Source organism: Micromesistius poutassou (assembly GCF_964030765.1).
Source record: "Micromesistius poutassou genome assembly, chromosome: 4".
In the NCBI taxonomy this organism is placed as follows: Eukaryota; Metazoa; Chordata; class Actinopteri; order Gadiformes; family Gadidae; genus Micromesistius; species Micromesistius poutassou.
The window spans coordinates 143,982-282,000 of NC_140274.1; the positions used below are offsets into that span (position 1 = coordinate 143,982).

Genomic DNA, 138,019 nt, shown 5'->3' on the forward strand with positions numbered 1-138,019 from the left:
GTTGTAAATTGTGCATTTTATGAAAACGTTTGGTCACACTGCACATTATATGGCTGCACATGTGCTCAAACGGTTGAGTCTGCAGGTTTGACAGACTGTAATGCCGCTTTTCCACCGACAGTACCGGCTCAACTCGACTCGCCTCTACTCGACTATTTCCTGATTCCCGGGAAAGTCGAGGCGAGTCGCGTCGAGTCGAGCTGGTACTGTTGGTGGAAAAACGGCATAAGAGAGAGAGAGAAGTGAACGTGACTGACATAGAGAGAGGAGTGAGAGAGAGATCACCCTGTTAGTGAATATATTTTAATTAGAGACCTCTATATTCCAGGATATTCCATCCTGGGAGAGACTCTGAAAATTATTTTCACCATTTCATAGATTTCATTTTATGAGATGAGTTTGCCTTGGCCTGCTTTGGGGAACATTCAAACCAAAATGATGGTCAATTAATGGAACCATTTTCAGCTCCATGTACCAGAACATGATTTTAGAATAGGTATTAGGTATTACGACTACAGGTCATCATTATGATCATCATTATTCTTTAGCACAACTTCACAAGATTTGCAAGGCCGTGAACACTTATGAACATTTTGCAGGGCCGTGGCATTATTTAGAATACCCAACTAAATCAAATTATGTTTACTGTGTTTCCTGTCTGCCTCGGGGAAAACCCTAACAAGACCACTGGCTGGCAGGCTGAGCCTAATGGAAGATCCTGAAGACCGCTAAGGTTATTCACAATAAACCATCACTTCAAGATCTTCTGCACGGTTGGCACCTTTCGCTGGTTAAAATCCTCCAACTGAGCCTGTTCAATTGGAAACGTTTTGTTCAATATAACGAGACAGCCATGGGGATAATAATCACAAGGACACTCAAAGGTAATTAATAACAGCATGACTTGTTGTCAGCAAGGGGCCTTTGAACTAAGGCCCCACTTATGCCGCTTTTCCACCGCCAGTACCTACTCGACTCGACTCGACTCGCCACGCCTTATTTGCGTTTCCATTGGCAAAAAAAGTACCTGGTACCTAGTACCGGGTACTTTTTTTTAGTACTACCTCCGTCGAGGTTCCATGCCAGCGGAGTAGGTACTTTTGTGTGACGTAAACAGGCTGCTGGTAACTGATTGGCCAGCGGCTGTAAATGGGAATATTCACTCAAGTTAAGTTGTGTCCGGCGTGGTTGGAGTCCACGAACCCGCTCCCGAGGGGGACACTGATCAGCGTTTCGCCGTGTGTGTCGCTCCTTTCCCGGGGCTAGAGTTAGGCTGCGCGTCGTTATGTGTGTCGGGCGTGGTTGTGTGTGTCCGGCGTGGCTGGAGTCCACGGACCGGCATTTCGCTGTTTCGTTTCAGTGTCGTTCCTTTCCTAGGGCTCGAGTTTCGCCTCTATCAACGTTACCGTATGACAACAATAGACGTGCAGTCATTGCGCTTTTTATTTTATTTTATTTCCCATCATAACCTTTCCCGGGAATCAGGAAATAGTCTTGATCAGATTCAGATTTCCCGGGAATCGCGTCTCCCGTGATTAAAACCTAATGACGACCCGCCCATGGTGGAGAGGTTCTTTTCTACGACCCGCCCACATTGAAGAGGTACTTTTTTAGATGGAAACGCAACCAAACCGAGTTGAGTCGAGGCGAGTCGAGTCGAGTCGAGTTGGTACTGGCGGTGGAAAAGCGGCATTAAAGTCCACTCCTGCTGATCACAGAGATATTGAACATATTTACTTGGACTGTGCCTCGTTTGAGGCACAGTCCAAGTAGGCAGAACATCTATTACAAATGATTTCACTTAATATTTAGCATTCAGTTTAGTTATTTGACAGATGCTTGCATCTTAAGCAATACAAATACAGGTCATTAAGAAGCAGATAGGGGCTGGGGCATCTTGCTCAAGAAAGCATACAGATAGTGCCCATAACCTTTCTGCTGAGAGCCATTCCATTAACCTGCCCACTGGCAGTTAATCCTGCAGTGGTCCGAGAGTTCCCTGAGCCAAGATGTTGTCTTTTGTTGTGAATATTGTACTTCATATGATTGCATCCTTGTATTATGTTTTGTTATGTTATGTATAAATATACAGCACAAGGCTGTCTTGAAAGCAGCACAAAGTGATGGAATGCGCTCATTAAAACAAAGCAATGCATTGCATCCATACGTGCATATTTTAAGCAGCCTGCGTTGTGCTCCTTTGGCACTGTTTGATCATTTCCCAAACATCACAGGCCAGTGCTGATTATGCTGTCCTCCTAAAGAAACACATGAAGACACACCATCAGGAGGTTTACACACCAACGGCTTAGTATAATCTGGGTTATCATGCAAAGTGTGTACCAATCCCCAGCAGTCCAGTTAGGCAGTGTTATTCATTCTAAGTGCATGAGAAGTCCAACCATTTGAATGTTATCAGACAGGCCTCCTCAGTGGGCGTAGTAATCGATACACTGGAACGCATCAGCCTCATCAGCAGTTTGAACCAAGATCCAAATCCTATGCAGCCATGATACCATCTCATGTAAACACACAGTATCTCTCTCTCTATCCCTCTCTCTCACACACATGCACACGCACACACACACACACACACACTATTATAAGTCATAAGTTATAAATACTATTTAGAAACTGCATAATATAAACATACAATGTAAAATACGTAATATACATAATCATATGTAAATATATTATTAGTTCATTTTCCATTCATTATAAACTAGAGACAGAAGAGTTAATTGTCTCCATGTTGACATCCCACCAGAGACTCTGCAGGGGGGTGTTCATCAAAGACTGAATAATTAGAACAACCCTGATACTGTTTGAGATGTTCATATCGCTCTCACCGCTCTCACCCTTCTAACCGTTCTCAAGGAGCTTGATCACCGCTATGATGCTGAGGGGTCGGATGGGCCATCATTTACATTTTCATGTTGTCCAATCATGGTTATTCTAAATGGCCAACATAGCCAACAAATGCAACAAATGGCCCTTCCGCTAGACCCCTTTGGACCTATGAGATTGTAAAATATGAATGGGTTTCAATACAGAGAAAGTAATTATTTTCTGGTCTTTATATGCCCTGGATTATGTTGTTTGTGGATTTAAATGATCATTTTTCATTTCAAGAGTTTGACCATTTATTGTGCAATCATTCAGTTAAAGGCTGTAGAGAATACACAATGAGAAAGACTACATGTTGCATATGAGACATCACGCTCCCTGCGACTGGCGTGGACAAGACCGACAGTCTCCCCATCGGCATAACTGAAACTCTCCACATGCCCCAACTTATAATGGTTTTCACCTCTTTCGATGCTGTTATCCTCCCTTTGGAAAAAAGCGGTGAAGTGGAGCAGAGGGATCGCCATGTCTGTACCAGAGTTCCAAGTGCAGGTGGTGATGTATATCATTCGCGTCGAGAGCAGCGAAGAGCTGTAGTTCACAAAGCGGCCTCACACAAAACCTTATCAAACATTATCAGTTTTCTTTGCAGGAAAAATTATCATTTAAATCCACAAACAACATATGTGTAATCCGTGGCATATAGTTTAGGTTTCTTTCTAGCCCCTGTCAGATTGGAGGGTACAGGTCGATGGGCATGAAACATCGGTCCTAAAGCAACATTAAACGTTTGTTTGTAAAGCTGTGAAACTCACCGAGTGGTCACTGGTCTTCGTTGATGTTGGACAATAAAAACCAGAGCAAAGTATGCTTTCCAGCAGGTTTTATTAGTAATTTTGTTGTAGCCACTCATTTCTATAGGAAGTCTTGAAAGTGTTCAGTATTAGTCCACCGCCAATGTTGTTCCCAGCTGGTTGGTAAACTAACATAAATGCTCATTATCGCCAACTACTGGCAAGTGTATAACTGTGAAGTGGAAGATTAGACACTGATGTGGTTCAGCTGAAAAAAATAGGTCTACGATCGTCAAACTTCTGCTGGAAAGCATACTTTGCTAAGATTTTTTTTGTCCAACATCAACGAACACCAGTGACCACTCGATGAGTTTCACAGTGTACAGGTCATGCCCATCACTGGGATCTGACGGGGTCTAGAAAAAAACCTAAACATCTCCAAACATAGACTTTCGGCGAAGTTAGCACCGGAACCGATCAATTTCATCGTAAACAACATGAAAATAAGGCTTAAAGTGCAAAAAAAACGGACTATCCCTTTAAAGTTACTTGAATGAACATATATATATATATATATATATATATATATATATATATATATAAAATGATAGGAATGTCCCCTCTATCAAACAACAAATAATTTTTAAATTCTGTGATTGGTGTGACAATATCATGGCATCATGTTCCGTTTAACATGGCCTTAATATCGACAAAGAAAAACAAAGGGTTGATTAGCCCTTCATTTGTCCCTATAAGATCCAATCGTAGACGAAGGCTTTTCTTTGTCTAATAAAGATGCAGGTATGAAGTCGCCAACATCCCGTTTCCACATGTGCTCTTCACACGACCGGTGTGGAGGTGGAGGTGGAGGGCCGGGAGGTGGAGGTGGAGGTGGAGGTGGAGGGCTGGGAGGTGGAGGTGGAGGGCTGGGAGGTGGAGGGCTGGGAGGTGGAGGTGGAGGTGGAGGGCTGGGAGGTGGAGGTGGAGGGCTGGGAGGTGGAGGTGGAGGTGGAGGGCTGGGAGGTGGAGGTGGAGGGCTGGGAGGTGGAGGTGGAGGGCTGGGAGGTGGAGGTGGAGGGCTGGGAGGTGGAGGTGGAGGGCCGGGAGGTGGAGGTGGAGGGCCGGGAGGTGGAGGTGGAGGGCTGGGAGGTGGAGGTGGAGGTGGAGGTGGAGGGCCGGGAGGTGGAGGTGGAGGGCTGGGAGGTGGAGGGCCGGGAGGTGGAGGTGGAGGGCTGGGAGGTGGAGGTGGAGGGCTGGGAGGTGGAGGTGGAGGGCTGGGAGGTGGAGGTGGAGGTGGAGGGCTGGGAGGTGGAGGTGGAGGGCTGGGAGGTGGAGGTGGAGGTGGAGGGCTGGGAGGTGGAGGTGGAGGTGGAGGGCTGGGAGGTGGAGGTGGAGGGCTGGGAGGTGGAGGTGGAGGGCTGGGAGGTGGAGGTGGAGGGCTGGGAGGTGGAGGTGGAGGTGGAGGTGGAGGGCTGGGAGGTGGAGGTGGAGGTGGAGGTGGAGGGCCGGGAGGTGGAGGTGGAGGGCTGGGAGGTGGAGGTGGAGGGCTGGGAGGTGGAGGTGGGGGTGGAGGGCTGGGAGGTGGAGGTGGAGGTGGAGGGCTGGGAGGTGGAGGTGGAGGTGGAGGGCTGGGAGGTGGAGGTGGAGGGCCGGGAGGTGGAGGTGGAGGTGGAGGGCTGGGAGGTGGAGGTGGAGGTGGAGGGCTGGGAGGTGGAGGTGGAGGGCTGGGAGGTGGAGGTGGAGGGCCGGGAGGTGGAGGGCCGGGAGGTGGAGGTGGAGGGCCGGGAGGTGGAGGTGGAGGGCTGGGAGGTGGAGGTGGAGGGCTGGGAGGTGGAGGGCTGGGAGGTGGAGGTGGAGGGCTGGGAGGTGGAGGTGGAGGTGGAGGGCTGGGAGGTGGAGGTGGAGGTGGAGGGCCGGGAGGTGGAGGTGGAGGTGGAGGGCTGGGAGGTGGAGGTGGAGGTGGAGGGCCGGGAGGTGGAGGTGGAGGGCCGGGAGGTGGAGGTGGAGGGCCGGGAGGTGGAGGTGGAGGTGGAGGTGGAGGGCCGGGAGGTGGAGGTGGAGGGCCGGGAGGTGGAGGTGGAGGTGGAGGTGGAGGGCTGGGAGGTGGAGGTGGAGGTGGAGGGCTGGGAGGTGGAGGTGGAGGGCCGGGAGGTGGAGGTGGAGGGCTGGGAGGTGGAGGTGGAGGTGGAGGTGGAGGGCTGGGAGGTGGAGGTGGAGGTGGAGGGCTGGGAGGTGGAGGGCTGGGAGGTGGAGGTGGAGGTGGAGGGCTGGGAGGTGGAGGTGGAGGTGGAGGGATGGGAGGTGGAGGTGGAGGGCTGGGAGGTGGAGGGCCGGGAGGTGGAGGGCCGGGAGGTGGAGGTGGAGGTGGAGGGCCGGGAGGTGGAGGTGGAGGGCTGGGAGGTGGAGGTGGAGGGCTGGGAGGTGGAGGTGGAGGTGGAGGTGGAGGGCTGGGAGGTGGAGGTGGAGGGCTGGGAGGTGGAGGGCCGGGAGGTGGAGGTGGAGGTGGAGGGCCGGGAGGTGGAGGTGGAGGGCTGGGAGGTGGAGGTGGAGGGCTGGGAGGTGGAGGTGGAGGTGGAGGGCCGGGAGGTGGAGGTGGAGGTGGAGGGCCGGGAGGTGGAGGTGGAGGTGGAGGGCCGGGAGGTGGAGGTGAAGGTGGAGGTGGAGGGCTGGGAGGTGGAGGTGGAGGGCTGGGAGGTGGAGGGCCGGGAGGTGGAGGTGGAGGTGGAGGGCTGGGAGGTGGAGGGCTGGGAGGTGGAGGTGGAGGTGGAGGTGGAGGTGGAGGGCCGGGAGGTGGAGGTGGAGGTGGAGGTGGAGGGCCGGGAGGTGGAGGTGGAGGTGGAGGGCCGGGAGGTGGAGGTGGAGGGCCGGGAGGTGGAGGTGGAGGGCCGGGAGGTGGAGGTGGAGGTGGAGGGCTGGGAGGTGGAGGTGGAGGTGGAGGGCTGGGAGGTGGAGGTGGAGGTGGAGGGCTGGGAGGTGGAGGTGGAGGTGGAGGGCTGGGAGGTGGAGGGCTGGGAGGTGGAGGTGGAGGTGGAGGTGGAGGGCTGGGAGGTGGAGGTGGAGGTGGAGGGCTGGGAGGTGGAGGTGGAGGTGGAGGTGGAGGGCTGGGAGGTGGAGGTGGAGGTGGAGGGCTGGGAGGTGGAGGTGGAGGTGGAGGGCCGGGAGGTGGAGGTGGAGGTGGAGGGCCGGGAGGTGGAGGTGGAGGGCTGGGAGGTGGAGGTGGAGGTGGAGGGCTGGGAGGTGGAGGTGGAGGTGGAGGGCTGGGAGGTGGAGGTGGAGGTGGAGGTGGAGGGCTGGGAGGTGGAGGGCCGGGAGGTGGAGGTGGAGGTGGAGGTGGAGGGCCGGGAGGTGGAGGTGGAGGGCTGGGAGGTGGAGGTGGAGGTGGAGGTGGAGGTGGAGGGCCGGGAGGTGGAGGTGGAGGGCCGGGAGGTGGAGGTGGAGGTGGAGGTGGAGGGCTGGGAGGTGGAGGTGGAGGTGGAGGTGGAGGGCTGGGAGGTGGAGGGCCGGGAGGTGGAGGTGGAGGTGGAGGTGGAGGGCCGGGAGGTGGAGGTGGAGGTGGAGGGCTGGGAGGTGGAGGTGGAGGGCTGGGAGGTGGAGGTGGAGGTGGAGGTGGAGGTGGAGGTGGAGGGCCGGGAGGTGGAGGGCCGGGAGGTGGAGGTGGAGGTGGAGGGCTGGGAGGTGGAGGTGGAGGGCTGGGAGGTGGAGGTGGAGGGCTGGGAGGTGGAGGTGGAGGTGGAGGTGGAGGGCCGGGAGGTGGAGGTGGAGGTGGAGGGCCGGGAGGTGGAGGTGAAGGTGGAGGTGGAGGTGGAGGGCTGGGAGGTGGAGGTGGAGGTGGAGGGCTGGGAGGTGGAGGTGGAGGTGGAGGTGGAGGGCTGTCTGGCACATGAGTTAGAGGCAGGTGTCAGTCACCTGTCTTCTCTGTTAGAGCGCCGCAGTAGCTGAGCCCAGGGGAGGGTCAGAGGGAAGGCTGTGAAGATTGTAGCAAGGGTGACCATAAAACTGCTTATTTTTGTGTATTTTGTAAAGCAGTATTATTTGCTTGTATTTAATAAACGGTGTGCCTTTGACTGAAATGTTCCCGTATCTGTCTGATCGTTGATAAAACTGGAACTCGAATCCCTTGAAGTAAAGGATGAGCTAACATACTCATCTTTACAAATTCTTCTAGTTAGTCACTGTCTTATTGCTGTACTAAATATACAGTTAAGGAAAACACATTGAGGTCACACTAATCAGCTGACTGTGTGTAGTTGTGTATGTGTTGTTATATGCCCATATAGCAAACGTGTATTCTGTCTGTTCCATTCGCGTGTGGGATGTGGTTTGCATATCAAAGGATATGGTCGATTTGTTCATCATTTTCTATAGAAAAGCTATGAAAATGTACAACGTGGCTACTATGTCCTCAGCTAATGCCCTTCACAGGAGTTAGGGAGCTCTAACAGACAAAAAGAAGAATTAAACAGCAGTTATTGATTAGCAATACACTCAACTGTCAATCCCTCCAAAACTAGAATAATACAACAGCATCTCCGCTTACAACGTTTCTGAAATTAGATTTTTGTATATATGAAAATATATATTTTTAAATGGTCCTCTGGCTTGCATGATGCCTGCTCAACGCCTCCGTGGGCCCGGTGTGTGTTCAAAGGAGGCAGGGTGGAGTGTGAAGTCAACCAGGCGTCCTGTTGACTGGGAGCTAGGTGGCGGGGCTGAAGGATGTAACCTCTGTGTTACCTTCTGTACCGCAGCCCCGGGCAGGGGAGGGTGGTGACGGGTACAGCTCTGCTAACGACAGGAGGAGTGTTTCATCTCCCTCACCGGCCACCCGTCACCTCACACCTCCTCACCTACCGCCACACCTTTGCCCTTTCTCTCCGCTGCTCTCCTCCTCCCTCCTGCCTCTCCTCTAGCTCCCCCTCTCTCCTCCTCCTTTTCTTATCCATTGCCTATTTCTCCTCTCCTGTTCCTCCCCTCTCCTGTCTAAACTGCGGAAAATAGAAAGATATTCCAACGTGAATTTTGAAGGACACCTTAGAATATCTGTTGTCTATTTCCTAGCCAGCCGACCCTAGATTACGACAAAAACAACACAATTGAGGCAGCTCAGTTGCCTCGCTTAACGTCGTTAACGTGGTTTGGAGCAGATCTATGAATGAATGTTATGTTACAATGAATGTTTATGTTTGAACTCATGAAGTCGTTTGCAACGTGGAACCTAGAATCAATATTTTCGGGATAATAATATATAATATAATATATAAAACAGAAAATTAAATAATGGCCAGGTCGTGTGGTCGATGGGAACCATAGCGTTATAGCTGCCTGCCCTACATATTTATATATGTATTTATTTATTTAAGGGGGGGGGGGGGGGGGGCGGGCGATTGGGATTGTTGACGGGCGATCAGGATTGTTGAGGGGGTGGACGGGGGTGGACGGAGGGTGGTAGCAGCGAAATGCATTGATGCATTGTGTGTGTGTGTGTGTCCACTGCCCCTCCCCGCCCATCCTCTGGTGCTTAATAGTTCTGACTGAGTTTTCATAAAGATTATACAGTACATATTACACCCCAACTGTTTCTGTGGTGGGTTTTGAAAGTACCCAAGAAAACCGTGACCCGCGGATTACACCCGCGACTCTGTTTTTATTGTTGACGGGGAGGGGGGGCGATCGGGATTGTTGAGGGGGGGGGGGGGGGGGGGGGGGGGGTGGATGCGTGGGACCCGCGACTCTCCAAATAATTCCAATTTATGTATTTTTTATAACCAGGAAATGTCCTTGTTGGTAGGGACAACTCGCTATTTTACGTTGAACTGCAACGTAATCCAGTGTTCACGAAAACGTATACTGCCAACGTATCCTTGGGCATTACGTCAGTTCACAACGTTTTGCTGGCAGGAACGATCTATATCCGCGTAACATCTAAACTAAAGCTCATATGCATTCTCTGAATCAAGATTGTGAACATAAAGTACACATTTCTCGCTAAAAAAACTGAAGATACAGAAACGGCCCTAAAATGTAGCATTTTACACGGCTGGCCGCCATCTTTCTTCTGTGCTGAAATAAGACACTTGAAAGTCACGTGGTGCGGGCGCAGTCTCCACTCTTTACAATGGAACGTTGACATGTAACGTATTTTGGCCCTGAAACGTTGACTGAGCTACGTATCCGTCGTTCGTAGAAGAGTACTCTGGGAACGTTTTTCTCTGGCGACTGGGTTGGGTCTACCTATCCTCTCTTCTTTCTCTCCCTCCTGTCCCTCCCCACCCTCCCTCCCTTCCTCCACTCTTTTCCGCTCCCTCCACTTCTTCCTCCCCCTCTTCCTCTCTCATTCTTGATATTCTATTATTTTTGCTGATCTGTTCTCACCTGAAGTCTCCCTATGCTCCCTCTCCTCCCTCTCCTGTCTTCTCCTCCCTCTCCTTCCTATGCTCCCTCTACTTCCTCTGCTCTCTCTGTCATTATTCCAGATAACAGTAACTTCCGCAATCAAGCGAAAGGTGAAGAAACAAGTTGTGTTTCCCCTCAGGTCCTTTCTATCATGATAGAATACAATGTGAGCTGGTCAGTGGCAGAAACAATCGATGTGAGAGGATGTATGTTGACTGGGCACTATTCTCTGAGGGATCGCAGAGCAGACCCTTCTGACGGACTACGGCTGTAGCGTTCCCACTCAATACTGGACCAATTTCACAAATTGTTGTATGCATTAGTCCTGTAGACCCAAAATGGTTGGAAAATAGGGTCCAGGTTGGAAAATGGCTCACTTTCCTTTAATGATGTGGATCTGCAGAGAGGTCTACAGATCTGCCTTGCGACTCAAGGACCGAGGGCAACAGCCACCAGTACTGTCACTCAAGTCTGTGTGTGTCCATGTCCGTGTATATGTGTGACGGGATGTGCAGGTATATATATAGGTCACACTCACATAAACATGCGTGCATGTGTGTGCACATACATATGTACGCATTAAGAGTGCATATGTTCCAGCACCAGTGGCCATCTGTGTGCGTGCTTGCCAACACAACCAGCACAACTATCCGTTTTTGTAAAATCCTGTGCCATCAGTTTGAGTCATGAGCCAATGGTTAGCATCCAAACCAGTAATTGGATGATGAATTGACCGTGTTTTCAGTGCTATGTAGTGCGATTGGTTATCTAATACCACCTGGTACTCAGGCGGCCAGCTTGTATAGGTGACTGCATTACTTCCCTGCATGGTGGCTCACTGGGCCAGAGGATTTATTGTTGCCTGCATGCTTACTCTGCTTCTCAAGGTAACTTGGTAACCCCCTCTTCCCTCCCATTCACCATACACATCCCCCAGAACCATTATTTATGCATCCAATGTTCTCCCTTTAATTGTTGTATCAAGGTGACTCAAGGTGAATAAGGGCGGTGGACCGGTGGACCGTGTTTCAGACAAGAAACTACAAACAAAAACCCTGTCACGTCATGTTCCCCATTCTGCATCGTTTTTACTATGAATAAATCATATTTTCCACAATACAAAGGGAATCAGTCTAATGCCACACAGAGTAATCAAGCGCTTGTCAATGAAACATTCATCTGTCTGCGGCCCCCGTCGTCCCACCGCCTCCTGGCTCCTGGGTTCGGTGTTCTCCAGATCTAGATGTCATTCTCCTTCTTGGGCTCGGAAACCTCTTCCGCCGAGAACACACACTCCTCTTCTACTCAGATACAATACATCCACTACAACAACAACAGCACGCAAAAACAAAGCTATTGACAGCACCACGAGTGATGTGGTTATGTCTCACATTAAAGAGCAGGACAAATATTTATTATTATTTATGGTGCTGTACCATAATAGCAAAAATAAGGAAAACTCACATCTGCCCATGCAGCGGTTGAGAGGTTAAAAATAGCAGGAGGCCTGGGGGACATGGGGGGCCGTAGAGGTTTTTCTGTTCTTTTTTTTTTACCAGCAGCTTGTTGCCTTTTGGTGAGTACATTAGTCATATCTCTTTGGTCGTATCTCCACATGAGTCATCTTTCTATGGTCCTTTGGTGCCGTTATATAACAGCCATTAGACTCGCCTCCTGCCCGGTCCCGGTGTTAATAACACCAGTGTGTCCCGCGGTGCTCACGGCAGCCAGCGATGTGCTGCAGTCGACAGGCTGGGGGCCACATCACCCATAATCTCCTGAACAGGTTTTTATCAAAGCTCTGTTTTCCCGGTGCCCTGTGTAGCCCCACTGCCCGGAGGGTTGCTATACCGACCAATGAAATCACACTTTTCTCCCCCACCCCCCTTGCTTCTATGTCTCTTCAAAAAAGGACATGGAGAAATCATTTAGAAAGTTTTTTTACAAGCCCCTGGTGTAATGGCTAAAATTGTAGCTTCTTACATATATAGTCTGTATATAAACAGAAGCTGTGCTCAGTGTTGCCAGATTGGGCCAGATTGGGCTGGAAATCTAGTCCAATCTGGCAACACTGGCTGTGCTTCCTACCTTGGTCTGCGGCATGGACTTCAATAGTTGTCCAAAATGTAATTGAAACAGTAAGCACGTCCCTGTTGGTCAGCAGATTTCATTGTAACGATGAATTCGCCTGTGACTCCCATTCAGATCAAACATCTGTGTGATGGCATAGAGAAGGCAGAGACAGTGCCTGTGTGTGCAGGCATTTCACCCTCGTCCACACACACAAATCTGCCTTCAAAGTCACATAAAACAGATGGTTTTGTGAAAGTAATAATTAATCACAGGCAATGCACTCAAAAATCCTGAATTTATTACGCTTAAATATGCATAAAAAAATGTTTTAATATGCCGGAAAGTTTACCAACTCTGATTCAACAAAATACTTGTAAATGTGGGTGAATTATCCCACCGTGACTTCAGATTTGTCTCACTCGGCGAGACATCATGAACTGAGGAGAACATTTTCCCTGCTGTTTTAATGGAGGATTTATTATGCAAAACGATTAATCAGAGGTGTGTCTTTTTGGAATGCTCTATTTTCTACACCATAAAATGTCCCTGCATGATGTATTGGATTAGTAACCACAGAAGAAGTCTTTCCAATTACCAGTTCTCAATTAATTATTGCATAGTATTTCGTAACACAAAATCTCCAAAGAATGGTTCATGTAATAGGTAATGTGTAACAAGTAGCAGCCGGGATTAACCCTAACATTATGAATAGCCTTACCTTTTTCTGTCTCTCTGCTACAGTCCATCCAAGGGAAGTATAATGCATTAAAGACAATATGACATTTTCTCAGTATAAGCAGGAAATGTACAACATTAAAAGGAAGACGTAAAACTGTATTTTGTCGCGACTAATATGTGGAAAATCACACACGTACAACTACCATTTAAACTTTGTATTATCTTGTTTATCAAGGCAGGAACTAAATCACCTCTAAACCCCTTGAGAAACAAATTAAATATAAAACCATCTGAGCTTCAAAAAAGTTCAAGTTCATCAAACTAGCCTCATCTGAATATGTGTGGTAAGATTGACCTTGTGTGTTTCTTTCCCCATTAGTATAATGATCTTGCAGTTTCCACCCAACCAAGGATAAAGATGAATTAAAAAGTAATCAAAAAGTACTGTGAGACAATTTCTAGTTTTTCCATGTCTATGTTCTGCCTCCTGCAGATCTCTGTATGTTATTGTATTCCTCATCTCTAACCTCCTGGCCTCTTCTACTCTTTCCTTCCTTTTACATTTTTTCTGCGACATTTAGGGTTTTTAACTCGCCCTACTCCAGAGTGTTCTTTGGACCAAGGAGAACATGAGCACTAAAAAAAGCCATTGCATTATTTATCCATCGCTGCCCGAGTTGTGTCCAAGAGTGCTTTAAAAAGCTGGGTGTGGCTGTCAGGCAAATAGTATCAAACTCCCCTCAAGGTCACCAGGGCATTGTCGTGGTTTAGGAGTGTTTTGAAACCACTGTTTGGCCAACATTGAAAATGGGAACTGAGTAGAGGCTATTTTTCTCTTTTTTTGTTATAAGAAATCTGATCCTGCAAAACCCCAAAAACATAGTTCATTAGTATAGTATAGTATAGTATATTTATTAAATATATTTATATCAAATCTTAATGTAGACATGGAAATTTACTTTGCACATAAACACATACAATTGTATGTATTATTCATTTCAGAATTGTTCCCCTTTGGTGAACATGCAGTGCAGAGAAACAGGGAAATAAGAGAGCGAATCACGCTCATGTTGCACTTGATCCCATGCCTGCTCCATGCCTGGGGGCGGCATTAGCTCAGGAGGTAAAGCGGGTTGGCTGGTAACCACAAGGTTGCTGGTTCGATCCCTGGCTCCTCCTAGCTGAGTGTTGTGGTGTTCCTGCGCAAGACACCTCACCCTAACCGCTCCCGACGAGCTGGCTGTCGCCCTGCGTGGTTGACTCCGCTGTCGGTGTGTGAATGTGTGCGTGAATGGGTGAATGTCATTCAACACTGTAAAGCGCTTTGGATAAAAGCGCTATATAAATGAGGACCATTTATATGCTCCAAGGCCGTATAACTAGACGACTACATGGCCATCGCTGCCAGGAAGCCTGCCCATTTTAAACATACTTTCTTGGACAGTACATCATTTATGGTCAATGAGCACAGTGGATGCAGAATAAAAAGAAGGATGCAAAATGAATGAACATATCTATCAAGCCTGACCATCCCTGCACTCCTGTTGCCCTTCACTTCACCCTTCACATTCATCCCCACAAAAGAGAGGCTGGAAGACACCGCCCATCTATAATTTATTTCCATTCGTCTGTCCAGTGAACCTTTGTTGCTCAGGGACACGAGAGTACACGCACAGAGGCAGAATGCAGGAAGACACACACACACACACACACACACATACACACTTGCACACACGCAGACTTACACCCACATTAGTGCGTACACACTCAAATCACAAAAACACACAATAAAAACAAGCAGGCAATCACTGCAGCACACACATCCCAAATTGAATCTGTCTTTTATTTAGACTCCCTTGGGTTTGCTCCGTAAAAGCAGCAGAGGCAGCAGTTCACACAGAAGTATTTAGTTAGTGAGGTCCTGTGGGGATAACAGCCGCATCTCCATTACCTTCTGGAGGACCTGACGAGATTAACTAGAGATGGAGACATTGCACCAACACAACGCAAAAGCACAGGAAAATAGGGGGAGAATAATGTGCCAGGCAGAACGGAGGGAGGGGGAAGGGGCAGAGTGAGAAAAACACTCCTTGAGATTGGATCTGCAGTGGGACATATTCTGGTCACTGCTTGTAAATGTAAACAACAATGCCTTTGGAAAAGGCTTCCATATCTCGGAGCATTTCGATATTGTGCTAGAACCGCTTTCCCACAATTGTTGTTTTTCTAAAATCGAAGGACTTTATCTCACAAGTTGTTAGCAGAGAATGGCAGCAGTCATACAGGGAACCCGGTTTTCCTCACACTTAACTTGAAGTGTGTGTGTGCTACCTTCTTGTATACGGTTATACAGATATTTATTTAGTTGAATCAGCCCTGCACTCAATTCTGCAAATGTGCAAATTAGAGCATTAAGAGTGTGTGTGCGTGTGTGTACCTGCAAGCAGGTGTTAGTGCTGCTGCATGCATGGGATTGTGCGTACTTCTGCCCTTGTGTGGGTGTTTTTGCGTGCCCAGTGTGTGTTTGTTTGCCTGTGTTTGTGTTTGTGTGTGTGTGTGTGTGTGTGTGTGTGTGTGTGTTTTTGTGTGAAACAACCTGGTGAGAAGCATCTACCAAGCTGTGTGTTGTTTACCACATGACTGAGAAAGAGAGAGAGATAGGGAGAGAGAGAGAAAATAGGTTATAGACAGGGATGAAAACTCAGATTGGAAAAGAGGGCAGATTCACGGAATGGAAAATAAATGCATGACAAAATGCCAGAGTAGTAGCGAATGAAAGGGCTGCTGTTGTGACCTGCATGACTGCACCCTGGAGATGAAGGATATAGGGCGATGGCAGGATGGAGATTCCACCAATAGCAATATGGGGAGAGGGGTGAAAAGAAGAGAGGTCGATTCGAAGATGATATAGGAAGCATAGCGAGGAGGAATAGCTGTGGTGAACGAGTATGTTATTATTAACTCCACGAGCAGACATAGGAAAAAGAGACAAAGAGGACTGTGAGATGAAGGGAGAGGTTATCAGACGTCAGATGCAATTTGACTAGAGAAAACACAGGGCTTAGATGTATTCCGTCAGCCAAACCCATCCAGAGCTAAGTAACAAACAAGTGACAAATGCTCTGTTCTTGTTCGCAGTGGATCTGCTTATAAGTTGTTGTCTACTGGAGTTCCGCAGAGACAGAAACATGCTTTATAAAAACAGAAGGGGCTCGTAAAAGGACATGTTGCCAGATAACGACAGGCGGATCTGTTGTACAATATGACGAGGAATTTGGATGAAGACCTGAAAACACTGACAAAAAGGAACCCAGTGGATGTTTTGTATTATAGAGCATCGAAATATATATATGTTTATACAAACATCAATCATTCTAAATATATAATACATAATGATTCAATAAAAATACGTTTAATATAAATAAATAAATATATATATAATATATATATCATATTTATATATACAGTATATATAGTTTATATATATATAACAATCAATTTAAATATTGTCCTAGAAAGAGCAACAACGGGGCTATCACTTCAAGCCCTTGAGCAAGGCTAATGGCGTCCGAGGGAATCCGGGCACTCCAGCGCTCCTAATTGAGTCTATGTCATCTGCATGTCTTTTACATACCAGCACCCGCGGCAACCGGAGTGTAGGTGATGAGAGGGCGAGTCAGGGCGAGTGTTTGCTCCAGTCTGCTTTTGCTTTAAGGATGAGTGTATTGTAAACACTGCTTGAGCGACCAATTAATCAAGCATTTAACCCCAGCAAGAACTACTAAGCACACACACATGCACACACATGACTGGAGACCAATGGGATGAGCATGAGGTAGGAGTTAACGCCGCACAAGGAAACAGACACATATAGCAGAAGATCTGTTGCCAGTAATTATACAAAATGTAATTCTCACCGCCATATTTCGTGTTGAAAAAACCCTGAAATCAAACCATTTATATGTAATTCTGCTTATTGCATTAAATTATTTATATGTAATCATTTATATGTAATTCTGCTTATTGCATTAAATTATAGTGTCACGTTCCATGTTCCAGGAACTGGACAAAAGGTGGAGAGACAACTGAGTTTTGCAATTTTAACAAAAATAATTTATTAATGAACTTAAAGACAACTCGAACCAAGACAAAACAAACCAACAAAACAAAGAAACAAAGAAACAAAAAAGTCCACAGGTGGAGCAGGGCTTCCGTCTAGAGGGAGAATGAATGTTCCAGTGCTGAGCCTTTTGCTCCGGCCAGGCCACACCCCACCAGGTGCCATTCATCAGCCTGATGAACTGGCTGATGAGCTGCTGCAGGAACTCCTCCAGCCATCACACCCCCCCGGCTAAGACAGAGGTACCACCTCTGACCTCAGACCCTCACCAACACCCCCAAACCCCATGACTCCGCAACTGTGGATCCAGAAGAAGCATCTTTAAGAGCACATACGGATGGGAGCCCGGCCTGCAACTTGAAGGGGCGATCCAACCTAGGAGCAGCAAGCACTGGAGCTGATGACAACAGGTCCTTCAACTGGTTAAATGCCAGTTGATTCCGTTTATCCTCATCCACCTGCCCAAGCAGCGAATCCAACCTGGCCAAAGTTTCAGAATTTTTAAATCGAGGTTGCAGCATCACATCACCAGACATCTCTTCCTCCTGCACCGTACCGGCCACCAAAACAGGATTATCTGGAACCCCAACATCAGAAACATCACGTGCAAAATATGGTTTGATCAAATTAACATGACAGACCTTAACTGATTTTCTTTTATTTGGCATCTCAATCAGGTAGTTTTGCTCTGAAACCCGACGAACAACATTACAGGGACCAAAAAACTTAGCCTGAAAAGGTGATTCAATCAATGGCTGCAAGACCAAAACCTGGTCTCCTGCACAGAACTCACGTCGCTCTACTTTGCGGTCAAACAGCTGCTTCATTTTCTTTTGAGCCATTTGCAAATTTTGTTTCGCCAATTCCCCAGCCTCATAGAGCCTATGTCTAAACCCATTTACATAAGAAATCCGATTTTTTGGGGGATCAGACGCAACCCACTGATCACTAATGACAGACAAGGGACCCCGAACAGTGTGAGCAAAGACCAGCTCGTTAGGACTGAAGCCTGTACTCTCTTGTACAACTTCTCTGGCCGCCAACATGAGCCATGGTAAGCCGTCCTGCCAGTCTGCCTTCAACTCAGTGCAATAAGCACGCAGCAACGATTTCAAATGCTGATGAAAACGTTCAAGGGCCCCCTGACTCTGTGGGTGATACGCAGAGGACATATTATGAGTGACATTAAGTTGTTTAAGAACCTGGGAGAACAGCCGAGAAGTAAAGTTTGACCCTTGGTCTGTTTGTATAATTTTGGGAATTCCAAACACAGATATAAACTCAGTAATGGCTTTCACCACAGACCTGGTTGTGATCGACCGCAGTGGATAAGCAGCTGGATATCTGGTGGATTGACACATTATTGTCAACAAATAGGAACAACCAGACCTGGACCGAGGAAGCGGCCCCACACAATCAACTAACAGATGACCAAAAGGCTGACTCACTGCAGGGATCGGATACAACGGTGCAGGTTTAAGAGTTTGATTTGGTTTACTAGTAACCTGACACGTATGACATGTTTTTATATATTTAGAAACATCACGCTTCACACGGGGCCAGAAAAAAATGCTGTAGCACCCGATGGTAGGTCTTTTTGACCCCCATATGTCCAGCAACCTTATCATGTGCTGTCCGAATCACTGATGTTCTAAATTTTTCAGGTAATACCACTTGCACAATGGGATCTCCGCTAAATCCATCACCATGAGGAGCCCAAATCCTACACAGCACGTCATCCTGGAGTACATAACCCTGTTTAATGTTCCCCACCTGACAGGAAGGCACCACCAAATCATACAGGTCTTTCAATGATGGATCCTTTCTCTGCTCCTGCGCCAGGTCTACATGAGAAACACAAAGATCATCTGGCACGACAAAGGAAAACTCTTTAACTTTGTCCATAGTTACCCCATCATCAGGCAGAGATGCAGCCATGGCCCGAGTCACAGCACACACTGTGGATGGTTCCAACTCAACTGCTTGCTGTGACAGCCCCACTGGTACCACCACTGGGCCATGTGCAGCGCCCCCTGCAGAGTTTAAAGAGGAATTACATGAGAGATCTGTTGTCTCAGGTTCTGTCACTGGAGAATTGACTCCCCCAGGTGGAACTGGATAGGGAAGACATGTCAAATGTGGCTGCTGAACCGTATCTTGGGGGGTTTGTACTAGTACAGGTCTTTCATCATCTGGCCACATACGACCATCAGGTACCAGATCATTCCCCAAGATGATGTCCACTCCCCTCACTGGGAGCTCTGGACGCACAGCCACCTCCACATTCCCCTGGAAGAAACCACAGGACAAGAACATTTTATGCACTGGAACAAAAAGTGTTTGCAAAGCCAGACCTCTACAGGGCACACAACCCCCTGTGTCTGACTGTAGAGAGAAAGGCAAAATGGCCTCCCTCACAAACGTGTGCATAGAACCTGAATCTCTCAACACCTTCACAGGAACTTCCATATCTCTCTCGTGTAGCCTGACAAAACCATCTGAGAGGAATATATGGTAACCTGATTCAACCTCTGCCCCATCCATGGCTTGAACCTGCACTGGCGCCACCAATCCAGCTGACTTTACCTGACCAGGATTACCTCTACCATTACGTGTAGGGCATTCATTCTTCCAGTGCCCTTTTTGTCGACAATAATGACACACTTCAGGCCCACCTCTACTGTTAAAGGGTTCTGACCTTGGAGCCCTAGATGTTGTCTGAGAGTGTCCCCCACTAAAGTGTACTCTCTCATTAAAGTGTGCCCTTTCATTAAAGTGTGCTCTCAGTGTTAAATCGCTCTCCAAATATACGTCTGTGTGTTAGTACATATTCATCAGCTACAACGGCTGCTTCACTCGGAGTGGAAACTTTACGTTCAGTGGTGTAAGTGGCGATGTGTTCTGGTACAGTCTGTTTAAACTGTTCCAATATTACTAGATCACACAACTCTGGAAAAGTCTCCACATTATCTGCCTTACACCAACGGTTAAAGTGCAGAATCAAATCCCTTACAAATTCCACATGTGTTTGTTTTCCCGTTTTCCTCCAGCCTCTGAACTTTTGTCGGTACGCTTCAGCCACAAGTTCATAGGCCTTTAGTACCGCCGCTTTTACCTTTTTGTAAACCTTGCAGTCCGCCACCGACATAGAGGAATACACCTCCTGTGCTTTTCCTGTAAAGACACACTGCAACATTAGTGTACGCTCCTCATCCGGCCAACCTCTAACATCAGCCACACGTTCAAACATTGCAAAAAATGTCTCAACATCCTTTTCCTCAAACTTTGGCATTAATCTCAAATTTTTAGTGACATCAAAACCAGATTCCCCCCTGACCGCCCCAACAGGAAATTTACCCTCTGAAATCAGACCCAATTTATTCTGCTCCACTTCCAGTTTCATTTGTTCCATCTTGTACTTCATTTTTTCTAACTCCTTTTCATGTTCAAATTTCAACATTAACAATTCCTTTTGCTGTTCAAAGGTTAACCCCGGCACAGAAGTAGTAACACCACTCTTACCATCATCGACCATCAGGACTCCTTCCTCCTGCAGATTTGCCTGTACAATACTCATGATGGTCTCCCTTGTACGTCTGGCATCCACAGCAACCGAATAATGATGTGCCACCTTGAGAAGCTGCTCCTTCGTATATTGCTCTAGTAACTCATAAGAGGGACATTTAATGAAATCTTCAACCCTGGCAGCCATACCTGAACCCAACCCAACAGTCTAGATAAACAATACAGAATGTGGCGCCCCCACTGGGTCCCCCCTACTAACTGCCTAACCAAAACCTACTTAAACTCAACCCTAGTCTTCAGTGGCATTGCTGAGTTCGCCAAGGGCCCTCCCAGGATACCACCCAAAACAGTAAAGGCAAAAAAAACTGCAGCAGAGCCTCTATTAGGGACTGCTGCTACGCCTAACAGAGGGGAACACCAGTGAAAAAATTTGCCACACTTACTTTATCTCCAAACTCTGTACTTACCAACTCAGTATACGTCTCCACCAACCTGCATCAGCAGACCAACAATTCCTACCCAAAACACTGGCTTTAGACGAGCCCCCATTTTGTCACGTTCCATGTTCCAGGAACTGGACAAAAGGTGGAGAGACAACTGAGTTTTGCAATTTTAACAAAAATAATTTATTAATGAACTTAAAGACAACTCGAACCAAGACAAAACAAACCAACAAAACAAAGAAACAAAGAAACAAAAAAGTCCACAGGTGGAGCAGGGCTTCCACCCCAGCCGGAGTCTAGAGGGAGAATGAATGTTCCAGTGCTGAGCCTTTTGCTCCGGCCAGGCCACACCCCACCAGGTGCTCATCAGCCTGATGAACTGGCTGATGAGCTGCTGCAGGAACTCCTCCAGCCATCACACAATGCACTGTTGTTATGATCCAGGTTATCATGCAGAATGCTCAACAGCTCCCATTTCCAGATGTGTTAAAGGAAAACTTTGCGAGTTTTTATCTGAAGTGTATTTTGCTGTCATTTTGGGTCTTAGGGACTAATGCAGACAATATTCTTTCACATTGTTCTAGTATTGTGCCAGAACGTTGCAGCCACATTTAGCTAAACTGGCCACAATGTCATCCTTTGGGGCAATTGCATCCTATGAATGTAGGATGCAAGGCTAGGATACTGACAGGCTCAGAATTGTATTAGAAGTGTCTGACAACATTTTCAAAACAATCCCTACAGAGGATTACAGCTTTTGCTCTCCCTCTGGCTTGACCCGGTATGTTTGTTATCGTGCATAACCAAGTCTTGATCACGGCAAGGCCTCAATCTAAAATCTTGAGAGAGAGAGGGAGAGAGAGAGAGAGAGAGTCAGAGTACAGAGAATCACTGTATGGTAAGAGTTTGTTGCGGCTAGCTTAGTGTTTGTTGTGCCAACTAAATATGGCGCAATCCTTGCAATGCTTTCATAGACTACCTTTGTCGGACAGGATCTGGCTGAAGTTGTGGCTTGTTGTGCCGGAAAGGGAAACAAAGAGTCCTGCCCATATACTGCGCCTTGCAGACCATAGGGAAGACTACTGCCAGGCAAAGAAGCATTTTGATTTGATAACATTATTGCAATGACCTTGCATTAGTATACACAAAATCACAGGCTGACAATATCTGTGTTATAAAAAAAAGTATCATGTTTATACTTGCCTATTATACAAATTATAGGACCAATTGTATCCATACTTTAGCATATCATGATCACTAGGAGATATACATATACTGTGGGAGTATGTGTGGATGATGGCTGGTTTAAAGGAAAGGGGTGATATTATGCCACCAGCTGTGAGTGTGATTAGCCATTACAAGCCATTTAAAAATCTGGGTGGACACTCAAAAGCGTAAAGTATACTTTACTATCCCAGAGTTGGGAAATTTGTTTGGTCAAAGTGCAGCACATTTAAGACACATAGGCATACAAGTAGGTACCCCACACACACAACAACATTTAGGAATAAATAGTTAGGTATGAATATAAGTCACTACCTTCCCCCACTTACACTTCAGTCAATCAGTAGCAGGCTTGAAACCAACCTGGGCTCACAGGAATCCGTGAAATGACCACGGGCGCTTAATATATATATATATATATATATATATATAAGCAATAGATCACGACAGGCTGTGGTATACGCTCATTATTCCACAGTTAAGGGGCGTTGTCCAAGTTAGGCGCGGAGTGATACTGAACTCTGTAACTCGGTGGTGTCTGTATATAATAAATAAATAAATAAATAAATACATATATATATAACGAAATAAATAAATATATATACATAGGCCTATATACATACATATTTATACATATATTCATTTATTTATTTTGTTGCTTCAAGGAGGTTTGGTGGTCTCCGAATAAATTAATATATATATATATAAATATGTATGTATGTATATATATATATATACATACATATTTATTTATTTCGTTATATATATTTATTTATTTATTCGTTTATTATATAGACCGAGTCGGCAAGCAAGGAAACGTCACTTCCGGTCAGGGCCGTGGGGGAAAACAAACCGTTTTCCCCATACACACTCATGCAAAAAGGCGGTATTTTAAACCTTTGTCAAACGCTTGTCCGCTGTCATTTCTTGGTTTGAATCACTTGTATATGCTGTCAAAGGGCTATATATTAAAAAAATTATCATGATCGGGTCGATTGTTGTCCGTATATTTTTTTTAAAGTGGATCTTTCACAGTTGGTCTCCCCCCACAGCGTTGAGTCTAGGTGGGTGTTGCCTTGGTCGCCGGCCGGATCTATATCGGTTTGGCAAGATATAAAAGCTCAGGTTGTGATTTTTAAATTTATTTGCGGTGCAAAATGGTAAACAACAACTCTTCGGCATTGTCTCTCCGAGTGTCTACAGCCGGCGACCAAGGGAACACCCACCTAGACTCAACGCTGTGGGGGGAGACCAACTGTGAAAGATCCACTTTTTAAAAAATATACGGACAACAATCGACCCGATCATGATAATTTTTTTAATATATAGCCCTTTGACAGCATATACAAGTGATTCAAACCAAGAAATGACAGCGGACAAGCGTTTGACAAAGGTTTAAAATACCGCCTTTTTGCATGAGTGTGTATGGGGAAAACGGTTTGTTTTCCCCCACGGCCCTGACCGGAAGTGACGTTTCCTTGCTTGCCGACTCGGTCTATACGGAGACCACCAGACCTCCTCGAAGCAACGAGGAGGTCTGTTCAATTCAAGATGAGTGGGTGAGAATAGGTATATAGTGCCATACCGTCAATATGAATTTCATTCATAGAATTTCCGAGAGGATGGTCAATAGTCAGATACAGATCTTGTTATAACAATAATTTATTATTGTTAATAATAAATTAACAATTTATTTATTTATCGATGTAACGAGAAAGTATGTAATGATAACGCCAAGAAATTAAAGGCTATACATGGTTATAATAATGTAGTGACACTCGTATTCTTTAAGAGTTTGTGTGTTATGTGTTTGCATTGTATTTCGTTGTCCGTTATGACAGTTGTTCTATGTGCATGCATTGGAATGTTCTACTTGTCAATCAGTGTGGGGGGCGAATCGCCTGGTCAGCTGGGGGAGGGGCTTGGGAGAACAGGAGGGTGGGGGCAGGCGCATTGAAGGATTCTGAGTTCTGCGGTGTGTGCGTTCCGGTGAACCTGCGGTTGTGTGTGTATTTTGGCCGTCGGTTACGGCGTTACAGTGACCAGGTTTGTACAATAAATGTTCGTACAAGTCCTTATGACTTGTACGAACTATTCCTATGTCACCGGCAAGGTCATTACAATAATTAAAATATAATTAACTTATAAAGCGTTTAAGGAGACAACGAGACGATCGATGCAGAGGCTGCATTTTAACCAAATTCGGCCTATAGCCTTATACATAATAATCGAAGTCTATATACATGTAAAATGTATGATATGCTATACGTATAGCCTCGTTTTTTATATTATTAACATTTTAATATTGTCTGGTTATACCTGAATCACATTCCCCATAGAAAAAGTACACCGTGTTAGTTGGTGTTACAACCCTCTTCGTTGATTGGTTTGGTGGAAGTGGAGATAGAGTTATAACGATAATAGCTACATGGTCTACTTAAAATATCATAAATAAAACTAAATAATTGCATATTTATTGATATATATATATATTTAATTCAAAATTAAACCAATGCATTTCAATCGGGAGACTTCAGAAGGGGGGGTGGGCTGCGCAGGATTTGTCAAAACAACAATCCGATTTATCAGATCTTTTCAGCAGACCCCCTCAAAAACTGAAACTAACCACGTTCCTTAAACCCAGTCTCACACCACATTGTACTAAAACTGATTGTAGTAAAAACGCATTACAATAACGGCTCTAAACATGTGACACTACGTTTTTTTGGCCACTTCTTTTCAATTGGCCTTCGTCCACGTCATGTGACTGTCATGGTTGCCATGGTGGTTTCCATCGACCGCCCCCCATATATTTCTATTTTCCACAGTTTCGACTTGTAATTAATGAGTTACTTTTGTAATCAACGTGACTCATTTTTTTAAATCACTGTCTGGTGGCTAGTTACGTCACTCTGAGAGATACGCACAGACATATTTGTTAGTGACACATAACCTATTCGTGAAAGCAAAACATCAAGCTCATTGATTTAACGAGGCAGGGTTATTTGAAATAATGAATTAAGTTATCATGTGTGAGAGGTCATTCCTCCTCCTGAGTGTGCTTCCTATTTATGTCTAGTGTACCCATACTGTCCACAAGCACCCCCCCCCCTCCCCATATGGATATGGAGAATTGTTGCCACGTCCCAGTGGTGGTGGTGTCATATATATGAAAGAGGGCATTCAAATATACTACAATGATCAATTAGCAGGCCGAAGCCCTAAAGGAAGTGATGCAATAGGTAACTTCTGAGTCAAGGACAGTAACAAGTAAGCTATAGACCTGAGGTCTCTTTGATATCAATGGGGGTCTCAAAGGACGCATATGATTATCAACTTGGGGACTCAAGCCCTACAAGAAATTACTCAGCGAGTGCTCCATCTCGTTGCACCTCACATAGCGGCCTGCTTGCAAGATTTTGGCCTGAAGTTCTTCCCAAACCTACACCCGAGCCATCCAACATGCATATCTGAGAATCAGGCCTCTCTTTAATAATGACAAAATGTTATGAGAGAAATGCACATTAACTTTTTGTGATCTCATAAGGGGCATGGTGCCGGCTCCTTTTGACGCCAGACTTCAAAAACTTGTCCACAGGTTTTTGGGATAGGAAGGTCCTACCACCCTGAAACTTGACTTATTCTACCTTATTCTAGGGCCTAACTGGGACCCCCACACCGAAACTTGGCCTTCTCGGACCCCGAGGGCAGGGAGGGGGGGTGGGGGTCTGAGGTTTTGGGTTAGGGTTAGGGTTAGGTGGCTTTTTTCCAGAGACCCACAATTTTCACAGAGTAATCCCAAGATGCACCCTGGTTAAAGGTCTAATGGACAAGATTCTATTGCTTGTCAACTAATTTAGATTAATTTCTAGCAACGGCTTGTTGCTAATGCGTTTCAATGGAGCATTTGATGATGAGCCTTTCCTGTAGGGCTGGAGCCCCCAAGTTGATAATCGTATGTGTCCTTTGAGACCCTTTTTGATTAAAAAAAAAAGAGATCTATAGCTTACTTGTTAATGTCCTAATGTCACCTATTGCATCACTTCCTTTGGGGCTTCGGCCTCCTATTGATCATTGATCTATATTATATATTTGAATGCCCTCTTTCATATATATGACACCACCACCACTGGGACGTGGCAACAATTCTCCATATCCATATGGGGAGGGGGGGTGCTTGTGGACAGTAGGGGAACAGTAGACATAAATAGGAAGCACACTCAGGAGGAGGAATGACCTCTCACACATGATAACTTAATTAATTGTTTCAAATAACCCTGCCTCATTAAATCAATGAGCTTGATGTTTTGCTTTCACAAATAGGTTATAGGCTGTGTCACTACAAAATATGTCCATGCGCATCTCTCAGAGTGATGTAATTAGCCACCAGACAGCGATTCCCAAAAAAACCGAGTCAAGTTCAATACAAAAGTAACTTATTGACTACAAGTCTAAACTGCGGAAAATAGAAAGATTTTCCAAGGTGCCTTTTGAAGGAATAGAATAGCTGTCTATTTCCTAGCCAGCGGACCCTAGTTTACGACAAAAACAACTTGACGGCAGCTCAGTTGCCGCACTTAACGTCGTTAACGTTGTTTGGAGCACTATAGCAACCAGGCAGGCCCATTGAAAAGAATGGGTCAAAAATACATAGGCGTGTCACAATGTTTAGAGCCGTTATTGTAATGCGTTTTCGCTGTGGATCAAAGCAGTTTTACTACAATCTGGTGTGAGACTGGGTTTAAGGGACGTGGTTAGTTTCAGTTTTTGAGGGGGTCTGCTGAAAAGATCAGATCAATCGGATTGTTGTTTTGACAAATCCTGCGCAGCTCGCCCCCCCCCCCCCCCAACTCTAACAAAATACAATGCAAACACATAACAGACTCTCTTAAAGAGTCAGAGGGTCGCTACATTATTATAACCATGTAGCCTTTATTTTCTTGGCGTTATCATTACATTCTTTCTCGTTACATCAATATCAATTATTGTTATAAAGAGATCTGTATCTGACCATTGACCATCCTCTCGGAAATTCTATGAATGAAATTCATATTGACGGTATGGCACTATATCCCTATTCTCACCCTCCCATCTTGAATTGAATAGACCACTTTTGTTGCTTCGAGGAGGTCTGGTGGTCTCCGTATATAATAAATGAATAAATAAATATATAAATATGTATATATGTATATATATATATATATATATTTATTATATAGAGACCACCAGACCTCCTCGAAGCAACAAAATAAATACATATATATAAAAATATGTATGTATATATATATATATATATACACATACATATTTATTTTGTTAAATATATTTATTAATTTACTATATACGGAGTCCACCAGACCTCCTCGAAGCAACAAAATAAATAAATATATATATATGTATAAATATGTATGTATATAGGCCTATGTATATATATACACATACATATTAATATATATTAATTTATTTTGTTATATATATTTATTTATTTATTATTTATTATTATATACAGAGACCACCAGACCTCCTCGAAGCAACGAAAATGGTCTATTCAATTCAAGATGAATTAGCAGAATAGTAGAGGGGACAAATGACACGGTAAACCTTTTGGTTCTAATTTACCTTTGCAGCAGCCTACTGCTGCCACAATGGTTGAGTTGGAACCTCCTATATAAGGGGTGGCTAGGATCACTAAGTATCTGCTCAGCTATATTTACAATAATATCTGACCATAGCTGATGTGTGCTGGATAGATCAGTCTACCAGCCTACCCAGTGGACTGTAGCAAACGTTGCTCATCTATCCGTCACACATCATCACAGGTGGACACGCCCACCTGTGATGTCTTAAGGGGCTGATTTCCAAAATGGCTTGTAACGGCCAATCACACCACACCTGGTGGCATTTCATGGCACCTTTAACAAAGTCCCACTTGTAATTTCACTAAAATGCAGGAAAAGGCAGATTTTCAAACAGCTTGCAATGTCATAATAACACCTCTTTAAGCAGCCTCACCTGGACCCAGTCAGACGGAATTTACTGGGTGGGATTGCACACCTGCTGCACATTGCACAATAAATTTGCAAAAGGTTAAACCAGCCACCCCTATGCACACTCAGGGGATGTATCTCCTGCATGGGAACCAGGAACACCATTATCTGCAACCTTACAATAAACCGGTCTTCCAACACCACCACCCTTGTCTGTAGGAGCCCAGTTAAATTCACCAAGGTGTGGCAGCCTATTTAAATAATGTCGACATAGAGGGACAAACTGAATTATTCTCTCCAGGAATACAAGAGTATTCTTCAGTACTGTACTGTCTACACCGACTAATAGCATTAACACTGCTTTTAAACCAAGCTCGCAAACGTACACTTTCTATATTTCTTTGTCATCCGGGAATGTAGTAACAACTGTGTTTTTGAAACATTACATGATCTCTGTAGGTGTATCATACATTCATGCTGGAGTATGCTCAGAAGAGGCTGCACTTCAGACTTCAGTGAGTCCATGAGGGCCCATACCCATCATGAGTCATAAAGCCAACTTGAGCAAACCACAGGCAAAGGAAGGTAAATATGCAACAAATTACTTGAAATGTCTAGTGATCAGTGTTGGGCAAGTTACTCTAAAAAAGTAATTAGTTAAAGTACTAGTTACTTCTCCCAGAAAGTAAACTAACTAAAGTAGTAACTGAGTTACAAACTCTAAAAGTAACTTGCGTTACTATTGCTTTCAAATAATTTGGACCCCATCTCCATCCCTCTTCGAAAGAACTTAAAAAAACATGTGTGTTCAATTATTTATGATAAATCTGAGTATTATAATGAAATGAATACTCAATACATTACAAACAGAAATCCACAGTGCACAAATCTAAACAATTTTAACGTTGCTGTGGGAATGTGAGACTACACAATATATCTTTTGGAACTTGATATTTATTGAACCTCAACAGGTCACAACTAAGCAAAAATAAATGATGCTTGTAAAGCAATGTATCAAAAATTAATAATAAATATATTTACTCTTTGTAGTGTAAATTAGGGAAAAAACAGTAGACATACTGTACGTATGGTTTTACGCAATGTAAGTGATTTCTTCCTCGAAGAAATAGAACAGTCAACTGTGTAACAATAAGTGCTTTCAATATTACCGAAAAAAAAAAAAAGGTGCAATGTATAGAAAAACATCCAAATATGAACATGTAATACATTGAGAATAATTTAAAAAAAATACAAAAATAAATCTCTTTCTCTGGCCATTGACAATTTCACCTAAGTAGGCCACAGCCAGGCAACAAATACCGGCATATCTAAATTAAATGATGCTCTCTAAGCAATGTACAAAAAATGTATTACTGCAAATCTAATAAGATGCAGCACAACTTTAGACAACTGTAGAGATACTGTATCCAACTTTAGCATGAACATTCACTCATTCATTCATCTATCCATCCATGCATTCATTCACTCTTCTATCCATTCATCAATCAATCCATCCATCCACCCAAGTCATCCAATCTTCATTCCATTCTCTCCATCAAAGCTAACCTATCTACTTATCCATCCATCCATTCTTGCCACTGAACCAGTGGTTGTATCTTAAAACCAAAAGCTTCTCAAACCTCTGGTGAGAGAACCACACACATAAAGAGAATCTCAGCCGATTTGTTGCTCTCCGATCGTAAATACAAATACATGAGATTCGAACACAAGACGGAACACCACACACTATAGGACAATCTTATCCGATAATGTCCCGCTGCAGGGCCGTGGAGGTAGAACTAGAGCGACTCGCGTCAACAGTGAAGATGGATCAGCGTCTTTTGACGGCAGTGGTTTCCGCGGTGCTTATGCTTACATAATATCAGAGAATATCCGCGTCAGTTCGGCCGCGGCGCAATTAATGAATAAACATCATAACCATCATAAACTGGATGGCTGTACAAGTGTTCTGAGACACGGCTGCGAACCGGCAACTTTCAAACAAAGTAGTTCCGGTTTGGTTCCGTGCCGTGCCGTGCCGTGCCGTATCCAGTGGAATAGCCTACATTGACTATAATGGTTTCTAATGTCTTCGGCGAACGTCTTTATTGCCGTGCCGCTTCCGTGACGGTTCTGGTGGAAATTGCCCTTCACTCTTTATTTCTATCTCGTAATGTCTGCTGCGTCTCTATGTATTTCCTCATCTGTCTCTATGCCGCTCTGACAACGTTGCCCCTGGCAACCGATAGCCGTGGATGCCATCATGGCGGACGGGCTCAAACCCCTCCCCTCCCCAAAAATCACGTGACTCCTCATTCTCAATCGTCATCACGCGGTTGTCTCGTGATCCCTCACCAAGGACAAGGGAGGAACAAGATTTTCTCTGTCACTTGGCTCAGAGGTCCGATGCAAAACGTCTGCCTTCAATGTAGTAACGCGACACATTTTTTGAAAGTAACGATAACGGCGTTATAATAATGAGATGAGTAATCGATTAGATTACTCGTTACTGCTGCTTACTGCTTACTACTTAACAAAGTAACGGCGTTACTAACGCCGGTACTTATAACGCCGTTATTCCCATCACTGCTAGTGATAGATCTATAATAGTCTACATTTTTTCAGTTCATCAACCTGATGTTGCATATAGCTTATGTTCTATGAGCTATGGAGTGGCATTAGGGAAGATTCAAATGTTTAAATCTGTTTTGTATCAGTGACATAAATAAGACAATCATTTTGTGTCTTGCATACATTTGTAAAGAAAAAAAACAGACTTTAACTTGCCAACATTTTACCTGTTAGTAGGGCTGGGCTATTTGGCCTAAAAATAAAATCTATATTTTTTCAAACTAGTGGCCAATTTTCAATCAAACCTTGATCTCTTTCAGTTTTTCTCGAGACAAACTAAAAGTATTCATCTATCGTTGGCCATCCTAATGACCCCCTTTTGTTTTTGTATAAATGGGGACCATATATTTTGCGATGTAAAGTGACATCGTATCTGCCAAAGGGGCCCTTTCTAGTCATGAGGAATGACTTCTGCTGCTGCCAAGGTTAACCTGCTTTTTTGTAAGCACTTTTTGGCTTGGGCTGGCTCCTGCATCTCCCGGTGCTACACACACCTGCCATTGATCCACTCTGTCGCAGGTAGGGTTGTCAACTTTCCCCCTACCAAAGAAGGCACAAATTGTGGCATGCCACATTTTGTGCCTTATTTGGTAGGTAGAAACAAACAAAACAAAAAAACATTAAAAAAAAATAAAAAACATCTGAAAGACCATGACTCACAAAGTCTACTTTTTCCATGGATATTTTTGCTGCTCTTGATTGATTTAAGTAGTCCTTTGTCCTTTTGTACAGCCAGAAGTCGTTACATGCCAAGTCACAGTTGTTAAGACCCATTTAATGTTCACCAGAGAAAAAATACTCTGAGCCTGGTACACTGTGGACAAATCAGTCAATCCTGAACGATGTCGATCAAGTTGGGTTTCCCTATGTATTAGAAAACTGCCTCCCACTTCTCACTGGTGTATTTTGTGTCTGACATGTCAGATACATGTCTCTGTCATTCTGAGGGCAGCCACCAAAGGCTCCAGGTCAGTGAAGGAGAGCTCCTCATGAGAAATCAAACCACGTCAATGTATGCAATGACAGACTCCTATAACTTCATGTAGTCCTGTTGCTGTATGGAGCTTTGTGCCGACCCTTGTTTGTCAAGCTGCTCGGTCTGGTATCCAAAAAAGCTCTCCTCGTTCCGCTGAACCATCTTCATGTTGAACTTTTGGACTTCCTTGTAAACATCTGTGATGCAGAACTTTGTTTCCTTCAGCTTTAGTATTAAAACCACAGATAAATCTCAGCTGCTCCAGATGTTTCTTCATCCTCGAAATATCCTTTTCAGTGCCACAGGACCTAAAGTATAAGAGCAGGCCAGCTTTGCAGGAGGCAATCGACAGCTGGATAAAAAGAGAGCCATAATGACAACAATGAACTCAAAATCCACTGGCAATTATCTTTGAGAATGTGACTGTTGCTGCTCATTAACAGAGGTAAACAGAGTGCTGTTTTCCAAAGTTGCCATTGGCATTATCTGCTGCATAGGGTGTGATGTGTCTCATATCCAGTTCATGCTTTCCAGACAGTTCATCGCAGCTTGATATATAATCCATTTGCAGCTTCATCGCTGTCTTCAAAAAGTCAAGTATCTTGCACTGCACTCCACCAGAGACAGAGAGATATCTCACTTACATTGGAAACATTCTTCTATTTACCTTGTTTGAGGCCTCCACAACTAAGAAATACATAGACTTACCTTCAGTCACGGACAGACCAGGGCCCAGTTTCCCGAAAGCAGTGGTTTGTGAAGTTTGTCGTACGAGCATCAGACAGTTTTAACACAGTTTCCCGAAAACATCGTCGCGTAACGAACGTCGTGAAAACACTCGTAGATAACGAGGGCTCCAGGGGTACTCGTAGTGTGCTAAGAGCATCGTTACTATAGCCTCAGTTGAGTCACCAGCTGGACATTCAGTGGTATTAGATGTGCTTTATTAAAACACATCCAATACCACTGAATGTCCAGCTGGCGCAATTTCGCGATACCACAAAAATAGTGGTTACCGCCGATATATTACTCGTAGACTACTGTTAGATTGAAACAGCAAAGACAGAGACATGTTAGAAGTCAAAACAACATTTATTGCAACAATTTAAAATTCCAAAAATACATCAAGATCAAATGCCACGTCACAAGGCATATAGGAGCAGAGAGGAGAGGACGCTGGCGCTGATTGTTCGCCGCTTCTCCACCCGCAAAAACATGTAAATTGCTTTTAATCTATAGTTTTTTTTTTTTTTTTTGATATTTTAGTAGCAAAGCTGCTCTATCTCACAGTACGGACTGCCGAAATTGCGGTACTTTTTCAGACATCGGAGTTGCGACTCACCCATCCTCTAATGGTGGGGTAGCCACCAGCTACCAGCGTTCCCTATCAGCTGCAGACAACCACACCGACAGCCCTGTTCCACCTGTAAGGGGCTCTCTGGATCCGACCATTACATCGCCTGACAAACGGCTATTTTTCTGGCCGGCGGACTAGTGGTTGGTTGGCTGCGGCTCTGAGCTAGCGCTGTTTGGCAGCTAACTGGGTAGCATCCTCCCTTGGTCAGCATGGCGTTCAGCTACTCCATCTCGCAACTTCGCCGACTAAGACCTGCGGTCGATCCTGGATTTGCCGTCCCCATCATCAAAGAGCTTGGACTTCTTCGCCGCCCTCGTTACATCCACAGAGGCTCGGGACGAGATTTCATCTTCCATAACCAGCCGAGCTGCTCTGCTACAAACATCCCGTGTCTCTGGTCACCTGTCGCACGTCTGATGCGTCATCAGAACGCCGTCGCTCCGGCAACGATCAACACGGGAAACACCGCGAGATCTCTGCGCTCCAGCAGGGGAAACACCGCGAGATTCCCGCACACTCGGCTGGATACTGTTCATGGAATGGATTACAGTCCATGTGGAGTGGATCTCAATGTGTTGCGACCTGTGCAAAGATTCACTCCACAGTCATTGCTTAAATTTGAACTTTTTAACACCCAGTCAATCAACAACAAATCCACCCTGATTGAAGAGCACATCAGGGAGAGGGGACTTGATTTCATGTGTCTGACAGAAACCTGGCATCAGCCAGAGGTTTACTCTGCCCTGAATGAGGCTTGTCCTCCCGGATACAGCTACTTGGAGGCAGCTCGCCGCACTGGGCGGGGTGGTGGCCTAGCTGTCATCCACAGACAAGACCTGGAGTTTTCCCCCATTTCACTGCCTGCAACATCCTCCTGTGAATGTCTAGCATTTAAAGTTAAGCCCCCTTTCCCCATGACTGTTCTCCTCACCTACCGCCCCCCCAAATCCAACTCTGCCTTCATCCCTGAAATATCCGATCTCCTCACAACTCTCTGCACTTCCTCTGCGAACATCATCATTTTGGGAGATATAAATATCCACGTTGACACCCCTTCTTGTCTCCCCGCTGCCGAGTTCCTCCAGCTTCTGGACTCTCTAAACCTACAACAACATGTTGATGTCCCCACACATTCTAAGGGACACACACTCGACCTGGTCATCTCAAACTCTGCCCCCATCAGCAACCTACTGGTCTATGATCTAGGTGTTTCCGACCACAAGGTAGTTTCAATGGAGCTACCTTTTCCTTCCCCCTACACCAAACCCAAGCGGCAGATTCAGTTCAGAAACCTGAAAAAGATCAATGCGGATGCTCTGGCCCTGGACCTTCAATTTCTCTCCTCTGGCTCCACTGACTTCCTCTCTGCTACTGACTCAGTGGATTCTTACAACCAGTCCCTGAGCAGGCTACTGGACCTCCACGCCCCTCTAACATCCAGGACAGTCTCCTTCTCGCGCTCAGCACCCTGGTACACCTGCGAGATGCGAAAGATGAAGGCGGCTGGGCGTGTCCTCGAGCGGCGGCTCAAGGCCTCTGGGCTGACTGTTCACAAACAGGCGTACAAGGAGCACAGGAAGGCATACGCAGAAGCTCTGAGTAACGCACGGTCCAGGTTTTATTCCACCATCATCAACAACAGCCCGGGAAACTCAAAACAACTTTTCTCAACAATAAATCACCTCCTCAAACCCCCATCACTCTCCCACTCTGAGGTCACTGAGGAGAGGTGCAACATGCACATCACTTTTTTCAGACAAAAAGTCGCCAACATCCGCTCACATCTTTCCACCCCTGCTGCTCCGCCCCCCCAAACTGCTGACCCACCACCTGAGAATGCCCAGCCTCTCTGCTCCTTTCTCAACATCACACAGGGAGAGGTGGAGGATACTGTCAGAAAAATGAAACCAACCACCTGTGCTTTGGACCCCTTCCCCTCAGCCCTGCTAAAGGCTAACATCTCTGCCATATCTCCTGCCATCACCAAGATCATAAACCACTCCCTCCTGGCTGGCTATATCCCACCTGCATTAAAAACCGCTGTCATCAGACCACTGCTGAAAAAACCCACCCTGGACCCAGAAATCCTCTCCAATTACAGACCCATTTCAAACCTGCCATTCCTGTCAAAAGTTCTGGAAAAGATTGTTGCTGCACAACTTCATGATCACCTCAAAGACAATAATCTTTTTGAGAAGTTTCAGTCTGGTTTTCGCCAGGGCCACAGCACAGAAACAGCCCTGGTCAGGGTCACAAATGACCTTCTGATGACATCAGATTCTGGTTCTCCATCTCTTCTCATCCTCCTCGACCTAACAGCTGCTTTTGATACAGTCGACCACAACATCCTCCTCCACCGCCTGCAACATACCATTGGACTCTCGCCAACGTTTTAAACTGGTTCACCTCCTACTTGACAAACAGAACTGAGCATGTCACCCTGGGCAAAGCAAGGTCAGACACCCACAAGGTCATCTGTGGTGTCCCCCAGGGATCTGTGCTAGGCCCCACCCTTTTCACCCTCTACCTGCTTCCCCTAGGTAAGGTCATCAGCAAGCATGGGATAGCCTACCATTGCTACGCTGACGACACACAACTCTACCTACGCACAAATCCCACTGCCACTGCTCCCCTGCCAACATCCACACTGACCACCTGCCTGGAGGAGATAGAGGCGTGGATGAAGCTAAATTTCCTTCAACTCAACAGTTCCAAAACAGAAGCCATTCTAGTTGGCACTCTACATCAACTCCACTCTTCCACCATCACCAGCATCACTTTCACCGGTCAAAACATCCCCCTCTCCACTTCTGTCACCAACCTAGGTGTCAAAATTGATCCACAACTCACTTTTGACACCCACATCAAACATCTTTGCAAAACATCATTCTATCACCTCAGGAACATTGCCAAACTCCGTCCAACTCTGACCCTGGCTGATGCAGAGAAGCTCGTCCACGCCTTTGTCTCCTCCAGGCTGGACTATTGTAACGCACTCCTCATCGGGATCTCTGGCAGGAGCTTACAGAGACTGCAATACATCCAGAACAGCGCTGCCAGGATCCTGATGAGGGTGCGCAAATACGATCACATCACCCCCATCCTCAAAACCCTCCACTGGCTCCCTGTCCCACTCAGAATTGAGTACAAGGTCTCTCTCCTCACCCACCAGTGCATTCACGGACATGCCCCCCAATATCTCAAAGAACTCCTCACCCCCCACCCCACCACACGCACCCTCCGATCCGCTAATTCAAACACCCTCAAAACCCCGAGAACCAAGCTCCGCACTATGGGTGACCGGGCCTTCTGCTCTGCAGCTCCAAGGCTGTGGAACGCCCTCCCAGACCACCTGAGGGCCCCACAGACCACTGATGCTTTTAAACGAAACCTGAAGACCTATTTATTCAGGAAAGCTTTTTGCTAAATTTTAGTACACTTTGTCTTCTCTTAACTTTTCTTAACTTGTGTCCCTTTTTAAATTAAGCTTGTACTGTAGCACTTTGAGATTGCTTAAATATAAAGTGCATTACAAATAAAATTTATTATTAAATTTATTATTATTATAATAAAATCAAATGATTCCATTGCTCTTGTGTGGGAGGTCACTTTCGAGCTGCACTTGCTGTCTCCCACTGATTTTAATTGAACCATCATGGTTAAAATGTCCTCATGGTGATCAATGACAGAAGACATACATGAATCATGCTGAGACCAGCGGGTGTCTGAGAATTTCTGCTTTTTAGTTTTTTGTTGCTATTGTTAGCCATAAAGCACTGTAGGCGCTTCGGTGAGGCTGTGATGAAATTCACTATTTCTTGGACTGTGTCTAGACAGTTCTGAACATCCCTGACCTTAGTGGAGTGCACAATCGCCAAATTGAGAGTGTGGTTTCTGCAGTGAACGTAGACTGCTGCGGGAAACTGTTGCGATGCGTGCCTGAACGCCGCGCGTTTTCCCGCTTACATTGCCCGCACTGTCATATCCCTGCCCAACAATATGGGCAGGATCTAGACCAAGCTCTCCTAATCGGTCAGTCAATGCCTAGCTTCTGCGTTTGAATGATAATGAATGAATGGAACGTTGCATTTTTAATGTTTACACCAAAGATTCTAGAGTGTGCGCAAATCAATGAAACCTTATGCAGAATCAGGGAAAGTCTGCTCTCTTTGCTGCACAAAGCATGTTTCAGAAAGTAGCACGTTAAGATAAATGTAGTTGCAGTCACACACAGACACAAGTAGGGATGTCACGATACCAGAAATTTAGTAGTCGATACCAATACCAGTGAAATTCCACGATTCTCGATACCCAATTCGATACCACGGTCAAAAACAAAACAATAAATCCCATGTACTTTATTTATTAAAAACATTTAAACATTACAAAAAACAGTGGCACTGGCATGTAGCCTTCAAGTAATTAATAAAAATAAACCACTATTAACAAATGTAACATATTTCAGCCATAATATTTTCCCATAGCCACAGTACCGAGTACATATAACTAATAAGCTGTAACACTTGCGCATAGCCACAAGGGGGCAGCAGCTGATCATACATAGATGAAGGGGGCGGGCTTTTAAAGCCACAGAACACGCCCACCTCTACCTGCCTATTTAACTCTGACTCCACCATCTTAGAATCAGAATCTCTTAGGCGGCGTATCCTAGATACCAAGCTTAGAGACGCTCCGCGCGTGTTATATACGATCCCTCTCCTTTTGTTTCATAGACGATAGACAATAGACCAAAACCTTAACCAAATAAAGTGAGTTAAAAGCGATCCTGTCTCGGCGGCCTTTCCTGGATTAAAAATATCATAACACATTACAAAAAAGAACAGTGGTATCGAGTGGTATTGAGGAATTGCATCCTCAGTACCTACGGTACTAAGAAAAACGAGTACCATCACGTTTTTTGAATTTTGGTATCGACTTGGTACCAAAGTATCGGTTCTCGTGACATCCCTAGACACAAGCTATTTTTTTTTTTTTTTTTATGGAATTATTTCAGGGGGGAAAATGCCGTTCATGTTAAGAGGAGTTTTGGGAAACATAATTTTTTTACAAACATTTGAAAGATCATTCGTGAGAATGTTCGTTCGAGCGTGGATCCATCGTTATCGGGAAACTGGGCCCAGAACATGGTAGTATGCCTCATATGATGTGTTTTTGCCAGTCTCAGTAAAACAATTTGGCAAAGAACAAATTTCACTGTGGCCAGAAAAATAAGTTTTGAATAATTGTAGTGAAACTTTTGAGGGCTCGGAGTGATGACGTCACTTCCATGCCCAGTGCAAGATTGCACACCTGCTTTTGGCAATGGCCAAATGTCAGTGAGCCACATTCGTTTCACCATCCTCTTGTTGCCAAAACCAGGCGTGCAATCCCGCACTGGGATAGTTGCCCAATGCCCACCTCTCTCGTTCTCCTCATCCGCTCTTCAATGTCTAGAAGCTCTTCCTCCATAAACTCTAGTCAAATAAACATGGGTGACCACTGAAATCAAATATGTCATCGTCGGTATTTGGCAGACAAAAACGGCCAACCGCTGTATCGGTCACGCTCTAATAATGGTATCTTTCCAAAGAATGAGCTTTACCATCAGTTACACTTCATATATGTTTCTGTCTTCATTTTCATTAGACAAATTAGACTTATCTCCCCTGAGGATATTAACATATTCAGCTCAGTGTGCAAAATACCCTTCAATATTCGGGGGGTCCCCATCTCCCGATTGTTGCGCAATATCAATCTAAATTTTCTCATGCAGTAGGCCTATAGCATACTTAACGCCTATTATCGCACAGCCCCTATTATTGCACAATTTCTTGTTTATCATACGATTGCGACCAACCAGCAACAGATAAAAGAAAGGATAAAGGTTCTCATACAAGAAAGGTATTCAAGCTACAAGTATGCCAAAAATGGGCTCTGTACACCTTACTTATCAACATAAAACACTGTAGTACATGTACGTGTCCATTTCAGCATGGAACACTCACCGGCGCGACAAAAAACCTTCAAAGTGGTTGTGTGCGATAATGGGGCTACATGAGTCGACCCCAGTATTATCATAGATCATTTTAACAACGTTCATTTCCTCAGAAAATTTTTGGATGTGAACCCAAAGTGTGTGAGTGAAACACTCTGGTTTAGCTTTCGCTTGCTAGCCATTTTTAGTGTGATTTCTCAACATTTACGTTTTTCGGGCCCTAGTTAGACAGTCTAAAACGCAGACGTCAAGGCGCAAAGTCAAAGTACTTTGTGGGCGGTTCTATGGCGCTGTTGCTATTATGACGGCGAGATAAATGAGCTTTGCACCCGGCGCAAATCTAAAATGGGTTGGGCTGAAACCCGTAGGTGTGTTTTGGGCGTAACGTGCAATAAACCAATGAGAGTGGCATCTCCCATCCCCTTTAAGAGCCAGCGCATTTTGACTTGGCGAGTTGATATTTTGACAGCGCGTTTGCAGTCTCCTCTGAGACAGATGCATGACCACATGAAGTTCAAACTTCAAATGACTCAGTTCATGGCCGAATAATAGACCTAATTAACACATGGAATAGGGTTTTCTTCTCCAACTTCAGAAACACTGATTCGTCATGTAAATTGCGGCAAAGACAACTTAAAACATATGATATGCAGTCCTCGATGGCCGCAACTGGCCACAAACGATGTTTGTTACCAGTTGGGCCATCGAGGACCGCGTCCGCATGTTACCAGTATTGTATACATTATCGTTATCGACTTGTGTTCATAATATGCATGTGTCCCCCTGTTAATATACATCGCCATGGACTGCATTATGCGTTACGTGTTTAATTTGCGTGTTTAGACAGATGGGCGCGCACACACACATGCACCAAGCATCACCCGCATTCATTCATTCTTTTAAACACTCACTCGCGGTAAAACTATGTTTTCTCACGATCAAATACTCATCAATCCAAAAGTAATGGGCTTGTACACGATGTCTGTATGTGTTTGCTATACGGTGTTTGCAGATTTAAAAGTACAACTTACCGCTGTATCAGCTGTTCTTTCCCAAATAATTAACCAATCATTTACCCTAAAACTAGATTTTGTTTTGGAAGCCTGGAATATACTTTGCTTGAATGTATTATTAGGGGTCCTACGAAATCCGTAGGAACCCTATTGTATTCGTTAGTATTATTATTATTTTTAACCTGACTTTTTGGCTCCAAAAGTTATAAAAATTGGCAGGCTCGTACAACTCGTAAAATTACTAAAGGAATCAAAAGATGGGCAAGAATAACACATAGGTGGCGCTATAACAAGGCCCAGGAATTCAACAGGCTGCCATTACCACTAGGAAGGTGCAATTTGCATGAAACTTGTTATATATGCACCATTTGTCATGATGAACAACTTTTATATTGAAACCCACATGGTCAGACCATTGGGATATAGTGCAGTGACCACAACTTGACCAAACACCCACACATTAACTCCTTTGGTGCTGAAAGTTGGAAAAGCTGCAAACTCGGCACACATATACCAAGTAACTGTGGGCCTATATGGTGTTAAATTCATAGCAATAAGGCAAAAGACGGCAGAGATATGCATTTTAAAATGAAATACATGCATATGTATACAGCTCTACAACACGTTTAAACAGCTCTGACATTGCATCCAAAACATGTAGGCTCAGCTTTTGAATATGGCTATTAAGAGGAGATTCCATAGTATACCCATGCCAAATTACCAATTTGAAGACTATATCTGAAAAAACAACCAAAAAACATTTGTTTGAAGTTCTTCCTTCTGAACTCTACAACGCAGCCTGGGAGTTAAGGCGGTACACATGTAATTTTGCTAACATCCGTTTGACAATGGATTTTGACACAGTATGCTTTTGAAACATGATTGGTGATTATTTAGTTTTTAAGGCATACCAATGCAATATTACCATACCGACCAAGCTCACTATACGTCCACGTAAATACTGTTGGTCATACGGTCATACTGTCGGTCATAAAGTTATAATGTCGGTCATACGGTCATACTGTCAGTTATACGGTCATACGGTCAGTCATACGGCCATACAGTAGGACCCCTTCATGGTTGCTTGCAACTATATTTGTTATTATTATTATTTTTAACGCATGGCATAGCCTACTATTCGTGTTCATTCATGCAGCCCTATGGAAAAAAATGTTTCCACAATCCACACACTATTTCTATGCAGTTTCATACGTATGAATAATCTTTGACATCATAATATTTAAATCAGGTTAATAGTTTGCATGTTTGTGCTGTGTATAGCCCACATGTGTGTAAGCGTAGGCTATGTTGTAGTTCCGACCTGCCATGGCACGTCAAAATAGCAACAACAACTGCGCTATCCGCTATAGACCAGGTATTTTTCGGTCAGTGGCGCAATTGCATTGGCGCATTTTTTAGATCACTAAAATAGCACAAGTATCATTTGCGCCGGAACACGCCCCTGCTTTTTGCCGACACGCCTCTCCAGGCGCAAGTGTAGTGGTGCCTGGTTGCTGCGGGGGGGAAATTAGCTTTGTGCCGGGTGCAAACTAGCAACGACACATGCGTCGGTGTAGAAAGTCAATTGCGCCGGGCGCAAGATAGGGCCCTTCTTCTGTTTGGCGCACATGGCTAATTTGCATACGTGCACAGGACTGGCTGGCTCTGCTTGGCAAAAAATATAACATATTTGTGAATAAATGTTTAAAATTCTGAATACTGGACATACAATACTGGTGAGCTTAAACACCTTTAAATGACCATTAGTGACAATTTTATATATATATATATATATATATATATATATATATATATTTATTTATTTATTTATTTATTTATTTATTTATTTATTTATTTATTTTTTGCTACTACAGGCCATCTTCCTACATAACAGGAATAAACAAAAAATCGTCATAATGGGTAAACTTATTTCTTATCCTCTCCTATCTCAAGAAGTAGATAAGAGATCATGTTGCAGACAATCTTAACACACTATTAAATTGGTTCTAGGTTATTATTAAACAGCATGTATTTGGCAGCGAACTGATAAAGGAATACAAACCCATAAAAGGGTAATTAAGGTGAGGCAGAATTACGGAAATGAGGGGAAGAACCTGCTATCAGCAGCCTAAAAAGAGCCACGAAATCCCAGCTCATCCCATTCCTGCACTAATCTGCCAACAAAGAAACGATGATGCAGGGAATAATGGGATTAGCCGACTGAAAGCAGTGCAAGCTTGCGGACACACACCTAGAGTACGTACACACCACCATCCGCTGAAAGAAGAAGAATGCCCTGAATCCTGGTATCGTACACCATATCACTTCTACCAGCAATAGGCCTAATATTGGAATCCAGTTAACCGGAGCCCGATTCTAATGAGAGCGACGGTTTCAATTGCAAATTGGGGGCCCAAGGCGAAGCTATGTATGGGGCCCACCTCGTTCGATCTTTAAAAGAGAACAGAGAAAAAAAATGTACAGACTGAATGGTGGATAGAGCTAATCTACGTGGAAGTAAATGCTGGAGATGAGGGAAAAAAATCCTCTTTAAACCCTGCATACACTTCTACTCCAAAATTAAGATGGAAAGCAGAGAACACACAAAGTGTAGCACTACACAAACTATTAGTCACGATGGAACCCAACCGAGAATAAGGTTTCAGATAACACCTGCCTTTGCCAAAATGCCAGGAAAACCAGCACTGTTTATTCTTTTTTTTTTAAAGATCAAATCAATATTAATATAACCAGAAAGACAAGTACTTAGGGTAATCCCCCACAAACATTCATATACTTAGCAAATATAGCCAAGATGAATAATTGACTTTGTCTGTGTCAGTGAGGTTGCAATTGGCATTGCACTTGAGATGGACATCTCAATCATTCTACAAACAAACCCATGTACAAGATGCAGGATATTGTAAGAGAGAGGGAGAGAGTCTATGAGAGAGAAAAGGGGACTAGATAGAGAATAGATTGTTCTCCACATCACATGCTTCTGACACACAGTCTTACTTATTGACGTCTTCTCACAGGTCTTCACAGCCTCAGCGTTGTCAAATAGTTAACAGCGTCTTTTCACTTTTTTCTTTTATTTTCCTAACCCTTTATTTTATTTTCGTGTTAAGACTTGTCTTGCTTTGTCTGTTTGTGTACTAAAAAAAAAATCTTTTTTTTTTTTTGGAGATTTGTTGGGGGGCCCCTTACTATGTGGGCCTCAAGCGGCCCCCTACCTATGCCTCTATGTTGAGACCGCCACTGATGTATACAAAGGTGTGTGTGCACAGGGCCCCTGTTTTACCACCATGTGTGATCTTGCCATGACCTCGCCAAGCCAATCAAAAATCTCCCTTCTACTGTAATCCAAAAGTGGGTAGCGTCCACCCTGATGTATGATGGACAGATCAGCTGACCTCCTCCACCCCCTCTGTCCCTTCATGTAGTACCACATGGTGCCTTTAAATAAGGAACAAGTATACCCTGAACCTGTGATAGGGAAGGAATATAGACACACATTTAATAAAATACGTAGGTATTCAAGGAAAGGAGGAAAGTGATGGTAGGCGGTGTGATGTAGGGAGAGGAGCTCTCTACTCCTCATCTCTCTGCTCCTCCTCTCTCTGCTCCTCCTCTCTCTGCTCCTCGTCTTTCTGCTCCTCGTCTTTCTGCTCCTCGTCTCTCTGCTCCTCGTCTCTCTCCCTCTCGTCTCTCTGCTCCTCTTTTCTCCTCGTCTCTCTGCTCCTCCTCTCTCTGCTCCTGTCCTCTTACATGTATACGTGTGTGTGCATATGTGTGTGTGAACATGTGTGTGCGTGCTCACATAAGTGTCAGCCACCCATTAAAGAAAGAAACAAGCCAATGAAAAGGGCAGGAAGGGGTGATTAAGAGTGGCCGCACTACACCCACACACGATGACACACACACACACACACACACACACACACTGAATGCACTTTTTCATATTGAAGAGCCTAGCCGATAACATGTGGTTTCAGAGCCATCCACACAATCACACATACACACACACACACACACACACACACACACACGCACACACATACACGCACACACACACACACACACACACACACACACACACACACACAGGGAGAGTGAGTGAAGACATGTGTTGGTGTTAAAGTCACCGAGCTTCCTCACTCCCAAGTAGAACAGAAGCCAGCAGCACACAAACAAGGCTGTTTGAGCAGCGTGCTCCTCCACAGAGACAAACACATGCTCCCACACACACATATGTTGGAGACTTATTATGCACACCATGGCCCCCTGACCCCTAATGTACCCCGGTGTGCAAATGGGTGGGCATTTATCTTTATGTCTTCTTCAAAAACCATCTTCAAAAGTGAATGAGTTTTTGAATGAAGGGAGAGGGGAGAGGAGAGGAGGGAGGGAGGTGAACAGGGTCGACGAGAGAAGAGGTGACGAGAGGAGAGAGTAGGGGAGAGGAAGGGAAGAGGTGAGGAGGAGAGAGCCGAGAGGAGAGAGAGAGAGAGAAGGGGGGAGAGGATAGGTAGTAGGGGTAGGATAGAAAGATGAAGAGCAGGGGAGAGCAGAGGGAGGGAGAGGAAGTAGCCTCACCACAGCGCTCGCTGGCAGGCGCCAACAGATGGTGTGCTGGTTAGTGACAGGTCAAGTCCCAAAGCACTTGAGCCCTGCTGAGTGTGCTGTGACAAAATTTAAATCCCCACGCGTTGTTCCGTCCATTGGCCCGTCCATGTGTTGTACAAGTGTATCCTCACCCCTCATCCCCCCTCTTTATTTAGGAAGCAGTAAGGAGCGAGGACAGAGTTGGAGCGGGAACTGAATTCAATGGATTTGGATTGCCCGTGTTCGATCCATGCGACTCAGAGAGTGGGTGGGGTCGCTTCCACCTAATCATAAAGCGGATAACGACTTAGCGTTGTGTGCACTTTTGAGGCAGTATCCAAACCTGTCTACTCTAGGAGACCGCCTCCATTTCCAGCTCTCCATTTGTCAGACGAGACGCATCAGCAGCGCTGCGCGGTGTGTTACCATCACACACACACACACACACACACACACACACACACACAGGAAATGGAGATGCACACGCAACACCGTACAAGTACAAACAACTTGTGCGCGCACATCCTAGCAAGCATGCTGTCGGTTACACACACACACACACACCTAACCACACAAACACACACAGCAGGTGGTATAAAACACTCACAGGTGACTAACAGGGCTCCTGTCAATCAAAACCATATTTCCTAGTTAACCTTTTTGTTCAGTCTGGTCCAACTATGGTGCACATAATCAGTCATCCAGCGCTGCATATATGAACATCGGTAACTTATTTACACCTGGGAACAGATGACAGATGATGATGGGATTTACCACAATTCCAATTCCAACTGTTTACGTTTTTGAGTTTTCGTGTCCTGCTAAGGGCAAACACTATTAGGTTGAGCATGTACAATACTAAAACCACTGGCTAGGACTCATTTGTTGTCATTCCATGACAGTATCGTAAACAAAAATAAAGAATGTAAACATTGTAAAATATATCAATATTTTAGAACGTGTTAGCATGCATTTTTTATCAGCAACTTCAGCTCTGAGCTTATTTATGAGGGGATTTAAAACCCCTTTTGATTCATATGCCTTGTTGCACTCAATGGGCAATGATCCATCTGTACACCATGCTAGAAGACTCTAGTGGCCATGGGGGTTCACCAGAGATGTGTCTGCGCTGTAACCCCTCTAACCACACAGGGCATCAGATACAAGCCTTAATGAGTCCAGCAGAGAGGGGATCATTTGCAGCGCGTAAATCCTGCCTTTAAGACCCTCTCTGAACGTGGCAGGCTGCCAGCTGACCGTTCGCCCGCATCCGAAATTAAGAGGCCCGCTAATGTAAGCCTCTGCAGCGACTCTAAGTGAGTTCAGCGATGTAGCGATAACAACGCGGAAACACTTTAGTCCCCCTTGACCGAGCGGCCCCTAGTGAGCGGCCCCTAGTGAGCGGCCCCCAGTGAGCGCCCCCCAGCGAACGGCCCCCAGTGAGCGCCCCCCAGTGAGCGCCCCCCAGCGAACGGCCCCCAGTGAGCGCCCCCCAGCGAACGGCCCCCAGTGAGCGCCCCCCAGCGAACGGCCCCCAGCGAGCGCCCCCCAGCGAGCGGCCCCCAGTGATCGGCCCCCAGTGATCGGCCCCCAGTGAGTGGCCCTGGCTGCGTCAAGGAACAGCGACGCGGCTCTGCCACCCTTTATCCTCTGACTGGTGATGTTGCTGCAGTCCTCTCATCAGTTTCATAACGAGCAGAGTGATATGATGATGTTGATGATGATAATGAGGTTGTTGATGTTGATGATGATAATGAGGTTGTTGATGATGATGATGATGATGAGGTTGTTGATGATGATGATGATGAGGTTGTTGATGATGATGATGATGCGTTGTTGCGTTTCCTTTTTTTCCAGCGGAGGTCAGATGCCGGCTCACAGCCCAGAGGGGAGTTATGGGAGTTGTGAGGTCACTTCTGTTCCTCTGAATCTCTAATCGTTGCGGCAACGTGATCTCCAACCCAATCTACAGAATAGGTTGTTTGTTACTAGCCGTGTTTCCATCAGTACTGTTTTTATGCACACTTTCAAGTATCACATTCCGAGCTGATGGTGGCTGCATAATTTGAAATGTCCTTCATTTCCACAGGAGGGTTTTAAGCTTTCTTGAGGTGGTTTTGGCCTTTTTGGAAAAATAGTTCATGCTCCCAATTAAATGGGCGATGTAGCTCATTTAGTTAAACGGCCCCATCTCGGCCCCCCCATTAAAACCGGTCTAGAATCGCCACTGTTAGTGATTGCATTTACGCTTCAAAACCTTTAAAGCATTTTCATGTGTTCTGAGTGATTATCTTATGTAACATTTCACTAACAAATTCACTTTTTGGCAAAGCAATGGCAAATATAAACTTCTGGGTTGCCCTACAAATGACGTTGGCCTAGTCTGTTGTAAATCCAAAGAAAAATAATGCATATGTCATCCTTGGGCATTCCAACCCACAACAGCTCCATTAATAAATAACACACCAGCTCAGATAAATCCACAAGGCAAAGACAATGAATTAAACAACATGCAAACTTTGTGATTCCAGTGATAAGTGTCCATAGAAACCACCAAAGAAAATGTTGCTAACATTGAAAACGAATAAACTAAATATTCTTTACATTCAAAGATTATTGAATTTCTTCACTTTGTTTTTGCATACAGAACCTCACAGTCCCCTGACCTATTGCTGGTTTCTCTGACAAACCAGCAGTAAAGTAGCAAAACATTCAAATGATTCATTTTGGGTCAGTGTTGTCCCGTTATACATCCAGCAAGGGCACCGCTGCAAGATTAATGGCACCAATGCAATCAGCTGGGCGCATTTTATTTTTATAAAAAAAACAAAAATACATTTTAATAACTTTTTGTTTGTTTTAGTTAAAACATCATAGGTACCCTTACTGCATTTCACTCAATTGTTTCATTGTCATTTTTGTCATTAGATCAATATTGTTGAAACATACAGACAGCATAATAGTGTTCTGCTGTAGAAGAATTAAGAGAAAGAGCTGCTTGATAAAAATCATATGAATAACTTTTAAAAAATTAAATTTGTTACCTCCCAGACTGCACAGCGAATGACATGCAGATAAACCCAGAAATAAACTGGCTGCAATGAGGAAGACATCCTAGTGGATAACAAAATAGAAAATATGAATTATGGAGGATTAAGATTGAATGTCAAGGGAGAAACTGATGCATTTAAAAGTTTAAATTATAAAGAAGGAGATAATGGACAAAACATGCTTTCTATCTGTCAGCCTTCTTCAAATACAGTCCTACATCAGTTATTTGGGAAAATGGTAAATAGTGATAAATACTGGTAAATACTTCATTGGTAGAGATGATTGTCTTCCATGATTAGCATTTCCACTACTCCACTCAGTTATTTAGGTCGATAACTTTATTAAAACGATCCTATCATAGATTAGCAGGCCGTTTACCCAATCAGGACAGAGTTGCCAGAGAGACTTGATTGAAATGATACCGCCTGTGGCTGAGTTATTGCAATGATGTGTGTGTGTTCAGTCGTTGTTGTGGGTGTGTGTGCATGCATGTGTGTTATAGAAACATAATTTTTATCGGCAATCAACGCTCATTCGGATCTCTATCTTTAATAAAGTTTTGGTACATCTTAGAGTTAGAGAAAACTGTTTATTCATTTCCCATTTTTTTGTCATCGAGACCCAACTGCACTAGTTACATTTTAGAGAGGATATGAGAGCTTGAATTTGGCTAACAAAGGCACAGCAGATTATTTACAGTAGACGTATCCAGTTTTATTCACATGGGGTTCCTCTATTGAAATGATCCATCTTGGTTATGGTGTTGATGGACTATTTTCTTTGAAGCGTAAAGCCGCTGCGATAGCAAAGCAATAGGTTTAAACTTTTACCATATGTATGGCTTTCCCTTTGATGATTTCTTTATCAAATGCAAAACCGATTTCACGCTTTGAATGTTTCAAAGGCTACAGGTAAAACAGGTTACGCTTGTAGAATATTGATATGAACAGATGCCTCATTTGAAATCGATTGTCAGGCAAAATTAGAGACTAAACAGTTGATATAGTGTTGTTTACACAAAAATAAATACCAGCTAGTATAAGCGTAGTTCCCTGCCTGTCCATATTCTTGCTCTTTACAGCGATTAACATGGGTTCTTTATGGTAATTTCTTTCATCCTAAAGGGGGAACCACGGCTTGGCCCCTGCTAAAAGACCTGAAGCGGTTGATTGAAAACCCTTTGGTATAAAGCAGGATCACATATAGTCCAGGATCATCATATTACTATACATGTTCCAGTTGGCCTTTAAGCCGTTGGCAGAAAGATAAATTCTGTAATGTTCCCGCTTATCCAGATGTAAAATAACTTGCCGTCTTATTATTTTTTAAGCGAATGCTTTTATCATATAAAGCATTATTGTAAACTTTGTCACAAACTATTTTTGTTAAAAATTCTACACAATAGTAGTCAGATTAAAAGTGTAGCCTGATAAAAGCATTATTTATTCTAAGATTACTAAATAACTTTTTTTTTTTTTTTAAGTAATCAAAGATACCTCAAATCTAATTTATCAAATGAGCTTTTATAGTTTCTGGAAAATACAAGTCCCAGAAATGGAGGGGCATCACGTATGTGAGGTGGCAGTTGGTTCCACAAGCGCGGAGCAGCTACTGCGAAGGCCCGGTCCCCTTTTTGTTTGAGTCTGGAGCGGGGAATGTGGAGAAGACCCTTATCAGAGGATCTTAGGGACCTAGGGGCTGAGTGGGCCTAAAAGTGTAACCATAGGTTGTATTTTCTGATTATATTCCCCAGTGGGAGGGAGCATATATAAACAAAACAGGATTGGACCCTGGATGGACCCCTGGGGGAGCCCACAAGACAGAGGGGCAGAGGAAGAGGAGTGCTGACCTATTGACACTGAAAAGGATCTATGGGAGAGGTAGGAGAACCACTGCAGAGCTGAGTCCCTAATACCAACCCACTGATGGAGACGGGCCAGAAGAGTGGGGTGGTTCCAGCATCCCATAGCAGCAATGCATTTACATGCCCCTATGTAAATGCAATCAGGCTCTGTTGAGTTGTCTACCTGTAATGTTGGCCTTCACCTAATGGATCTCTATTGACTAAACCCGCCCAATATGCCAAATCCTTAATAACAATTCCTAAGGGTCCCTGTAGTGACTTAAAACAGCACTTTGCTAGAAAGGACATAGGCCTATGCATTAATGCATTAAATATCACATTTGCGCAAACTGATTGGCATTTGGCGTGTTAGCGTTAATGGTTGTGACCATTAGTTTCAGACGACTATTTTTATACCACCATCAGGGGTTATTTTGTATTTTATCAATGTTCTGCTACAGTTGTTTTGTTGCATGGTGTCATTCAATGACATCCAATAATGACAATATTAAACTGTCAACGTATGACAAATTAACAAGACCCTTCGACCCTTTGACTGGGTGCGTTCCAACGCTTGTTCACTATACTCCCAATAGCTGCTATGGGATACTGGAACTTATCCCTTGTTTAACACACTCTTCAACAGATCACCTATTATTCCACATGTATGTAAGATCCCTTGAAATAACACTTGTAACAAGCGTTTCACCAGAGATTGTGCTGTGTCTAAGGGTTTCAGTGAGTTTAAGTGTTAAAGGCATGTTTAGCATACCAGGGACTTAATGGACATAAGAGCTGCTAACATTTGTGGTGCCCCCCAGGAGGCACCTGAGAACGCACTCTGCTCTCCAGCCCATCAGTCCTCATATGGACATTACTTATTACCCTTGCAGTCCAGTTATGCACACTTATATGGACATTGCTTCCTATCATTTTGCATTAAATTTCAAAAGTGCATTTCCTTAGGTAATATATTCCAGCACATCATGTATTCACGCCTATCATGTATTCATGCTTTAGCTAAAGGATACAACCATTATATTGTCTGTCTGATAGAAATATACTGTCTGATGGAAACCTTTGTGTTGTGTTAAAAACCTACTGTGCAGCAGGCCCTCTCTTGCAACATGCTCACTTCTTGAAAAAGGGGCCCCCTACCTAGAGCCAGGATGTGGTTTGACTTCAGTTTGACCTCTGTAACAACAAATGTCACCTGTTTGCATGTATCGTTTGGAACCAGCTAGAACTAGAATGTTCGAGAAGAAGAATAGGAAAAGTTATAAATAGACCACGCAACATCGCGGCAGGCACTTCTTCTTCTTGCTCGGGCACTTGTTCTTGTTCTTTACTCTTGTTTTGTCACACGTAGGAGATAGATAGACTCTGGGGACAGCCAGTCAGTGAGAGCACAACTTTACTTTTTTTACTTTTTTATTGTTACTTTGTATTCTTTTTTTTAAATTTTCTTATAAGAAGCATAAAACAAATTGGATTTATTGGAATAAAACTACCTGACTACGTGTTGTAGTAGGCAATTACAACCCCCGTTTGGGACTCGGTGCTTTCGAGGGTGACCCAGGAGGGGTTTCCCCCCACCGCGAGGACCCGCTCTCCCGGTCGTCTAAAGGTGAGGAGCGCATAATACAAAGGGTTGGTGTTGTTGTGTTGCAGTGTTGTTGATGCGGGGAGTGGTAGTAGTTAAGAGGTTGGGTTCACTTGATCTGTTCGTGGTGCGAAGAGGTGCCGGGTTGGTTTGTTTCCCCGGTGGAGTTGATCGAAGCGTGCCAGCGTAAAATTTGAATATATCCTAGAGGGACCGACTGAGAGGAGCGCACCTGTAGGACAGGGGTCTCGACACGACAGAGCTAGACTAGACCGAGGGCATCCGACACGGGCGGACAGGCGTGACTCATGTCCCGAAGCCTATCGGGGGAAGAGGGAGGGGTCGTGCGCTGAGAAACTTCACGACGGTGAGGGGTGATTTCGACCCACTTAGGACCCGGCTTCCTCGGGGTGGTGGTGCCTACGCCTCGGGGACAGAGTGGTTGGTTATTAAAGTTAAAGTAGCCGCTACAGTGACAGCTCTCAACACATTGGATTATGTAAAAATGCAGTTACCTCAAACAATAGTATGGACAATGCAGATACCAGACTCAAAGTGACAGAACATACAATTAAAGTGGTCTCAGATAGATGGCCACATGGTTCAGTCATCTAGCTATTCGGCCTTGCTGCGCATGAGCGCATGGCAGATGGCTGTTATGGATGGGAATTGGGATGAATTCTGCATACAAGATAAAGTGCAAAAGTAAAAAAAATAGAATGAATAAGTAGCATTGAGTGGTAGAGTTGAAAACCTATTATGGTGTCAGAGAAATGTAGGTGGTTAGCAATGGGTGGAGAGGAAAAGGAAAAATAGACATGGATATTGTCAAGAAAGGTATGAAATATGGCAAAGAGAAAACTTGTCAGGGATTGATGTGATGGAATGTACCCCAAGGACACCATCTGATTGAATAAAAGAAAACGAAATAGGTTTCACTGAAGGAAAACAAGACACAAGTTGATAATGGAACCATGCTATAACTAACACAGGAAGAATATTCCTATTTCAAACAGTACAGCTCTTTTTTTAATGGTGTGGTTTATTCTGATACGGTGTTATATAATTTTAATTAGATATTTCAACGTGACATTTATTATTCATATTATTGGTTCATTAGTATGTAAATAACACAAAATAAAATCATAAGATAACCCCTCTTATTCTTTAAGGTTAATAACCATGTTGCATACTTGATGTTGACACCATGGTTATCTTTTTGCGTTTTTGATAAAATCATTGATGGAACAGAAAATCTAAATGTGTTTTTCTGAATACTAATTCCTGTCCCTATCCCCATTGAACATCAAAACACATCAAATATAACATAACAGTAATGGTCCTCTATTGACCCAGCCAACAACACTTGTGTGAATAATTAATTGCGTTATCTAAATAATTGATTAATGATAAAGTTCTAATTGCTGTGTTCAATCTTACATCTTGCTGAGTGTGTTTTTTTTTTAATGCAGTCGGTGCATTTTGCACTCACTATGCATCGGATCATCAGGTAGCTAATTTTCAGTCCCTCCTCGTACAGAACACATTCATTTCCAGTGCATGTTCGGCTCAATACAGAACTGGATTATCTGTAGAGTAGCAGTACAGATGTTTTTTTTAAGTAAAAGTGGAAAAGTGCAGGCTCTGAAATGTATTCAAAGTATAAAAGTAAAAGGTAGCCCTGGCTGTCACATTTCCACCAGCGGTTTCTGTGCAAAGCTAACTGAACCTCATGTTATATTAATATCATTCGATGAATGCTGAAGTTAAAACATTCCAACTTCAAATAAGGTAAACGATATACTGAAAATAATGAACATTTACTCCAATGTGCTAGTCAGTTTTCAATGTCAGCAACATAACATGAAACATTCTGAGGAAATGTTTCTGAGGCACACTTCTGGTTTGATTAAGCCTCAAACTATTTTGTGAGAGATTTCATTGGCAATGTTGGCTGGTTGACTCTCAGCCATCCTCCCAGTTCTCCCTCAGACGCCAGGTCTTCCTCTCCTCTCCGTCTTCGTCTCCTCTCTGTCTTCTAGAACCTTTCCATCTTGTTTTGTCTGTTGTGCATGATATACATAGATGGATACACCAACTGATGTTTTTTTGTGTTATTGTCCATTTAGGTTGAAACCGGTGTTGATGATTGGAACTCAATGATGCAAAGTAAAAACATAATCAATAATTCCCCTCAAATACATTAGTAACAACCCTTTTTTTAATCTAAGGAGTAGAAGTATAGACATTTGTGTTCTGTACTTCTATACTTCTATACATTGTAACTTCCCACCTATGCTCAATATAGAGCAATTGATTCACAAGTGTTTAAAAGGGTTTCAGACATCAGCAACATCTGCTGATATATAGGCGTGTTTTCAAGTTATGGCACGTGCCCATTTTTAAAACATGCCCGTCCCAATTCATCAAACAAGGTCACTGTAGCACTGCGCAGTCTGGCTGGAAATGCTTGATTTGTGTCTCTGCGTCTCACCTGTCCTCGCTCTTCCAAGAGAGGACAGAGAATCCTCTGTTCACATAAAGAGGTCGACCGCTCAGGGGCCGTGGTTAGTGGGTCAGCCATTGGTCAGCCAGGGTCTCCCAGTGGAAATACATGAAATGCACACACACACACACACACACACACACACACACACACACACACACACGTATGCAAGCACACATGCACATACATACACAGTTGCACACACTGAAAGAACAGGAGGTTGACACAAGATAAGTTTGCCAACAGGGGTCTCTGCCAGAAAGCCCCTTCTGCTGGAGGCTTTCTGCTTGAAAGGCTTTAGTGAGTCAGCTGACGTAGTATGAAGAGCGAGGTGGGCGGACTTATAATTAAGAACTCAACTGGATATCTTTAGTGCAACAAGAGATATACAGTTGAGTAAAGCTCATAACAGGGTCATCAAGGGGGTAGAGATATACAGTAAAGTACAGCTCTGAATAGAGTCCTCAGGGATACAGTAAAGTACAGCTCTGAATAGAGTCCTCAGGTGATAGAGAGATATACAGTAAAGTACAGCTCTGAATAGAGTCCTCAGGGATAGAGAGATATACAGTAAAGTACAGCTCTGAATAGAGTCCTCAGGGATAGAGAGATATACAGTAAAGTACAGCTCTGAATAGAGTCCTCAGGGATAGAGAGATATACCATGTGTGAAGTGTTTATCCCTCCATTTTTCCTAGTACTACTCTGTTTAGAGCGCTTAAACAGATTCCAAGGCCTCCTGCAGCCTCTGATTTTACAAGAAATGCGGTGAGCCAATAAACTTGTTTTAGCGCAATGCAGTGCTAGTGGAGAGTTTACAAAATACACCTGCTTATGCAATTTGGAGTCATTATTCATAAAATAAATGAGCAGAGAGTTATGAGGCATTTCTTGAGTTGAAAGCTTGAAATGAAAGTTATCATTGACATTGAAAGCAGTGTTTATACAGAGTACTCATTTGTCCTCCTTTTTCTGCTCTTCAAATGGTATGTGTTTGTGTGTGTGTACCCGCACAGTGTGTGTGGGCAAGCATACGTGTGTGCGTGTATGTGTGTGTGTGTGTGTGTGTGTGTGTGTGTGTGTGTGTGTGCACGCCTTACATTCATTTCCCCTGGGAGAGCCCGACTGGCCAGTGGCTGACCCACTGAGAAGTTGACCTATTTATATGAACTGAGAGGAGAGGACAGGTGAGACAAACTCAAACCAATCAAACTCATGTTTAACCTCATCTATCCACCCATCTATCTTCCCTTTCAGTTATTCATCCATCCATCCATCTAGCCACCATTCACCCATCCACCCATCAATAGCCATCCATCCGTCTATCCATCCATCTACCCACCCTCCATAGATACCTCTCTCTATGCTAGTTCTCCTTCTCTTGGTGCCTCGGGGGTCCAGGGGGGGTCTGCAGGACCCTCCTATCCACCACGGCATGTCCAGGACCAGCTGGAGGGATGATGAACGAGGACAGGCTCGTAACTTCACTCCTCTTGTGTGCACCTCGGCAACTAGCGCTTTTCGTCATCTCCCGCCTTTTTACACTCGTCTCTCTCCCATTTATCTCTCTCTGTCAGCCCACTATTGTTCTTCCCTCCATCTCCCCCTTCTCCTGACCCCCCTCTCTCTCGTTATCCGTATCCTCCTCACAGGCTTCAACACACAAGAGAAAAGAGAAAGCAGCAGAAACCATGTGGAATGAGAAGGAAGACCATGTGATACATTCACAGTCACATGCTCTGGTCTCTGCAGTAATTGCCATTCAATACATGAATGTACAGCCTTGTGTCTAACCTGTTTCTTCACGCACGATGAATAATCATTCTTTAAATGGCCTTCCTTCATCACACATTCTTTTCCCCCCAGTGAGCTCTGGTTCTGCTCAGGATTCTCTCTAGTGAACCCGGCCGTGGCTCCACCGGTTCTGAGCGGAACCATCGCCATCAGGGATGAGTCATCAACCATGCACGTTGCACAGTGAGTAAACGGCAGTGGTACGCTCTGTTTCCATCCTCTCTTTCCAACCTGTAGAGTACGACACGCCCGCTGATGTCGTCAGGGTTCCCACATCAGGTCACGGAGAACCCACTCCATTTTGGTTCCAATTGGGAATCAACATTTCGGGTTCCGAACCAATTCAATTTTGGTCGAAATGCTCGAAATGGTTACCAAATAAGGTGTGCGAACTGGAACGAAAACCGTAATCCATGTTGGTGGAAAAGGGGTAACTGTGTCATGTTGATCCCTCTGCTTATTCCCCGCTTCGCTTTACAAGACTTGTGTTCAGAGCTCCAAAGAGATTCTGGTCTCGGCTGCTTTCTGCTGTTCACCCTCCCAGAGAACATGATCAGGGGGTGAACGTAAATCAAATGCATTTATTAAGCGCTTTTCTAACCTGTGCTCACTCAAAGGGCTTTAATACTCTTTATTTTTTTCTCTTTAATGATTGCCTCACATTCACCCATTCACACAACGACAGCAATATCAGCCATGCAATGTCCCAGTCAGGTTGATCGGGGGAAGGTCGGGTCAGGTCTCCTGCTCAGGGACACCTCAACCCTACTGCCGTCCTCAGTAGGAAGGTCGTCCTTCTTCTGAACCAACGTATCGTCATCAGCATAACCACCCCTCGGACGATAGGGCGCCTCCGTGGTTTAGCAGAGATTAAGAGGTGCCCTGGAGTTCTAGGTCGTTTAACGGAGGAAACTGATAATGGAAAGTAATGGAAAAAAATGCAAAGCAAAGCAAAGAGGCGACCGGAGGTTGTGGTGGAGACACGTGAACAGAGAGGGAGGGTGTGGAGGTATGGAGAGAAGATGAGAGGCGGACCACCAGGGGGCACAAGCGGGTGATTGATTAACCAGGTCAGAGAGGAATCCAAAAAATAGCTGCCTGCTGGATACCTTCCCACATTTATCTGGCACATCACACTTATTCATATGTACACGCACACATGCCATCACCCACACACACACACACATGTTGACAGTGTTGCCTCTCCACTGCAGTGATGTAGATATCAGTCCATGATGAAGAGTTTAACCTCTAGCTCAGATGGTCTTCCCTTGAGCCTCAGAGGGAGGGAACATCTGTGAACCCCTCCTCCGTCTTGGCTCGGTATCCTGTTCAGATGTACCCCGTGCATCCTAATGCCTCAGTCCTCAATCTGGGAGAAACAAACATGCAAGCTCTTCATTAGAATCCCGCTGGAGCCTTGAGTTTATTCTTATTAGTACTATAAATGTATACGGGTGTGGCTCCGCTCTACTGAACAAGCGCTAACTAAATATTCCTCCCAGTAAATTGGTCTCAGTGACTGCACCGCAGAACAATCACTCATAATAAGAACAGCGTTAGTGGTAGTGGGGGACTGCAGGAGGGGAGCTGGGGATTAAAGGGGAGGCATTAGCCCTAATAAACGTTTGGACAGGGTTTATTCACAAGCAAACAACCCCGTCTTTTTCTCTTCGGTCCGGTTCTCTCCAAAAATGGATCATGTGGAAAAGAAGAAGAAGAAGGAAACTGCCGGCCCACCATAGGGACGGTAACTTTGGCTTTAATTAGTTCATGGAAACTTGATGAGGTCTTGTGGTGCATGCAAGCTAATATAAAAACCATAGGAGAGGCCGGATCTTCAGCTCTTCATCTCTCCCCGTGAAACCACCCTCATTATGGTACTAGTCGGAGGATGATAAGAGAAGTTGAAATCTACTGATTAAAAACTATGGCCTTCAACTCCCTCCCTCGCCTGCCAGCGAGCTCTGGGCTGTGTGAAGATCCTCTTCTGGAGGTTAAGCTATCCACTAGATCATAACTTAACTCACCCAAATCATGGGCCTTCTCCGCTCTGTTCCACTGGGGAGGGTTCAGAGGTGGCACTACAGCAGACCACTGGATCACGTACAGTGTACTCATGTTGACCTCGTTAATATCATTGACCGCTTTGAATTCATGGTCTTAAATAATCCCACGATGTCCAGATCGCTCACACGTTCCAGGTTGCATTGAGCAGCTCTTTGCTCTAAAGGGATGAGACCGTTTCAGTGAATCAGACCCTGGCCTTGTTCCCAGCGTAATAATAACTGGACTATCTTTTAATTCCTTCCAAATCAATGTTCACAGTATATGCATGAACCCTGTGGGTAATCACCACTCTAGTTAATGCAGAAAACCTTGCACCAATGTTTGTTGACTTTCAGTGTCAATGCTTTATAAAAACAAGGACAAACTGAGTTAAATTAAAATCTAATTTGGTTTTACAATTCATTAGTAATGAATGAAAAACAGAGCGGTTTAGAGCTGCCCCGCTGCAAACTCAAAATGAAAAGAGGTCAAGAAAAACAAAAGCTGCGTTCTCCGCACCAATCTTAATGTGTTTACATTTTTCTAATGCGGTTAATCGATTTGTTTAAAGCCTGTGTTCGACAATGCTAATCCTACAGATGTGAATGGATTTCACTAATGATGCTATGGCTTTAATTATCAATTCTGCAGTGCTTTTGATATGTGTGTGTGTGTGTGTGTGTGTGTGTGTGTGTGTGTGTGTGTGTGTTGTGTCTCTAGAGCTTCTTGCATAATTGGTTGTGTTGTTGAAGAAGCCTGTGTTGTTTTTTGATAATAGCCAGATGCCGTAGTACTGTGTTTGCCTACACGGCACAGTGCAGATTAATCATATTTGAGGTGTCACTTTGTGTGTAGCTCTCATCTACTGTAATATGTACTGGCTGGTCCTCAGAACATTTTGAATCATAATCAATCTTGAAACTAATTCCTCAACCTTTTGATTTTTTAACTTTTTTGATTGAATCAAAAAATACCCAGGAGTTCTTAAACTTTTAAAAAGCTTATAAAACATATTAAAAGATCCATAGAAAAAGACTGGACCAGTGTTTTGTATGCGTGCGGGTGTGCGTTTGTGTTGTGTGTGTGTATGTGTGTTTGTGCGCATTTGTGTGTGAGTGCAAGCTTGCGTGTGTGGGACATTTCACAGCCAACTACTAAGTCTGCCCACCAGAAAGTAAACTTGCATTTACCTGCAGATGGGCTCCGTCCATCCCAGCTCTGCTGCATCGTAGTTCATGTCCACAGACTCCCCTGCGTTCGCCTTGGCTGCCGCTGCTGGATGCAAGCGTGCCAGAGCAGTTCCTCTGAGAAGATGTGACAAACATTTTTAATTTAATTTAAATTCATCACCAAACGTTCTTGGAAATGTTTGTTGTCACGGTGATCAGGAGGGATTTGGCCTGCTTACCCAGTGAGGGAAACATCTTAGCTCTTTCGTTTCATTTTTGAAAAAAACGATATCTAGGTATTATATACAAATTATTTTTAAATAACAATTATGAAGTTTAGCACATGACACTCTACTCTCCTTATTGAAGTTGAGTAGTGTTTGAGGTTCAACCTAAACCCACACAGTCACACAAAATCCCTACTGATTTTAATGATTCATGTCCGGTTTAATTTATGGCGCTTTTCCACCGGCGGGTTCGCTTCGGACCCCGCACGCCTCAGCCCAGCAGTGAGGGTGCGGTATAGCCCAGCTCAGTTACGGCTCACGTTTCCACCGCCGACAGTACCCTTATGGTAGGGCGGGGTTTAATGGTGTGTTCCAGATGCCTCGGAAACCAGCCTTCCGAGTTGCAAGTGGGGTAATCTCCCAGCTTTCTTGCGGCATTTCTCTGAGGCACGCCCCCTTTAGGTTATGCCCCCTCAGAATTCTGAGAGTAGACGGTGATTCAGTGATGACGCTCTCAGAAAAAATGCCTGCACCCGTGAAGAGATTTATTTTCTTTGTCTTTGTACCACGTTGGTCATTTTAATGTTGATTTTAAATGCTCTTACACACTTGATTACATTGCTACTTTGTTCCGGTCACCAATGTATGCAATGCACGGTCTTGCTGTGCGTGCAATACAATGTAAAGTTGTGTTGTTCGTTTTCGAGCTGGTTTGCTAAAGAGGCTAATGTAGCAATAACAATAACAATAACTAGCCAATGACATGACATGATCATAAAGACAGGAACGCTATACGTGTTACGAGACGAAACGTCACAAGTGCAACTCGGAAGGTTGGTGTCCGAGGCATCTGGAACACACCATAAGCCGGATGGCGATAGCCGCGGCAGCTATGTAAGCATCGTGACCTCATACTAGCCCAACACAGTGTAGCCTGCTAATAATTCCAAGGAAAAAGAAGAACGTGCACAATGAATAAAGAGCAACAATGTAGGACGTCCAAGGACGTCAAACTTTTGCGCAACATTTTCTTCAATAAACAAAGCTTTCGCCGTTGTCAAGAAATACCTCGTGGGTACTGTGTTTGTTTGTTATTGTCACACAGAAGTGACGAATCTCTCGACCAATAAACAGACGGCGTGTGTAGCTTGAACTTGCCGGTGTTACACCAAATTCTGCGACCCACCGAAAAGTGTGACCCCAGAGGGTGGGTCTTTCTTTTCTTGATACAAACATTAATTATAAACAGCATTTTAAACAGTAGCCTATAATAGGAAATTCTCAAAGGTAAATCAACGTCATTAAACACTGACTGAAGCTTTTTATGGGGAAAGAAGCAACGATGATGGACCGTAATAAACGCCCTGTCCATTGTATTGGTCTGTAAAATGCTAATCAAATCAAATCTATTTATTAAGCACATTTAATAACAAGGTGAGGTGGAGGTGGGGGGAGATATTATGTTTTATTTATGTTTTTGTTATAATGCACACCGTTTTTTCAACTTCATGCCTGTCTACTTCCAACGTGCTGCGTGCATGTTGCAGAAAATGTGCAACAGCGCCCCCTGGAGTCACACTTTTCGGTGGGTTGGTGGGTCACTTTTTGGTGTAACACCGGCACCCTTTCAGGAGTCTCATTACCCCAACAGAGGACTACTGAGAGATGAGTACGGCTCAATACAGCTCAGTCTGGATCACGCCCACTTTTGGCTGTGGAAACGCGATCCGTGCCACATTTGCACACCGAACTGACCCGCACCCTCCGGTGGAAATGTGCCATTACAGGCATGTTCTGTGAATGTAAGCTTGAGTTGGTCCAACGTTTTCTTATAATACAGTTTCACTAATCAAGCCCTTCTCATATTTAATGTGTACTATATATTACTTACGGTTAATCCACAGAACATATTTTATTAAACCTATTTATTTCATTTTGTTCTCAATATTATTTCAAAGAGTGGTCCAGAGGTGGTGGAGGGGGGTGAAGTACTGCAGGTCTATATGTCCACCAGACACCAAGTATCAGGCACCTATAGAGAGTACAGGAGCTATGGGGAGTGGGTAAGGTTTGTGTGGACATGATGATGTGTTAAAGTCACACGGGGGAAATAAGAGGGCATGGAGGGGGATATGAGATGATAGAGGAAAGAGGAAATGTGACAATGAAGAACGAGGAAACATGATAAGAGGAACAAGAAGGGAGGCAGAAAGTACACCGTCGATATGTAGCCTGCGCAGTAAAGGTTATTAAGACACACGTAGGAGCGCGTAGGCAAGATTATTTATGTTTAAAGTTGGGTTTATAGATAATTATTGCTCAAAATAAACAGGCATCCATGAACAGTTGGGGCCGTGGAATGAGGCATTAACATTCTAATGGGGCTTGACGGTTTTGGTGAGGCTGAATAATGAATGTTATTCAGCCCGTTTCATTGGTAAGGCTTTTATAACTGCCGGGGCTCCACATAAAATCCACTTGAGAGTTATTAATAATAGAGAGACAGGAACCGCAGGGGGCTAAAGAAAAATATCAAAGGATTTGGGTTTTTACTGCTCAAATTATACCTTGCGATAAATGTGCTTCCCTTGAAGACGCGCGCAAATCGGTGTTCTTCTGCCTTTTTGTTACAAGACGCTAAAACATTATATTAGAGGACACGGATACAGGAAAGATGACAGAATGTATTCGACACACAACAGCATTGCTATTAAATCCATATTATCTCTGGTGAGAATCAAAGCCCTGCCTGCACTCAGACTTGGTCAACTTAACAAAACATAGGAAATGAGACTAGAGGATAAGAAGTGGCTTCATGTTCTTTAACCATCTGTATGATATGATCAAGGCATTGTCTGATTAAAATATAATTACCCATTTAGCCTCTTCATTAAAAAGCTACTTGCTATCTCTGAACTTCAAAACAGTTCCAGTACCTTCCATGGTAAACAGAGAAAACCAGATGAAGGTATGTATATATATATATACATACCTTCATCTGGTTTTCTCTGTATATATATATATATATATATATATATACATATTTAAATAAACCAGAAGAAGGTTTGTTTACCCGTACATATTTGAATAAAAACCAATAAGCCTAGGGGTAGGGTCTCTCATCTTTTTTACTTTATTTTATTAGAAAAAAGTCAACACACCATAAAAATTACATGTACAAAACTATAAGATTTGAAATTGTTTTATGTACACATACAAAATATAAAGCCCAAAGAAAAGGTGAGAGGAGCACAAGCAGTGGCGAGAGAGAGAGTGAGAGGGACTCATGTATGAATATGTCTTCCATCAGCATGGGTGAGGCGTCTGTACTGTACTTTACTGTACCGTCTGTACTGTTTGAACTGTACCGTCTGTACTGTACTGTCTGTACTGTACAGATAGTACAGTACAGTTTGTACTGACTACCCTCTGAGCTCGGGACAAGAACAATGATGATAGTGAATGTAATTTACCAACACACACACACACACACACAAACATGCACGCATTGGCACACACACACACACACACACACACACACTCACGCACACACACACACAAACACTTACAGAATCACACCCCAATGATAAGCCGTAAGTCAAGTTATCCATGGATTCCTTTTATCGAACGGAAAACTAATTTGTCGATTCCTCAGTATTATTGTCATGGTAGGGAGTGGCTGATACCAGGTTTAATATGGATGGTATTTCATGAGGCTTTTCCCAGCTTTCCCTGTCAGTGAAATGTGTTGACTGTGCAAATGAATATTTGAACGTTGTGCTAAAGCAACCAGACTCCCCCATGGGGATGTAGGAGATGATACTTGATATGGTAATGGTGGGGGAGGTAGCGATGATGGTGTTGTCGGTGAAGACCAAAATACCTACTGTTCTGAAGGTGATAACGAAGAAGATGACGTATTGATGAAGGTGGTCATAGTGAGTACATTATATGTCATATTTACTGCCAATTATAGGCTCATCGGTAACACTATTAATTTATAACCGGTGCTTTGCAGGGTCGAAATTGATTGGCGGATTTCACCATGATGCTGGTTATGTTGAGGAAATGGCCGTGATAACAATTAAAATAAAATCTACTAACATGTCGAAAAGAATAGCAATGAAAATTTTAATGATGATGACGATGAAGGAAGTTGCAGAGTGATGAGTGGAGATTTGGCGTCTTCTTTTTCTTTTCTATCTGTCCATCTGTCTTCTGTGGTGTGTGTGTGTGTGTGTTATTGGGTGTGTGTGTGTGGGTGTGTGTGTGGCCGCGGCGTGTGCGTGCTGAGGCCTCGGTCTGGAATGGGAGATCTGGAGGGAGAGAGAAGCAGAGAAGAAGCAGAGAAATCAGCTTAAAAAATACTCCCTCACAGTACATTCCCGAAAAACCAATTTGAAGTAGGCTACTTAAAATTTCACAATCAGTGGGAGATTAGCATATCACTCGAAACGACAATATCTCAGAATAGTTTGAAGTCAAGACAAAGTCAGTGTGCGTGTGTGTTGTTATCTGTGTGTCTGTGCGTGTGTATGTCTCTGTGTGTCTTTCTGTGTGTGTATAGCTATGTGAATGAGTGTGAGTGTGTGTATTGGTGTGTGTGTAAGCAGGTCTGTGTGGGATAGGATGTAGCAGGCTAAATGGTGCACTGCCAATGTCGATCCCCTTGTTTACACACATTATTAAATGCATCCTCCTAAGTGACTATAGATTTATGGACAAATCTGCAGGCAAACAATTTGCCTGCCACTGCCCTCTTGCTAAATCAAAACAAATCCGCCCGCTTCGGCTGTGATTAGCATGTAATGGCATCTCACATAACGACGAGCTGTCACATCACACCCATCTAAGTGGTCCTCACAAAATACACAATTGTAGAAAATAATGAGTGACCGACTGAGTGACTGACTGTCTGACAATAAGATCGGCCATTTTGGTGCAAAAATTAACATTAACCTAATCTCAAAGGTCCTAACTGGTCCTGATAAAACACACACACACACACACAAAACCTTTAGAATCCGTTGACAAACCAGCTAAAGGTTAAGGGAGCCTAATGAGATCCCTTACATAAGCGCGTGCCGCTGTGCAACACACAGCGCGCCCGGCATTGTTAACCTGAACAGTATTGGACATGGCCCGCCATTATGTCCCCCACCGCGACGCGCCTGGCCCCCGGGACGCTCTGTAACGACACAGGAACCTCTGATCTTCACTCTGAAACCGCACTAGAAGGTTCTCTCAGAATGAAGTACTCCCATTCAAAATCAGAATTGAATCTGCTTTTAAAGCAGCAATGTATATTCTCAGGCTCACTCACCGCCTGGGCAGTCCGTCAGTCCGTCTGTTTGATAAAGGGTGTCAACTGCATGCAAGCCCTTCTGACTCAGCTTGACTCAAGCACCATGTCAGACATTTTATAACCCAAGCAATGCTGGAATGTAGTCAACAGATACCATGGTAAACGATGCTGTGCTATTTAATATATATGTAGTACATGTATTGTGTATATATTGTAATTCTCTTTGAATTCAAATGCCATTCTGTTTTCCCTTGATATATATTATACAACTCCCCTGGATTTTAGGCTCTGGGTTGAACCCCAGTGTTCACCGGCTACCTGTAGGCCTTCTTGAGTAAGAGGGCCCAAGCCCTACTGCTCCATTAAAGTTATCTGAAATCTCTTTCAATTGCTTTTTATAAAAATGAAAAATAAACAGTCACAGTAAATCCTCCATCTCTTCACCCCCATACTCTCATTCTCTCTCTCTTTCCTTCTGCCCAATCCCTTGTTATCATCATCCCCTTGGGCGGCCCATTTCCAATGCTCTTAAATGGATCTCCCTATCCCCCCTCTCTCTACCGGCTGCTTTGAGTGAACCTTCATGCTGCCGCACATTTATCTGCTCTGGCATCCCCAGTCCCCCCACAGTCACACACTGCTGGGCTGCTGTTGAGAATGTTAAAGCGGTCTTAAGTGGACACTAGAGAAAGGCCAGTATTGTGTTCATGAGTATGTGTTTGTCCCCATTTGTGTCTGTATTTGCATATGAGTGCATGTGTGTGTGAGTATGAGAATGAGAACTTAAGTAACTAACTTAACTGTGTGTGTATAATAATGTGTGTGCATGGGTGTGGTGTGTGTGTGTGTGTATAATAATGTGTGTGCATGGGTGTTGTATGTGTGTGTGTGTGTGTGTGTGTGTGTGTGTGTGTGTGCGTGTGTATGCGTGTGTGCACATGTATTGTGTTACAGTGTTCTCTGTGGTCCCTGTGAAAGCTAAGTGAGCAAAATGGATGCCTGAAGCTAAGGGTTTATCAGTCTGGCTCTGCTAAGCCAAAGTGACAGACGCGATCCAGTGACGCTCACCATCGCTCCTTTGGCCTTGGACTGCTGTGCTTGTTATTAACCTCACGTAGACCACTTACATTTTAACCTACATCTTGAGTTACTGTATTTGCACAACAATCATGTCGTAACAAATCAATGCTCTTTGATTCCTTCACACAGTGCCATCCCCTTCCTTTATCATATTTGAATGACAAATCACATGAAATAGGATATTGTGTGTTGAGATTGAATAGCATATCGAAATAAGATATTTCCACATTAGCCTGTAACAAAATCCTACACTAAATCATGGATTTAGTGGCTCTTAAGCCATAGTCGTGTTGAGGTACAAACACAGTCTGTAGTCTGAGTCAAAAAGGAGTTTCCAGGTTCATATCGCTTTCAGTTTCTGCAACAATGTCTTGAAAGACACTCTTTGGCACCAGGGAAGACTGTCAAAGGACTCTTCTTGATGAGCACATATTGGCCGATGTTGTTTTTTGCGACGAGCCAACACAATTTCACCTTGGTGAAAAGTTTGAGCGGCTCAATAGCGTTTAGCATAATATGTTGGGGGAGGTTGTTTGAATGCGAACCATCGTTGAGAAAATGTACTATTTGTCCAAGGTTAGTTGGCAATCATGCCTTTACAAAGAGATGTCTCTTGCACGTCCTCTGTGAGTCAATAAAGTGCAGGTGTCTCAACCTTTCAGTGAGAGAAGAAAACGAGTTGGACGCCTAAGAACAACAAACTTTTCCTAGAAGAGAGCTCAGCCTCGTGTCCAATTCCTTCTTATTCTTTGTCTGCTTTTCAAACTGAATAATGAACTTGCAGGCTATAATAAAACACACACACATACACACACATATTATAAAGTCATGCAGACAAATGATAGCAAGTTAAGAAAGGATAACACACATCGTCAGAGGTGCAAACATTACACACACGCACACACACACACACACACAGAAAGACACACACAGACACACACATACACACAAACACAAATATAAGCATGCACACACAAAGATAGCCGCACACCAATCCCATTCATTTGCTATGTGTGTGTATGTGTGTGTGTGTATGTGTGTGTGTGTGTGTGTGTGACAGCCGAGAGCACATATCTGTAAGCATCGAGAAAAATCCACACCTATTCCCCATGTTGCCTCTGCTCTTGAAGGTCAAAACAACACGCAGCACTCCTGCTCATTTGATGGCGATGATTACACCTGAGCCATGGCGCATGGAAACCAGCCCGTCCACTACGCAGCTAAACCAGCCTGTCCACTACGCAGCTAAACCAGCCTGTCCACTACGCAGCTAAACCAGCCTGTCCACTACGCAGCTAAACCAGCCTGTCCACTACGCAGCTAAACCAGCCTGTCCACTACGCAGCTAAACCAGCCCGTCCACTACGCAGCTAAACCAGCCCGTCCACTACGCAGCTAAACCAGCCTGTCCACTACGCAGCTAAACCAGCCTGTCCACTACGCAGCTAAACCAGCCTGTCCACTACGCAGCTAAACCAGCCCGTCCACTACGCAGCTAAACCAGCCCGTCCACTACGCAGCTAAACCAGCCTGTCCACTACGCAGCTAAACCAGCCCGTCCACTACGCAGCTAAACCAGCCTGTCCACTACGCAGCTAAACCAGCCTGTCCACTACGCAGCTAAACCAGCCCGTCCACTACGCAGCTAAACCAGCCCGTCCACTACGCAGCTAAACCAGCCCGTCCACTACGCAGCTAAACCAGCCTGTCCACTACGCAGCTAAACCAGCCTGTCCACTACGCAGCTAAACCAGCCTGTCCACTACGCAGCTAAACCAGCCTGTCCACTACGCAGCTAAACCAGCCCGTCCACTACGCAGCTGCTGCATGAGCGAGCGCTCGTCTGCTTCCAGGACCTTCCAGAGTGCTTTCGCCACATTTTCTCTGAGTGTCTTAACAAGAGGTTACGGCCCTGAGACACACCGGCGTTAAAATACAGGTGTTGTGTGAGTGTGTGTGTGCGTGTGTGTGCGTGCGTGTGTGTGTAAGATCCATCCCTCACATGAACGGGCACATCAGGCTCATCTATTATTCATCTAAGCGTGTTTTCTTTCCGAGTGGCCGCCGGCCTGCTTGGTCACATCCGGCCGGAGGTCGGTGTGTGGTGCGGTGAGTAATCCCCCTCTTACGGCACGTCTCCAACGCCGTTACTTCAACCCCCCCCCCCCGCCCCCGTTTGTCGCCACTTAACCCCTTCATCCGTCTTCAGCCTTCCTCTGTAGTCCGGTGGGTTTTGGGTTTTGTTTCGTTTTTTGAACGACTCATTCCCACCGTGCTTTTGGTCAGATTGTGGGGGACGTTTGGAAGTGTGTTTCCCCCCTTCATCAACACCCCCCCCCCAATGCGCATGGCAGATGCAGAGTAATACAGAGGAATACAACAAACGCCACGCCGGAGACATCCGACCACAGATTTGAACGGGAGTGTGATGCGATCGCATTTCGAGCAACTGCGTGTAAATAATCTCCTCCTTCCTCCTCCTCCTCCCCTCTCTCCATCCCTCTGATTGTTGTTCTTCTTCAGAGGATATGATCACATGCCTTTACTCCCGCCAGCTTTCTTCATCTCGCTTGTCCAGGTCTATGGATTCTCTGTTTCGCGTTATCAACCGGCACAATTAATGTGTCTGGCGCTCTCCTCCCTCTCCTCCTTTATTATAAAGTCATTTATCTTTCTGTTGTATATGCTCTCCACCTCCCTGACCCTCTCCTATCTTCTCCCGTTCTCCTGGTATCTCCCGGTCCTTTGACTACTGTGTTCTCTGGTTCCCTGGCCCTCCCTGCGTGGGAGTCGCTCCTCTCCTGTCCTTCCACCTTCTCCTTCTATTTGTTTTCCACTCCACTTTCTCTTTCGGTTTGCTTCAAGATCCGTTCCCCCCCCCCCCCCCCCCCCCCCACACAGCCATTTCCCCCTGTATAGCCCCCCCCTCTCTTATATCCCAGAAGCCCTTTCACCTTGTCAGGCTCTTGTAGGACACTGGTGTTACAACCCGGCGGCCTGTGCTTCACAAGGGGAGACATGGGTTCAATTACCCAAATGGGCCTCACGCAGACACACACACACACACACACACACACACAACCACACACACACACACACACACACACACACACACTCAAACATAGACACACACACACACACACACACACACACAACCACACACACACACACACACACAAACATAGACACACACACACACACATACACACACACACACACACACACACACACACAACCACACACACACACACACACACACACACACACACAAACACACACACACACACACACACACACACACTCAAACATAGACACACACACACACACACACACACACACACACACACAACCACACACACACACACACACACACACACTCAAACATAGACACACACACACACACACACACACACACACACACACACACACACACCACACACACACACACACACACACACACACACACACACACACACACACACACACACACTCAAACATAGACACACACACACACACACACACACACACACACACACACAACACACACACACACACACACACACACACACACACACACACACACACACACACACACACACACACACACACTCCACTCAAACATAGACACACAAACACACACACAAACACACATTCTCAGACAAACAAATATAAACACTGTATTTGTGGCATTCCACTTTCCCATTGAATTTGACCAATTTGTGCTTGTCCACTACATACTATGTATCCATGTCTCCACCCTGCCACCAAGGCAACTCGCCATTTCAGTCCTTCCCCTGTATTCCATTGTTCCAAACAACACACTCTCGGTTCTGTTGACAAGGTGGCTGAGCCAATCAGCTAGTGGCCCAACAAGAGAGCTAGTGTGTACGTGTAAAGTTGGAGAAGTAGACGCTATGAACAATGTAAAAAGAATAAACCAAAAAAATATTGCACAAATGAACAGCAGGTATGGCTCGCCCGTACTTCCTTCACCATCTGACAAAGGTTCTGATCGAGTGTGTTTTCCAGAACATCAGTATTCTGTTGCTAGTCCGCCTACGTTTCTTCAGCAAGCATGTGTTGTGAAGTGGGGGTCTTAGCAGTGATTAGAGAGATGTGGCGGTCAGAGTGCTTCATGCTGGGCATCACATCAGGAACTCACAGGCCTCTCTGGCAGCAGCACACTGGTGAGCATAGCAAAGCATTTAGGATTATCACACTATTATTAGTATTTCGATTTACAAGGAAATGTTTTTGGCACACAGAGCAGGAGCGTTTTTATGAGTGAGATGCCGATTTATGTTCTGGAACGGGAGTTATGATAACCAGCTCAGGCTGCTTCACCACAAAATTACCAATTTGTGGTGAGTTTAACTGGGACTGTGATAATTAGCTGCCCTATGAATGCCAGTGAACACTTGCAAATAATCACCCTGTGAGATGTACTGTTTCATAGCTGGGATTATTTACAGATTCAGCTTGTATAGCTCAAAATCACAGTTTGCCTAACAATGCTCATTGTTTATCTATCTATCTATCTATCTCTTGCTGTACTCGGTTTAACTTATTTTAACCTCATTTGTTTTAATCTCTTTTTTTCACAAAAGCCCTCCTAGGGACGGGTGTTGCAAAGCACTATGATACTTGCATTGGATAGCTGTTCTCAGTTTGTCTACACTGTATCTTTCCTATCAAATAAACCATAAATAAGTATCTATCGATCCATCTATCTATCTATATACCTTAGGTGCCAAGGGATAGGAGTACAGAAGTACAGTTCAGTTGCAATGTGTGTATATATATATATATATAGTTGCATTGTGTGTATATCAGGGTTGCCAGCTCTCACACATCTGGCGTGACACTCACGCTTCCAGCATCAATTTCACACTGTCATGCAACAAATGTCATGGCAACAACAACAAAAACAACTCCCGTGAATTTTCTGTTGATGACTTGACTAGACCACAGCGTATTGTTTTTAATGAAAGGGGAGGAGTTTAAGACATCCCCTTATATCCACTATATTGCAGCACCGCCACACAGTACCCCCCCCCCCCCCCCGTCAACAATCCCGTAACCCCCCTCCCTCAACAATTCAATTTGGTCAGATTTTACAGTCTCACTCCAGCCAAAAACCGAAAGTTGGCAACCCTGGTATATAAAAACACACACACACACACACACACACACACATCAATCGTTGGCCAAAGATGGCTGACTGACTCGTGTCAAGTCTGTGGGGGGTGGGGTAGTAAGAGCAGTATTTTCTACGGAAGGCATCTGACACTGTAAATTACTATGTCCTTCTATCCAAGCTTTCACCTTTTAACTCATATTTAACAATGAGAAAGCAATGCACACAGGCTGGAACACAACTAGATTCATTACTTGATTCATTACTTGACTGCTGGACTGGTGTCCCACAGGGGTCTGTCCTGGGACCCTTGCTCTTTAGCTTATATGTTAATGCTGTACCTACTATATGCCCTGCGGAAATGACCCAGATGTTTGAGAACAACCCCTTTATTGATGTAAATGCCAGAACAGGACAGCAGGTGGTGCATAAGTTAGGCAGCCATGTCTAGCATTTTTTCCTGGCTCACAGTCTTGCCTCACATGAGATATTACACGTTATATATATTATATCATTAATAAAGACTGCATGCATGTATTCATCTGCAAGAAGGAGTTCCATCATCTTGATATTCTTATTAAAGGGTGAGCTCCAAATTGTCTCGTATATTTAATAAAAAATGAAAAAAGAAATCATTGATTCACACCTGACCTTTGAAAAGCAAGTGCAAGAGGTAATTAGTACAGTCAAACTGAACCTAAAACATTTTTCATTTATCAGGAACCAATTACCAACCTTTGCTGCCAAGTTGTACATGCACTCTATCATTTTTCAAAAAGTGTGAAAAAACAAAGTTTCTTATCATTACTGTCATATAATTTATAAGTAGAACCTTCTGACCTTTGATAATTGTATAAATTATGCAAAAACATAATGTGCAAAATTATCCATAACCTTGCTCCTCCCCACCTGAAAGAATTAGTTTCACTGTGATCAGACCACATCAGGCAACAAGAGCCTCCACCACTGTAGTGCAACACAAGGGGCTCTGAATTTGGTTGCTCGGCATTTACAACTCTACTTCCAGCAGCACCAGACAAAGGTCACATTTTACTAGTTTCAAACTCTACGACCAATCTTTTTTTTTTTTTTTACATGCACGTTATCTCTAAATTAACTTAATTAAACTTAATAACTTAACACACTCCACTCTACCTGCTAGCATAAACATCACATCAGTGCTATTGGGAGAAGGTCAGCGGGTTAGATCCCCTCTTGGTCTGAGTCCTGCTCGTGACGGCAGAGCTTCATCATGTAAAGCGGGTCGCACACCAGACGAGCCACACGGCGATTGTTAAAACAGAAACTACGGGCCCTTGCATATTTCTTATATTAATAAATAATGTTATTTCTAACACTATATAGCCCATCACTCAATAAGCCTGCATTTGTCCCTCCTGCAAAAATAATGGATTCATTCCTCATGAAAGGAACACCAGCGATTTTCCGACCGATGACAATCTGGTCAAACAAAGTGCATCTCGACCGACCAATCAGTCACCCGACCATAACTTGGCAGCCCTACGAAAATGGCTGAGATCAAATCAATCATGTGACCATTAGCTCCCGACACTAAGCATTTTTATTAGATTAGATTTTTTCTCTGTGTTGTATTTTATAATGTTTATGTACTGAACATTGTCATTTTATCTTTCGTAAACTATTTTCTAAAAGTAATCTAACTTTGTATTACCTGCCCAGGGACTGCAGATTAAATCAAGCTTTATAGCTAATTCTGGGACAGCTACCAACTGTCCACGGTGCCTGTTAAATAAAAGAATAAATTAAAAATGAAATAAAGCTGACCTTGAGATAGCTCCCAGAGCCACTTATGGGGCTATATTTACTCACGTCCTCCCAGTGCAGCTCTAATAATACAACCGCTGTCATCCAGAGACCAATAGAGTGTGTGTTTCCACTGTACAAGCCTATGCATGTTTCATGTGTGTGTGTGTGTGTGTGTGTGTGTGTGTGTGTGTGTGTGTGTGTGTGTGTGTGTGTGTGAGAGAGTGTGCATGTATGTGTGTGTGTGTGTGTGTGTGTGTGTGTGTGTGTGTGTCTTTGTGTGTGTGTGTCTTTGTGTGTTTGTGTCTTTGTGTGTGTGTGTGTGTGTGTGTGTGTGTGTGTGTGTGTGTGTGTGTGTGTGCGAGTGTTTGGGTCGCTCTCTGCCAGAAACCCAGCGCCAGTCAGCAGAGCCGAACGAGTAAACAGAACCACTTTGTAATGCAGATGCCAGAATAAACCAGAGGCATTAGTCACGGCAGGAGCTGCCACGTCGGGGCGCACCGTATGTGGAACAATTACCGCCTGTTCCCCCCGAACTCCACCGAGATCAAAGTCACAACGCAAACAGTGTGTGTTTGGATTTTCTTCCGGTAGCTTATGTATTTTTCAAACCCAAGCAAATGCAGCATTGAAATAAATTCAAGAGAGGCCATCCATTATCATTTTGGGTGTGACACAATAAGTTGTCATCTTCATTGTTGTTTTGTTGTCCCCTAAAAAAGATTATATAAAAAAACAAGACGTTTTGATAAAGAGTCATATGGAATGATGAATGTATGGCATGGGTCTATATTGCATTCATTGATGTACAACAATGTTATGTCTATATGCAGGAATGTATGTTTGTATACATGTGAATGTAAATCGCCACACTGAATTGTTTGTGTGTGAGTGTGTGTCTGTGTTTCTGTACGTGTGTCAAAAGCACAGTTTTTGTGTGTGTGTGTGTGTGTGTGTGTGTGTGTGTGTGCGTGTGCAGGTGAACTTGTGCCCCCTACTGCAGGTAAGGTCGCCCCTGAGGCAGTCAGTTAGCCACACAGCCACCTCCCCTATCAGCTCATTATATCCTCACCCCACCACAACCAGACAAAAAGATAACCCAAATAAATAACAATAACAGAAGGCAAGATAGTGACATTCCTGGAAAGAGCGGGATAGAGAGAGAGAGAGAGAGAGAGAGAGAGAGAGAGAGAGAGAGAGAGAGAGAGAGAGAGAGAGAGAGAGAGAGAGAGAGAGAGAGAGAGAGAGAGAGAGAGAGAGAGGGGGCTGTATGGGGCAATGCGGCGTGTTTAGCGAGGCTCGCGCTGTAATCCTACAGCCTGATATCCATTAGCCATTTATTAGACAGTGCATCACAGGCCACTCCCAACAGAAGGACCCCACACTGGGGCAGTGTGCTTCTTGAGCTGGGGGTTAAGACCCAGCAGAGAGGTTGGAGCCTTCTGTGCCAGGGCGGCAGCACGGCACCATAACTCACGGACCATAACCTTGTGTTTCTAATTGTTCCTGATGAGCGGACACAGTGTCTTTAGTAGGAGGAGGGTGGAGCCCCGCGCTGTAAGAGCTATGAGGTCAGCAGGCTGACAGCAGAGGACTCACCTGCGTGTGAGGCGCTGGAGCTCGGAGACAGAGCCCTCCGCAGCAGTCCCCCGTCCCGCCTGTAGGAGCCGACGCCCGCCCCGGCGCATAGCTCAGCCGCTAGGAGTCCAGCCGGTCGACTCCCAACAGATATCAGAAATATCGGCTGTCGGATTGAATCCGCTTTGACTTTGTGTCTCCCACTCCAGCTCCGGTGCCATCAGGTCCAGTTTAATACCAGTATGGTTGTGGGAAAGTTAGACGTAGGGCCTCCAGTGGATCTTTTGTTTTCTTCTTCTTATTCAGTTTAGTGGAGTGACATCCAAAACAGATGAGCTCAGCTGAGTTCAACTGTCCCCATGCCAAGCTTCATCCAAGTCCGCCTGGCCCCGCGTTAGTCCCCAGGTCCAGTGGTGCATCAAGTTTCTCAGGCATGGAGTCTGAAGGGCCTTTGTTTATCTATGCAACACATATTCATATCCCAACACAGGCTCATCCGGAGTTATAGGAATCAGTTATTGTTATTTTATCTATTTTCTGCTAGCCAATCTTTTTTTATATATTTCCGTTTATTTGTAACTGTCCAATAATTTTTTTATAGGCTAGCTATTTCATTGCAAGTCCTTCTGTTACATATCCAGATGGCGTTTACTCATGTTTTCTATCCATATCTATCTTTAGACATTCCAGATTCGCTTACGTTGTTATCGAACGCTACCACATCCATCTTGTTGCTGCATATCTGATAATCAGTTAAATCCACATTAAGTGTCGTTCCATCAAATGGACGACAGGATACATTTGGCAGTTTGCCTTTCTTGGCAACGGGCAGCCAACCAGAAAGCAGAGATTGTTTGCTGCCTTCGTCCAATCCAGAGCGATGTACAAATGGAGCTGGCAGACCAGTACAAGTGGTGGTCCAAACCTCAATGGTATGCAGGGGAGTACAAAGTAAAGGGGCTTGTAATGGCAGAAAGCACAGCACACAGAGGGAGGGGAGGTGGTGTTCTGCATGGGTTTAACCAGGTGTCCTCTTAGTGGGGTTCCACTCGCTGTTTCTTTCCATCATAGAGAAATGTCAAGGCTCTGTAAAGAGAGAACATGAAATTAGACTTTTGAAGTCAGACCCACACGGTCCATAATCAGGGTCATTCTAGTACCTGTAGTTACATAGTGTAGCGCCTTTATATTTTGGGTTCTCTCTGCAGTCTACCTGCACACCAACCTGGTCCTATGTATCTGAATTTACTGTAAGGGGCTCTGGGTAGAAACGTCTGCAAATTACTACATTTGAAATGGTAAAACCGGATGGTTGTGTCATGATACCAGCATCATTTGAGGCATTTTTAAACTATAACCGTACAAACACTTGCATTGTTATTATGTAGTGTCACTTGATTGATCTATTGTGGGTAACTAGTGAGATATTATACATAAAACATGGCCCACTGCTCTGTGAAGTGGTATGCCTGTTGTGTGAGCAGCACTACTAGGGGTTTACATATCAACTGCAGTGCATCAGGGGTCTGCAGGAGACACAATGGACTCGTTGATGGGCTCTGATTGAAACAGAAGTACTTAGAAAATGCATTATTCATCGTTCTTCTGCCAAGACCTTCGGAAATGTCAGTGGAATACACTTTGAAACGATTTAGAAATATGTCGATTAAAAGCTACTCCTAATAGCAAAGTTGCCGTGTGTTCTATTAGCCAGATGTTAGGAAAAAACAGCTAATTGTGCTAATGATGCCCAAATCAATAACTTATCATCAAGGAAGATGTTGTTTGGCTATGTTTTAATGTTTGTAATTTATTCCAAATATATTCACAGGTTGTAATTCCGTTTTAAATCTCAAAGCGTGCACTGTAAGACTTTTTACTCTCTTCTTTTGTTTGATAATGATTGGGAGAGAAAGTGCACTCTAAACACTAAACTGATTGAGAACCAAACTACAGCCCTTCAGAGGCTGGTGGCAGTAAACATACAAAGTAAATGTCATATTTCTCCTTAATGTTTCTAGTTTGCCCACCAAAGCCCTTGCGAGGAGAGCGTAGTGACTCTGGCCAAGCTGGTAAGGCGTAGCGCCCCCTTAAGTGATCGCCCGCTATGGCGTCTGAGGAACGTATCAGAGACCGCATCAACTGCCTTCATTTGTCATGGAAAATTATACCCAAAGTGTTTTTGTCAAGGGAATATTTCCCAGCTGTGGTGATCTACAGCTACTATTTACCCGGTGTCAGACCAATGCCTCTGTCTTATGTTCAGCCATCCATCAGCACCACCAGCCCCACCCAGCCCTCCACCTCCTCCTCCTTCATTATCAAACTGTCCTGTACGCCCGTCTCTTTCCCACTCCATCACCTCCCAAACACACGGCTGGATGGATGGAGGCGATGGGGGGGTAGTGGTGATGGAAGACAGGAAGTGGAAAAGCTGCATGAGTGGCGCAGTGATGGATACGGGGGAAATAGCTTTCTTGTTGCATGTTTTCAAAAAGGCGAGACTAGAATGATTGATTTCCTGCAGAAGGAGTTGAAATACAAAGTTACAGTATAGACACATAGAAGTTAGAGCAACAGAAGGCATAAGGGAAAAGCAAGATGTGGCATCCAAAGTGGGGAGGGAGAGAGGGGGGGGAGAGAGAGAGAGAGAGATGGACAGAGAGAGAGAGTGAGAGAGAGAGATGCACAAAGACAATACAGTCAACAAAGAAATATTAAGGCATTGAGGCAGATCAAAAGAAGAAGGAGAGAAAAGCTTGTCTGGAGGAGTGATTAAAAGAGAGAGGAGCCGGGGAAAGGTTAAAGAGGATTAGATAAAGTGAACCTAAAATAAAAGAGGAGAGGTGGAGGAGAATAACATTGTGACATTGTGTAGCTCAATAGGGACATGGGAAGTGGCAGCCAGGGCCCAGAGGCCAGGAAGGAGGGAATCAGGTGGGAGAATGAAAGGGGGAATGTTAAGGGGGCGAATTAACAAAGTGGGGCATCTGAAAGTGGCAGTCATTACTGTTGCTGTGTCGGGGTCCGCCCACTGCCTCTGCCAGGGCCCTTAGATCTTATAGTCTCTCCACACGACAGTTTGAGGCCACCCACCGTCTGCTGCCAGGGCAACCGTGAGACAGAGAGAAAGATACAGTCAGGGATGTGGAGAGAGAGAGAGTATAGGGATGAGAGAGAGAGAGAGAGGTCCAAATATATAGGTAATGATATAGGTAGATATAGGTAGAGAGAGAGAGAGAGAGAGAGTAAGGGATGTGGAGAGAGAGAGAGAGAAAGGGATGTAGAGAGAGAGAGAAAGGGATGGAGAGAGAGAGAGAGATACAGTAAGGGATGTGGAGAGAGAGCGAGAGAGAGGGATGTAGAGAGAGAGAGAGCGAAAGGGATGGAGAGAGAGAGAGAGAGAGAGAGAGAGATACAGTAAGGGATGTGGAGAGAGAGCGAGAGAGAGGGATGTAGAGAGAGAGAGAGAGAGAAAGGGATGGAGAGAGAGAAAAGGATGTAGAGAGAGAGAGAGAGAGAGAGCGAGAGAGAGAGATACAGTACAGTATGTATAGAGAAAGTGAGAGAAAGGGATGTGGAAAGAGATAGACAAGTAATAGCAAGTGATAGATGATAGTGATAGAGTGAGGGGAAGATAGAAAAAAAAAGGTGATGAAACACAATATCGAATAAACATCAGATAGTAGGGCTGGGCAATATAGACAGAACCAAATATTGATGTTTTTCACCTTCCTCCATATTGATGTCACAGCAACACTGTTAGGATGACTATTAGTGCGTTCACAAAAAGATTGCACACATGGGATTTTGGATTAATAATCATCAGTGATTTGGATATGATGAGTTGGTAAAGGCAAATAATAGAATATGTGAAAATAAGTAAATCTGTGTCATCGGATTTTGAAAATAAAAAGCCACTGAATTTTTAGCATTGAATATTTATGCATCGAAATAACGTATCCAATTTTTTTTCTTCTGAATTTGACTAAATGTTCAAAGTTCAAAAATTCAATAGGCTAAATTCAGAATCAAAATTCTATGTATTAATTTCAACTTAAATATTTTCAACGTCCCCAAATTTAACATGCCAAATTCAGGTGCCAAATTCAATGTACAAAATTCAGCGTTAACATCGGGGGACCCGATGTTAAAATGTACAAGCAGAACGTTTTGTATCGTCATCGATCAGTCGGAATGGGTGCATTCGTTTTGTGACACCGGGCGCACGTTGCGTGGCTGAATCAAAGCGGTTGATATGCCTGTGGTGGCATAACGAGAGCGCAACGAGCGCACAGAGCTGACAGTATTGCGCACTGAGTGGCGTGATACAGATATGAGGATGACAAATCAGGTTGCTGTCGGGCGCTTCTTCCTGAGGGCCGCCGTGCTTCCACTGGAGCTACAGGCTGCTGCCGCTTCAGTTGCCACTCAGTACGCAATACTGCCGGCTCTGAGCTCTGTGCCACAGCGGGCTTCAGATCGCCCCAGACTCACACCAGTAGGCAAAGGGACCTCGGGTCGCCCCATTTGGTGCCCTAATAAATTGGGCTCTTAACCCACTACAATTACCCTTACGCTGCATGCAAATCCAGCCAAGTCACCGCAATCACACACACACACACACACACACACACACACCCCCCCACACACACACACTTCACATACAGGCATTAGTTCGTTTATTTCATAAACTGCAGTAAAAGGGTTAAAAAACCCGCTGTGCAAGCATTTTACAGACCCATACAATGGACAGGGCATTTAGTACAGTCCGCCATCGTTGCTTCTTTCCCCATAAAAAGCTTCAGTCAGTGTTTAATGACGTTGACTTACATTTGAGCATTTCCTATTATAGGCTATACTGTGTAAAATGCTGTTTAGAATTAACGTTTGTATCAAGGAAGAAAGACCCATCATCACAGCCGTTGCCGTTGGACATGGCTAAAACCTGCATCAGAGTCAGGTATCAACGAGTGACGCTCTTATTCCCACTCACTCTCCTTGCTTGACTGCGATCTAGCATCTAGGATCCATTGCTCTTCCTTGGGTCCCCGGATGTTAACACTGAATTTCATACATTGAATTTTGCATCTGAATTTTGCACATACATTTTTTTAACGTTGAATATTTGATTTGGAATTTTTGAACATTGAAAAAATAAAGGTGAAAATGATTTGTTGAAAATTTAAAGAGTTACATATAAATAACATATTTAAATGTTATTTCAATGCATAAATATTCAGTGCTTAAAATTCAATGGCTTTTTATTTTCAAAATCCGGTGAGACAGATTTACTTCCATAATAGAACAGCTAAAACAGTCTGGTAAGTCAGAAAAGTACATCCCTGTATGCAGCCTTTAAAACCAGCAAAGATAATACTTGATATGGCCATAAGCCATATCACGATGGCACGATATCCAAAACCAAACATGATATCTAGTCTTATATCACGATGTAATATCTATATATTGCCCAGCCCTATCAGATAGTCAGATGAGACTATCTGATAGGGAAGATACAGGATAAGTATATGAAGGCCGGTGGGAGAGAGAGGAGAAGGGGTGAGGAATGGGGCCATGCCAATGAAGTGACACAGAGAGGAGGGGTGATAGAGTGAACAACATGGAGGACAGCATGCTGCAGTGTCATGGACGGGCCAGGGGGGAGCACACACACACACACACACACACACACACACACACACACACACACACACACACACACACACACACACACACACACACACACACGTACACACACACACGCACAAATAAGTACACGTACACAAGCACACAAACACACACACACACACACACACACACACACACACACACACACACACACAAACACAAACACGTACACACACACACGCACAAATAAGTACACGTACACAAGCACACAAACACACACACACACACACACACACACACTAACGCACACACAAACACACACACGCACACGCACTCTCTTATATGCTCATACTTTGCTACACATGTCCTTTTCTTATCATAGTTGTCTTTTGCATTCCCCTAACTGTGTGTTCACAACTGTGTGTTGCTACACATGTCCTTTTCTTATCATAGTTGTCTTTTGCATTCCCCTAACTGTGTGTTCACACCAAACGCGACGGCGCGACACGTTTCAATACAAAGTCAACGTAGAGACGCGAATCGGGCAAAATCTTTCATCGCCGAAACCCGCAACAAGATTTGATTGACGGCACAACATTTTTCCACGTGAACGGCGAGCGCGTTCACGTGGATTTGCAGTGCGACAAATTTGCTGAAGTTGAAATATTTCAACTTTTCCGCGGCATTCGCGTGAGACAGCTAATCAGCATTCACTCCCCGTGTGTAACGTGGGTGAAGTAACGTATAACAGCCAATCAGCGTTCAACCGGCCGGGCCAACCGTTCCCTGCACTCCGCAGTGAACCGCAGCTCAGAGGAGAAAGTGATTGTTGCCGTTTGCGCCTCCGGATTATATTAACCCATAAACGACGGGCATTCCGACGTCTCTCCCTCTTCCACAACAGGTAGAGACATGCAATGGTGGTTATCTCGGCCATCGTTGATGAGAATGAATTGGCATAAAGCACCGTTGGCGGGCAAAAGATGTTGTCAGACAAAATTCGCTGCGCGACAAGTTCGCCTGACATAACTGCACAGCGACAGATTATGATTTGTCACGCGGCAACATTCGCCTGTTCGCGCGAATAGGCGAAACGTGTGTCTTTTGGTGTGAACACACAGTAAGAGCATGTGTTAACACACACCCTAACAAACAAATCATGTAAAAGGACATGGATCCTGCGAGCCATAGTGCACACCGACCCACAAATGCATCCCTGCAATGGATTCCTCCCTACATGCACACTGACCTATACGTACCTCTGGGATCTGGATGGCTGGTTCAATCTAGCACTGCTTTCCTTACTCTTGCTCTTTTTTAAGTGGTCTTTTTAAAATGTCTAATTTTTGCTATGATGATCAGGTTACCTTCAAATCAATTAAGATGTATTTTTTGGCACAAACACACAAACACACCAAACACACACACACAATCTGGTGTCTGCTGGAGGACTCCATCAGGCTCCATTTTAGCGGAGAAGAACACAGAACAGGCAACTGCCAAGAAAACTTTCATCAAGAGGCAGGACTTTCTCAATTCCCATAAACACACAGAAACACTAAAAGTGTTCCCTCTCCATAGGACACCACACATCAGGGTAGTAGAACGCACCTTCAAAGAACAGGAACAAAAGCATGTTTTTTAACAAGCCGTGCTGTGTTATCGCCAGCAGGGCTGCTTGTTGTTTTGTGTCTTTCTCCCACAACAGAGGGGCCTTTCTGTTGATGTGTCAGGCCCTCTCCTCCTCGGGCCCCGTGACTCACTGCAGCCTCTGATCAGATCAATGATGTCTTTCTCTGCATTGCAGCATCCTGTGTAAGCCACACCGTGGATACAGCCTCAGCCAGAGCAGTCCTGCCCACAACCTCTGCGGACTCCTAAGCCCCAGCCGCCCCCGCCACCTCCATTGTTAGTGCGCTACAAAACAAGCTTTGCTCAAAACAATATGAAAATAGGATTTTCCCCACCCGTTCAAAATGGCTGACGCGGCTTCTTGCAAAGCTGCTGGCGCCTTGTAAATAAGGGTTGGGGGCACTGGGGGCGCGTTGCTCCAGATGGGGAAGGAGTCTTGTTCCTGAACAGATGCAGGGTGCCTTTGTATAATGTCCTGTATGTCCCTTATTGCTATTCCTCCCTGAACAGCGTCTCAACTGTGTTTGTGATAACTGCCGGCAAACAGACATCTCAGGGAGTTATCTCTCTCTCTCTATGTTCATTCAATTTTATTTTGTACCACGTCCAAGATGTCCAAAATGTTCATCTGAATGATTATTTCATTAGTTGTTAATATGGAGGCAGGTCTTGTGTCGGGGGTGAGTTGCAGGCGGAAGCAGGATTTACAACCATTGCTTTAGGCTTTATGGATCAATAACAGAAAATATGTCCTCCCACACATGTTTTTACAATTAGATGTCAGCATTAAATAAATAAGCAGTTTATTACCACTTGGGTGATACATTTGAATTACCCACGCCTTTGATAGAACTGCTGGGACAGCAGCATCTTGGGTAAAACACTGGTTGGTGCATAAGGACAAAATGACTACTTGCCATTATTTATAGCGCGGGTCACATCTGTGACCCGCACTATAAGCGCTATTGCTACACAAACAGCGCTCTCCCTGCGGTTTAATTGTTGGGTGTTTTCTTTGTTTTCTCAATCTACCGAGCTACAGCTACATGTAAAAGGTTGTTTTTTCAGAAGTTGCGACTACACACTTCAATCTTATGTGAGCACAGGATACACGGGTTATTAGGCCAACAAGGAAAGGAATGAACTTTGTTCTTCTGGCAGTAAAATCCACACTCCAACAAAGTTGAATGCTACTTGAGGGGTTTTGTGCAGATTCTGTCAGGTTATTTAATGTTAACGTATTAATTAGTATGTCCTGACACACACACACACACACACACACACACACACTTACACACACACACACACACACACACACACACACACACACACACACACACACACTCTTCCCAGCCTTCCCACATTCTCTATAACCATTGTGTGTCTCTTATGCTGTCCTGCTAGTGTGTGGTTAGGTTACACAACACAATCAGTGTCCTGAGCAATTTTAAAAACGCAACTTTCATGCAATGCGAAAGATGACAATTGGAGCTCGAGTGCAGAGTTATAATAATGGTTGTTGTTCAGGCTTGCGCAGTCTAGCAATGTCAACGCGTGCCGTGTCAAGCCCACTCCTCAACACAGTGGAGTTGATAAAAGTTCAAATTGCTCCAGCACTTACTGGCTAAGCTGCCACTCCATATTTGGCTACTGCTGCTCGTTATAAGCATGAGCCTCAATGTCATCTCATTTCACTTCATTCACAAGGGCCAGAGGAATGACACAGCCGCCCCCACCTCACCCCACCCCATCCCCAGATAAAGAATTACTAGTCAGCTATTTCAGTCCCTCATGTAAAATGGTCAGCTATCAGCAGGGTCCTCTGAGTGGGCCTGTGTGACTGGGGAAGAGGGATTGACCATGCTTAGCACTGGAGAGGTCCAACCACAAAAAACTGATTCTGCATATTAGTATATTATTATCTGTCCCAAACTGCACAAAAATATTTTTTTCCAAGAATAATCAGTATTTTTTAGTTTAGTTTTCCTCACCTAGAAATATAGCAAAGTACAGCAGTGGTTTTGGTAGTTGTAAATTGCATGACAGAATACTTATTATACGTATTTTATTATGTATGTTTTATTATGTATGTTTAATCAGGCATGTTCTTGTCTCAATTTGATGTATCTGCTCCAACTTCGAACCTAACAATAAATTGAAAGAATGCCTGGACCCTCTCACTCTCTCTCTCATGTACCCCAAATAATGCCTTTTCAAAGTTATTCTAAATGTATAAGAATAATTCTTCTGATAGGTGTGCACTTGAAGTCTACGTGAAGCGGGCTGCAGGGACGGGATCATATAAGATGTATCACTGAGGATTCTGGTGGAATATTGTCCTAGAAAGTTCAATGGATATAAGAATAGAATATTGTACAAATAGAAAGGGACAAGGCTTGGCATTGTCTATATATCTTCACAAAGCCATATCTACATATCTATATATATATTTAAACCCACTTCTGGCCTGTTTCTTACTATGGCCTTCAAATATATCCAGATAATAAAATAAAGTATCCGTCAGCTCTGTAACCACCTCATAGAATCCTCAACCTGACCAACGAAGAAACCAAAATCAGTTTTAACCTTCTGTCTCGGAAACGGCTCTTAAAAAAAATAGGAACTGCGTCGCAAATCTTTTTAGCTAATAATGGATTTTGCGGTCCTACTGAGTCCTGCAGCTTACATAGCATTCCTACCCTACTCTTTGCTTTCCCTTCACTTTGAAGCCTCCAGCTATGCATCAGAACCTGGAAGAAAACAGGCAGTTGCAAAGGGCAGCCAAAGTTTGCGTGTCCCTAGGAACCCAAATATCCCTAACCTCACGGTGTGGTGGGATGGAGGACTGGGCGACCTTGCTCGCTCTCACACCTGTCTCGCTCCCACCTCTCCGATGTCAATCTCGCTGCTCGATGTGGCACTATATTACACACACACCTTGTCTCCTTGGTTCCACAAAGAGAGTAATGGTGGCCCCCGATACACAGGAAAACTCGAGCACTTTATACCAGGTGCGGCACAACTCTGGTCCTCCTTGAAGCTTGTGTGTCCTCCTCTGACTCCTATCCTTCAATAACACGTAACGTGCAGTTGTACAGAAGCAATGGAGTCCGTTCTGCCCAACTGGTAGAGCAAGGCATTAGAGTTACCATGGTGAGGGGTTTGATTCCCATTGGGTCACCCGTGCTGATGATGTATGCCCTGAACCAGCTTGTGATGAGTGGGGGGTAGGGATTCTCCCAAGGGAGGCACATTAAGAAGTCCCGCTTTATTAAACGTTCAAGTGTATTACTGCCGCAATGGTGGATGTTTTGTGATTTTTGGGGGATATTTAGATGGTGAATTAATTATGTGGTCATAAAAGAAAAACATGCTCACTCGCTTGCTTCACACTGATTCTTTTTTGTTTTAAACAGGAATGCAAAACACCTGCTCTCGCAGTATTGAGGATCGCTGGGATATTAATAAGTAGGCGGTATAGATGACACTTTAAACATTTGAGGGAGGCTTAAAGACATGCAGGGCTCTCTTTGATGGCGTTTGGAGCCGTTCCCTTGAGGCGCTTAGCGGTGAAACAGAACAAGTGTCGACATATTTAAACCTAGACCCCAGCAACCCGTACAACAGATGCACGCACACTCTCTCTCTCTCTCTCTCTCTCTCTCTCTCTCTCTCTCTCTCTCTCTCTCTCTCTCTCACTAAAATGTCGGATTCTCGCTTGCAGAGGCACCTTCTTTGTCTTTCCCACTTCTTCAGTTCCTCACAGTTCAACCCTCGTCTTCTCATCCTCGTTGCACCGTGTCTCCCTCCCACTCGCTCATTCCCTCTCTGATAAGTGCTTTATTTTTGTTTTGCCCGCTTTCTGTTCTCTGCAAGTCCTCAACATATTCTACAGCTCTACATCTCTCTCTCTACCGGAAATGTTCCTTTCAAGGATGAGCGCTCAAACCTGACTCTATTTCTCTCACTGTCTCTCTCTCTCTCACTCACTCCCTCCCTTATCAGCTCTCGCTCGCTCACTCGCTCTCGTCACTCTTTCACTTTCACTCTGTGTCTCACGCTCACACACACACACACACACACACAGACACACACACACACACACACACACACACAGACACACACACACACACACACACACACACACACACACACACACACTCTCTCTCTCTCGCTACCTGTCAGTTCCTTTGGAGAAGTGAGTTCTTTGGTGACAGATGGTGCCCTGCTTTTCATCTCTATGGCAACCCTGGAGGAGAGGCGGGAGTTGGTGGGCGACAGCAGCTCCTCATTGGCCAGAGAGTCAGTCCTCTTCATGGCGGCCCCTGTGTGGCTGCCGCTGCCCTCCTCCACCAGTGCCACGGTGTCTCTCAGCGTGTGGCTGGGCGACGTGACCCTGGAGTGCGACTCCTCCTGCCCGTCAGTCACTTTAGAGGCCGAGCGGGGCATGGCCATCCCTAGCCCCGCCCCTCCTCCTCCTCCTCCTCCTTGACCGTTGCTCTGCGGCCTTGGGCCGGCGCCCGACGACGGGGACATGGCCGCCTTGCCCTCCCCACCGCCGCCGCCGCCGCCGCCACCCTGGTTGCTGTAGACCTTGTAGCGGATCATGAGGATGATGATGAACACCAGCACGGACGCCACGATGATCCCGCCGATGATGATGATCATAGTCCCGCCCAGGAAGTGGCTGTGCAGGGCCTGGCACTGGCTGAACTCCGTCTCCGTGGTGAAGGACAGGCAGCCCAGGGGACGCGTGGCGGTCAGTGAGGTCACAGCGTCGTCGAACACCGACAGCACGCACAGGTCGTAGGAGCGGCCGGCCGCTAGGTCACGCACCAGGAAGTCGTTGCTGCTGGACGGGATCATCCTGGGAGTGAGGGGAGACATTTACATTCAGGGCATTTTTATCCAAAGCGACTGACAACCATTCATTCACACACCGACAACCAGTCAACCACGCAGGGCGACAGCCAGGGTGAGGTGTCTTGCTCAGGGACACTTCGACACTACAGCTAGAAGGAGCCGGGATCGAACTAGCAACCTTCCGGTTACCAGTCAACCCGCTCTACCTCCTGAGCAACATGCCCCCCCCTAGACGGAAGAAACAGACCGTCAGGTTAATATAGTGGATTTACAGTTCACTCAAAAGTAACAAACTATGTTTGACACACACGCTATGGCGGGGAAAATACCCATGCTACCCGGGCAAGGAATGTAAACCTTTGTTTTAGAGATTGGATATTGACATAAGAAATGGCAGTACACAGATATTCCCATGGGGTGGCATCTGTGCCAGCAAACAAAAATCATTAAAGCAAACAACTCCATGATTCCCGAAGCAGAAGCCATCTCGAGACAGCTGTAAAAGTTACTGGTTTTGAGCACCGTAGCATCATTTTCTATGAATTACAAATCCATCTTCTGTTGATAGCATAATAACCTATGTGAAGGAATGACTAGCAGCCCAGCGATGGCATACACAGTGAAAATGTACCATACCATAAAAAAAAATTAATGTACCTTACAAAAAGCAAGAGAAGTACTAACAATGTGTTCCTCAAAATCAATGATTAAGATTAGGCCCTTGTGTTGCTGCCTTGTTTTGACTTGTGTGTGTGATTGCATTACAGTCGTGGTGATGGGATCTGCAGTGTAATTGTATAATCTTGTGCAGCAGTGCCTGTGGCTTAAGAGCCATCACACTTATTTCCCCAAAGAGTGAGAATTCATAAACCTATGATATGACAAACTGTCTCACAGCTCCACTCATGACTCTTGCACGAGAACCATCTTTAAGCACTGTATTCTCACCCTAAGACATTCTCCTCTCGTTTCTTCATTTCCTCTTCTCTTTGAAGATCCCAAGGTGAACAAAACCTCTCAGGACTCAAGAAGCCAAGAAAATAGCTTGTTACAAAGTTACAAAGCTCTCTCTCTCTCTCTCTCTCTCTCTCTCTCTCTCTCTCTCTCTCTCTCTCTCTCTCTCTCTCTCTCTCTCTCTCTCTCTCTCTCTCTCTCTCTCTCTCTCTCTCTCTCTCTCTTCTTTAAAACTTCCCCCTCTCAACTAGAATATATTACGTACACACATATTCACATGTAATCAAAAGCAGAACAAATGCCTTTTTCAAGTACTGGTGAAACCCACACGGTATTGTTTATCCCAGAAAAAGGTTTGTTTTGTTGTGCTGTGTGGGAGTCCTTCCTCACGGCGTATGTTGGTCCTCAGTCCCTTTCTAATGAGTGAACACATGTTCATGAAGTCATTAGGACACATTAATGCTTTCATTCAGCAGCAAGCACAGCAACCCGACCAGAAAGAACCATACAGTCCTCCTCCCTCTTTATTTTCTTAATAGAATTTAGTATGTTGCCATGTAATGAGTTTATTAATATCATTAAAAAATATGTATAAGTATAGTCCATAATAAGTACTTGCAGCAACAATAACCTTTTCCCAATGTTTATGGGAAAAGTAATGCTTATATTACCAGATAAAAAGAGTTGAGGATCAACAAAGATTATACTTAGGTTGTTTGTTGGTATCACCTGAATACATACATTTAATGATTGAAATAGCTATAACATTACAGAATAACGCATTATTGACTACATTAACTACAGAAAGGACATCCACAGCCAAATGATGTCGGGAAATTCTGTGTTTCCATGGAGATGATGGTCAGGGTTAAGCTTAGTGCTATTCTTTCATAGTATTAGGGCTGGATTTGGTCACAGTGTGTTATGGAGCTCATTTTCGGCAACACGGTGCTTATTAAAGGTATCTGGTCATGGTTACTCCCCCCGTCACCTATTATTAAGCCCTGCACACAACAGGCAATTTAGCATTTCTCTCCACACTTGGTTTTATATCTGTGCAATGCTTGAAGTGTCAGGTACAATGGGCGAAGGTAAGCGTGTGCGTTGGAATGTGTCGTCTAGGATACATGGGCCTCTGAACACACACGCACACACTGCGTGAAAAACCTGATGCTCGGCACCGTGAACGCTGCAAACTCTTGCGTTTGCCCGTGCCATAAATTGTCGATAACTAATCACGGGCACATGATACACAAACACACCCATTCGAGAGTATGGAGGATCTTCTAGGGCCAACCTTATTAGACGGTAATTGTTTTGATACATTTCGGAAATAATGAGGGAATCGTAGGGTGATGTGTGCAGACATGTTCGATAACAACCCCTCCATATTCATTCACGTCCTGCTGTTCTGTGTCATTATCCTCTCATACCTTTCATCCTAACTACTGCCTTCATTGACAACGGCCTCACCACCCGCCTCTGCTCATGTGTAACGACCCTGACGCTAGGGTTAGCTTCAGGGTCAGCGTTTCATTAGCTGTCCATCCGGCCCATCACATTTATCATTCAATCAGCATTAACCGTAATATCCTTTATTATTTTGTTCATAAACTGTGGTTTATTTTTGGACATATTTTTATGATGTAAATCACAAGTGTACTTATTGTAAGTCGCTTTGAATAAAAGCGTCTGTTGAATGGCCTAAATGTAAACGTAAATGTAAAGTATTTGTTTCCATTCATAGATTAAATTGAATTAAATTCCTCCATTCTTGACAAACACAACTCCTGTCCCCTAGATACTGGGTACTACTGGGTCTATTATTCTTAACATAATTAATTAACCCAACTTTTGTTTGGAGTCCCTCATGGGTCATTCTTTGGTCCCATCTATTTGCCTCCCTTCAAGCACACAGTCTGTTGTGTCTACTCGATACAATTACTACAAATCCACGGAGGACCCTCCAGCTGTTTGGTCTGCTAAATCTTGTCTAATCCCTGCAAGACATCATGGTTTCATCGTTCTTCAACCAAACTCCATGAGAACAGAGGTTCTCATCATAAGCCTTGACCATATATAAACTTACATCTAGAAATGTATTCATAATAATTCCAATCATTATCACACTCAGGGAAACTCATGGAAAAAAACAACCTTGCATCATTTATTTTGTAAGTGCCTAGAGATTTTCATGTAAATCTCCTTTCTGAAATGTTTCATATTGATTCTAATCACATTTCTTTCAGACCTAATTCATTTTGACAACTAGAAATGCAATACTTACTGTGTTTTGGTATAGATCCATGTTTGGCAGCACAGTGCCTCCCTGGCATGTCCTCACACCATTCACACACACTCTGGTTCAAACACTGAGCCATTAGGCTTTAAGTGTGCATTACTATGAACAACGTTGCACTTGATTGAACCAGGACCACCAACCCCCCCCCCCCCCCCCCGGTAAGGTACATTGTGAGATAAATCAATCAATGAAACGTTATTTATATAGTGCCTTTCGTGGACAATTGCAATGCAAGGTGCTTAACTATTCAAAACTATTCAACTATTCAAGATAAATAAATAAATAAATAAAATGTATGAAGAGAATGCTGAGCTAAATTGGTATGTTTTAAGGCTGTTCCAGAGGACCATAGACACTAAGAGCCGCCCCCCCCATAGGTCTCTGTCCTCACAGGGGACCAACTATGAGGCCAGTGCCAGAGGACCAGAGTGATCTAGAAGGAGCATACATCAGAATCATGTCTGACAAGTGATCGGGTGCTAATCCATTGAGGGTTTTGAAAACCAACTTTAAAATCTATTCTAGAACTCACAGGCAACCGGTGAAGGAACTTTAGGACAGGTGAGATGTGATGTTGCGGTTTGTGTATAGCAAAGGTGTGGCCAGCTTGAAGTCAGAAAGGCCCTAATGGCTGCTAATTGGCTCATTATCAGCAGTCGTACCTTGTCAGTACTGTCCACATCAGTGACAGGTCATTGTAAGGGCTCATTAGAACAGTTAACTGACACTGCCTACCCTATCTGTGTGTGTGTGCAGTGTGCACAGTGCCCGCTCATGAGTTATGTTTTATCAAATTTTATCCAAGCACAGATGACATTTCCTCATTCCCATTCGAGCATATGCTAGTGTGTGTGTGTGTGTGTGTGTGTGTGTGTGTGTGCGCGCACGTTAATGTGCAGTTGTGTGTTTGCGTTTCTTAATTTGCATGCAAATGCTTGTGTGTGACAGTGGCTGACATTTCCATGCTGTCTGGATTCAGTTATCTTGACTGACAGAAGGTGTTTATTTGGTAAACACTGTCCATCAACACACACACACACACACACACACACATACAGGTGCTGTCACGTCCAGTGAACTTGGTCCCGAGCGTTGATCTCTGCCGGGCGTCGGGTGAATACTTGTGATAATGTGTCCTGACTGTTTTCTTATTTAATTAAATGTGCCAATTATCCCTTAAGAGCAGACAGAACAGAACCCAACACGGCTGAGGTTGACAGCGCTCAGGGAGACACCGTGGCCGAAGTCATCTGAGCTCCAACAGATGGAGCAACGCACGGGCGGATGGAGGGGATAAATAGATAAACATGTTACATCCGCACGATCAAGGAAGCCTTCTGAAATATGGCAAAAGCATCTGGTCATCAACGCAGCGCAGGTCTTGCAGGTGCGGTGACTTAAGTTTGAGGATGCGAGTTGTATGTTGTGAATATAAATACGGAATTTTCTGGTGCTACGCCCGTATTCTGCTGATTTTTTTTTGCTGGGCCAATTCCTCTTCCTGTCACTATGGTCTATCTATTTTCCTGGGTAATGTAATTTACTTTAAGGGTCTCTAGTGATTTTTCCTTTTGGGTCTGGGTCCTTCATAACTTCTTATTTTTCGTCTTTATTTCCCTCCCTGCGCCCCGCACTGACCTGGAGGTCCCCTCTCCTGACCCTCTTCCTGCACCACTCTGCATTTCCTCATGCAACCATAAATGATACCAGCATTGCCAAGTCGTCCAAAGCATCTTTACTTTGAAAAGACACACCAGGAGAGAATTTAACCGTATTATCAGTTACACTTATATATCCTTTATTTTGCTTTATCGTGGTGGAAAACATATAATCTTGTTTCCTTTGGCACCATCTCTATTCCTCATACACAGAGGTGCACAGATGTTTACTGTATGGGTTATCTCCCGTTGTATCTTCCCTTTTCCTTGACTGAAGACCTCAGTCTCACAGACTGTGGCGGGGGGTATAGAATAGGGGGGAATAGAGCGGGAACAATAGAATTGTTCACACAAAGGATTGTGTTTGTGATAAATAGTCCGGTTAAAGGATAATAGCTAGGGTGTTCCGCTCGCGACTAAAGGTCCTGTGTTAATTGCAACCATCTGGAGTCAGTGTAAGTCACTGTGAATAAAGCGTCTGCTATGAGTCAATTAGTACTTCAAAGAAAAGTCTTGTCCACCCGCATGACAACAGGAAGTCATTGTGTAACTGCTCTTGCTGCGGATGGGGCTCTGCCATCATGTCACCAGAGGCTTCACAGGGTCCATACTGCATAGATCTATGGAACACATTTAATTTTTCTCATAGGTGTCAGAACCAGCTGAAACAGCCTCAGTATTATTATCCTTAGTATAAGAACAAATCAGGAAGCCAGCCTCCAGGGTCTATCAGCTCTTATTGCCTATGATTAATGTTCCCACTTAGCCTGGCTATTAAGCTCAATCGTAGATTGCACGTTGGTCTGGAGAAGCTGCTGTCATTTTCTTCAGCACAAGAGGCGTGATCAACGGGTGTAGTTCAAATGACTCTGTACACAATTGGCTGCTTGCCGTCACTTCCATGTCGTCATTGTGTTAAACCAGCCAATAGCGCGCCAGGGGGAAAAGCCAGCTTGGTGATTGGCTCCCGCAAAAACGTATCGAAACTAGAAAGAAATGTATTGCTCTTCTCCAGACCCTTCTGCAGGGCGAACTCAAATCACTGGCAGAACAGGCGGGGCTACCCAGTCTAGTTCCCACTATCAGTCATTCTTTCCTTCTGTTCTCTTTTACTTTAATAATGTGTCCTTCTTACCCGCCCTCTAATCTTGGCATGCCCCTTGCACATAGTGTAATTTACCTTTAGACAGGTATAGAATATGTACAATAGTCAAAGAAACTGATCCTATTTTGATTAGTCTGTTTGCCGTTACCCTATGAGGTTTTTAAAAACAGCTGTCAATCAAGTGGTGTTTCAATGACTCGTCTCCACATCAAACCCCTAAAGAATGTGGATGAAATGCACCACAGTACAATACAAAGGGAGTTGTCCTCATAATCCAGTGGTTAATAACAGCCCACTCACTGCACCATCTGTGTCCTCAGACCGCATCAGAATCAATGGGTTAGGGTAAGGGCTATCACTTATTATATTATATATTATATTATACAATATATTATCATGGTATCTCATACTACAGACACCATTTCTTCATATACCGTACATACGGATACATAAACGATCACAAAGACAAAGAAATGCTACATATCTCTCTAGTTTAAAGTGGTAATCTCCAAGACCCACCAACTATTTCCCTGTGAATAAATGCATGTTAAGTCATCGCCGACTGACCAGTGGTCACTGATGAAAGCCCCTGCAGTCACAGTGTTAACGTGATGAACTGCATGTCGGTGGCGACGTTCCCGCCAAGCATTCAAATCCCAAGTGGCGCAGATAGTGATACTTTTTGTGAGCAGATGCTCGCCAGCAGTGGTGGTTCCCCCAGAGAGCGAATGGCGAGGCGTCCACAGCAACAGACTCTCAGGCTCAATCGCGTGTGTGGCTGCTGTCTTGTCCTCACCATAGGTGCCGCCAAAGAGTGCAAAACTCTTCAGGATTGTCACTTTAAATAGAATTTATCCAATGGTGTCTGTCGCAAATCTGCTGGCTCTGGCACAGACAGCAGCTGTCATAGCGTTTTAATTCTGAAGCATCGTGCCCTCGGTGCAGACACACAACATTGGAGTAGTAGGTTGAAGTGAAATAAACAACTAGAGGGAATAGATGGGTGAGCAAACACCCAGACTCCGGGACAGCTCAGTATCTCTGACAGCGGCGTCTCTGGTCAAACGGCGCTTATTGTAATTGCTTGTTTCTAAACGGGCTGAAATTGTGCCACACAAACCTAGACCAAGTGCCATCGACTTATTATGTTTCAGGACGGTGGAGAGGAGCAGAGCCTTCACAGCTCACCAAGGGGATGGGGCTGGTAGGAACCATTAATATTCTACTGTTTCAGGGTCACACACACACACACACACACACACATAATTCACATCTATGGGCGCACCAATTAGCCTGACCTTCAGGTCTTTCTCTAGGTAAGAAGGAACTGGAGCATATATATATATGTATTTGAGGAGAACATGCAGGCATGCAGGACAGGACAGAGTACAGACTATCTCGCTCCTTCTCGCACCCGCAGAAACACACACCACACGCACACATGCACGCAAAAACAAAAACAAAAAAGCTGTCCCATGCTGTGGCTGTCATAATCACACAGAGGGAAATGTCTTTTAGTGAAGCGGGAGAGGCTGACAGAATCAATTAGCTGCCAGGGTGAATAGAGGATACTGCTTCAGCCATAGGCTCACCGCTCGCTGTGTCTTTATCCAGCCCAGCTGTGTACCCGAGTGCTTTTCTGTATGGATGTCGCAGTTGTGTATATGCAGTTTTAGTGTTATAAAGCATGTGTGTGTGTGTGTGTATGTGTGTGTGTGTGTGTGTGTGTGTGTGTGTGTGTGTGTGTGTGTGTGTGTGTGTGTGTGCGTGCGTGTGTGGATGGTTTTGTGTGTCTTTTTCTGTATGGATGTTGCATTTGTGTATATGCAGTAATGTGGGTGTGATGTGTGGTCATGTGTGTGATTATCTGCGTATATAATTTTTTCTTTATTTGTGTGTGTGTCGCAGACTATGTTGTGTGTGTGTGTGTGTGTATGTGTGTGTGTGTGTGTGTGTGTGTGTGTGTGTGTGTGTGGTGTGTGCACACATGCATATGGTTTTCTTTATTTCTGTGCAGAGGTTGTCTGTATCTGTGTGTGTGTATATGTGTCTGTATCTGGGTATGTATCTCAATCTCCATCTGTGACTCTGTCTGTGTATATACGGTTCAATGGGCAAATAGGAATGATAGACCGAGAGAGGAAAGATAGACTCGAGGAGGGACAGACTGACAGAGGACGGATGGACTGAGAGAGGTAGGACAGACAGAGGGGACAGATGGACTGAGAGATGAAGGATGAGAGAGGAAGAGTGTCATAGTGTGCATGTTTATCTTTAGGATGAACCCCTTTCTCTCTATTCTTCTGCCTCAGCGATTTTTGTCTCACAACGTGAGCACCACAAATCATTGCGATGTTCCGACAGTTAGAAGCCGCCCAAAAGCCAGTGTCAAACTTTAAGCTCACCAATGCTAAATGCTTGTTTCTGAGGATAGCTCACCCGAGAGCGGCTCTGAGTATCAATATTATGGATGGCAGGGGACGCTTTGACCCTTGCACTATAGCACAGCGGCATTTAATCAGCCACTGTGAAGGGAAACTTATGTGAAAAAACGGTTTTCAATAATTTTGTAGAGCGAAGATTCAAAAGCATAGGGCCTTTATTTAACTGGGCTGAGAGCATTTATCTAGAACATGGCTGCAAATCACTGACAGTTTTTTTGGGCTGCAACCCTGAGCATAATGGAAACGTTTTGCATAAACTCCCTGGATGAAGAAGGCATTTTCATGGAACTTCCCCGTTTAGTTGCTTTGATTGTGTGGCAAAGGGTGGTCCGGACGTCTGAAATGAGATCCAGGATATGTTCCTGACAACAAAACTGTCCTATTGTACTGCATTCGAGCCAGATGTAAAAGGTAACCCATGAATCACTTGAACATGTCGATTGTGCTGCAATCTGGGAAAATTAGGGGTATGGACGGTAGTACATTCAATAACAAAAATATATTGACATTGAAATACTGCAAGCACGCTCTAGACTTTCAGCAATTGCGCAGACTGACGTGATTGTGATTGAAAAACAACCATTTGGCCCAGATGAAAGCCGGACTCCAATGATCCAAGGGTCCAATCACAACACGGAGCTGACAAAGTGCTCCGCCACCACACTAATGAAGTCATGCCCTTTGTTGGTATGATACATGATGCATGGGGCACCCGCACACACACGCACACACACATGCAAACGCACACACGCACACACACACACACACACACACGCACACACGCACAGACACCCACACACACAGACACCCACACACACACACACACACACAGACACCCACACACACACACACACACACACACATACACACACACACACACACAGGCACGCACACACACACACACACACACACACACACACACACACACACACACACATACACACACACACACACACACACACACACTTAATCCTGATGTAATAGGTTAGATGCCACTGCACCGGGTCTCGACTCATTTATCAAAACTATCGATTTGCGAAGCGCCGAAGGCCCATCAGCAATTGAGGGCGATGAGGGGGAGAGAGAGGGGGAGAGAGAGGGGGAGAGAGAGGGGAGCCCCTGGAGAGTATGTATACAGTGAACTTTTCAGATTAAAGTCTAATTCTGCATCCGTCCTTAGTGCGTGTGGGCAGGGCGGCGAGCCGGCCTAATGTTGGCTAATGGCTGGCAGCGGCTGGAGACTGATGACATCTCAGAGATTCAGTACACTCTGGAGGTCCACGGGAGCTTCTGGTGGCACCGGGGTGGAATACTTCAAGTTAAATAGCCTACGGCGTTGTAATTAAAATGAAAACTATGCAGATGATTAGGGATTTGGAGCTCACAGCAAAATAGACTAATTCCACACCGCTGAGTGGCTTTCATTATCTACCGATGATTTTGAGTCATAACTGTGGCAGGCAGAGAAAATCCTGCCCGTGATTAGGGAATAAGGTTAAAGGAGACAGCGACTTAGAGCAGGAGTGGAATAAAGAGACTCACAGTGTCTCATCCAGGGAATACAGTGGGGAACCGAGAGGGAGTAGGGTAGAGAGTCTGAGGTGACAGGTCTGACAGAGGGAAGATCAAAATAAAAACAGTACACAGACAAGGAAGGCTCAGGTGGGAATGGAGGATTCAAGCGGTTTGCCTTTATGAGCAAACAATGAACAATAATATTGATGTTCTGCAGGCCATACTGTCAGGTGAGCTGACACACGGCAATGTGTTTACACCTTCATAAACACATTGCCTGCAAATTGTCTACTTGTGTTATGCAAATACGGTATGGCTGTCAGCGGTGATAACAGAAGAAAGAACAGAATACACACGCACAGACACAGTGCGTGTAGACAGCCGGACATGTTGTCATGTCACCGTATGAACCCATGCACTTGGTTGACACATACAGCGTGGAGAACAGCGACACCCCATAGATCATTCTAAATTAGAATTGATGCTTTTGCATATGAGTGTACCCCGTGGGGACCAACCATAAAGCAGACTGGGCCAGCGTATCTCACACACACACACACACACACACACACACACACACACACACACACACACACACACACACACACACACACACACACACACACACACACACACACACACACAGGAAAATTTTGCATTGTTTTGTTGCATGTTTTAACAGCCTATGTGGCTGTTAAAAGCATCTGGGCTTTGACGCTTACATCCCGCATGAGTATCAATATAAGAAGCTAACAATCTATTACAGGAGATCACAAAAGGACCATCCGAAGAAAAGCAAGGAAGAAATAGCGCTGTTCAAAACGCGCTGTTCAAAACACACATGCTCCTTTCAGCTATTAGCATAGATCATTAGGTAGACCTGCGATGGGAAGCGTTTGAGCAATGGGCTCTATGCGTCTATGTATTGTACATCCCCCATTACTTCTAATATAAACTCCCAGGGAGAAGATACAACATTGTTAATGACACAGAGTAGCCATATTGCAATCCATCCTGTCGCCATCCATGAAACTAGTGCCTGAACAACATTCATTTTGAAGCTGTTGACATTAAGCGTGTCCAGTAGGAGTTACCTCAAAGCTGTAGTGTGTAGGACTGAGTGGCATTTGGTTGTTGGGTTGCAGATTGGAACCACCCTTTTGAAAGATGTTGGACAGGCTATGGTCTGAACTGGCCTGTGAAGTGCAATCAGGTCATTATCCAGGACAGCATCAAGTATCGTAATGATGAGGTTGGAACCTTGATGAGGTTCCTTGAGAGATTTATAAATTGTATTTAGTTATTTATTCAGTAAAACTATGGGTGTTAAGATAGCGGTTATAGAACCGCTCCAGATCCGTTTGTTGTCCATTCTCGGCGACTGTAGAAACATGGTGGGCTCCGTGGGAGAGGACTCAATCCCTATGTAGATTCAAAGGGCTCATTCTGAAGATAACACAAATCTTATCTTCATGGGATCATGTGGTTATTAAAACGTACTTATGAATATTATATACAATTTCTGCTGAGACTTTTTCGCTGGATGCCACTAAATTCTAAACACTGCACCTTGACATTAATTATGATGGCAGTGCCCAATCAGCTGCTGTTGTTATTGTATGCATCATGTCACCGTACGAGTTTCCTTTACAATGAACGTGCCGCGATCGCAGAGTATCGCTCACCTGGGCACAGGAATGTGGCCAGGTGACCTCCCAGGTAACCCTAACCCTAACCCTAATGTTTTCCAGCACTCGCATTAAAATATATTATTTTTTACGGCCATTACACACGGTTCACATAGACCCTCAACACGCCAGCCTGAATACCGTGAATACCTGAAAGAAACCCTTCATTTTACTTCCAACGCACCGCACAGCGACGAGGCTCCACTCCGCCCATCTTTTGAACAAAGCGGATGGAGCGCCAAATAAAGAGGTAAGACGACCCTCCAGAGATCCGCACGCTCCCCGTGCGGAGCCTTGAATGCCAAGTATGGTTGCTTTGAAGAGGATGAGCAGGCCTTGTTGTACTTCGCTCAGTTTGCCCGCATCCTCCTTCCACACACAAGACCGCCACTCCCGACGCACCAGGCCTATCTGCCGGGGCGGGGGGGGGGGCTGACAGCACCTCTTCACGTCTGGGTTTGTAGTGGATGAACGGTGGATCTAACCATACACTATTCCCCTCTGGTTGTTGTCCTTTTACCTTCTTTTTTTTTCATCTCCGAGAGCCCAACAGAAACGAGGCGTATGCAGCAGTGGTTGAAATGGAAAATCTTATTTGTTTTGTTTTTTTGGTGCTTTTTTTCTAAAAGTTCTCGTTGCAAACTTGTGCTGTCGAGAAGTGAGTTTTTGAGAGCTTTGTTTGCAGTGCACCGCTCAATTAGAAACTGCAGGTTTGTGTCTTACTTTTTTTTTGTTTGAGTTGGCCCCGATGCCTGAACTAGACAAGGAAGAATGAAAGCAATATGTAGTTAAAGTCTTCAGCTAACGAGCAAGTTTTAAAGGCCAGGGAATGAACTCAAACTCAGCGCCTCTCTTGACTATCGTCTTTGTAAGTAAAAAACCTAGGAATCTGAAAACAATATAGTACTATATATTACAAATACTGAACAGATGGTGACCTAGTTTCAACTCATCTTGAATTTTGTTTTTGAGTGTGCACGTGTGTTTGTCTGCGTGTGTGTGTTAATAGTTGTAAAGCTTGGAAGGGCAAGGGCTGTTTGCGTTATGTGTTATATTTCATTCTGCCCCCTCACTCATAGACTGACTTGTTCTGATTATCTCTCCTGCCCCCCCTCTTATTTCTTTATGATTATGATAAATCAGGAATTGATTGTGTCAACTGTTAAGTATCTGCTGACCTCCAGCTGCATTCTGTGCCCAATTTAGTCCCAAAGTCAGAGGTTACCAGGTTATAGAGAGCCCCCCACAGACACTGCTCCCTCCCCACTCCCTTCTCTCCTTCATCCTCCCTTCTCTCCTCCCCTCCACCCTTTGCCCTTTTTTTGTGTTATCTATTTTTGTACGTGTTCTTCACCAAAAGCCTATTTTTTCCTTCCATTTTTCTCTCCTTCCATCACGTTTTTTTTAGACATTTTCTTTGATTTGTTCATGTGTGTACCCTTTATCTTTCTCCCCCTCCCTCTCCTCCCCCCTTCTGCTTAATTGTGATTTTTACACACTCTTTCTCACTCACTCTCTCTTTCTCTCTCACCTTTCAGTTTTTTCTATTGTCAGAAGTGAACCGTAATAAACCAAAAAATTAAATGAAAATGAAATTCTTTGAAGTTATTGTAATTCACTATGGATAAGAGCACCATATGCCTCATATGGGCATGGAAATGTCCAGGAAAGACAGAAGCAGTACTCTGAAAGCTATATTTTCCCAGTGAACGGTTTGAAATAGGATTTTATAATCAGTGGGAATTTATTACAAGGCTGAAGCATTATAGATACCGCTTCTTTGACTAATGGGAATAAGCTTCAGATTTAGCTCTTTTAGCTCAATACTTTTTTTTAGAATTCAGTGTTAACAGAATTCTACTTTCACATTGAGAGAGCCTTAATAAATACTGATATACACTTAGAAGTTTCATGCTTAGAAATGAATAAGTGATATATATATATACATACATATACTATACATACTCTGAGCCTACATATATATATATATATATATATATATATATATATATATATATATATATATATATATATATACTATACATACTCTGAGCCTACACATGAAGAATTCAGAGCTTTTGACATATGTAATTTAAAATTAGTGACTTTTTTATTGATAGTTAATTAATTTAAAATACATCTGGGGCCAACACATAAAATATTGACAGTACAATACATGGCAGCTTTTCTAATATGGTGATGTACAATCCTGAGCAATAAATCCACCTCTTCAGAATACAGATGTTACAGGCTTAACCTCTGCAGGGCTTAGGGAGACAACAATGGCAACACAATGGAAAGTAATTGGCAGTGATGCAAAAGCCAGGGAGAGCCAAATAATAGCAGAAATAGAGATAATGAGAGAGTGAGAGACAGAGAGAGGGTGGAGAGTGGTGTTTAGCAGGTGGCATTGCTACAGTTTTGATTTTAGTGGGCTTGTTCAGTTGCTCTTAAAGGATGGTTAAGGATGCTATGCACAGGCACTGATTGATGTGCAATGTAAGTGTAGAACCCTCATCTGCTTTGGATCCTAGGGATCAAAAGCCTTGAAAATACATACTTATGAACATTTGTACTTTCCTTCCACATAAACAAGAACATCCTGGTGATCTCAATGCCAACGGCCATGCCCATAAAGTATCAACATATGATAAATATGACGTCTCCATGGACCGCGATCGATAGTTTGCGAGTACCTTTAATCAAATGATGTCCCCATCTCTCGCATTGATGGTCAAACGGGCTGACAGGTGTATTGCAACTTTAAGACTGAATCCACACACCAGCAGGGAATTGACAAATTAAATAAAACCCTGGTCAATAATGTTGCAGACTGTGATACAGAATTAACCCAGAGAACGTGATTAGCTCTTATAGGAACAATTGATTTTTTCGTTCTCTCCTGATCGCCATTGTAATACAGTTAACCGACATTCGCCCTCCACAGAGAACACAAGAAAAACCACTAAGCCTGCTCAACTCGGCAGACAACATTATCAATTTGAAACAAGACAAAACTACGTGAGCTTTTTTTCTTAACCTTTACCCTAGAATTCCCCCGCAGAACAATGCGAACGGGAGAGAGACAGTGGATTAGATTCGACTGGATCTGAATTGAGTGGATGGAAGTGCTGTCTGTTGATCCAGGCATATTACAGTGAAGAGGAAGGAGAGTGAAACTTTATTGAACCAGTAAAACTACTGTGTTAAACTGTGTACAACCTGGTCTCACAGGAATCCATGAAATGACCACGGACACTTAACTCAAAACCCGTGGTGGCCTCATGGAGTCACTGATATGTCCGTGATATGCCCACGGAATTTTCTCCAATGCAAGTTAAGGACACTCATATTCTGTGGCACACACACATATCCCTGTTTCAACGACCGAGTCAACCTGGTCTCACACGGATCCGTGAAATGACCATATACATATATACTGTATATACTGTATATATACATATATATATATATATATATATATATATATATTGTATATATGAATGAAATTCATATTGACGGTATGGCACTATAGCCCTATTCTCGCCCATACACCCATCTTGAATTTAATAGACCATTTTCGTTGCTTCGAGGAGGTCTGGTGGTCTCTGTATATAATAAATAAATAAATAAATAAATATATATAAATATGTATGTATATATATATATATATACATATTTAGACATATATATATATATATATATATATATTTATTTTGTTGCTTCGAGGAGGTCTGGTGGTCTCTGTATATAATAAATAAATAAATATATATATATACACATCCATACATACATATATATGCATAAATAAATAAATAAATAAATAAATATATATATATATATAATGATAACGCCAAGAAAATAAAGGCTACATGGTTATAATAATGTAGTGACACTCGTATTCTTTAAGAGTTTGTGTGTTATGTGTTTGCATTGTATTTCGTTGTCCGTTATGACAGTTGTTCTATGTGCATGCATTGGAATGTTCTACTTGTCAATCAGTGTGGGGGGCGAATCGCCTGGTCAGCTGGGGGAGGGGCTTGGGAGAACAGGAGGGTGGGGGCAGGCGCATTGAAGGATTCTGAGTTCTGCGGTGTGTGCGTTCCGGTGAACCTGCGGTTGTGTGTGTATTTTGGCCGTTGGTTACGGCGTTACAGTGACCAAGTTTGTACAATAAATGTTCGTACAAGTCCTTATGACTTGTACGAACTATTCCTATGTCACCGGCAAGGTCATTACAATAATTAAAATATAATTAACTTTTTTTAAGCGTTTAAGGAGACAACGAGACGATCGATGCAGAGGCTGCATTTTAACCAAATTCGGCCTATAGCCTTATACATATAATAGTCTAACTCTATATACATGTCAAATGTATGATATGCTATACGTATAGCCTCGTTTTTTATATTATAAATGTTTTAATATCGTCTGGTTATACCTGAACCACATTCCCCATAGAAGAAGTACGGTGTTAGGATCGTCAGTCGTTGATTGCATAGGTGGAGGTGGACTGTCAATTGTCAGATACAGATCTGGTTATAGCTACTTATAATATTATAACTAAATAATTGTATATTTATTTATATATAATATATATTTCAATATTTAATTTATTCAATATTAAACCAATGCATTTCAATCGGGAGATTATTTTCGACTTCAGAAGGGGGGGTAGGCTGCGCAGGATTCGTCAAAACAACAATCCAATTTATCAGATTTTTTCAGCAGACCCCCTCAAAAACTGAAACTAACCACGTCCCTTAAACCCAGTCTCACACCAGATTGTAGTAAAACTGCTTTGGTCCACAGCGAAAACGCATTACAATAACGGCTCTAAATAAGTTCCGCCTACAAGGCTCTGGTTCCCTCTGTAAAATGTCTATGGGAAATAACATGGGTTTTTTTGAATGATCGTACATAACAAACTCTGTAGGTGGCGGAGAAGTAAAAGCTGCGTAACGTTTTGAACTACACACATTTTCCATCTAGTTTCGACTGTGTTTTTGGATTGTCGGTGCTGTTAAAGAAGTAAACGATTATTAATGCTACTTTAACGGCACCAAAAACGGCACCAATACAAAGTTGAAACTAGATGAAAACGGTTGTAATTGAAAACGTGACGCAGCTTTTACTTCGCCGCCACCTACAGAGTTTGTTATGTACTGTACGATCATTCAAAAACCCAATGTTATTTCCCATAGACATTTGGCCGAGGGAACCGGGAGCCGGAGGCGGGACTTAGAGGTCTATGGGCCTGTGTCCACGTCAGGTGACTGTCATGGTTGCTATGGTGCTCCAAACCACGTTAACGACGTTAAGTGCGGCAACTGAGCTGCCGTCAATTGTGTTGTTTTTGTCGTAAACTAGGGTACGCTGGCTAGGAAATAGACAGCTATTCCATTCCTTCAAAAGGAACCTTGGAAAATCTCTCTCTCTTTAAATTTTCCGCAGTTTAGACTTGTAGTCAATAAGTTACTTTTGTATTGAACTTGATTTGTTTTGTTTTTTTTATGTTTTTTTTTTGCTGTCTGGTGGCTAGTTACATCACTCTGAGAGATGCGCATGGACATATTTTGTAGTGACACAGCCTATAACCTATTTGTGAAAGCAAAACACCAACCTCATTGATTTAATGAGGCAGGGTTATTTGAAACAATTAATTAAGTTGTCATGTGTGAGAGGTCATTCCTCATCCTGAGTGTGCTTCCTATTTATGTCTACTGTTCCCCTACTGTCCACAAGCACCCCCCCCCCTCCCCATATGGATATGGAGAATTGTTGCCACGTCCCAGTTTTGGTGGTGTCAAATCTATGAAAGAGGGCATTCAAATATATAATATAGATCAATGATCAATAGGAGGCCGAAGCCCCAAAGGAAGTGATGCAATAGGTGACATTAGGACATTAACTATAAGCTATAGATCTCTTTTTTATCAAAGAGGGTCTCAAAGGTCTCAACTTGGGGGCTCCAGCCCTACAGGAAAGGCTCACACAGCATCATCAAATGCAAGCAAGCCGCTGGGTGAGGTGCAACGAGATGGAGCACTCGCTGAGTAATTTCTTGTAGGGCTTGAGTCCCCAAGTTGATAATCATATGCGTCCTTTGAGACCCCCATTGATATCAAAGAGACCTCAGGTCTATAGCTTACTTGTTACTATCCTTGACTCAGAAGTTACCTATTGCATCACTTCCTTTAGGGCTTCGGCCTGCTAATTGATCATTGTAGTATATTTGAATGCCCTCTTTCATATATATGACACCACCACCACTGGGACGTGGCAACAATTCTCCATATCCATATGGGGAGGGGGGGGTGCTTGTGGACAGTAGGGGCACTAGACATCAATAGGAAGCACACTCAGGAGGAGGAATGACCTCTCACACATGATAACTTAATTCATTATTTCAAATAACCCTGCCTCGTTAAATCAATGAGCTTGGTGTTTTGCTTTCACAAATAGGTTATGTGTCGCTAACAAATATGTCCGTGCGCACATTGTCACGTTGATTACAAAAGTAACTCATTAATTACAAGTCTAAACTGTGGAAAATAGAAATATATGGGGGGCGGTCGATGGCAACCACCATAGCAACCATGACAGTCACGTGACGTGTCACATGTTTAGAGCCGTTATTGTAATGTGTTTCTACTACAATCAGTTTTACTACAATCAGTTTTACTACAATCAGTTTTAATACAATGTGGTGTGAGACTGGGTTTAAGGGACGTGGTTAGTTTCAGTTTTTGAGGGGGTCTGCTGAAAAGATCTGATAAATCGGATTGTTGTTTTGACGAATCTGCGCAGCCCGCCCCCCCTTCTGAAGTCTCCCGATTGAAATGCATTGGTTTAATTTTGAATTAAATAAATATTAAAATATTTATATTATATATTAATAATTATACAATTATTTAGTTATGATATTATAAGTAGACCATGTAGCTATTATCGTTATAACTGTATCTCCACTTCCACCAATCCAATCAGGGTTGTAACTAACACGGTGTACTTTTTCTATGGAGAATGTGGTTCAGGTATAACCAGACAATATTAAAATTTTCATAATATAAAAAAACTAGGCTATACTTATAGCATATCATACATTTGACATGTATATAGAGTTAGACTATTATATGTATAAGGCTATAGGCCAAATTTGGTTCAAATGCATCCTCTGCATTGATCGTCTCATTGTCTCGTTATACGCTTAATAAGTTAATTACATTTAAATGATTGTAATGACCTCACCAGTGACATAGGAATGTCCAGTCATAAGTATGTACAAACATTTATTGGTACAAACCTTGTCACTGTAACAGGAGCGTTGCTAGAAATTGAAGATATTCGGGGCTATAGCCCAAAAGTCAGAGTCCTTTTAAAACGGGGGTTCGGGGGTTTCTCCCCGAGAAAAAATTTAAATTGGTCTGATGAACATGCAATTGTAACGTTGTTTGAGAAGGAAAGGAAAGACCAATCATCATGTCTGACTCACATCGGGGCAGGCCTACTGAGTAGGTTAATTAAAGGACAATTCCAGTATTTAGCACATTGAGCCCCTTTCTGGGTTGTCTAGGATGAAATAGATTAGTTGACACAGACATTTAGACTATTGGTCCTGTCTCGGGTATTTGGCTCATTTAGAATTGCCCTGCCTGCTTCAGAATGGCTGGCTACATGCATGCACAAACCTGTCCTTAAAACAACCCTAAACGTTCGTTTTCAGAAATGTGCAACTCACCGAGTGGTTAGTAGTGTTTATTGATGTTCCAAATCTCAAGTATCGTAGCGAAATACAGTTTCTGTCGTGTTTTATTGCACATTTATCGCATTTTGTAAATCCCATTGATTTCTGTTGGAAGACTCATTGTTGGCCGGAAACGGAAAGGGGGGCTGTTTACGTTTGGTTGTATTCTTTTCACTCGGTTCTAGCCCTACTGTTGAGACGGAGAACCGAGCGAAAAAGACTACAACCCTCTTCAAGGCCAGTTCAAGGCCACCTGGGCTGTACCACTTGAGGAGGGGCCGCTCATTTACTCCCCCTCCACATACCGACTTGGTTGCGACGTTGACAGTTTGTGAGTGTTGCGTGTGTTGAGTGAGTGAGAGGCTGCAGGCGCACAGCTCAGGCTGCTGGACGGCGCAGCAAGGAACTTTTATAAACGCAATATTGTTATCCCGCAGTAATCAGCCAGGCGGCAACGAAACGTTAACAGTCCACCAGGAATTCTCCCGACTCTCCCGATTACCACTCCACGTGTGTGTGTATGTGTGTGCATGTGTGCATGCGTGTATGCGTTATTCGATAGCCTGGTAATGTACGGTCATATTCATACTGGTTTAAATAATACATATAGATGCCTGTCCTAAATGGTTCAGTGATTGAAACAAATAAAAGCCTGGGCTATTAATTTCAGTTTTACGGTAAACATTTTCATGCACCTACCCGATGTCAAGTGGACCGGGTTGAATTAACTGCAGGTCTCTCTTCTCATATCTATCTTACCAAATATATTTTATTACTGTCCTTCTCAACACTCTGATCTCACTTAAAGGCTATCTAGCAGCACGAAATGGCAATATCGACGTGATGCGCTATGCTTAGGGAAGAAAGAATACCGACGTTGAATTTGCAACATTTTGCAACAAATTATTCTAAAATGCCCATATATGACACGTCAGAATTTTGCGTTTTTCACTGGCTACAATGTTGCATCAGTGGCTGCTGGTAATGCAACCACATAAAAGTCTACTCTACGGGGCTATGATTTTCATCATTATTATGTTTTTTTATTTTTTATTTGACGGCACAGAGATCCGGGGCTGTTCCCAAAAGATCCGGGGCTATAGACTCGAATGCCCAGGTCTAACAACACGGCTGGCCGTAACCAACGCCAAAAATACACACACAACCGCAGGTTCACTGGAACGCACACACCGGAACGCACACACCGCAGAACTCAGAATCCTTCAATGCGCCTGCCCCCACCCTCATGTTCTCCCAAGCCCCTCCCCCAGCTGACCAGGCTGGGGGACAACTGATTGACAAGTAGAACATTCCAATGCATGCACATAGAACAACTGTCATAACGGACAACGAAATACAATGCAAACACATAACACACAAACTCTTAAAGAGTACGAGTGTCACTACATTATTATAACCATGTAGCCTTTATTTTCTTGGCGTTATCATTACATCCTTATATATATACATACATACATACATATATATATATATATATTTTTTATTATTATTTATTATATACGGAGACCACCAGAGGGGTATTCCATCAAAGTTGCTAACGAAAGCGGCGCTTAGTTGATTAAGCCCGGTTAGAACTAGCGCCAACTTCCACTTGAGGCTTAAGCCGTTCCATCAACGCAGTTCAGCCGCGCCTTGCTCAGGTTAGTTCAAGCCAGGCAAACGTTATCCTGGATTACGCGCGATTGCGCGATTACGCACGAGATATGTAACCAGTCCATAACCGTGAATATCGAATCATGGATCAAATGTCCGAAAAGGACAGAGTGGGATCTTTTCCAGCGGCGAACAGAAGCTGCTTGTGGAGGTCTATGAGGAGTACAAGCATATAATAACTCAAAAAGGGAACGCCGTAACCATTAATAGAAACAGAGAGGCCGCCTGGCACAAAAATCGGTGATCTGTTGAATGCGTAAGTAGCGTAAAGCGTAACATATTTTAATTTAATATTGACCATGGATTTGTAATCAGGGAGATAGTCTAGAGTTAACGTGTCGGACTTGCACCCGGTCGTCCGGGGTTCAATCCCCACGCAATTAGTAATATAGGAAGGATTACTAGAGAAATCAGATAACTTTTCATGCCATTTATTTTCCATTTCTTTGAATATTCTTAATTAGGGAATTAATAAAATGAATAAAAGGAATTACAAAATGAAGCCAACGGCAAGATTACTATGAAATACGCAAACTCGGGTCTCGCGTATCACAGGGCAAGTGCTAGACCATTCACCCAACCACTGATTGCTGACCACGCTATAATACATCGATTTGTATAAAAATGTGTTGAGAAAATAGCCACAGTGACAATAGATAGCAATTCATTTAATTATTTTATTTGCATCATTTAATCTTAGACCCTTAGTGAAAATATACGCTGTTTGTACTTCATATATGTACATTTATGACAAAATCGTGAGGACTAGGCTTGGCGGAACCTTCTGATGGTACAATTGTTGCTGACAGATGGATTTCTCTGAAACACCGCTCAAGTTAGTCTGACAGTTAACCTGCTCCTGACCAGGTTAGTTTGGTCAGATAAATTGCCATGGTTACTTAGCGGAGATTCCCTTAAGTCACATTCATGGAACGCAACTCTAGCTGAAAGAAGCCCGGCTAAGTGAAATAAGACCGGCTGACCTCCTCGAAGCAACAAAATAAATAAATAAATAAATATATATATGTACAAATGTATGCATATGGCCTAGGCCTATGCGTATATATATACACATACATATTTATATTTATTTTGTTATTTTGTTATATATATTTATTTATTTATTTATTTATTTATTATATACAGAGACCACCAGACCTCCTCGAAGCAACGAAAATGGTCTATTAAATTCAAGATGGGTGTATGGGCGAGAATAGGGATATAGTGCCATACCGTCAATATGAATTTCATTCATATATACTGTATATATATGTATATATATATGGTCATGTCACTGATCCCTGTGAGACCAGGTTGACTCGGTCGTTGAAACGGGGATATGTGTGTGTGCTACGGAATATGAGTGTCCTTAACTTGCATTGGAGCAAATTCCGTGGGCATATCACGGACATATCAGTGACTCCATGAGGCCACCACGGATTTTGAGTCTGTGGTCATTTCACGGGTTCATGTGAGACCAGGTTGGTATATATGGTGATATACTGTATGAGTAAGGTGGAGCACACAACATGTTTGCTTGCACACTATTTTTTTAATAAGTGGGGGGAAGAGCAGGGCGGATGGAAGAGCAGTAGCATGTCGCAGGATAATTAAACATTGATTGGCAGATGATGAAAACAACAGCGGGGAATCCAAACACAGGGATTATGGGTAGTAGGCCAGCCAACGCCAGTTCTGCTGAGCTCTGCAAATATGCAGCTGAGTAGCGGAGGTGGAGAATGGGAATGAGGAGGGAGGTAGGGAGGCTAGGAGGCGAAGGGAGGTAGGGAGGGGGAGGGAGGTAGGGAGGCTGGGAGGGGGAGGGAAGTAGGGAGGCTGGGAGGGGGAGGGAGGTAGGGAGGCTGGGAGGGGGAGGGAGGTAGGGAGGGGGAGGGAGGTAGGGAGGCTGGGAGGGGGAGGGAAGTAGGGAGGCTGGGAGGGGGAGGGAGGTAGGGAGGCTGGGAGGGGGAGGGAGGTAGGGAGGCTGGGAGGGGGAGGGAGGTAGGGAGGCTAGGAGGCGAAGGGAGGTAGGGAGGCTAGGAGGCGAAGGGAGGTAGGGAGGGGGAGGGAGGTAGGGAGGCTGGGAGGGGGAGGGAGGTAGGGAGGCTGGGAGGGCGAGGGAGGTAGGGAGGCTGGGAGGGCGAGGGAGGTAGGGAGGCTAGGAGGGGGAGGGAGGCAATACCCCCTACCTAGCCGTTTCAAGCCGTTTTGGAAATCTATCCGTCACACATCTAGGTGGACACGCCCACCTGTGATGTCTTAAGGGGCTGATTTCCAAAACGGCTTGTAACGGCCAATCACACCACACCTGTTGGCATGTCATGGCACCGTTGATTCTACTGATGTCTGAATGACATCAATGTCCACATATAAAGCATCAAGTGTGAATCACCCTCAGGGTCGAATCTCCTAATATACAAATGCGGCGAAAATGCAGAGGAAATGTGTCCTTAAAATTATTATGCTTGCTTCATAACGTAAGGAGAAAATGATTATGCTTGCTTCATTACGTAATAGGTGAACCAAAATGTTATACGTTGTAACATTATAGGCAGAATGTTGTTATATTATGCGCTCATAAATTTGTCTGTCTCCACATTGTAGCTATGGGTTTAATTACAACTAGAGGTTGAGCTAGCGTGGAAACTCTGGTACACATAATGAAAGCAAAGGTGGACTCACCGACAGCAAGCAAACAATAGGAGGAAGATCTACCATTGGGGAAATGCAAGGCGAGAGGGATGGGGAGAGAAATAACAAAGGTTCTGCAGACATACCAAAGAAGCTGAAATACAGTGAAAATAGATATGAAGACAGAGATAGCTGGAATAGAGATACTACAGAGAGGGAGAAGAGAGGGAACTCTCTAAATGTGTCCTTAAACTTACTTTCTGATCCAACTCATATGTCCTGTTGTTAATTGGCAAAGATCCAACAGGTGGGTGTGTCGTTGTGAGTGTGTGTGTGTGTGTGTGTGTGTGTGTGTGTGTGTGTGTGTGTGTGTGTGTGTGTGTGTGTGTGTGTGTGTGTGTGTATGTACGAGTGTATCCGAGGGTTGTGAGTGTATGTGTGTGTGTGTGTGTGGGGATGACAGTGAGTTGCCATTAGTCCTTTAAGCCATTTGTTTATGCATCCTTAAACAGTCAGCCACAGTGCACCTCATTCCCACCTCTGATGTGTATGTGTGTGTGCGTGTGTGTGTGTGGGTCCAATGTGTGTTAACGTGTGTGCACAGGAGTCTGTGGGTGCTTTAATCTGTGCAGAGACTTTGTGCATGTGTACATCTGCAGTAGCACATGCATTGCTAAAATGATAGTTTAGCCATTCTAACACTGGAGTCCTCCTTCATCCGTCCCTCCATCTCCACTGTGCTATACAGACCCGTGTGGAAGAGAATAGAAGAGCCAGCCCTGGCAGGAGCTGACACATTAGATCTCCACTCTCCACAGCTCCACACGCCAGCCAAGACAAACTCATTATCTATATAATTCAGAGTAACCCAGAACATACCTTCTGTGGTTCTGTGTGTACGCTGCTTTGCCAGGTAACCTACAGTCTCAACCAGACAGATGGTTGCGAATGATCCTGTGCTATCGACGCGCTTGCCAAGAACCCTTGATGAGGAGAGAGAAAGCGGACATGATACGGTCGTCTCCATGGGATTGGGTCTCACTACTCCTGTCTCCCTTGAGTAGGGATTGTGTGTTCACTGGATAATTGATGTGAAATATCAACAGCCGTCGTCGGAAATATGACAGGCGAATAAAATGCTCATTATATGTAATGTTAAGATAATAGTCCCCATCCAATCTCTCTTACTTGCACGCACTCATGCAAACACTCACACACGTGCGTGCACGTGCACTCTCATGCAATCACACACACACAGGCATGCACATAGTTAGAAAGAAGAAAGTATGTGTGCGTTAACTGTAGATAAGTGGCTCTTTTGTGTTTCTCCTATTTTGGGGCAAAACATTTAAAGAACATGTACAAAAGCAATTAAATACAGTTATTCACAGCCACTGTAAACACTTTAATTGCACGCACGGTGCAACATTAGCATCGCTTTCCATTTTATGCTCTCGCCGTGACAGTATAAGACACGTCATATAAGTCACGGGCGCAGGGAATTTGAGACGGTGTGCACAAGGACACACTGAGGAAGAAGAGATCCACTATCTGAACCACAGACTACTATCTGTGTAAGGCATGAGAACACATCCTAACCGATGACACACACACACACATACACGCGCACACACACACAAGCCACACCTACAGTCAACCAACACAGCGTAAATCCTACCACCCTGGGTATAATCTTTACGACCAGGTTTTGTGTGTGGACCTGTGCTCAATAGCAGAGCCACAGAGGTCCCTCTGTACACATCCATACAGGCGTCCGTCCGGCCCGGCTTCACAGAATCAGTCGGTACCCGAGCTGAGCGAGCAGAGTGCTCCGCGGTCCTCATTTCAGCTCATTTCCCGGACGATATCCCGTGTTCATTTGTCCCTGATAACACGGTTCCTCCGCCTCCCCACCTGAGCCCAAAGCATTGGCGGGCAGACATCCATCACCTCGTCTCTCTCCTCTCCCTGCGGACTCCGGGGGGAGGAGGTGGGGGGGGGGGGGAGTTCAGTGTCTTGATATGCTCAGCAGTAGTGCAGGGCCATACACATGGGCTACATGGATTGCGGTTACATTTACACAGTCTAACCGCTCTGGACAAGCTGGATGGTTATTGCCTTGTATTGTTAACAGCGTTGCTGGCGCACATGCTTAAATGCGTGCATGCATGTGAATGTAATTGTTATTGCTTGGAAAGGCGCTACATAAATCCAATAGTATTACCCACTGTGTGCCAATAAGGCCCGACGTGTAGCTAGGAGACGCATAGACAGATTCTTAGAAATAGGGACACATCTTGGTGATGTAGCGATGTGGTGTTGCAATGTGAAGGTGCTTCCTGCGCTGCTATGGTGACAGCCATTATCCATACTGTTGAACAGGACCCAGGCTTTGTTACGGAAATAAGTAGAGCTGAACACATGTATGTGAAGCAATCACGTTAGGCAACTGTGGAGCTTCTTTGAACATAGCTGTATCACTCTGTCCACAATCCTGTACACACCACACATGGACATACTGTTGTATGACATGTGCCTATGTATCCCCGGTGTAATCCCTGAGTAGTGTTAAAGGGCTAGAAGGACAACTCTTATGTAATTCACTTGTCCTCCGTCTCATCTGTTCCTAAGCTCAGCGTTAATGGAGCTCATATGAGAGAGAGAGAGAGCGAGAGAGAGAGAGAGAGAGAGAGAGAGAGAGAGAGAGAGAGAGAGAGAGACACACATCCACAAATATACAGACACACACACAAACATATAAAAACTGACAGACACATGCGGATACACACATGCAGATAGACACACAAAAAAACATGCACACACACAGACACACACATGCTGACATAGAAACATTCACACACATAAAATCACCCATACATACCCACACATAACTATTATTGCACTTGACTAGGTATTGATTAAATATGGTGAGATGGTTGATAAGGCACTAAAGATCAGTGATTCAGGCAAACGTGGTTGTGTATGTGTGCCGACACGCTCACACACACAGGTACAGACACACACAACCTTGGCAACGATCACAAATAACAGCCATTAAAGGGTGTAGAGCTCATGTCTTACATGGTGGATGAACTAATAATCCACTGGTCCACTGAGCCATGTCTCTCTTACTACATATACATTGAAACTGCACCAATCAAAACTTCCTCTTTGACTGCTTTTTCCTGATGCATATTCTCTATCAAAAGGTGTTATTGGGGCTTTTGAACAAAGCCACTGATTTCAAACTGCCTCGGACAAGCAGAATAACAATTGACTTCATTAGAACCCTGTTCTCGATACCGTGTCTGTAGTGTGCTAAACATACGCACACTTAACAGAAATACATGGAGGATAGGAGATTGTCTTTGTTTTCGGTATTTTTGTATTCCTTTTGTTGTCATGTTTCTTTGCTGTTTGTCTCCCCTCCGGTGGACAGAACATGTATTAATACTGCTTTAATGATGAACATTGATATTTGATAAAAAATAATTATCAAATTATTTAATATAGATAATTTACACAAATATCTGGATCAATTATAATTTCCGCATTTCCTTGGCTAAAACAAAAAGGCAAAATATCAAGAACAAATATTCCTTAATCCTCATCTTTCATGTTTCTTCATTTAGTCCATAATGAGTATTGACCCAAAACAGACAGAATCCATTAACAATTAAGAGCACACACAAAGGTGTGCCCACACAACCACACACACACACACACACACACACACACACACACACACACACACACACACACACACACACACACACACAAGCATTGCATGCATTGAGAGAATATGTTTTTGTGTCTGTGTCATCCTGTGTACGTGGGAGCCGGATCTCCAGGAGTCCATCTGTGTACGTGTGTGTTTATGTTCTTATGTTAGAGTGCAGAGTTATTCTCCTCTGTGTGATGTGATGATGAATGCTGGGTGAGTGGGTGTGTGCAGTGTCTGTCTGCAGTGCCTTGCCACATTGTTCTGAACCTTGGGTGGGAGTGCACTCAAAGGCAAGTATACATAATCAGTGTTGCTTATATAACATGTGTGTGTGTCAGTGCCGTGTTTCGCGTGTGTGTGAGTGTATGCGGTGATCAATTTGGTGCTAATTAAAGTAATGATTAGTCTAGACAGACAGCTGGTCAGTCTAAGGGTCAATGTGACGATACCCCCTTGTCTCTAACTTCAATAACCTTTTCTTCAGGAAATCCCAAAAGCTCAAATGCAAAAATGCTCAAATTCAAACCAAATGCTCTGTGACATGTATATACTTCACACATACACATTACGATCATTGAAAATCCCACATATCAATCCCTTTATTTTCTGGGATTATACTATCTTACACTTTCAGAGTAATGTGGAAACCACTCAAAATAGAGCAATTCCTCCCCATTCTGTTTCCATGACAATTTATTTTACTTTTCTATGCACAGAACAACACAGAGTCAGACTGGACGCGGATAATCTTCATCAAGTTTGCGGCAAATACCTTTTAGGGCATAGGCCTAATGTTCGATACAATAATATAATAATATACCAAATCCAATTTGGTATATTATGACAAAATATACCAAATCCAATTATTTATGCAATTGAGTTATGTGCAGATCCAGTGTTGTGCAAAAGCAGAAGTTATACGCAATTATGAGGTATTTTGGTTAAAAAGGTTACTGGCTAGGAAAATAGATACGGTTTCCTCATCGAATATGAACAAAGCAGGATTTTTATGCATTCAGGGAGATTCGGGGGTATCATGCTGCTGGGGTGATCCATGGGACCTTTTAGAGGCAATACTCTTTAGAGGGAAACCTAGTGTTCTCTTCCCACCCTGTTACACACCAGGTCAGGAAACCCCCAATGCCTTATCACTGGAACTCAACAGCAACGTATGAATAGAGGAATATCATTCAGCATTCGACAATCCATATGTATAGATATGTCTAGATAGAGATCTTTTAAAGTATCTACTGCCCACGGCCCTGTCAGAAATAACTTTATATAACACGTGATATTCTTCATGTTTGCAAATGAGCGTCTTACTGTGTTTGAAGCAGTGCTACTCTCGGCTGGAAATTCATTTGACATGTTTTGTTTTGTCTGTTGCATTTTTTTTTTAATTGTGAACTGTGCAAACACTATTGTATTCTATGGGTATGGCCTTCATAGGCTTATCCAGAATTAGTAATTATAACCAAGCATAGTTTGACCCCTTATTTTGTTCTTATCAAGATGTATAACAGAATTAAAGTAAGCCTTAAAGCCTGCACTTTGCTCAGGAGACACAAAACACCACATTTAATTGATCTATTTCTCTCTGTCTCTCTTTCCCTCTTTCCCCCTCTCTCTCTCTCTCTCTCTCAGTCTGAGCATGAACTCATGTTTGTGTCTGAAGTCATTGTAATTCCAGCTGATTAGATATAGGTTGTGTTTTATATGCGGATGACAGGCTTATCTCCACTGGCATCATCTGTCAACAGCTCTCTGCCTCAGCTGCTTGTAGCTAATTCACTCTCAAACACACACACACACACACACACACACACACACACACACACACACACACACACACACACACACACACACACACCACACACACACAGAACCGCGTACACAAACACACTCAAACACAATGCGATTTAATATTCACTTGCAGTAGTGTTTTTAAATACCAAGACACATAGAAAAAATCACACACACACACACACACACACACACACACACACACACACAATAGACCACGACAAGACAACATTCCTCACAAGAAGTGAGGAATAGATCCAGAGGATTGTGACGTGTGAACACACCTGTACACCAGCGCGTCGTCCCCGGAGCTGTTGTACTGGACCTGGAACATCCTGACGCCCGCCGTGAGGCTCTGGCTGTTCCAGCGGACCAGAGCCGAGTTCCCCGTCAGCTCCACCAGAGAGACCCTGCGCTCGGCCCCCCGGCTGTCGTTGCCGGGCAGCGCGGCCTTGGAGGAGATGAGGATGTCTGAGGGGGCGGGCTCGGCCGAGGGGTCTCTGCTACGGCTGGTGCTGTTGGCTAAATGCGGCATGGCGGTCACCAGCAGCTCCACGCGCCCCGTGGACTCGCCCGCCGCGTTGGACGCAATGCACGTAAAGTTCCCAGAATCCTTCAGGGCCGTCACATTTATGTCCAGGCTTCCGTTGGGATACACCATGGTCCTAAACACACAGGCGTGGTAGGAATTATCAGCTGTTGAATTTATGAAATTACCTAAATATTATGTAGAATATATTCTATATATATATATATATTCTATATATATTCTATATATTTAACCCTTTTTGAGGTGTGGTGTGTCAACATTCCACTTAGTGGAGCAAACGGCCTACAATTTGAACAAATCACAAAATGGAGTCTGATATTCTATGTTCTGCACCTGGAGCTGTTGGAGATAAGTCTCCCCTCAGGACTTATCCAGTGAACCTCAGGCTCGGGGTCGCCGTTGGCTTTGCACTTGAGGCTGGCGGGCTGGCCCTCCAGGCCCAGCGTGCGCGGCGACTTCCGGGTTAACACCGGCGGGTCACAGATAAACTCCTTATGACGTTAGAAAAGAGCAAAGAATCAAAACCTTTGTTTCAAATTCCTTCAACACAGTGGAATTTGACACAGTGGGAACCAATATTGCATTTTCATTGCAGTAACCAGGGTCTAAAGTAAGTTATGGGGACACTATTTTACCCCTCAAAAGGTCCCTACTTGGGGGGTAGCACATGACAAAGGTACAGGAAATTTGGCGGTGGGGCTTGCAGCACTGAACATCCCTGATTGGTCGAGAACTCAAAGCATTTTATTTCAGCCATTTCAACATCTGCAGCCGCAAACCGACTGTTTTTTGCTCACTTGGACATGCAATAAATCACACACAGTCCTCCAATTGCATCCATAGTGGTAAACTGCATTCATATAAATATTGCTTTCTGTTATATGTATCAATCATTCGCCTTGATGGCAGCGCAACAAGACAATGTTTGCTTGCACTGTGATACATGAACGTAGGTATTGTATCGCAACAGTGGATACAGAGAACAAGAAAACTGTACGTTTTCTTGTTCTCACCCCTTTTAGAACGGGTAAAGCAAGTGTTAGACAGTTTATTTTCATTTGTGGTTTTCATTATTTGTAAATATTACTTTTTTGTAACTTTTTTTATTTTTTTTATTTTTCTTCTCTAAATAAAATTATTTTCAATCCAATTCCAAACTTTCTTCGAAAGCCTAAATTACCTACTTTGAGTTATCGAACGGGGGAACAACCTCAAAAACTAACATGAAAAAAAAAAACATGGATGCATTGAAGAATGCACATACCATATTCCCGCAAACTGCCATTTGCTTCCCTATTTTATTTATTTATTTTAATAGTTGATTCCTCTCAACAAATAGGATATTGTAATGGAAGTACAGAGCTGAGGCTTGTGTTCACTGGCTATAGGAGGTTCAGGGTTGAATCAATCCGTCTATTGCACTGCCGCCATTCTTATTGGAAAATGCTTAATTTTTGCGTTGATGTAAATAGTTGAGACAATTTCATTGGTCTGATTTTTTCTCACTATTTATTTCTCACTATTTCTTGCTCTGTCATTACCTTCATCTGTTTTATGCCTGTGCCTGAAAAATACCTTACTTTGCCTAACCTTCGCAAGACAACAAGGGACTGCAGGAACCATTTAGTCCTAGGAATGTAACCCTTGGCTTACAAAGATTCTTCTTCTTTCTGCTCCCTTTTCAATCAGGGAATTTAGGGAGTTGCGCATTACCATTAGTGGAACATATTTTATATTAAATATTAGTGTTTGTTTTAACATTAGTAGAGAGTAGATTTTATTTTTGTAATTTTTGTTCACATTTCCATTAACCATCCGAAAGCGGGGACGAGGGGCTCACCTCCTCGGGGATGGTCCAGAAGTACTTGGCGCTGAGGTCGTCGGGGGAGGCACAGGTCTCCAGGTCGTCCTCCCGGGTCAGCCTCCGCAGCCACAGTAGCTCACAGTTACAGTGGAGCGGGTTCCCCCCGAAGCTCAGCACCAGTGATGACAGTGGCGAGCCCCGAGACTTGGCGTACACCGGGATCCTCAGGAACAGCGGGTCTGGGGGAATCTTCTTCAGCTTGTTGGACGTCATATCCAGCCTGAGAACAGAGTGGGTGGAGGGCCGCATCAGAGAAACCCACAGATGGACGGTGGGAGAGGGAGGGGTCTTTAGCGATAGCAAAACAAACCTCCACATTCCATTCTGAGCAGAATGAACTACACATGCACATGATACAACACATGAAGGACTTGTTAAAAGCATCACAACATTGATAATAAATTAACTAAATTCCCTGATTGGTGCTATTTCCTGATTGGTGGAGAACATAGCTCCCATCGATCACCACATGGTAGGGCTGAACGATTAATCAAATTCAAATCGTATTTTTTTGTGTGTGTGATTTGTTACTGTTACTGACTGGAGATCACTAAGATTCGTATTTTTTTTATTTTATTTCATTTTCTTTTACAATTCAATAGTTAATAAAGATGTTATAATATCAATTCATGCATGAATTCATCTCAACACATAGGCCTGGCCTACAGTAAAGAGAGTTTATATGACTGCTTCCAATGTTGTGTTGGTCGTACTATAGAATGATTTATTGCTTGTTATTTCCCCAAATCGTTCAGCCCTACCACATGGCCTGACTCTGGGCCGTCTCGTCCCTGTACCTGGCCAGCTTGTGCAGGTTGGTGAACACCCCCTGGGGGACGTTCTCTATGAGGTTGTGGTCCATGTTGAGGGTGTTGACGTTGGTCAGACGCCCCACCGTCTCCCAGGGCGCCTGCGCCAGGTTGTTGTAGCTCAGGTCCAGGTCCTCCAGTGTGGTCACAAAGTCGTCGAAGGCGTGCGGGGAGATGGAGTGCAGCTGGTTGTTGGCCAGGATCAGGTGGCGCAGGTTGGTCAGCCCCTTGAAGTGGTCGTCCTGGAAGGTGGAGGAGAACCAAGGAGAGGAATTGAGGAATACATCAGGAACATTCCATTGGCATCATAGCATTATTTCCTAAGTCATGTCTTGGCCAAATGTGATATCTAACCTAACTCGGCTCTCCTAATGCTGGTGATTCACTGTACCTCATTGGCTATATCCTAAGCCAAGAGTGCTTTTTACATTCCATAATCACTATCTGCCTAAGTCATCTATTTGACTTGGCATTTTTTACACTAAATTCAAGATTAACCTTAAAATACGACATAGGCAAACAATTTGAAAAATGAAGATAATCCGTAATGAGAATAAGTCAAAATGTGGGTGATGTTTTGTGGCAGTGGTTGATGCCTCTGGTGGTTTGTTCACCTTTATCACAGTGAGCCTGTTGGAGTCCAGGTGCAGAGCCCTGAGGCGGCGCAGATCGCTGAAGGCTGAGGGGAGGATCTGACTGATGGTGTTTCTGGACAGAGTCAGGTGCAGCAGACTTGTCATGTTGGCAAAGTCTCTCCTTCGCACCGCTGTGAGTTAAGGGGAGAAACACAGAGACCTTGGCTCAACCCTTGCTGTTGTTATACACAATGTGCTGATGGATAAGGCCCAAAGATTAAAAGGATGTGGATAAGGTCATCGCAAGCTCCATTTTTTGCAGTGTATTAAAGAAAATGCAATGGCTAGACCTATGTTAAACATTTGGCTGAGTTGTGTACCAATATTATTCCAAATGTTTCCAACAATGTTCCAACTCTGAGTAATATGAGGTTTATTAAAGGTAAATGTCCTTTAGATTTGGTGAGTTTCCATGTCGATGTTTTCCTAATCCCTGTACCCCTTAACCCCTAACATATTGACAAAGCTAACTTTGATGTGCCACTAGCCGCGTTGCGTGGAAGAACAGCTCAATCTCAATAAAAAATGATCATATATACGCCTCAATCGGAATACAATTCTCTGATCGGAATAGAAGAGGTGGTGTAGTCCGCTATAATCGACATGTATACACTTATTCCGATTGGTTTGGGGTGGGTGCGGGTAACTTAGAGAGATGGCATCAGCAGCAGTTCGCAATTGGTCCGTCTGTACTTTTATGCACCCCGAACTTGACCACTGGCAAGGAAAGTTGCTTTTTTGCCTGATTCACGTCTGTGTATCACTCCGCAAGTAGTCTGGTAACTTATCAACCCCAGCGGATTCGGTTGCTTAGCGACCTCAACATCTTTGGCAGACTATTTCTCTGCTGATCAACACTACGAATGGTAACAAATAAATTGTTAAAAGACACACTGTGTGAAGTAATTTTTTCCTTTCGGCAAGTAGCCGTGTAATAATGTAGCCTATAGAACTTCGCGTCGGGGTCCGGTTCGCCCTGTCGGGGCCTACCGTAATTTCCCGCATATAGGCCGCATTGTGGATCGTGGATAAACCGCATCTCTCTCCTCTCTCATCAACACACTGACAACGTACCGTCTGTTAATATCTCGCCGTGCACACTCTGAATCAAAACACGTTCTTGCGCGGGAGGAAGGATTGTTGATGGCTTTTCCCTGCATAGAACTCTGCTGTCCAAAGTTCACAAATCTAGGGATGCCAGAATGACCAAAGAAACCTAATCAAACCTCACTTTACACATATGGAAACCTAAGTCATACAAATACACATTGTACCGAAGACGTTCATTTAAATGCTTCCACTGCATGGATGCGTTCATTTAAACATTTAAAGATGCAGCCTGTAATATTTGGCCAACTGTTGAATAGGTCCTCTACAAAATAGGGGGCAGTATTTTACCAGAAACGTGTGGTGTCCACCCCCATTATAAGAAACAACCAAATGCTATAGTCCCTCCCAAAGGTCTTTGGTCACCCCACTGAATATAGCGCAAAGCTTACAGTGAATGTGCAATGGCGTCGTAAATGCAAAATACAAAATCTGCAAAGCGATAGTTTTGACAGAGAAACTTTCCAGTAAAACTTCTTATAGAGACTTAAACTTAATTCAAAATATATATTAGGGTATGCTTGGATTCTCTTTATATTCTGGGAGGAGGATGACAATCATGTTTTCAACCCATAAACTGGCGCCGGGGGTTGGAAGTTACCTGTGATGAAGTTTTCCTGCAGTCGCAGCTCCACGGTGCGGCGGTCGATGGCCGAGGGCACGAACAGCAGCCCTGTCTTGGAGCAGAGGATGGCCAGCGATGGAGAGAGGCTCTGGCACATACAGCGCTTGGGACAGGGCTGGCCCTTGCAGGCCACTGCCAGGAACAGAAAGGACAACCACAGCCGCTCCATCGTCGACCAACGGGACCAAGGCAGCTGGAGCGAGACACACAACACAAAACAACAAGAGCACTGGTGAAACGCGGTTCTATAGAGATAGAAGAGATAAAATACATGGGAGAGGATGGATAGATCTTCTTGAATGAGGAAGGGAAAATAAGAAGGGAAAAGGAAAGCCCTCTATGACACTTCAAACATGTGGTCACACATTTCATTACATTTTCGACAAGTGTGAACAACTCTTTGGAATGAAGTAAGAATGGAAAGTGGTTTCAGGACCTACTTACATTCAGACCTACTTACATTCCTGGCATTTTTGTGAAATGTTACCAATATCGGTTACGATTTAAGTCAATTACTTTTTTGGGGGGATTTGCCTTTTTATTTTATTATCTAGGCCTATGTATTTTTCCATCTCAATGAATAGCCAGAGGGACAACTTATATATACCAAGAAATTCCCATTAGAAAATTGTTAAACATTGAAAAGGTCTAATTTTCTGTCAGTGCAAAGAGAAGTGCTGGAAAATTACAAGAAGGGAGGTAGCAGATGATGAAACTCTGAGTTCTTACCATCTACAGAACCACTAACGTGTTTGAAATGGTTCACCGATACACAGTTTACTGCCAGTGAATCTTCCCATGCAGATGAATGGAAAGCAAAACAGTGATGGAGAGACAAAGAGCAGACATGCAAGCACTTTGTACTGTTACATAACTCTTAGCCTTTGCCTGTGCGTCACTCAACCATATTAAAACTCTCCTCTGTGCACATCCATCCATTCACCTCAAGAAAGAGAACGGCCGAGGGGGCTGCCAATAATAGCACAATCTAAAGGGTGTCTTTGAGGCGCTATTTCTGAACTCTCTGACGTCGACCAATACCAAAATAACTTTGGAGTGCATTCGTCCACATGAAAAAGTTCTCAAATGCCTCATAAATGCTTGATCGATGCAATCACAATTTTGTGTGTGTGTGTGTGTACGAGCCTGTGTGTGTGTGTGTGTGTGTGTGTGTGTACGAGCCTGTGTGTGTGTGTGTGTGTGTGTGTGTGTGTGTGTGTACGAGCCTGTGTGTGTGTGTGCGTGTGTGTGTGTGTGTGTGTGTGTACGAGCCTGTGTGTGTGTGTGTGTGTGTGTGTACGAGCCTGTGTGTGTGTGTGTGTGTACGAGCCTGTGTGTGTGTGTGTGTGTGTGTTTGTGTGCATTCAGTTCATTTAACAGCACTGCATTGTCTCTCCTGTGTGAGTGCCAAGCTCATTGACAGTATTGAACAGCTAACACAAACACAAACACAAAGCATAATATATATACGGTACATTTTATATACAAATATATTATATATACATACACCTTTATATATACACAAATCTTCATACGTACACACACCTTTATATACACACCTTTATAGATGCACACATCTTTATAGATATTTATTACAAGACAAACTACAAGGGAGGAGAGACAGACATCACGTCGCTCTCATCCTCAATATTTCCCTCTCTACCCTCTCTGTCATTGTCTCCACCTCTCCACCCTCCAGCTACTCTGTTCCCTCGCCCTCTGTTCCTCCATCTCCCCGCTGTCACTCCCATTTGTCTGAGTCCTGTTCCTCCTGCGCTCTGTCACCACCATTGTATTACCTATTGCACTACGGCAATCTTGATCTACTGCAGGATGTGAGCGCGGCTCACGGCCTGATTCCCACAGAAGGTACTTCCAGCTGCTGTGTTAACTCTGTGTTGTTCACCAAATAAGCAAGCCCCTATCTCTGCTCCGCATGTCTTTGTCATTCACTCTCATATGCGTGTCGCTCTGTCCAAATGACCCTCCCCAACCACCTGTCCTTAGCTTCCATTTATTCAATTCCCCTCTCCCTTTTCTTCTCCATGTTTCTCCATTAATCTCTCCTCTGCCTCTTTCGCAATCACCCTGCATATAACGCCTATTTATTCCTGTGGCAATCTCATTCCATTTATTCACATGTGCACCATACCTGTCATCCTCCTGATTGTTTTTTCCTCTCCCTGGCACCCATCTATCTCTCCTTCTTGTTTTTTATCAATCCATCCACCCCTAAGCCTGCATCCTCCTCGGCTACTTCACCCCATATCACTCCCATCATTCACCCCACTCTGCTGCTGCCTCTGCTGCTCAGCCAATCCCGCGTGGGTCCTTAATGTGTTCAGCATGGAGATGCGGAGCCCTGGGGGATTTTAAGCAAACTAATGCCTGGTACGTTTCATCACCCCGCCCTGGCCTCCACCCAGCTCTCGGTAGCGGTTCTGCCGGTGCGGGGCCTCGCTGGCGTTCTCCGTGTGGAGGAGAGTCTCACCACATCACTCTGGGCAGTGCAGCCACCGTGACTCTAAGGAGCGGTGGTCACTGATCTACGGTGTCTGATCGGGGGGGGGGGGGGAAGTTTGATAGTAATGGTTTGGGGGGGGGGGAAAACGAATGTGGAGCACACATACACACACACACACCAGTGGCGTAGCCAGAAATGTCCATATGGGTGGGCACAGAAAAAAATGGGCGGGCAAAGCAAATTTGATTGAACATAAGATAGGCCTAGATTAGATGCACCATACAAACATTAATCAAAGGCATGTTATATTTATGACATAAAGGTGGCATTTATTAAAGGCATTTGATTCACAGCTGACAAATTACACAGAAACATTTTAAACTTGCGCAAAACTGCATACATCACCACGTCACATTTATTGAACGCTTTCGGTCATAGCTGACAATACACTGTTAGGCTGAACATTTGCAAAACTGCATGAACGTAGCTTCGGTGTGTTATCACATCAAATTGAAACAGATTGGCCATATAAGACAAGCCTACTGCAAAGATGACAACTTATCACACACACACGCAGAGAGAGAGCGAGTGAGACAGAGAGAGAGGGAGTCCTCCTCGACCGACAGACATGCCACACACACACACACACACACACACACACACACACACACACACACACACACATACAAACACTCACTTAGTCAGTTAATAATGTGTGCATGCAGATCAAAATAGCATGTTGTCAGCGCATCACGTCTCCCTGCATATGAGCAGTCTAGTGAAAGCCGTCATGGTGAAATCTGTGATGATGTGATGATGGGGGGTAGGATATTGAATGTAATAGGTAAGAGAAGTTGGCAGTGAAACTGTGTTTAGAATAACAAACAGCTTATTTTTAATCGGCTAAATTGATCAATTTTTTTGCAAAGTGGTGGGAAGCAGAACATTGAAATCCACACAACGCTGTGAGCCTTAACCAGTCTCCAGCTTTAGCACCCGTGCTCTCTGTGTCATAACCCTCTGGTCCAATCAAAAGCGAATGACAGTCTTGATGTTTTGTCTGTAGCACACTCCACTCCATTACTTCATTTATCTCACTCCTACCGTTGTGTCCTTCTTTATGTAAAAGGTAAAAATAAACTAATACTATTTAATGTGGTCTTAAATAGTATAATAATAAGTATATTTTTAGTTTAGATACACTGGGTATGTCCACAACTTTGACAACTATTGTACAATCACAGCTTGAGTAAGGATTACATTTGTTCATCTGTTTAGATTGCATGGCTGGGTATTGTTCCAGCTCAGTGTATACAATGTGTTTATAGCGTATATATTTTTAACGGTTGCAAATACAAGGCAGGGCTGAGATCTGACAGAAAGTAGAAAGAACAAACATGCCTCACCAAATGAAATCCCTTTGAAGAACTTGCCACAGTGTGTGTGTGTTAATGTTTGTACGTGTGTATGATCGTATCGGATACATTTTATTTAACAGTGATACACTAGCCAGAACATTTGCTTACTACTAACCTAGGATATCATCCATCTGCTGCGAAATACGCACAGACTCCACCACAGGATGGGCGCCTGTGGCGCCATGCTCCAATGGAGATTGGTATGAAAGGATACTGTCAGAGTGCAACAGGTCCGCTACCGGCCCAACCTTTGCCCCTCCCCATCCCGACCCCCCCACCAAAATAAAAAAGAAGAAAGGCAAAGAAAATCATGTAGTCCTCTCTCCACTCCATCTCCCCAACTCTATCTGACAAACATGCCCTTTCTACACACATTTCTCTGTGTGTATCGGCCTCTCTGTGCTTCTCAAATGGCATGGTTCATTAGGTTCCCTTTTCCAAGCTGGAGGAAGGGCGGTGTGTGTGTGTGTGTGTGTGTGTATGGCATGAGGGGGGGGGGGGGTTGAGAGGGGCAGTGGATGATGCCAGAAAATAAGTGAGCGAGACCGGAGCTGAGAGAGAGCGAGCCGGCGAGAGAGAGTGGTAAGGGGTGGTAAAGAACAGAGGAAGAGAGAGATAAAAGTGAAAGGTTGAGAGAAGAGAAGGAGGAAAACGATAGCCGGCTAAAACAAAACAGACTGAGAGAGGTATGCCGTCAGGACTGTTGGCAAACGGCAAGCCATCATTGGATGCAGACACAAGAAAAAACTCTCTGTAGGGGCCAGTAGCATAGCAACAGCCAATGATGCTTGGTTGGTAACAGTGAGGGGGTGGGAGGTGTGTGTGTATCTGTGTGTGTGTGTGTGTGTGTGTGTGTGTGTGTGTGTGTGTGCGTGTGCGTGTGTGGTGTTGGGTGGGTGGGTGTAGTTAGAGTGTGTGTTCGGGGGTTCTGTGAAAGTGTAAGATTGGTTTTTAGACCAATGTAAGTATGTAAGTAATGAATCTGGAGTATTGAGTCAGAGAATGGGTGTGTGGGAGAGACCAGGAGAGAGAGAGAGAGAGATTGGGAGGGAGAGACACGGAGATGTTTGAGACAGTGATACTTCCGGTACCTTTGTTGTGGGCTCAGGACAGAATCTTTGTAATACAACCGGATCACAAGCATCTCCCGTCTGTCCAACAGCAAATAAGTCACTGAACTTCAGCACAGTACATTTCCAAAAACCCATTAAAACATATCATAGATATATATATAGATAGCTATCAATTTGTATTTGTCAAAGACAATCCTCGATTGTGATTTTGGCTATCCTACCTGTTCTGAAAAGTGAAGTAAAGTGAACATTGTCATTTCTTTAGAAAAACTAATTTCACACCAAGAATAACTGAAACGCTGCTCTGAGCAATGATCCGGCAAAGACAAATAATGAGCGCGCTTCGCCCAGTGATTAAGTGTGGAACCGATTCGTGGGGAGCCAAGTCAATGTGTGTGGAGAGCACCTTGCCATCTGAACTTCAATTCAATCCTTGAGTTAGGACTTGGTTTGTTTGATGAAGGGGAGACATTAGCAGCAAAGAAATGGATTTTCATGATACATAGATTTTTGAAGTTTCTGATCTTTTTCTTTTGTGGTAACCATAATTAGTATATATAACATACAAAATAATGGTAAGTAACAATCATAAATATATAATTTTGAGGATTTTATGAGACCTCATGTGACCTTTTACGAAGCAAAAACCACTTGAACCACTTGAACAGCGAAATATTAAATATTTCACTGTAGTTTGATCTTCTGTAGAAGGTACATTCCTGCAATTTCACATACAGCATGATTTATTCAAATGTACAGAGGCTTTTTAGATATCTTGTGTACTTTTTGTGGTCCCTGAGCCCTAAAAAAGCAACCATGAACATTTTCATTTTTCTTTGTATGTGAATAGTGTTTTTTGAATAATGAAAAATTCTACATGAATGAATGAAAAGCAGCAACATTTTGTTAAAGCCTCATAAATCAGAAGGCACGCCAGTTGTTTCTCAAAGCAAAAAAGGGAAAATTACTTATTACTACAAAATGACTTAATAATGGTGTTAATTGGCCTTTTTTCCACTATGACCTTATTTGGTTATCTTAAAAGTTTAAGCGTACTAACAATGACGTGTCTTTTCCAATTATATTATCATAAGTTGAAAGGATGGTTTTCCCCTATACCTGGGTAGTGTCACCCCTTAACAGTACACACCTTACAGTACACACCGTACAGTACACACCTTACAGTACACACCGTACAGTACACACCTTACAGTACACACCGTACAGTACACACCTTATGGTACACACCGTACAGTACACACCTTACGGTACACACCGTACAGTACACACCGTACAGTACACACTAGGGATGTAACGGTATGAAAATTTAATCTCACGGTTATTGTGACCAAAATTATCCCGGTTTTCGGTATTATCGCGGTATTTTTAAAAGTGTGTTCAATATGTTCAGAAAGCACTGATAGGCCTACGGAAACTGAAATAGTTAAAAGTGTTTATTATATTTATTTATATTATCAAAAGTGCAACTTTTAACATCAAAGGAACAAGGGTTCAGCATGTAAACAGCTTATTTATCAGGAACATTTACAGTAGTGCAGGTTTAATCCAAACATTCAAGACATAAAGAACAATATGTAAATAATTACTCGCTCTCCGTCTCCCGCCGACACTTCCTCTGCAGATCGCCGTGACCGCGACCTCATAATGTTCATTTTACATGCACATTCTTGCCTTTGACCTCAATGAATTTAAGTAGTGCTTATATCTCCACCTTAAAAATACCAACTTTTCATCGGATTGCTCCGGACTCGCCATTTCTACTGCTTCATCGAATCTGTTTGGTGTTTGTGTGTGCGTGTGCGTGTGGCACGCGTATCCTGGCTTGTGTGTAAAAACACTGGCTCCGATTGACTACCATGAAACACGACTCTGCCTTAGCCAATCATAATCGCTAACCCACCCGGTCTCCGTCCTCACTAGCAGTTTGTGTGTGCAGCCAGGGGTGCGTTCGGATTACGCAGTTTATTCAATCAATTCATGGTAACGCACCGCATTTAACTGTCAGTAACAGCGTTGTAACGACGGGAAAATTAATTAGTTAGATTACCCGTTACTGAAAAAATAACGGCGTTACCTAACGCCGTTATTTTAAACGGCGTTATTCCAAACACTGCTCGGATGAAGCGCTGGGAAGGATTTAAGCACACGGTTTCCACACCGCGGGCGCAGTTATCCACTGCGATAATAATTTTATTTGAAATGAAAACGGTAATTGTTATTGACAACATTTTTATCGCGGTTTACCGTTACACCGGTAACCGTTACATCCCTAGTACACACCTTACAGTACACACCTTACAGTACTGCATCAGCAGCGGTGCTCAAGATATGTTCTACCTCAACGATATACAGTACACTGTGTAGTCAGCCTTATGTTGAATTTGATGTCTTAACATCCACAAACAATAAGGGCTGGGATCCTGAAATCCCCACAAAATAAGGTTGATTTCCAGGAACAGAATCCCTTAAAACAACGGCATGTTTCTTCTATTGGCGAAACATGCGGTTCAGCACTGGAGAATGAAAAGCATCCCGAATAAAGCTGGTTTTCAGCCTGCTGGTAGAACAACTGGCTTAAGCTTAGAGCCCGCCCTGAGCTGCCCGTCACAACCAGCGGAACCCTGCTGGAGCGGGAGGGTGCAGGTTCGAGCCTAGAGTCCTGTGAGGTGAAGCGTACTCTCTATCTGCTCTGGGCTGTGTTATTCTGCTTCTGTACTGTCAGCCCCCATACAAACGGGAAAAGGTTGGTATTTAAGCTGCAGGGGACTAATATCAAAACAACATAGAGAGGTATTCTCATTACCGTAGAAAAATAATTGTACGAAAAAACCCTGAAAATCCTATTTGTGTCTGTGTGTGTGTCAGTGAAAGGGAGGCAGCCTGCTCATTTTCAGCCCACCCTCTCTCCTCTAAACACACAATGGTCTTCCTTCCCACACCTGGATGCCAAAACACCTGGACACGGATACAAACAAACTCACCAGCACAGGGACAATGCCCATCCCAAAGACGACAAACAAATGCATGCACACAAATACACAGACGCAAACAAGGTCTAGAGAGACAGCACGATTGCACAGACACAAAGAAAGCTCTGTTAACACGGGCACACACAAACACACCGACACGGAAAACATCCACAGAAACACAAAGACAGAGAAGGCCTTACAGATGGATACAGTATGATGAAGGTGGTGGAGCATGTGGACGACTCCCCCGAAGCCAGGTGCTGCTGAGGGCTGAAGTCGACCATAAGACACACAAACCCTTTGTGGGTGTGTGTGTGGCTGTGTGTTGGTGTGTATAGTCTCACAGTGGAGATCTGAGAATCCCACATGAAGCATACCCACATCCGTGTGCACACACACACACACACACACACACACACACACACACACACACACACACACACACACACACACACACACACACACACACACACACACACACACACACACGCACGCACACACGCACGCTCGCACACAGCCGACCTCACCGGTGGGGTGCAGAGGAGGGCTAATGGAGCTCTTGTTACGTGACACTTTCCTCTCTTTCCCTATCAGTAAAGCAGATAATGAGGTGACTGTTGGTGCTAGCAGAGCACATCAATGCTCCCTGCTCTGTGGCCCACTGCTGTACTAACCACCACTACCACCGTTACCATGCTGCTAACCACACGCATGCGTGTGCGCAAACACAGACGCATACACACAGGCTCTTGCACATGAACACACACACACACACACACACACACACACACACACACACACACACATGGACATGGACATAAATGTACACACACAAACACCCAGGCCGATGCATATGAAGGCATACACACAGACCATCAAACACGTATGCAGGCGCACATACACAGACACACACACACACACTCACAGAGACACAGTGCAGGCATGAGGCAACCATGCCAACATGAACCCCTTCAATCTGCTGTGTGCCTTCTGTCTCTCTGTCTTACTCTCTCTCTCAGTGTCTGTCTCTCTCTCTCGCTTTGCTGTTCTCCTCTCCTAAGTCCATGTCAGTGCATCTCTCCTCAAAGACATATCTGACCTCAGTGCCTCCTATCCTGGGCACAATCTTTCAACGTCAGCACTGTGCTTCATAGTTGTCCATGTCAGACGTCAGTATGTGGGTGCTTTTATCAAGTCTACCAGCCTTTCCTGCTTTTGTCAACCCATTATAAAAAATCGGTACAAGGAAATAACACTTATTTCCAATCCTCCTGTGAGTCCTGTTGTACCCTTCCACCACTTTCCCCTTCTCTCTTTTTTCAAATTAAGTAAAACACAATATGCTGGAGGAGAGGAGATGAGGGAGGAGGAGAAGAGAGGTGAGAGGAGGAAGAGTAGAGTGGAGGAGAGGAGATTAGGGAGGAGGAGAGGAAAGGAGAGAGGAGGTAGATTAGAGCGGAAGAGAGGAGATGTGAGAGGAGGAGAGGAGATGAGGGAAGAGGAAGAGTATAGTCGAGGAGAGGAAGAAGAGAGCAGAAGAGAAGGACTCTTTACCACTTGGTAGTCACTAGAGTGCAGAGCTTTCTTCATTCCGGAATTGAGCATGCAGCTGTCTCTAAGGCACACACACACACACACACACACACACACACACACACACACACACACACACACACACACACACACACACACACACACTATATCTCTTATTCAACCCTGGCCTGTCTCTCACTCTCATAGAGACATGATGCTGCTGCTTGGGGCTGTTGTTTGAACTGATCCTTCGATTGGAAGGGCACACACACAAACACACTGCATGGGATGATCAAATATGATCCTCTGGCCTTCATAAGGTATATGATGTTGGCTCTTTATGGTTAAGGATGGACTCTTACAGCTCCCAGAGGCAGCTTGAGGAATCAGAGGGGTAATATGGTTCTTATCATGAATAGAATATTGCGATTCTCCCGTTCTCATCCACAATCTCTGGGAGGGGAATGCAGTCATGAACGTTATACGATGCTTATGCTTATATATGGTTTGATCGTTAGGATGCTAGGATGCCACATATAAGTCTACGTACACACTAGTTGAGCTCACACACATGTGGAATCAATGGGGATCCATGGAATTTGTCAAGCCATCATTATTTGTGGAAACAGTATTTTGATCTGTTTAATAACCATTTTTTTTGCCATTCAAGACATTTACAATGGTTAGATTATCTAAAAGCCACAATAATCAGCAAAATGCTGAAAGAGACCATGGGGAAGTTACATTTTAAAAATCTGCATAAATCGCCGCTTGAAACCAGCCAAATGATACCTGCATACCGACTATCTGACTTCCCAGACATTAAGCAGCTCTGACCCAGGGCTACAGAAAGGCCAACGTGTGCTCGATGCTCCTTATGGCTCAGAGTGCTCCAGCTGGCAGAGAAATATGGGCTGCCAGGGAGGTAGTGGCTGTAGACACGGAGCAGAAGGGGAAAACCTACTCTGAAAGGCCTGATGCAGAGCAGATAATACAAACCCAATTAAAATGTTGAAGGCTTTTTTATTTTTGTATCCAATAAAAGATTTCCCCAAAGTGTCCAAAATAGAAATACTGTACAATTCCAATTAGCTTAAAAAACTGAACAATGATTTGCGCCACAGAACTGCCATAAGAAGTGATTATTTCTTTGTATGTCGCTCCTCGCCCGATAACCACAGGTCACGTTACCATCGTAAACAAGGGCCCTCCGTGTGTGTCCATGGGTGCTCCCACATGTAATCTCATTAATCAGACAGCGCTGTGATGCAGCCAGTTAGTATTTTCCTAATTAGTGGTGGCTGCTTTGCTTTTCAAAATGAGACAAATGAAAACAGCACGCTGCCTTCAACCCATTCAACTGATAGAAAGCAGAAATATCATTCAAGTGGAATGCTTTAACAGCTATCAAAAAAATGGATTACAATTATGCATTAACGACTCCAAGCAAGGAAATACATCACATCCTGAAGGGTACCATTAATCTCAATGTGTTGGAACACGCCCCTGAACACACACAGTGTCACACTTGGTTCCTCTGTGTGACATGGGGGGGACCGGGGGAACCGCTGTCAAGTTCTCTCTTTGCTAAATGTGATGCCAGGGAAGGCAGGGATGCTAAGGAATTCCTTGATTGGTTGAAGTTCTTTGCAGATACGCAAATACAAACGGACGCACGCACACACACACACACACACACACACACACACACACACACACACACACACACACACACACACACACACACACACACACACACAATGCCAACGCATTCTCTTATCAGTCACTTTGAAGTCGCTGATGGAGAAAAAAGATGGCTCAAGTCATTTTCCACCCTGCCTTATCACGCTGAGCTCAGTCTAAACCTTTCTGGAGGGCCTGGCGGGTACAGCTCCCAACACACACCACTCAAGGCGCCCACGCAATCCCGCTATGCGCACGCACGCTCGCCCCACACTGAGCATCATGGGTAATCTATTCCACTTACTCTCTCCACCCTCTGTGAATTGAGGCGTCTTTAGCTCTACAGATGTAGACTTCAGATATCTGATTCCCTCACATCCCGTTCCTTTTGATTCACTAGATAATAATTTGTACATATGCCAAAACCCAGCGCATGCTGCAGACTTTGTTCCTTTCCAATGTGTAATCTAAGATTTCCTGAGCGGATACATTTCCTTAAAAAGACTGTAATGTAACTGATATTAACATTTGTCTGGTAGGGTAGACTTAGAGAATATTTCCCACACCCTGAACGTCTGAGGGCATAAAACAAAATTGCCTTTGTTTTGTTGAACAAAATGTTAAACATTTGTTTTGTCAAACTATCCCTTCTGGGGACACATACCTCTTGTCTGCACATTTTAAAACCAGAAACATGTTTACATTAAATGCTATCAACAATTGGCTGTAATGTGTCTACTGTGCTCGTATAGATTATTCGATACACACTAAAGTGATGACACTCGGCCCAAATGAGCTAGCATGTTGATATTGGCTAACGGACGTCCCTGTATTGAGTGCCTTGAGAAGACAAGAATTACTTCTAATGATCAACTCTGCATAACAACACACATCACATAACAGTAATCATAATCAATCAAAGCACGACAGAAATAGCATCAATGGAAATGGTTTGTGCAGAGTTTAATCTATTATTACCTATTACTTCTACTTTGCTTTGAAAAAATATTGCAAAAAGCAATAGATGGATGATACATAGGCACATATATACATGTGATAAACGTAGTAAAATACCATAAAGAGATCAGAATAATGAACCCACAACCTTGGTTGAATAACGTGTTTGTTCCTGAAGCACGTATCACCACTGGATACCAAAAGAAACCTCCAGCAATTATAGAATTGTCTTTCTTTCTTAATTGCTACAAAGCCTCCAGCACCTTGTCCTCCTGTCCCTCCCCCTCCCCCTCCTCCCCCTCCTCCTCCTCCCCCTCCTCCTCTTCCCCCTCCTCCTCCCCCTCCTCCTCCCTCCTCCTCCTCTCCCTCCTCCTCCTCCTCCTCCTCCGTTAGACTTGTTATAGTCTTCTTCACCTTGGCTGGTGCCTGGTTTCATTGACCTTCCACTCGGTGACCTCCAGCTCTTAAGCCGTGCTGTGAGCCGCTTGGCCCTCCGCCAGGAAGCTAACTGCCCGCCCGGGTGATTCAGAACCCCGCCATCCCCAACAGCTTGATAAGCGGACAGGGTCAGATACCTTATTCTGCTCTCTCTCCGTCCCCCTGTGTCTCCCGCCCCTGTCTCAGGCTCCGTCAGACGGCAGCACTTTGGCCCCCCCGCCTGGCTGAGCGCCAGCGTGGCGGCGCTGAGCCGCTCTCTCTCTCGCTGCGTCTCCGAGGCATTGATTCAGAAACACTGAAGTGATCGTACGTGTACGTCATGCTCCAAAGAAGAGACGGAATGGATCCGTCCATCTGTGAGACAGTGAAGCACCACCAGGGGTTGGCCTGCGGTCAATACGGCCCTCAGCCCACTCAGCCCCGCTCAGCTACGCTCAGGTGAATAGCTGCCCAGTCGAAAGTATTTATTAAAAAAGAATGAATTGAATTGAGCAGGGTCGCAATTCATGAAGGGATATTGATTCCGTTAATAAAAAAAAAGAAAAAACACACCAGATATCCATTGATCGTTCAAAGTTGTTTACTTGTGTTGAATCAATCACGTGCGATGTGGCCGACCCGGGCGATATGATATGTATGGCGAGCTGCGGAGTTGTCGGGCGTCGTACGGATCGGATCATCCGTGGGCTTCATGTTGCTAGGCATCAACAACCCCTTCTGCGCTGCGAAGCAGCGGTGTTTAACTCCTGATAATAAGGCGGATTGCCCACCTCTTAGAAACTACAACAGTAGTTGGCTTGGCTGTGCACGGGGAGCCACACTCCAGGCTTCCTCATAACTACTCCAAACTATGAAGCCAGCATGAGAAAAACCAAGGAGCAGCGGAAGTGAAACTGAGTAGCCTGTAATGCCTTTCCATCCACCACCCATTAATTCAGCAATGCATCCCTAACCCACACTGGAGAAACCTGCTCTATTCTGCTGGTTGTTAGATAAAACCTATGTGGTGTAATGCCCTCATAGAAAAACTAGAAGGCGGTGCCTTTCAAGAGGCATGCTTCTCCTGGCAGTCACATACACAGAATACATAACGCACACATGCATATGTACACCTTGGTGAACAGACAAAAGCCACGCACACAAAAGGTGTTTTCTGCCGTGGTAACACTGGCGTAATGTATGTAAATCTTTTGAATCAGTCCTATGTTAAGTGGTTAAGTAGCGATCACCAGCCAGCCTGGGAAACAATTGGGGCAACTGCCCCTGTCAGTATATGTCACCACGGGACAGAAGATCATTTATACAGTCATCATTGTCTTTGGGAGTTGTTGCAGCAGCCGCTAATGATAACAGCGGACCCTCTGCAAAAGGGTGCAGATTCCATTCTTGTCAGCAGCTTGACTGACAGGCTGTAGTATGCAATGTTATACAAGGGGTCTAAACTCTGGGCTTGTAGAAAGACAGCTCTGAACAAGTCTGCTTTGCATTGTATCTGAAACCTGTAATAGCGAAAGAGAGAGAGAGAGGGAGTGAGGCATGGAGGTGTGGCAGGAGAAGAACCTGAGCCAGAGGAAAATAAGTATGGGTTGTTTATGAATATGTTAGAAGTACGGTTCTCCTTCCAGTCGGAATTGCTATTTTGGTTTGACATGGTTTAAACAATTTATGTGATGAGATAATTTTACAACCTGGATTGCAGCATTCAACTCTGCATGAGGCCCACTCTGGCTCTCTAGTGGAACAATTCAAAAGTGTGGTTTGCTCAGTTTGCATGCCTTATAAGTACATAAAGGATAACTGTTTTCTTAAAACATAACTTTTCAAGTTATGTTTTAAGTTACAACTTTGGTAATTCCAAAATAGTACAAGGTTAACAACAGCTCAGAGGTACCAGGCATTGGTTATGTCTAACCCTGCAGACGGTGGACTGGACCTTACCTCTATCTGGTTTGGTGGCGTGCTCTATCAAGACTTAACATGAAGACCAATTGCATAGACTGGGAGACAGAGTGGTAACAGTGATGGCCTGCCGGCTGGTTGCACAGACCTGGAAGAGAGAATGCAAAATAATCCTTTAAATCAGGTAAAACAGTGGTTTTCTTAAACAAATGCACTGTTTAACTAAACCGTTTACCTGTTTGGTTCCACCACACTTGGCTACAGCAACAACATTAAATCACAGTACAGTACCTCATTTTATGTGGTGGTGAAGTAGTTAATAGTGTCACTATGTAGTTCCTTTAAGTACATAGATATAGTATGAGGGCTTCAGCACAGTATGGCACTGTTAGTTACCGGCCAAATATCCACCACACCACCTCACCACCACCCATAGTCTCCCCACCACCTCACCACCACCCATAGTCCCACCACCACCACCCATAGTCCTCCCCACCACCACCCATAGTCTCCTCACCACCTCACCACCACCCATAGTCTCCCCACCACCACCCATAGTCCCACCACCACCACCCATAGTCTCCCCACCACCACCACCCATAGTCTCCCCACCACCACCCATAGTCTCCCCACCACCACCACCCATAGTCTCCCCACCACCACCCATAGTCTCCTCACCACCACCCATAGTCCTCCCCACCACCACCCATAGTCTCCCCACCACCTCACCACCACCCATAGTCCCACGACCACCACCCATAGGCTCCCCACCACCACCCATAGTCTCCCCACCACCTCACCACCACCCATAGTCCCACCACCACCACCCATGGTCTCCCCACCACCTCACCACCACCCATAGTCTCCCCACCAAATGGGGCTGTTTGCCTGTGCACATCATATAGATCAAAGTTGCATTGAATCAAAGCTGACAGCTTGCACCTCCAATGTTTGCGTATTTTAAATGATTTGTGTATTTACTTATATCACATATATTATATTACACCCCTGCATGCACACACACACACACACACACACACACACACACACACACACATTCACACAGTACAGGACAGACATATTTTGGCAGCCAGGGCTCAGGCAGCTGAGCTAACAAGCTTCAGGTTATTAGGTTAGCATCCCTTCCATCACAGGCAGGCCCAGGGGCGTCTACTCGCTAAGACACCAAACAGAAATATGCCCAACAGTGGGACAGCTAATGATTAGAGGCTAGCTGAATGTAGTGTTTTGCCCACAAGCTTCATTGTGCTCAGATTACCGACCGCTACTTAGAGTAACAATGTTGAATCTTATTGTAAGACTTGTCGTTTCTTATAACGAATGCCCTGGAAATATAATTTCAGGATGAAATTGCCTGCTCACAGACAAATAAGACTGCCACATTGCACTGAATTACAGAGGAGAATTGGATTCCAAGTGGTCAGCATCATGTATAAACAGATGTAGACAGATGAGCAAGCAATACTAAAAGGTGAATTTGGTACATTGGTACATTCATTCCCACCAGCACATTTCCATTTCACCTAAATAATGCTTAATGAGGTCCTGTCCATTAGTCCATGAATCAAGTTAAAATCTAGCAAGCAGTTAACGGAAAAAAAGAACAAGACCTCATTGATGAAGATCCATATTAATGTTCTGAAAGTTTTTATAATTAGGAATAAACATAATAATAATTAGCTGTCATTTGGATTTATGGTACATATTTCAAATTTTCAAAAAAATCATAAAAAACCTTCCAGGTATGTAGGATCAATCCAAACAGACCTCGTGGCTCTTTGGTTATGTATGTCAAAAATTGCCCAAATACCAAGTTTCAGAAGTTTCCACAACATCATAACAAATCTTTCTCACCAAATAATAAACCTAAAAGGCCTTATTTGGTGAGAACGATTTGTTATACTATTATTTGTTAACAGTTTTTTGTTCAGCCAATGGGCTCCATGCAGCTATCCTACGTGATATTGTGGTTTTCTTTTTGCATAATTAAACACAGTTATTAACAATTTGAACCTCGAAATGAAAAGGAAAAAACAATTAGTTGATAAGAAGGTGATTCAGCAGGGAAAGACATGCAGCGTGAATGTACTTAACTAACTTAACTTGACTAACCCTAACCCTTTTCTTCAATTCGGTGTAAGTGGTAACTGCGGTGTATTCATAAGACATACTAACCCTGGTTTGTAAATGGTATGTATATATATATATATACCTATATATAAATGGTATATAGAGCTTCAGTCTCACTGTAGTCGAGTTTCATTAAAATAATACTGCACTTTATACATTTTGAAGGGGGTTGTGTTGTTTGTCTTGGAGGCGGTTGCAGGCAGTGTTAAGATGGTCCACAGGCCTGTTCTGGCCCTGGGGCCAGACGTTTTCCATGTCTGCTCTAGATTAATCATTTTTAAGATCTTATAACATCATAAAAACATTAATGCAATCCAATAAAGAAAATGAATAATCAGATTGCTTAGCTGAATGTAACTAATAAATCAGGGTGCCTCTCTGGTTTGCTTTGTTAGATGGTTAGATATTGTGTAATTAACTGCTATGGATGTGTGTGGGTTTTGTATTAGAGAGAGATAGTGTGTGTGTGTGTGTGTGTATGCGGTTTGTGTGTATTTGAGTTTTTTGTATTTAGTTTTTTCTGTTTGAAAGCATGTTTGTTTGAGTGTGTGTGTGTGTGTGTGTGTGTGTGTGTGTGTGTGTGTGTGTGTGTGTGTGTGTGTGTGTGTGAGATAGAGAGAGTGTGTTTGTTTGAGTGTTTACTACTGATGGTGCTGCTGTT

At 44.2% G+C, this 138,019-nt stretch overlaps 1 protein-coding gene and 1 long non-coding RNA gene across 2 annotated transcripts; one reads left to right on the plus strand and one right to left on the minus strand.

The window, feature by feature from the left end:
• Positions 1-55,530: 55,530 nt before the first annotated feature.
• On the plus strand, positions 55,531-83,226 carry LOC311342026. Its single transcript, XR_014633379.1, has 2 exons — positions 55,531-55,644; positions 81,230-83,226. It is a non-coding gene; the product is annotated as an uncharacterized lncRNA (long non-coding RNA).
• A 1,336-nt stretch (positions 83,227-84,562) lies between these two features.
• LOC311342349 (leucine-rich repeat and fibronectin type III domain-containing protein 1-like protein) lies at positions 84,563-120,921 on the minus strand (the record flags this gene model as incomplete). Its single annotated transcript, XM_084467197.1, has 8 exons — positions 84,563-84,616; positions 85,216-85,921; positions 115,447-115,827; positions 116,046-116,203; positions 117,553-117,796; positions 118,374-118,627; positions 119,000-119,151; positions 120,729-120,921. 8 exons carry the CDS (start codon positions 120,919-120,921, stop codon positions 84,563-84,565), a joined length of 2,142 nt encoding a protein of 713 aa, XP_084323323.1.
• Positions 120,922-138,019: the final 17,098 nt, after the last annotated feature.